This window comes from Akebia trifoliata, chromosome 1 (genome assembly GCF_017979445.1).
Source record: "Akebia trifoliata isolate Shusen 1 chromosome 1, ASM1797944v1, whole genome shotgun sequence".
NCBI lineage: Eukaryota > Viridiplantae > Streptophyta > Magnoliopsida > Ranunculales > Lardizabalaceae > Akebia > Akebia trifoliata.
Window position 1 is genome coordinate 26,123,963 of NC_141375.1, and position 144,179 is coordinate 26,268,141.

General features: G+C 33.9%; 14 protein-coding genes across 20 annotated transcripts in view; 8 read left to right on the forward strand and 6 right to left on the reverse strand.

Annotated features, from left to right (window-relative positions):
- Nucleotides 1-1,149, forward strand: part of LOC147411269 (wax ester synthase/diacylglycerol acyltransferase 4-like) — a 7,242-nt gene extending 6,093 nt beyond the window's left edge. Inside the window, exons 3-5 of the mRNA XM_086446670.1 lie at nt 1-154; nt 253-390; nt 786-1,149. The exon at nt 1-154 is cut by the window's left edge and continues 200 nt beyond it. Coding sequence (XP_086302796.1) covers nt 1-154; nt 253-390; nt 786-926 — 433 coding nt within the window. The 3' untranslated portion in view covers nt 927-1,149. The remainder of the gene's footprint in view (nt 155-252; nt 391-785) is intronic.
- Nucleotides 1,150-6,209: 5,060 nt separating this feature from the next.
- Nucleotides 6,210-15,759, forward strand: LOC147411270 (wax ester synthase/diacylglycerol acyltransferase 11-like). The gene is made up of 5 exons (XM_086450844.1): nt 6,210-7,201; nt 11,233-11,811; nt 13,412-13,765; nt 13,891-14,028; nt 15,434-15,759. Exons 1-5 carry the CDS (start codon nt 7,016-7,018, stop codon nt 15,572-15,574), a joined length of 1,398 nt encoding a protein of 465 aa, XP_086306970.1. The 5' UTR covers nt 6,210-7,015; the 3' UTR covers nt 15,575-15,759.
- A 4,285-nt stretch (nt 15,760-20,044) lies between these two features.
- Nucleotides 20,045-25,011, forward strand: LOC147411271 (wax ester synthase/diacylglycerol acyltransferase 11-like). Its single transcript, XM_086446674.1, has 5 exons — nt 20,045-20,267; nt 22,284-22,859; nt 23,527-23,880; nt 24,269-24,406; nt 24,740-25,011. Exons 1-5 carry the CDS (start codon nt 20,085-20,087, stop codon nt 24,878-24,880), a joined length of 1,392 nt encoding a protein of 463 aa, XP_086302800.1. The 5' UTR covers nt 20,045-20,084; the 3' UTR covers nt 24,881-25,011.
- A 1,044-nt stretch (nt 25,012-26,055) lies between these two features.
- Nucleotides 26,056-32,928, reverse strand: LOC147411272 (proton pump-interactor 1-like). Its single transcript, XM_086446677.1, has 8 exons — nt 32,771-32,928; nt 31,796-32,225; nt 29,699-29,893; nt 29,392-29,571; nt 29,060-29,254; nt 27,445-27,543; nt 26,806-27,331; nt 26,056-26,694 (listed from the first exon to the last, which is right to left on the reverse strand). The coding sequence occupies exons 2-8, from the start codon at nt 32,192-32,194 to the stop codon at nt 26,381-26,383; spliced, it is 1,908 nt and encodes a 635-aa protein (XP_086302803.1). The 5' UTR covers nt 32,195-32,225; nt 32,771-32,928; the 3' UTR covers nt 26,056-26,380.
- Nucleotides 32,929-38,735: 5,807 nt separating this feature from the next.
- On the forward strand, nt 38,736-42,025 carry LOC147411273 (beta-glucuronosyltransferase GlcAT14A-like). The gene is made up of 5 exons (XM_086446686.1): nt 38,736-38,895; nt 39,486-40,190; nt 40,281-40,356; nt 40,446-40,561; nt 41,332-42,025. The coding sequence occupies exons 2-5, from the start codon at nt 39,617-39,619 to the stop codon at nt 41,829-41,831; spliced, it is 1,266 nt and encodes a 421-aa protein (XP_086302812.1). The 5' UTR covers nt 38,736-38,895; nt 39,486-39,616; the 3' UTR covers nt 41,832-42,025.
- An 861-nt stretch (nt 42,026-42,886) lies between these two features.
- On the reverse strand, nt 42,887-45,514 carry LOC147411274 (L-type lectin-domain containing receptor kinase VII.1-like). The gene has a single exon (XM_086446679.1). The coding sequence runs from the start codon at nt 45,449-45,451 to the stop codon at nt 43,391-43,393; it is 2,061 nt and encodes a 686-aa protein (XP_086302805.1). The 5' UTR covers nt 45,452-45,514; the 3' UTR covers nt 42,887-43,390.
- Nucleotides 45,515-61,436: 15,922 nt separating this feature from the next.
- Nucleotides 61,437-74,515, reverse strand: LOC147411275 (Protein kinase superfamily protein). The gene is made up of 8 exons (XM_086446691.1): nt 73,636-74,515; nt 72,478-72,762; nt 72,010-72,327; nt 70,204-70,431; nt 67,744-67,844; nt 65,834-65,948; nt 63,044-63,520; nt 61,437-62,044 (listed from the first exon to the last, which is right to left on the reverse strand). Exons 1-8 carry the CDS (start codon nt 74,041-74,043, stop codon nt 61,832-61,834), a joined length of 2,145 nt encoding a protein of 714 aa, XP_086302817.1. The 5' UTR covers nt 74,044-74,515; the 3' UTR covers nt 61,437-61,831.
- An 11,740-nt stretch (nt 74,516-86,255) lies between these two features.
- On the forward strand, nt 86,256-93,698 carry LOC147411276 (putative hexosyltransferase MUCI70). The gene is given in 10 exon segments (XM_086446695.1): nt 86,256-87,243; nt 87,815-88,132; nt 88,308-88,521; nt 88,724-88,833; nt 88,925-89,124; nt 90,404-90,507; nt 92,161-92,348; nt 92,456-92,584; nt 92,587-92,654; nt 93,252-93,698. Coding segments are annotated over 10 exon segments (1,827 nt in total). The 5' UTR covers nt 86,256-86,981; the 3' UTR covers nt 93,486-93,698.
- A 1,204-nt stretch (nt 93,699-94,902) lies between these two features.
- On the forward strand, nt 94,903-95,866 carry LOC147411277 (uncharacterized). Its single transcript, XM_086446699.1, has one exon. It carries the CDS (start codon nt 95,062-95,064, stop codon nt 95,494-95,496), a length of 435 nt encoding a protein of 144 aa, XP_086302825.1. The 5' UTR covers nt 94,903-95,061; the 3' UTR covers nt 95,497-95,866.
- A 5,295-nt stretch (nt 95,867-101,161) lies between these two features.
- LOC147411278 (uncharacterized) lies at nt 101,162-101,662 on the forward strand. The gene has a single exon (XM_086431995.1). The coding sequence runs from the start codon at nt 101,162-101,164 to the stop codon at nt 101,660-101,662; it is 501 nt and encodes a 166-aa protein (XP_086288121.1).
- Nucleotides 101,663-102,998: 1,336 nt separating this feature from the next.
- On the reverse strand, nt 102,999-110,227 carry LOC147411279 (cytochrome c-like). The gene is made up of 3 exons (XM_086446703.1): nt 110,061-110,227; nt 103,724-103,857; nt 102,999-103,434 (listed from the first exon to the last, which is right to left on the reverse strand). The coding sequence occupies exons 1-3, from the start codon at nt 110,170-110,172 to the stop codon at nt 103,336-103,338; spliced, it is 345 nt and encodes a 114-aa protein (XP_086302829.1). The 5' UTR covers nt 110,173-110,227; the 3' UTR covers nt 102,999-103,335.
- Nucleotides 110,228-119,281: 9,054 nt separating this feature from the next.
- LOC147411280 (mannan endo-1,4-beta-mannosidase 2-like) lies at nt 119,282-123,122 on the forward strand. The gene is made up of 5 exons (XM_086446713.1): nt 119,282-120,051; nt 120,718-120,915; nt 121,894-122,016; nt 122,209-122,420; nt 122,512-123,122. Exons 1-5 carry the CDS (start codon nt 119,695-119,697, stop codon nt 122,906-122,908), a joined length of 1,287 nt encoding a protein of 428 aa, XP_086302839.1. The 5' UTR covers nt 119,282-119,694; the 3' UTR covers nt 122,909-123,122.
- Nucleotides 123,123-123,564: 442 nt separating this feature from the next.
- Nucleotides 123,565-130,128, reverse strand: AAT (aspartate aminotransferase). Its single transcript, XM_086446708.1, has 10 exons — nt 129,878-130,128; nt 128,236-128,473; nt 128,004-128,097; nt 127,642-127,745; nt 126,475-126,723; nt 126,244-126,357; nt 125,774-125,857; nt 125,038-125,208; nt 124,839-124,952; nt 123,565-123,914 (listed from the first exon to the last, which is right to left on the reverse strand). Exons 1-10 carry the CDS (start codon nt 130,024-130,026, stop codon nt 123,774-123,776), a joined length of 1,458 nt encoding a protein of 485 aa, XP_086302834.1. The 5' UTR covers nt 130,027-130,128; the 3' UTR covers nt 123,565-123,773.
- An 8,937-nt stretch (nt 130,129-139,065) lies between these two features.
- Nucleotides 139,066-143,081, reverse strand: LOC147411282 (Tetratricopeptide repeat (TPR)-like superfamily protein). Of its 7 annotated transcripts, none has more exons than XR_015179576.1 (3): nt 141,868-143,081; nt 139,785-139,853; nt 139,066-139,581 (listed from the first exon to the last, which is right to left on the reverse strand). XR_015179576.1 is itself a non-coding variant. In XM_086446720.1 (2 exons), the coding sequence occupies exon 1, from the start codon at nt 142,988-142,990 to the stop codon at nt 141,869-141,871; it is 1,122 nt and encodes a 373-aa protein (XP_086302846.1). In that variant the 5' UTR covers nt 142,991-143,081; the 3' UTR covers nt 139,066-139,581; nt 141,868. The 7 variants fall into 7 exon arrangements, 5 of the variants coding, with proteins under 5 accessions (XP_086302846.1, XP_086302853.1, XP_086302848.1 ...); XR_015179575.1 differs by having other exon boundaries at nt 139,785-139,856; XM_086446720.1 differs by lacking the exon at nt 139,785-139,853.
- Between the last annotated feature and the right edge of the window lie 1,098 nt (nt 143,082-144,179).

Here is a 144,179-nt window from a genome sequence, read left to right on the forward strand (position 1 = left end):
TGTTTCAATCCCCAAATCTACTGATTTAGAGAATGAAAACCCCCTTGAGTTTGTTTCGAAAGCAAAGAAAATAATCACAGAGAAGAAAGAATCACTAGGCGGTTATCTCACTGCTACACTGCTAGATACGATAAGAAAATTAAGAGGCAGTGAGGTATGTACATTTTATAGTTCAAAGTCGAGCAATTTCCACTAAAAGTCATAAATTTTTTGATTGAAAATTTCCACTTACAATCTTTTGTGGCGTCACAGACAACGGCTCAATTCATTTACAACACACTTACAAACTCGAGCTTGGTGGTCTCGAATGTGATCGGACCAGTCGAAAAAATATCTTTGGCTGGTCAACCATGCAAGGGCATGTACTATACGGTGGCAACAATTCCAGAGGTATAATTTAAAACGGCCGCATTTCACACTCATTCTACTATATAAATCTTTGCAACAAAAAATATTTTTCGTTCGCTTAAATTAGCTACTAGATTTATTTAAAAGAAATTGTATTTCTTGGTAATGTTAGGGGGCATTTCGTTCGAAAACTGATTTCTAGAATCCAAAATCTTATTTTGTGAGAATTTCAAAAAAAAAAAAAAGAGTTTATTTAGATTTTATTAGGAATTTCGAAAAATTTTCAAATTACAAAAGAAAAATGTTCTCTCTTCCCACATTGGACAAGTAGACCATTTAATTTCGATCTAGATTGAACAGTACAGATCCTCTTGACTTTTGAAAGAAGAAATTGGTGGCATTATTCTTTAAATAATGACGAGTTGATGATATTGCAGAGTCTATTTATAACATTGATGAGCTACATGGGAAACCTGAGGGTGACTGTGGCAGCAGAGAAAGGGTTCATAAAACAACAAGTATTCACTGCTTGCATGGAGAAGGCCTTCGAAAGGATATTCAAAGCCGCAGTCAAATGAAACCACGTGTTCCCTTTTGAAGAAGGGGCCACATGGATATCATGTGAATCCAGTGTGTAGTAAGTTATATTTATTTTGATGATCATCATGATCCTCAAAAATAGTTTATTTCTGGCATTAGTAACCATGTTAAATGGACATGAAATATTGATTAAGTTAAGCAATTAAATTTGTTAAAATCTCCCTAAACCGTACTAATTATTATTATTATTATTATTTTGGATATGAGTTTTCCCCTGAAATCTAGAAGGATGTTGTGCTGAATCACCATTGTGGTAAATCCATGTGAGCCTAACGACCCTTAGTAAGGAAAGTGTTTTTCATTTTTTCTAAACATTAAAATAGTTAGTCTTGGAGAATCTCTTCCTGTAGAGAGTGGAAGCCTTCTTTATTTTAAAAGATATTTACGAAAAAATGATAAACTTTTGACAAATTTACGATTCTGGCACATTGTTCATTTTAATTACCAAAACGTGAATGATAACGAATTCGAAGACTTTTAAAGTGACCATTTTGTAAGTTTAAAGTGACCATTTCACTTTAAATTTGCGAAATAGTGATCGATAACTTTTGTAGAATGCAAAAATGTAAGATTGAACAAATATTTAAAATAAAATTTTGGTAAGTAAGATTCATTTCACATGGACAATCGTGATTCAATTTTTTCTTCGAATTGAAACCAAAACAAAATTTTAAAAATAGATTAAAAAATTGCAGCTAAGTAGTAAATGAAATTGGAGCAAAAATAGAGATTGAAAACAATGTAAAAAGGTTTAAAGAGCTCAAATCAACCTTTACAAGTCATCCTATTACTGAATAATTCTAATTTTAACTTGATCCACGTAACAAATTATTGCTCGTGAATCAGAAGATAAATTGATTAGAAGCTGATTGTAACCAAAGAATATCTATGTGAATCATGAACTTAGAAGAGATTACCTGACTTATATATCAAATTCATTATAAAACATTATTAAGCTTGAATTTATCTAAGTATAAATCATTAAAGTTTGAATTAGATGTACAAATTGGATGATCTCATCTTAAGGGACTTTACAAGAACACAATTTAAAGTAGAGATAATAGAATTAGAATAACAATATTAAGATGAACTTGCTCCAACATCCTTGATCTCTCTCTAAGGAGAGTCTAACCGATCATTATAAAGAACAAGTTGCAGCAATAGTAAAATAAGTAAAATGTGGTAGAGAAGAAGATGAAGAAATCTATGTTGCACTTCGATTCTTCTTTGATGATCTCACAATAGAATTACAAATAGAACTAGAAAAGAAAGATGAAAGAAACACTCTTGATGCTCTCACTATAATCAAGAACTCTCTCTCTAAAAGAAAAATTAAAAGAATTACAGAGAATTAGCAAGAAGAAAAAGGGATAGAGGAACCTAAGAGGGATCCGTTCTCTTATAGACAACCCATGACTTTATAATTTTTCTAATCGAGTTGTTGAGTTAGATTTTCACTTGAATCGATTCGAGAAGTGCCTTTAGTTGTTGAGTTTGGAAATTACAGCTCGAATCTCGAGATAAAATTCCTCAAGATTACCGCAGCACTATGACTTGACGACCTTTGGCTTCGAGTTTTGATTGGTTGTTCCCATTTGACTTGTAGATTGTAGCAAAAATTGTTACAAAATATCTTTGTATTCGAATTTACTCTTTAACCTTGCAAATAATTAAAAAAATATTAATTTTAATATTTTGACAAATTAATGTAATTTATGGTTATTTTAGACAATTAGCAATTCGGTGTTAATTATCTTTGTGTAATTACTATCCCAAAAAGTGATTTTACAAGACCTTATCAAATAATCACTTTATTCTGATTTTTTTTTTTTTATAACGAAAACGCAGTTGTTCACGTTTTGGTAATTAAATTGAATAGTGAGCCAAAATCATAAATAACTCATTTTCAGCTCACAAAATAGTAATTTACCCTTATTTTAACATTTACTTTTGAAGAGTCTTTTGGAGACCATTTTTTTAATTTTCACTCTTTAAAGTAAAAAAGTCAACAAACTTTAAAGAGTTTGTTGGAAATGCCTTAGCAGCTAAACTATGCTATTTATGGCATAGTATCAAAAAGTGATTTTTATTTTTTACAAAACACAAATATGTTTAAAACACGTCTTACATCTTTGATGATTAAAAAAATATGTCATTTTTCATTTATAGCAAAAAATGGTGTTTTATTCCCATTTTTTTGTTTTTTCACATGGAAAAAAAAAACACTTTCTTGTTTTTTTAAATTTGGGATATGATACATAAAAGAACTTTTGTGATTCATAAATGTAAAAATATGGGATTGGAGGATAATAACTTGATTTTATGAATTTTCATTAAATATATATTTCATAACTTTTAATTTAGATATTTTATCCTTTATTTTATTAATTCTTTCAGTTTTTTCTCATTTTTTTTCCTTCTATTTTCAACGTTTTTTCCGAAGTTTTTCCTTGTCGGTGTACTCCAACTTTGTGACTATGCATCATGGTTTCAAATCTCGATTTGAAGTTGAGAACGAGTTGTCTCCGACAAGATAAACCATTTAACTGGGTTGACAATTATTTAATTATATATATTAGTTAGAAATTATTTTTATAAATAAGATAGATTAGAAGATGTTTATTCATAAAATTATATTTTATTTAGATGATAAATATTTATATTCTAAATAATTAATTCTTTTAGTCAAAATATAAAAAATGTTCATTGTCGAGTTGGCTGAGATTTTCAAAATATCATCCAAGTCATCTAGTGAGATTGTGTGAAGCTTGAGAGATGACTCCGACCAATCATCTCGGTTCCGGATGAGATTTGAAACCATGAAGCTCATCTAATGTGCATAGAACACGTGTTGAGACTGATAAATTGTGATGAAGAAGATTGAAACGTGCAAGGATGAGCACCGCACACGTGTGAAAATGCAATTTCACTGTCTTCGTTTTATTATTTCTCAATCTCAATGATAATGTATATCTCCTCACCTAACAACTGTATAATATCCAAAGTCAACAATGGCAATAGACCGTTCATTTAGGGTTCCAAACAAGAGCCATTCACGCAAATCCTTTCATTAATATCCTGAACTCGTCAACAATAATGGCGGAGAGTTTTTGTTATCAAGAATAATAGTGATGGTTCTCATAATCCATAAAAGTGGTTGGCAAATTAATATGATTGTCGTATTTCTGTGACTAAGCTGTCACAGAGTCTTTGATTTTTCTTTCAAAAAGTTTATGACTTAGGGTTTAGCCGACAAATCAACAAATTAATTAGTGATACTAAGGTTCCAACCATCACCTTCAATCTTCATTTTTCTTCTGCCCTTTTTTCTAAAAATAAAAAAATCTTAACACATGCTAGAGTTTGCCCAAGCCAACCAACGCGGCATCCTCTTTGGGGATAATGAGAAAAAAGAAGAATGGCAATAAAGTGGGATGGGTATTATATTGAAATGGGATAGTTAAACAATAAAGAAGAATGGGATAGTTGTAGAGTATTCTTGGAAAAAGAAGTAGAAGAGGAAAAATAATAAAGTTAGAAGGATATTCCAAGAAAATAAAAAAGAGTAAAGATAATAAAATTAAAAGTTATCCTCCAATTTTGTTGCAAGATTGAATCGTAACCACTTTTTATATAAGGTATAAAAGTAGTGCAGTCCGCCATTATATTTGACTATATAGACTATTTGAGTCGAGGGATAACATATAAAAGATAATAAAATTATAAAGGTATTATTGGAAAAAAATGGTAAAATGATAAAGATAATAAAGTTGAAAGGTAATTCTTGAAAATGGATGAGAAAAAAATAAATAAAGTTTAAATTTGTTCCTCAAGATGCCCGTGAGATTGAATTTATACCACTCTTTATGGGGGGTAAACATTGGGGTAATACAATTGTTATGTAGCCTATATATAGAGAGATAGAAAGTTAAGAAATCATCATGTAATGATCAAGGAATTGCAATAGAAAAACCAAAAAGAGGGGTAATTTGTGATGATTTATTTTTCAGATAAAAATCTTTGAACAATGATAGAGCAACCGGATTCAATTTTTCGGACTGAGTTGCAGCTATCATTGGAAAAAAAAATCAGTTTTACAATTATAGGTAAATACTTGATACCCAAGCAAGCTTATAAATTTGATCTTGATTAAGGATTTGACAGAATAATTTGAATTCTTAACATACAGGTCAAGTTTTAAGTAAAGTAAACTAGTGTGTGAGGATATATTGATCTCCAAGCTATTATTGAGGCCATCATTTATGCCCAAAGGATGGAATTGCGAAAATAATTATTTGGGCAAAATTACAGCTTATGACCTAGTGCATTAATACAGAGATCTGCCCTGTTTGGCGGTGTGTATTTCAAAATTCGTCCAATTCAAGAGCTCCGAAGATCATTTAATTAATTTGTGCGCCATTGAGTTTTACTAGAGGAGGTCAGCTGAACCATTGATTCTTAGCTAAATATGTTATTGGTGTTAGTTCAACGACATTTTTAGACCCCCTAATTATTCTTCCTGATTTATGGCCTATTTTAGTTGGGGGTTTTACTTGTAATTTTGTTTATTTATAGTCCAAATTAATTAATATATCTATATCCTAAAACACAACAATAAACCTCATTTCCTTTATCCCCTTCATGCAGAGGGATTGGGATTGAATGTCACTATGGATGCCAAGAAATTTTTTTAACTTTAGTGTTTTCCCTATTCTCTTCCTCTTTAAGAATGCCGTTCCAATTTTATAGTCTTTCCTCATCTACTTTCTTTTCCAAAATTATCTCTTCAATTTTATTGTTTTTTTTTTCATTTCCTCTCTTTTTCAATAATACCCCTCCAACTTTGAAACAAGAGGAGAAGAGATTGTTCGTGCCATAGGTATGTAATGGATGCAGGACAATCACTGAAATAATTTCTTGTCTCTGGATTATTGACGTTTTCATTATCCTTAACTATTATAATGAGAGGAGGTGGAGTAGAAGTGGTTTGACACCAAATTTTGAATCCCACAAATGGTATAACCTTTACATTTAAATTTAATATAATCAAGATCATTTCGGTCAAAAGGTAAGAATATTGCATCTCAAAAATTACAAAAGTATCATTTTTGCTATGTAATATCCAAAAATCATTTACTTAATGTTTTAAATTACAAATAAACTCTTTTGATAAGAATGCTGATTTTGTAACTTGACTTGACATTGTAGCTCAAAAACTCACTGACATGGCAGGTGCAAGAATCGTAGATTTTTCTCTTCACAATTCACAACTCGATGTGTTTTATGCAGATTGCATTTGAGTATCCCGAGGGAAAAAATCTATGATTCTTGCAGGGTACACTTCCATTTAGTTTTTGAGTCACCATGTCCGGTTGATAAAGAGTCCCAATTGTATGCACCAACCTAGGGTAGAGGATTGAAACCCTCTTCCCAACACCTCCAATGCACGCCACCTAAGCCATAATTCAAGGAATTAGCCATAATTGGACTATGGCTTACGTGTCATGGATTGGGGTGTGCGAGGAGAGCTTCATTCCTCCACCTTGGGTGCATATGATCCGCACTCTTTGATAAATATCCACAGGCCACCATCTAGTATATTTAAAGTCAGAGAGGAGAGGGCCCGCTCTCTGTTTCAAAAATACAAGATTTATCTCTTCCAATGAGAGATTGAAGAAGCCGAGAAATACCGTTTTCATCACCCAAAAATATTTCTCGTTCATAAGTCTGAAAGAATGAAAATGCCTACCATACTTGTTTGCCGACTTATTTGTCTTACATTAATCCAATATTTAAAGTTAGGAATTAATGAGAGTTTTAGCTTCCTAATTAAGAACGAATCGATCTTTTCATTCTAAAATTTAAATATGAAACAAATACTTCGACAACTAGGCCATGTTTTCGAAATATCAGACGATTTAACTGGCGCTTTGATGAAGTGGGGCCTACTCACAGTGTGAAAATGGGGCTTTGGGCAGACATGTTTGTCTACATAGCGATTTGTCAGGAATTTAATCTAGTTTTATGGCTATAAAAAGGTATAAACATCATTCAATTATCAAAAAGAATGGAAACCATTGGAGAAGTAAAAGAGCCCGTAAGCCCAACAGGTCAATACTTCAGCAGTTCGGTCCTCAACATTAGCATTCTTGCTGTTCTAGAATCAGAAATTCCCATAGATGATGACTCCTTAACCATGTCATTGCTTACTAATGTCTTCCTCCCCATCAACCCACGTTTCTCCTCCATCATGGTACTCTCTCTCTCTCTCTACTTTTGCTAGAAAGGGGTACTGTAGCTAGGACATAGGATTGTTTAGATTATATAAAACAAATTTATTGTTTGGTTACATATAGGGGGGAGCTAGTAAGGAGCTGGCGGGGACAATTGCCCCCACAGAACTTTGAGACACCCTTATATTTTTAACTAATTACATGTCTCATTTGTCCCCACTCCCTCACCTCTCTCCCCATTTGCCCCCACACCCTCATCTCCCTCCACTTCTCCCCCCCAGCCCTCTCCCCTCCTTTCAATTTTTTGTAGACGACATTGCCTCTTGACCGGGCCTTCTAATAATACTAATTGAAAATGACCTAAATATCTTTTCTTCAACTTCTAATAAAAAACCTCTGAATTTCTCCCTAAAATCATTCATCTTTGAGTTCTTCAACTATACAACTAACCATAGTTTGCCCTCGCTACAAGAAAATCTTGCTCCACCCCTATTATATATATTCCTCTAATATGAGTAATTAACTTTGGAAGATGGCCCATGGTAAATTCCCGTCACCATGGAAACCAAGTTAGTATATTCGATAAGGGTTCAATTTATTTCCATTTGAGAAGGTATTGGAAAAATTTAGGTATTTTATATACAATTAGTGTTTCTGGATTTCTTTCAAAACCCAACGTCAACTTTACCGTCCCTAAAATATTCGATCTTGTGTGATGATTAATCCACAAATTGCAGATTAGCTCATTTATTCTATGATTTAGTCAGCTTGTCCTTAATTTGGAGAACTCCAAATTTTGTGACAATGCCGGCAGTGGGTGTGGAGGTTGTTTCAAAAGTTCAATTAAATTTTATTTAAGAAAATCAAATTCAAGGTTTATAAAAGAGATAAGATTATTATTATTATTATTATTATTTTTGGGGGAGCTTGACACCATTCGGACCTCCTCTCAAATCTTTTAGCAGAGTCTTTGAATTTATGATCCAAGGGGCTTTTTTCTTTAAATCCTTCCATAAGACAATAAGATTTGGTAATATCCTACTTCCTTTGTTAAGGGATCTAGGATTCCTTCCAAGGTTGGAGTGATTGTTAGCTCACAGCCCAACACCGTTTTTGACATGTGGCACTGATGACATAAGCAATAATAGAAGAATTTTGTCATGTCATATAGAAGGCTGTGGTGTTCGATTACCAATAAGATAATCCATGTGGATCCCACAATTCTTTTTAAGATTTGAAATTGAAAAATTAAGATTTTTGAACAATAGATGTGTGGACATGATAGAAAAACTTCTCTCTTATTACTTACATCACCAATACCACATGCCAAATAGGTGTTGAGCTGGGAGCAAACAATCACTCATACTAGTGTCATGGTAAAAAAAAATTCTCTCTTTCCGTAATAAAAAAAATGAAATTTCATGATAAGATCATCTTGTGGAATTCAAAAACATGATCCAATATGACAATATTGCTGAGAATGAAATTCTGTGAATTTCAAACAAATAATAAAAATTTAAAGTTACTTTTCATTGTTGTATTGTTGTATTTTAATTTTAAATTTGAGTGCTCTGTAACCAGCCATTTTAAACACCATTGATCTAGCTTGAAAAACGGTTTTTTTCTCATTTTTTTTTTACTATGAGTTTTTTCTTAAAATCTAGAAGGTTGTGGTTTTCGATTGCCAATATGATGATCCATGTGGATCCCACAATTCATTTTTAGATTGCCAATATATTATTTGAAAATGAATATAGTGGAATGTTAACATCCTCATGACATCCTGGACGTTAGTATTCCCCATCCTCTTTGGGGTTAAGGGGGGTAAAAATGAAAAAAAAAATTGGAGGTATAGCATTTTAAATTTTTATGAAAAATAATTAAGTGGGTTAAATGAGTAAAAGAAGAAATATGATAAAGTTAAAAGGGTATAGAGCAAGATAATAAAGTGAACCCTGCGAAATGAGCCCTATCATTGTGTTTTATAATATTTTTATAACTGGAGCAAAATGGGTCCTATCATTATGTTTTATAATATATGCAAGTGGGTCCCACCATTATGTTTTATTATATATAGTTGGGATCTATTGACTTATGAATAATGACTTGTGGGAAAAACACTTGATCCCAGCCATGTGAACGAAAAATACAACTAAGATTTATCATCGAAACAAGTATTATCAAAATTTATGTTATTTGGATACCTGTAATTCCTGGCCATTGGATTTCATGTTTACACTGTTGAGATCATGTGTGTTTCTCATGAGTTAGTGAGGTCCAACCCATATCAAAATATGTATGTGTGTGGGTCAAGCTTTGGTGACTCGAGAAGAATGATGGATGAGAAAACACATGATCTCTCAATCGAGAAAACATGAAATTCGATGGTCAATATTTATATGTAACTCGATAATACACATCTTAGGGATACTTATCCCAAAGATAAATCTCTAACATTGGAATCTATGTTTAAATGGTTGGGAACATTTATATGTTTATTCCATGAGTCATTGGAACTCGTCACCATATATAACTAGGTTTAGGATAAGGGGACAACCAAATTTGACAGTCTTTGTTCTGTATGGGTTGGAATTTTCAAAATGAGATAATTTTTTGTGATCATGATGATAAAAATGGTGAAAATTTGGTTATCCCCATTTCCCAATATATATATATGGGAAATGTTCAGCACCCTAAGTTTTACCACACATTTTAACAAACGTTTTTTGTCCTACATGGGTTATAAGTTTTGGAATGGCTGATTTTTGGTAAGGATGATCTCTATGATTAGAAGATCATCCTCCCCAAAAATCAGCCCATTCCGAAATGTTTAGCCCCATGTTTACACGTTGAAAAATCGTGGACCGTCCATTTTTTGTAAATCATTTTTGATGGGGTTAGAAGTTTTGGAATGAGCTGATTTTTGGTGAGGATGATCTCCTCACCATAGAGATCATCCTCACCAAAAATCAGCCCATTCCAAAACTTCTAACCCATGTAAGACAAAACACGTTTGTTAAAGTGTGTGGTTAAAACTTAGGGTGCTGAACGGGACCTATATATATATATATATATATGGGGGCGGTTCAATGGCCATATGAGAAAACATATGAAAAAACTTTCGTTTTTCAAAATAAGAGTTAGAGGTTTTGGATTGAGCTGATTTTTTGCAAGGATGGTCACTATGATGAAAAGATCATCCTCACAAAAAATAAGCTCAATCAGAAACTTGTAAATCCATCAAAAGTGATTTACAAATTAGTGATAAAAATTGGTAAAAAATCGACGGTCCACATTCTAAATCACTTTTAATGGGGTTAGAAGTTTCAGATTGGGCTGATTTTTTTTTTGTTTTTGGATGATCTTCCCATCATAGAGATCATCCTCACAAAAAATCAGCTCAATCCAAAATTTCTAACCCATATTTTAAAATTTTATTAAAAACAAAAGTTTTTACATATGTTTTCTCATATGGCCCTTGAACCTGACTATATATATATGAACAGCGTTATTACAACCTCTCTCTCTCTCTCTCTCCTCTCTCTCTCTCTCTATATATATATATATATATATATATATATATATATAGGGTCCCGTTCGGCACCCTAAGTTTACCACACACTTTAACAAACGTGTTTTGTCTTACATGGGTTAGAAGTTTTGGAATGGGCTGATTTTTGGTGAGGATGATCTCTATGGTGAGGAGATCATCCTCACCAAAAATCAGCTCATTCCAAAACTTCTAACCCCATCAAAAATGGTTTACAAAAAAAGGACGGTCCACGATTTTTCAACGTGTAAACATGAGGCTAAACATTTCGGAATGGGCTGATTTTTGGGGAGGATGATCTTCTAATCATAGAGATCATCCTCACCAAAAATCAGCCCATTCCAAAACTTCTAACCCATGTAAGACAAAAAACGTTTGTTAAAGTGTGTGGTAAAACTTAGGGTGCTGAACATTTCCCATATATATATATATAGTGGATCAATTTGGACAATTTTTGGACAATTTTCTTACTAAATAGTAACAATATGGGGTATGGTTCAGGTTACCGATGATCGTGGAGTAAAACAATGGAAGAAGGTAAATGTTAAGCTCGAGAATCACGTTAACATTCCTAGCTTCCCAGAAGGATTATCGCCAGAATCTAATGACATATACTTTGAAGAATACCTGTCAAATCTAGCTATGGAACAGTTTCCACAGAACCAGCCACTATGGGAGGTTCACATAATCAAGTATGCTGTAAGTAATGCAGCTGGGGCAGTTGTATTTAAGTTTCACCATGCATTGGGCGATGGATTCTCACTCGTGGGAACACTTTTTTCTTGTTTCCAAAGAGCTGATGATCCTTCTCTTCCTTTAACTTTTCCATCATTACGGACGACTTATCAATCGAGTCGTAGCGAGAGAAATGTATTCAATAGCGTGCCTCGATTTCTCTCCATGCTTCTCAACACTGCATCAGATTTCATCACAACGCTTCTGATCAAAAGCAGTGTGGTGGTAGATGATCGTACGCCTATCAGGTCAGCGACTGAAGGAGTGGAGCTTCTGCCGATTACAATCTCTAATATCACATTCTCTCTTGATCATATCAAACAAATCAAAGCCAAGATTGGAGGGGTAAGGTTTGCAAACCATATTTTGTCTTTAATTAAAAAATAAAAATAATTAATTAATTAAAAAATAAAAATAATTAATTAATTAAAAATTATAAAGCTCATAACTAATTAGGAGATACAATAATGACATTTGGTGAATTGTCATGGAACCAATTATTTTTAGGGTCTTGTGTAACATGGTGCCCTTAGGGCACACGTTAAATACACTTTAGAAATAATTTTTTAAGGGCATTTTCAATACAAAGTCCAATTTCCGAAGTGTATTTATTGCACTTTTACATGTACCATCCATTATTTAAAGAATCCTGATAATATGACTCGCAAAGTGGCATACTCAATCGACACCGTGACGTCGGTAAGTTCAGGAATCGTAGATCTATCCACTTTGAGATACACAATTCCCTTGAGATACATTATTTTATGGGGAAGTGCAATGGTGTATCCTGAGGCATACAGATCTATGGTTTCCAAACTTGTCACGTCATGGAGTCGATTGACTATCCCATTTGGCGAGTCCTATTATCACGACTCTTATTTTAAAGTCTTGATAATATGACTCACCAGGTGGCATACTCAATCAACTCTCTGACGTGGACTAGTTCGAGAACTGTAGATTTGTATGCATTGAGATACACGATTGCACTTCCCCATAAAATAGTGTATCCTAAGACGTACAAATCTACAAATAAGAGTCGTGATAATATGACTCGTCAGGTGGCATACACAATCAACTCCCTAATGTGGACTAGATCGAGAACTGTAGATTTGTACGCATTGAGATCCATGATTGCACTTCCCCATAAAATAGTGTAACCCAAGACATAAAGATCTACAATTCCAAACTTGTCACACAGGGAATCGATGAGTATGTCACCTGGAGAGTCATATTTCCACGACTCTTTTAAAAAACAAGTAAAACGTGTTTACTAAAAATTGTTTGGGCTTTGCACAAGTGACGTACTCAAGTCTCTCTCTCTCTCGTCTTATTGTGGAGGAATGGCCCTCTCCTCAAATTTCATTCTTCCTCATATTCCCAGCCAAAGCTCCTCTCTCTCTCTCCCTCTCTTACAAACAATGAAAATTTACAAGAATATCCATCCCCAGATTTTTTTTTGAGGTTAATTATATTTTTCTCCAGCAATGTCATTTTTGTTGATTAATTTCTAGCTCTATTTTTTATTTACTTATTTATTTTTTATGTTTTTAAAGTTCTCCCTTCATTCAAGATAAGGAAAGATGCAAGAATAGGTAGAGCCATATTTTGGCTTGCAATGTTGGCTGCCCAACGCTACCCTATATAGATATGTATGTATGTTTGGGCTCAAACTGACATAATTTGAGACAGTAAAAGATATCATCGTTTAAAGCATGGACATATTGTCAGTTTTAAATAGAAAAATAGGATTCATGTTGCCAAACTCAAATGGTTGGCTTGGCATAGTCTTGTGATGATGCTGAGCTTTCAATTGAGGATAATATCTTTTTTCCCCCATTGTTTCCCTTTAGCAGCAATACCAATTGTTATGTTGTCATTATCAATAACATTATTGCTTACTAAGTAAAATAATTAAGGAAACTTAGTTCTGATTTTGTCCCAACAGACAGTGAACGACATCATTGTGGGGACAATATTTTATGGATGTCGATTGTACATGCAAACTAAAAGCAAGGGCTCCAGCAATGCCTGTTCGACAGCATTGGTGTTGCTCAACACAAGGCAATTCAACAGATATCTTACACTACAAGAGATAGAAAAAGGGGATGTTGAGTCTCCATGGGGGAACCGCTTTGCCTTCTTACCTGTTTCGATACCCAAGTCCGTCGATCCAGAGACTGAAGATCCTCTCAAGTTCGTTTCGGAAGCAAAGAGAATTATCAATAAGAAGAAAAACTCACTAGGTGTTTACGTCACGGGTATATTACTAGAGAAGATAAGAAAATTCAAAGGCGCCGAGGTAGTACATTCTCTATTACAACTTCAATATTTGGTTGCATGTAAACATTAATGTTTTCATTGAAAAATTATTGTCACCGAACTGATGATTTAAGAAGCTAAATATAATCTTTATTGGTATCACAGGCAACGTCTCAATGCATTTGTAGCACACTAAAGAACACAAGTATGGCAATCACAAATTTAATCGGCCCCGTTGAACAAATAGCTTTGGCAGATCATCCATGTAATGGCATTTATTATGTAGTGGCAAACGCCCCTCAGGTAAAACCCTTGTTAGCAATCTCTCGTTTAATTCTTGAAAAATTCATGAATTTTTCACTTGCTTGAATGAAAGTATTATTCTCTGGAATATTGAACTATTCTAAATAGTTCGTGGATTTTAAGTTTGAAAAGAATAAAACGCAGCTTTTACGACTTTTACTAATTTTACGAATTTTTATAAAACTCAATGGAAAAAAAATGCTACTATAACTTGTTGTATATAGCAAAGTGTGAACTTGTAAGTTATGATGTGTAACTCAAGTCGACTTTGAAACAGTCATACTTCAAAATTTTGGAGGAATCCACATTTTTTACATGACAAATGTCCCTTTTATCTTTAAAAAAATAATGACACGACCCTCTACATTTATTTGAGATTATACCTTAATTTTCCTAATTGATGTTTTGTCCCTTGACTCTAGTCTTCTTTTAAAAATCAATGGAAGACTAACCTCAATGTCCTCATTATCACCATCATCATTATTACCATCACCATTTCTATTAACGTCACTATCATATGGCCGAATTTGTGGTTTTTGAATTTTTAAAATGAAACAAATAATACCCACATATTTTCCATTTATTGAATTTTTGGCTGAATTTTAGACCAGAATTTTGCAATCCAAAATCGAAAAGAACTCTAATTTTTCATAAATCAAATTTTTGCTGTATTCCTAATTGCTAACAAGGGGTAAAACAACTCCATTTCACCAATTTTATACATTTGGGAAAAAAATAGCAATCCAAGCAGATCCCAACTTTTACTTATCACACCCCAATTCGTTTCAGATTTGTGTTGATGATGAAAGTTTCTAAATTTCACCTGGGTAAATCCCATGCTTTTCCTCATTCGAGGGGTGAACTTAAGGGATCCTAAATAAAGAGATTTATTATTGGCACCCCAACTTTTACTTATCACAACCCAATTTCTTAAATTATTTATTACACCTACAATTAAAGATTAAAAGTTTAAAACACCTCTCAAACATGTCAAGGGTTTGGCTCAAATTATTATCTCAACATTACAAAACATTATAACACTTGTTAAAACAATTTCAATAGCTGTTGACAATTCTGATTGGCCTCATTTAAGATCCTAAACACATCCCCCACCCCCCAAAAAAACAAAAAAAACAAAAAAAACAAAAGCAAAAACCTGAGAGAGCTTCTATTGGCATTCAACTTTTACTTATTCTCAACCCTCCACTTATTTTCTTTATTTATAATTGGGGTGTAATAAATAAAATTTGGGGTGCTAATAACAACTCTCTAAATATAGTAGGGGCATCGTATTAGATGGTTAAATGTATAGACCAAATTTTTAGCCTTTAAACATTCACTCTTTCCTAAAGGTAGAATTGGGTTTGATTCACTCTTTCCTAATGAAGAGTTCATTGAACTGCAGAGTCTCTCCATAACGATGATGAGCTACATGGGAAAACTGAGGATGACTGTGGTTGCAGAGAAAGGATTCATAGATCAGCAAATGTTTATCTCTTGCTTGGAGAAGGCTTTCCAGCGAATATTTAAAGCTGCGGTCAATTGAAATTATTTGATCTCTTTTGTAGATGGGGCCATGCACATGGATATTATATGTTTACATAGCCTAGCATATGGTGAATTATGCTTATATATATGTATATATATATATTCAAACCCTTGCTTACGATATATATATATATTCAAACCCTTGCTTACGATGTAAAACAATAAATAATTTTACTATTGTTATCCGACTGGTATATGCTAATCTTTTAGTTTGTTTAAGATTTTCGTCGAGCCCATTTGTATTTTGGAAGGGGTATGCCACGGTCTTCTAGATTAACAAATATGGATCCTCTTGATAGTTTTGAAAGGATTAGTTGATGGCATTGCAGAGTCTATTTAAAACAATGCTAAGCTACATGCATGGGAAACCTAAGGGTGATCATGGGAGAAGAGAAAGGCTTCATAAAATACCAAGTATTCACTTCTTTCTTCGAGAGTTCCTAGATTTTCTTTCATTGCTTGGTTAGCAGTTCAAAAGATGCTAGCAACTGTAGAAAATTTGCATAAAAGGGAATCCAAATTGTAATGACTCAATCCCTAATTAGTAGAAGGAAAAAAAAAAAAAAAAAAAGAGGAAGGAAAAGGAAAGGGATGAGGAGAGAGAGAGAGAGAGAGAGAAATTTTAGGTCGTTACATACAATCTTCGGGCGAATTTTTTTTTTTTTTTTTTTTGTAGCTTTCCAATCAAACCCAAAGAGTGTCAATTGAGGTAATTAATTCAATATAAATTTTGAATTTAATTGTTTTTTTTTTTCATAGATCTAATTGATTTAGGATTTAATTTATTTTCAAATGTAAGATTGTATTTCTTGGTGAATCTTGAAGTTATTTTCAAATTTGAGTTTTTTTTTTTTTGTATGATATAGATATAGTTTTAAGTTGTTAGATTTGGTGGTTAAGAAATATACTTATCTATAGTATTTAGGAAAAACAGAATTAATGTTATTTACGTTTAGGAAATTTGGTCAGAGCTGTTTTACTGTGTTAATTTGAATTATTAGGTTTCTATCAAATTTGTTTAGGTTAAAATTGATCGATCGGATCACTTTAAGTATAATATTAATTTATGTTTTTGGTAATTAGGGACATAAACTTCAGAAGTCAAGTGAGTGGTTTATCGTAGGGGTACAACTTGATACGGTTCAAACCAAGAACCGAATCAAACCGATAGCTTTGGGGTGGTTTGGTTCAGTTTGGAATAAGTTGTGGTTCAATTCTGGGTTACGAAAATGGAGAACCGATCAATTTGGTTTGGTTCTCAGATCAAGCTTGTATAGAACCGAACCCCTATGCAATATATATATATATAATAATTATTATGAATTATTTTAGGAGTTAGGACATAGATTAGTGATTTTTTATGGATAAACTAATGACTTTTTATAGATAGATTTATGATTTATTGTATGAAATTTTATGTTTGTTTTTTCATTAAAAATATTACTTACAATTTATAGAATATTGGCAATCCGTAGAACCGAACCGAACCAAACCAAACCGACTTTAATTCGGTTTGGGTTGGTTTGGTTCCAATGGAATTTGGTTCGGTTCTAATTCTTATTTCGTGGAACCGACCTATGTCAATTCGGTTCCAATTTGACCTCAAACCGAACCAAGTCGCACCCCTAGTTTATCGTTTTAAATAAGATTTGGCATTGATATTCATCAAAAGGGTAAGTAACCTTTTCTATTTTATGGTTATGTATGTTTTAACTAATTTTATTCAAAATTGGTTTAAAATGCTTGACATCAATAAATTTGTGAGAAAATTCTGATTTATAATACAATTATTTGAAGGACAAATAATATGATTTTATTTAAATCATGTGTGATTTATGTAAATGAGTTGGATAAAAGTAAAAAATCTGAATCGATTGTGAAATTATTTGCATGTTTGTAATAATATATCGCATACGTTAGGTTTGAACTTTGTAATTTGATGAATTACAAAATCACCTTTCTATGTGTGAAATTTTGATATGGGCGACTATGATAGAATACTATACTTTAGTTGTTAAGCAGGGCATAGTGATCCCTTAGGTGCAAAACCCTAAAATCACATTTGATTCCAATGGTTAATTGTGAACCTCAACTCTTCTAGTTGGGAAGCATGCTTTGGTATTCTGTGTGGGGTGCAAGTTAACGATGGATTTTATATGAATTTGTTATATTAATGTGATTTTCCAGTGGCTGTTTCAATAATATTTTTTTATATAATTTAATGTGACTATGATTGTCAATTGAATGTTTATGTGAAAAGTATATAGTTAGAAATGAGATTTTTGATAGAAATTGAAATGAATCTTATATCTCAAATGGTAGTGTTCTTGATTATAACATGTAATTTATGTTATTTCATATGAACAACATGAAAAATAATTTTGTTATAATGGTTTAGTAAACTATTAAAATATGTATTTTGTGTACAGGACCCTATTATAGTTCATGTGTTACTTATTGGGCTTGTGTAGCTCACCCTTATATTACCAGATATTGGTGAGGTTGGGACATAGAGTTGGTGTAGCAGTTGTAGATTTTTGGGTACACACCAGAGTGAAGAATCTAATCTTTTGAGATATACATAGTAGTCTTAGCGCATGTTTTTGTAGTAGACACCACGTGTAAATTGTAGTCTAGAAAGTTATAGATAGTATACTTGATAACCATAAAATATTATATGATTTTTATGTACATTTTAGGTGTGGTGATATTTTATTTGTGTGAATGATAAATTTTTGATATAGTGAAGGATGACTTGATATTTTTTGGGATTGGTTAAATATATGAAATATTTCTTGCTGGAATTATTTACAAGGTAAAACTTTTCCACATGCCAAGTTATAGGGGAGGTTCTGGCAAAAAATTTTAAAAATAATCCACACCATAATTTTTGGGATTTTAGTTTATCTCACCCTCGTGACTTTGGGTAATCCAGGTTCCAGATCTTGGGGTGTGACACAAATTGTCTCTTATTGTAGTTTGTTTCACAGATTTGGAAACAAGTGATCATATGCTTTAACAAAGTTTGGTATTAGTAGAATTGGAGTGGGTTCTGCTTTGGATGAAATTCAATTGATTACTGGGGGTTTGGTTTCCAAATTCAATAATATATGATATGTTATGCCTTTGTTATTGTGCATTAATTTATCATATAGAGAGCAGAATAGAAGAATTTTTTAAGGAGTTGCAAGATCTCAAAGAACAATTTTTGGATATGGTTACAAATCAGATTGAAGGTGTGTTTGATGGAAGTACTTTAGATGATGATGTAACAGACGATGCAGCGGTATTTTTACAGAGATGAGATTGCCATAGTGTTAAAGGGAGATCTACAAAAAAGAGTTTATTTTGAAATTTCCCGATTGATGGTGTGATCAAAATAAATTTGGATAGAGATTTTTATCGTCATTAATGGCGCGGAGAATTTTTTGTGATCAATATAAAGGTGGTGCTTTTCATAATCAGTAAAAACAGTTGGCAAATTGATATGTTTTCATAAGTCGTAAAAACAGTTAGCAAATTAATATGATATGTGAACTTTTTGTGGTCAATATATATGTGGTGCTTTACATAATCCGTCAAAACAGTTGGCAAATTAATATGATATGTGACAAAACTATCACAAACTTCTTTGATTATTTTCAAAAATTTATGAGCAAGGGTCAACCCATGCATAAATCAACAAATTAAACCAAATTACAAATTATGGCCTTCAACCTTCATTTTTCTATTCTTTAAAATCTTATCAAATATTATTTTATTTCTTTCATTTTAAAAATTAAAATAAAAAAGTCTTTGATCATTAAAAAATTGATTATATTTAGATAATAGTAAATAGAGATTGCATGCCCGTAAGGAATCGTATTAAAATCAAAATTGTAGTTCAAGTTTTGTCTTATATGCCTAAAAGTTTGGAAATGGATTGATCTTTTATAAGGATGATTTCTATGGTAAGGAGATTGATTACCCTCACAAAAAATCAGCTCGTTTTGAAAGTTCTAATCCCGTCAAAATTGAATTACAAATTAATGATTCACAATCCCTCATCATAGATATCAACCTCACAAAAAAATCAGTCCATTAAAAACTTCTAACCTCAATTTTTAAGGTGAAGAATCGTGGACCTTCAATTATTTGTAAATCACTTTTTATGATATTAGAAGTTTTGGAATAAGCTGATTTTTACAGTGAGAAGGTGAGGATGGTCTTCTCACCGTAAAAATCATCCTCACAAAAAATCAGTTTATTCCAAAAAATTTAATTCATATAAAACAAAATATGTTGGCGAAATAGTTGGTTGCCGAACATGAACCATATATATTATTAGGTGGGGCATATCATTAGGTGGGGCTGGTGTAGAATAAAAATGGCTGGGGGCTTAGATGACTCTACAAGCAATTCATTAAGTCATAGCAATCTTTTCAGACATTTGAGACCATGTTTAATTATGGCTATAAAAACAACAAATATCATTCAATATTTATCAAAAACGATAAAACTGGTGAGCAATGGAAATTAATGAAGGAGTACAGGAGCCCGTAAGCCCAACAGGCCAATACTTCAGCAGTTCAGTCCTCAACATTAGCATTCTTGCTGTTTTAGAATCAGAAATCCCCATAGATGACTCCTTAACCATGTCATTGCTCACTAATGTCTTCCTTCCCATCAACCCACGTTTCTCCTCCATCATGGTACTCTCTCTCTCTCTCCTCTCTCTCTCTCTCTCCTATTGTTAGAAATTAAGGGATGTTGGACTTAGGATTGTTTAGATGTGTATAAAGAAAATTTATTATATGATTATACATTCCTCTAATATAAGTAATTAACTTGGGAAGATTGCCAATTAATTTCTCATCACCTTAGTGAGATTAGCTCAATTTATTTTAATTTGTAAAGGTTTCCCAAAAATTTTAGGGATTATATAAATGATGTTTTGGATTTCTTTCAAATCCCATTAACTTTAACCTTTCTAAAAAGCCTGATCTTGATCTTCATATTTGATGATGCCCCGCTCTATTGTTTTTCTTCCAAGCAAAACTTTTTTTTTTTTTTAAGAATGTCAAATTCAAGATTGATAAAAGAAAAGGGATTTTTTTTTTTTTTTTTGGAAAGATATATGAGTGGGAAGTTTTCTATCAAAGCTGCATTCCCATAATTTACATAAAACATAATATTCTTTAATCCAATGCATTAATTTGGAACAAATGAGTTTTCATGGGACTTCGACTTGAAAGAATCATAAATAGGAAAATGGGAGCTTGAAGATATTCGGACCACCTCAAATTTTTTAGGAGTCTCTTTGAATATAATCGGATCAGACAAAAGATCATGAATTTATGGTCGCACAGGCTTTCTTTTTTAAATCCTTCCACAAGACTAAGATTTGATCCTACGAGGTAATATCCTACTTCCTTTATGTAGGGATCTAGGTTTCCTACCAAGGTTGACACTCTAAAAATCAAAATCATATAGCTGATTGCTGATGAATTGAATTTGAATTCATATTTAAATAATTAAATATTATTCAAAAAATTTAGATATCAGATTTGAATTTGGATAGAATTTTACATTTGAATTTTTTTTGGATTTGGACGACCATTAAACTCCTAGATTTGAAATTTAAATCCAATTATGAAAATCTCTTTTTTTAAGTCTATTTTTATGGGAATTCATAAAATTTCAATGATTTATGGTTCATAGAGATAGATGGTCCTTCGATCCATATAATCCTATCTCATGGTAAGAATATAATTTTATTATATAATAATTATATTATATATAATATATTTATATTTGATATAATATATTTTGGAATTCGGATTCAAATATTCTTATATTTAATCCGATTAATATCCATTTATAACCCTACCACAAACTTTTGGATTTTTTGTTTTTTGTATTAAAGAGAGATAGAATCTATTAACCATTTGCTTTTTTCTATCTCGTGGAACTTTCTTTTGGAGTACTTTTTATTTCAGTTGGGTGCTCCTTGGGTTTTATTCAATTTTATTTTTTTTAGGTTTGTCACAGCTAGCAATTTTTGCTTAACATCGAGAGGACCAGATCTTATTGTGGTTGTTTTGGTTTGCAATATTATGGGACATTTGAATTTTGAAAAAATAAAATAAAAATATAGTAAACCTAGTTAAGAAGAAAAAAAAAATTGATTTCCAAAACATATTTAACATATAATGCTTGTTGGCATCTATTAACCCCGAGGGGTTAGCTCAATGGCAATTTCAGATCGATAAACAGTTAATGCCTATTGGTTGTAAGTTCGATACTCAGTATGAGCATTAATTCTCAGGGCACACCCTCACTTACTTTGTGCGTGTGATGCACGTGCCCTAGGCAAAGGCAAAGCCCATATACGGGACCTGATCCGCTGTCTATAGGGATACACAGTTATAAAAAGTGTACTGATTTTCTAACGACCCTCTCTGACACACATCTCGTATGCCCTCATCACAAAATCATAAATCATTCGCATCAGGATACGAATAATACTAAATCTTTTTCTTGTGTATCCCTAGGCAAATGATCTATAGTTCTGTGATAGCAGAGCGTGTATCAAAGGGCGTCATATTTTCAAGACTTATAAAATTTTAAATAAAAAAAATCTCAACCATCTATTTAATGGAAAGCCTCAACTTTTTCCTACTTATATCTATCCAAAAAAAAAAGTAGCAATAACAATTTGGGTCCAGATTGCAGATGATCGAGGAGAAAAACAATGGAAGAGAGTTAAAGTTAGTCTTGAAGACCATATAAACATTCCTATCTTCCCAGAAGGATTATTGCCCGAATCTTACGATGTTCACTTTCAAGAATACTTGTCCAAGGTAGCAATGGATCAACTTTCACGAAGTCGGCCATTGTGGGAGATTCACATAATAAAGTACCCCACAAGTAATGCACCTTGGACAGTAGTATTCAAGCTTCACCATGCATTGGGTGATGGATTCTCCCTCATGGGAGCTATTTTTTCTTGTTTCCAAAAAGCTGACGATCCTTCTCTTCCTTTAACTTTCCCATCGTTGGGGCCGGGATCAAAACCAGGTCACAACGAGAGGAATATATGTAAGAGTGTGCCCCGTTATCTCTCTTTGTTTGTCAATACTACATTGGATTTCATTTCGAGCCTTTTGAAAAGTAGTGTGATGGTCGATGATCAAACGCCAATCAAGTCAGGGACTGAAGGAGTGGAGTTTCTGCCTATTCAAATTTCTACTGTTACATTCTCTCTTGATCAAATCAAGCAAATTAAAGCCAAGATTGGAGGGGTAAGGTTTGAACAACTTATCTTTTCTTTAGTTAGTGAAAGAATTATTAAAACAATTTACCTAGAAGAAAAAAAAATAATAATAAAAATCTCAGTCGAAATAGTATGAAAATTTAAACGATGGTTATAATCAACTTAGCTTATCTTTAATGTTATATAAATGTGAGAATTTCAGAAAAATGGTCAAAAAAAGAAGGAAATGAGTAGCTTTAGATATGCAACAAAAGTATGAATGAATACTTGGCTAAGTTATGTGTATTTCTTCTAGAAAACTATGAATAAAATAAATTTTGGCTTCATAGGAAAATTAATATATTTAATAATTGGTATTAAGTAAAAAAGACTGGCTTTTTAGAGATTATACATTTATATAACTAAAGGATCACCTAACAAAAATTTCCGATTGTTGTAACACTTTGGAGTCTTATTAACGTAATAAATCAATCAAAATAAAGTGTTTTTGATAAATGCTTCTAAAAGGTACTTTGAATTTCATCTTTGAGTGGAAAAAAAAAGTAAAGATTTTATTGTCATTGTGCAATAGTTATTAATTAAAATTTATAGTTACATTGTCACCACCTTCATCATCATTATCAACCAAAACAACATTACTTATCCAAAGAAGATTTTTTTTTTTTTTTCTTTTTTTTTTTTTTGTTTGTGGGCAGACAGTGAATGATGTTATCATCGGGACAATATTTTATGGATCTCGACTATATATGAAAAATGATAGCAAGGGATATGGCAGCGCTCGTTCAACTGCACTAGTGTTGCTCAGTACAAGGCAAATCAATGGTTATCATACCATAAAGGATATGATGAAACCCGATGCTGAGTCCACGTGGGGGAATCAGTTCGCCTTTTTACCAGTGTCAATTCCTAACTCCACCGATGCTGAGAATACTAACCCTCTTGAGTTTGTTTCGAAAGCAAAGAAAATAATGAAGAGGAAGAAGAATTCACTAGCTGTTTTACTTACTGGTAGATTACTTGAATTGATGAGAAAATTCAGAGGTCCTGAGGTAACTATATACATTGTTTATTTCTCATGTGAATCTTTGTTTACTTCATTCCTTGTGTTGTTGGTGTGATTTTTAGAGGGAAAAAAAACATTATTAATTTTTTTTTATTAAATTGAAAATCAGATCTAATATTTATTACAACAATTATTGATCATAGAGCCTAATGGAGGATAATGTCCCGAGGTTAAATTGAGTGCTCTAAGACCCCGAACGTCTCAGTCTAAAAACTTTATATAAAAAAAAAAGACGTTACATGCACACCTACTTGTGATGCATCTTAGATACCATAGTCTTCAATAAAATTCAAACTCCCTTGTAATTAATAACAACCATTTTGATCAAAATATTATTAGATCTAAATACATAATCTTGATCTTTTGTATCACAGGCAACTTCTCGATGCATTTATAACACACTGAAGAACACAAGCATGGCAATCTCGAATGTGATCGGTCCAACCGAACAAATAGCTTTGGCAGATCATCCATGTAAGGGAATGTATTATATGGTGGTGAACGGTCCTCAGGTAAAAACAACATTTCATTCATCATCAAATGATCTGTTTGGATTCCAATTTTTGTGAAAAAAAAAAACTCTTTTTGCATTAATAAGCTCTATGAAATGTATAGTTGGGGCATTGTATGTGGTAGAGTTGAGGTTCATCATGCACATGGGACCATATGAATGGCCAAACAAATCATGATATAGGCATGGGCTATCTTTTTTGCATTAAAATAATTTTTTTTATTTAAAATATTATAAAAATAAACTGTAAACATTTACAAATTCAATAAATTTATATTTGACTCATTCTAGTCAATTTGTGAGTTTTGACTTGACTCGAGTTGTGTAACTGCAGAGTCTTATGATAACAATAATAAGTTACATGGGAAACGTGAGGGTAGCTGTGGGTGCAGAGAAAGACTTCATAGATCACCAATTGTTCACCTCTTGCTTGGAGAAGGCCTTCCACAAAATATTCAAAGCCGCGGTCAATTGAAATCATCTGATGAGTTTTACTTCAACTCCCATGGTGATCATATATTGTAAGATGAGAAATGTTTATACATATTTTCTATTACTTATAATAATAAAATGTATCTCGAGCATTTTGGAAATACACTTTGGCAAAACTATGCTTTACGAAGCTAAATGATGGAAGCTAATAAATACATAAATAAATAAAACAAATATGTTCATAGAATTCTTGTACCAAAGCTGAGGATGTTGAGATGGACACTGAGTAAAATTATGGATGACAAAATAAAAATTAAACATTTAAGAAATATTTGAAAAAAATAATAATAATAACCAACGGAAAAAAAAGAGAACAAAAATTGATTAAGATAGTTTGAACATCTACAAGAAAGATTAAGGATAATTCCACTTGAATCCAAAATGTAGAATTTTTCAAAGTAATTTTGCATATTTTAATTTTGGTAATTGTTATTTACAAATCAGTTAAGGGAAAAATAATCTATTAAAGTACTATTTAGTTCTTTCAGAAATATGATAGTTAGTATTTTATAAATCATTTCGATATTATTTTATAATGAGAATATTCAAGAAAATTTAGAAATATCTACAACAGGAGATGAAAAGGGAAAATTTAATTACGGAGGAAGTTTCACACCAAGGAAGATTTAATTACAACAAAGCTAGAACTCAACAGCTCTAAATAACAAAAGCTTGAAGAATAAGTCTAAATTGAATTTGTCATTAAAATTCCACAAAGATTACAAAGGAAAATATATAATAGTAAAAAACTTCGATGATTTTGTACTTTTTGCATTATTCAAAAAAAAAAAAATTATTAATAATACAGCTAGATAGTAGTTTCTGAAAAATACAGTACATACATGTTTTATGGAAGAAGAAAAAAATTCTAAAATATGGGTTTTAAACACGAATAATACCACAGTTAGCTAACTACAATCAGGAAAGCTGCAATTAGAACAATTAATGGGGTGTAATTGCTAACGATGAGATTGTGTCTTTAACTCTATTTCAAATCAGAATCATCCATAGTAATGGTCTTCAGTATGAATAACATCCTCATAGACTAACTGCCCATGAAAAAGAAAACAACAATAGATGTGCGTGCAAACTCTCAACAATCTTAAAACAACCAATCAAAATTGCAAATGTAAGATAAAAGACATCAAACAACATAACTTATTAAATCACCAACTAATTCAACATAAATCCAATGAAACAGTTTCATGTGCATCTCAATATCAAAAATTTAAGGTTACCAGAGCTATAATAAAAAGACCCAGCTCACTGTACTAGTGATTACAACAGCTAAAGATAATGTCCAGCTTTACTCAGATAAGCAATGGTTTATGAAAGGAAGGAAAATATCTCAGCACTGCATGAACAGTGAGAAAAATTGGAGTCCACTCCCCACAACATAAAAAACAATAATAATTTAAGTCCACTACCACGAAGATCAAGCCTTCCGCGAGCTCATTCTAGTTCTTTGGGGTTTTTTTTTAATTTATAGTAAATAGTAGTATCCAAGAGCAACAAGGATCCCAACTAACAACGAGGCTGGAGCAGTCCATACCCAGTACGGAGTCGACTTTTTACGCTTAAGAACGACTTTGGGAAGTGGGTACTGACCTTTTGGCCGGGATCTGTATTTCATTGTATTCTCCTTTGGTTCCTTATTCTTCGATGGGACTGGAGCTTCAACGTTCAGATCAGTATTTTCTGGTTCAACAGCCTCAGTATCTGTTTCAGTCTGTTGCTCGGGATTTGCAGAAGGTGCTGATGCTGCAGCCTTCTTCGCTGCTCTCTTTTCACGTTCCTGAGAAAAAATTCAAGTGTGAATGCATCAAGACCTTGACTGCTAAAAGACAGAAAATTGAAGTTCGGTTTTTGATAGCCAAGGAAAATGGGAAATCAGAATTATACTTTCCTTGAGTTTCTTTTCGGCTTCCTTCTGAGCTCGTATTGCTGCTTTAACAGCGGCTTTTTCAGCCAAATACTTCCTCCTTTCTATAGCCAACTTAGCTTTGGCGATCTCCGCTTCTCTTTTCATCTCCTTCAGCTTTGCTGCATCAATTGCATCAATTGCGGATAGTTCCTTTAGAGGTTTTTCCAACTTAGAAATGTTCTCCTTGTTCTCTAGGTCAATACCCTTCGTACTTGTCTCCAGTTGTGTCAACTTACTACTATCTTCTTTCTCAACCTTTCGGATTGGAAGAGTCTCATGTTGCAAAGGTGGTTTAGATTTAGAATCCTCCTTTGGTTGTCTTATGTTGGCCTTTGTCACCATCTCTGATTCATTGAGTCTCGGAGATTCCAGAACCAATGGCTTCTCATCAGGGTTCCTCATCCGCCCATCCCTACTCAACTGACGGAAATCAAGTGATGACAAGATTCTTTTCTCATAATCATCCCTAAAACCCTTACTGCTGCTCCACATGGACATGAATTTCTCAACCTACACATGGAAAAGAAGAAAAGAGAGTAAAAGAAGGCTAGAATACAGCGAGATTTCAGAAGCTGTGTAATGAATCACAACCGGGGGGGTTGGGAATAACTGAATTAACAAACCTCTGCGTGAGAAAGTTCTTCCAACGCTGCTACATCCTTCTTTGCTGCAAGTTCTCTAGCATTGTTTAGTAATGAACGATTTTGGTAAAAGTATGCATTCTGGGGAAAAAAAAAAACGAAGATACCAATAAAAAAGATATCATGAAACAAGACCAAAATGACAGCTTCCCACTCAACTACTAACTAGGCAACAGAAAATGCAAACTTCAGCTGCAAACATTCACATTGCAACCCAGCAAGGCTTCAGCGTCACTCTTTTAGCATTTACAACATTCCAAATTTAATCAAACTTCCAATACCGCAAAGATTTTCATTGCAAGATTTGTTGTAATATACCATTTATGGTTGAAAAAAACAAATAAATATACAAAATCTACCTACACAAACTCGATCAGAAGATATGAAGGATCTGACAGCATCGTGAAATTCTGACTGCTCAAAGATTCAGATCAATTCTATTAAGGACAGGTAGTATTGACAACCAAGAAAACTCAGGAGATGAAGCAAACTTCAACACTCCCCAAGAGAACATGCCAGTTTCATACAACCACATGCAATGGGCACAAGAACTGTCTCTTGGTTCATGTGACATGAGTTAAGAAACAGTAGAAAGAAAATTGATTAAATTATCCATGCAATATCCGATACCAGACACATTAGACATGTTAAAAGTACCCACGATCGTGGTATATGTATAATCTCTTTACTAAACTAGAAACTTTTGGGGCTCTGGACAAAATGCAATGGAGGAACATGATACGTTTCACTTTAGCCGACCCCAAATCTTTGGGATAAGATTTTGATGACGATAAGAATGGAGTGAATTAGAAACCTTAATTCATTAAAGAGAACTCAAAGCCACTTAACTGTAAACATGCTTTATAACACTTCACAGTAAATCCCACATACTATTGCACTAAATTGCAAATAAGTTTCCTTGCACGCACATAACTGCAAATAGGCCCTCCATCAAGTATCCCCTATAACCCTTGTATATACATATTTTTCCTTGTCCTATCTTTAGTGATTAAGGTCATGTGAGACCTAAACCACATTATTCAATCAGATAACCAAAAGTTCATCAAGATGAGCAATCTTTCCAAAAGCAAATTCATATCATATATTATGTAAACAATGCAAAACATTTGATAAACATTTATAGGGAGGACTGGCCAGGTTCCAATGTTCAAAAATCAAGTGCTATAGGTACTACACACAGATACAAACTCTATTTAGAAGTAGATATCATTTTGGGCATTTATAGTCTTTTAAGGTGCACATGGGTATTCATAAATGTGATGGGCAATGGCCTCAAAGATGTCTTAATCCAACTTAAGCTATAACAAAACAACTAAATAGAAACTCTCATTTAATCACTTACTGAATCCTAGTCTTATTGCAATAAAGCAATTAGACTAAAATACAGGTCAAAAATCATAAGATTCAAAAATGAAACTAGATTATTTTTAAAGTCACCCGAGGCCAGCCGAATGAGCACCAAGGTTTCTTTTGTAGGCCCCTGGATCGATGACCCGAAGTTTTCAAGAACACGACATACAGGCAACACGTCACAAGGTTAGATCGGGAGAGAGGAAGAAATGTAACCAGTACATACCCCTTTGTCACGCTGCTTCCTAAGTTCAATGAGGCCTTCATATGCTTTATCCCTTTTCTGGCTCAGAGCTGTCAATTCCTCTTGCAATGAGTTAAGCTCATTGTCTATGGCCCTCAGTTCTTCCTCCAAAAGTTTAATTTGCTCCCTTATTGCTAGTTTCTCCTTTCTTACTCCATCCAAGTCCACACCTATAATCTACATTAAAGAAATCACATGTTATCACAGTAAATAAGTAAAATTTTGAGTTCAGAGTATCCAATTAACAGGCATATAGATAATAGAAACCATACAAATAATAAAACTTTATATTTCACTTTAAAACAAATACTTACTTTGACCTGGTCTTGAATAGCTTCTTTCTGACCAAATGAGTCCTGAATTTTTGCCTTCATAGCAGCGTTTGCAATAACTTTCTCCCTTGTCGCTTCAAGTTGTTTGATTTCTCTAAGGAACTGCTTCTCCTCAACTAATGTGTTGCTCTCATGTTGTATCTGATAATTCAGGCTTTGAATCTGTTTCATAATCCATCCCAATCCCCAAAGAAAATAAATTAATAAGTATAACAAGAAAAAGAAAGCAGTAGATACTGCAGAAAACAAGTCACAAGCGTCCGACATAATTCAACTGCTTCAAGCTTACAATATTATTAAGTTCTTCCTCTGATGAACATAAAAAAACACCTTTCTCTCCGCTCGCATAGCTTGTAGTACGCAACTTGCCCAAAGCCTGATGTAAAGGTTCCATTTCCTTCCTCTTCTCAACAACGACCGTCCTATATCGCTTGTCTTCAAGGGTTAAGGGCTTCAACTGTGATATCACCTGTGCTCGTTCAGACTGCTCAAAGAATTTAAAATAAAATTAAATGTGTCATTCGTTTCACTTTTTTCCAATACGTGTGATGGAACCATGGTATTAAATTTTGACATATTTCCACGAAATATACCAAAATATTTCCATTTCCACAAAGTGCAATATAAAATTTAATCTATAGCTATAATTCCCTCTTGTAAATATTTCATTGGAAATCACTATTCATTTTGCAAAATATTTTTATGCATAGTAAATTTCAACCGAAATAACCTAATTTTAAATGTGAAAATGCAAGATTTCGATGAAAACATTTTAATTTTCAACCATCAAAAAACTTTAACCGAAACATTCTTTTTTTTTTTAAATTAGTCTAAAAATATTGATAAAATTAGTAAAACTTATAACTTGCTTGAACTTGTAGTTTATAGAATAGTAATAATAACTAATAAAAATTACACATAATATTCTATTAATAGTATAAATGAATTAGAATTAGTTGGTCATCAAAAAAAAAAAGAAGGATTAGAATTAGTTGTTTTTTTAATAAGTAATTAGAATTAGTTATGTATATACATCAAAATTTGATGATTTTTTTTTTTTTTTTTTTTTTTATCGATCAAATAAAATATCATCAAATTTTGATGTATTCTAAGCATATGCGTACATTCACATAAGCAAAAGCATATAATTCTCCATGTTCTAATTAGTTGGATAGATTAGCACTTTATTCATACACATTTAAAAAATAAAATGTATTATTAAATAGATATAATAATTAATAGTATGTTAATTAACCAAGTATTTTATATATTAACTTACACGTTAAAATTTGTTGGATTTCACTCTCACACTATCAAATACTTGCACTTACCTTAGTGGAACGTTGTTGACCTTCATTTCCACATGTCATATAACTAAATTTTATGAATTACTTTCAAGCAGTGTTATAAAGGTATGTGAGGCTTACGCCTTAAGGCTTGCTTCGACGTGAGCCTCATTAAAAAAACCCTTGAGGCGCAAGGAAGAAACTAAAAATAATCGACAGGTATGCCTTAGACCAATATGAGGCATGACTAAGGCGTGTGCCTTTTGAGTGAAGCATATGCCTCATCTTAATTTTCTTATTTTTGCAAAACAATGTATTAACCATATCATCTATTTTCTTCTTCTCATTCTTTTCTGTCTTCTCTTCTTCTATTTATTTCTAAACACTAGAATGCAACATCATTGGAGCATTTAGAAAAAAATTTGATCACAAAAACGTGATATATACAAAGAAAAAAATTAATATTTAGTATCATGCAAATAAGGTTATTGAAAAACAATCTATTTAGTTATATTTTTCAATAAATATAAATTAGTTATTTTTTCAGGCATAAAATATTCCTTCCTTATTGAAATATAAAATAGTAAATTAGTAATATTTGCAATTATTAATATATGGGGTTTAAAACTTAGTATTTGATTACATAGATTTTGAACTAGAAATTTTGAAATATATGTGACAACCCTACATTTTAAAATTATTTATTTATATTATCCATTTAAAAATCACATGCATGTGAGGCTTTCGACTTAAACCTTGAGGCATTGGCCAGCCAAGTGACTCACATCACACCTCAGTGTCTGAAAACATTACCAAATTCCTCAATATTTCCATCATTTTTGTTACATCCATTAAAACAGTATTAATTTTCAAACTGATCAAACTATTTCTATTTCAAAATAGACCGAAATATACACCGAATCAAAATTTAATACCTTAGATAGAGCAACAGTTAATCATTACATTTACCTTTATATATGTTGCCATTCATTCAAAGAAATGTCATAAATAAAACAAACTCAATTTCATTCCTCAACCCACTATAATTAAAGGCGCAAAGAAACATAAGCATCATTGAAATGAATCCACATTTGACGTACCCTTTTAGCCTTTATTGCTTCAATAATTTGAAACCTTGTTTGATTCTTCTTCTGAATCTCCTTGTCAGCCTGATCAATTTTAACTTTCAGCTTTGGGTCTTCGTAAGGCCGATACTTAACAAAATAAAAATAATGGATTTGCTTAGGCATAGGCCATTCATCAACAGCATCCTTCGGGAAATTGGCATCGGTGGTAGTAATGGTAACGGTATCGTCGTCTCCTTTAACAAGTTCGTCAGCTCCATGCGAACCAAATCTTATTGGCTCCTCAACTCCCTGACCTCCCAATCCCGGGTTCAGTTTCCCGTTATCTTCCCCATTCGTAAAACCGCTGTCTCCTTCACTTCCATTCTTCACAGCCACTTCAGTTAAATCAGCTCCCAAGACTTCCACGCTCATGGTTTCCACCAATAGTTTGAGACACAAAGTACTGATGACATACAGATAATTAATTTATTTTCCAACATTTTGGAGAAGAATTGGGTTTTGGTTGAAATTGGTGAAAATAAAAAAATCGAATCTTTGTTGGACAAGCTTAAAGCTAAGGTCAATCCAGACAAGGTTCTGTAATTCAAATGTTCCGAATTTCATCTTTACGAGATGCCAAAGAGAAAGAAACAAATAGAAGCTTTAATAAAAATCCTAACTTGCAGAACTTAACCGAATAGAATCATCAAAATCTGAATCATTCAAAAAAGAAAAAAGAAAACCCAAGATTCATAATCTGATTATGAGAAATTTTTGTCATAAAGATCAGTTTTTCCACAATGTAACCAAATCAAATCCTTAATCGATTAAATCAACATTCCAATCCGAAAGTATCTAACGATCTAACCATAGAAGATCAACAATTTTCCCCCAAATAAAATATTAAATACTTTCACAAACCGCGATCCAAACAGATCCAATGAAATAGCACGTAAACAAGATCAACGACAATATCGAATAGAAACGAAGAGAATCGTAGTTCCTTACCTCGAATCGAAGATCTAAACAGCAATTTTCAGAGAATCAATCGAATGGACCCTCTGAAGAGGGGCGAGAGAGAGAGAGAAAGAGACACTGGGGTCAGATCTGGTCGCTTTTTACGTAGATTGTGCGATTTAACAGATAGGTTTTATTTTACTACAACCACAAATAGCGACGACAGCTGCCCTATTTTTTCATTTGTAGAGATCTCAACTGAAAGGTTCACGTGGGCCCACCATACTAATCTCAAGGACGCCACGTCATTTGATGATCACGATGAAAGTTGTTATGAAGAGACGGTGGAGATACTGGAATTTGAAATATCCCTCTTAAATTCACGTGATGCGTGAAAAATGAGGAACTTTAGGGTAGCGTTAATCTTTTCTATTGCCAGACCATATTTCCTTTGTGACACACCTAGAAATGAAATTTTACGTTGTACTCCAATTGAGATAGATTAAGGGGGGGTGTCAATCGGTACCCATTTACCAACAAAACCGAAAATCCTGGTTCCGGTTGTCTTTTTTATTGGAACCAAACTGATAGGAATTAGAATCATTAGGCTATATCCATGGTTTTTAAACTTGGTGTCTCGTCTTGTCTCGTTCAGCTCCGATACCAAGTCGTCTCGGATGAGTTTTCCGATACGTTTGAGACGTCTCGTAAGACAAAGTAAAAAATTGAACGCGACTTGTAAGTCTCAATCAAAAAATGATTTTGTGAGTTGGTCTCATTTAGCTCTGATACCAAGTTAACTCAGGTGATACGTCTCGATCTCGATCGAGTTTAAAAACCATGGTTATATCCGATGGGTATCCATGGATACCCGAAATCGATTTATTTTGTCATTTATTTTTTCATTATTCATGATTAAATATTTTTCTATATTGGAGCTTAAAATCGATTTATTATTTGTAAAGGAGATAAATTTTAATTTTTAAAAATAATAATCATTAAATCATCTTTTTCGTGAAACAAATTATTATTAAGTTGATACTTTGCAAATAATACGTACGTTACTTTTAAGAAAAAAAAAATTTATGACTTTGAAATATATTTTTCCATTCAATTCTTAAGAATCAAAATGGACGGTACTCATGATTTTTGACGATTCTAATTCTATATATATTTATTTATTTATTTATATGGGGACGGGTCATAGGACATGTAAAAACAATGTAATAATAATAAATTTTCAAAATATGAGTTAGAGGTTTTGGATTGAGCTGATTTTTTGTGAAGATGATCCCTATGTGTAAAGATCATCCTAAAAAAAATCAATCCAATCTGAAACTTCTAACCCCATCAAAAATGATTTAGAATGTGAACCATCAACTTTTTACCAATAATTTGTAAATCATTTTTGAAGGACTTACAAGTTTCAAATTGAGCTGATTTTTTGTGCGGATGATCTTCTCATCATAGATATCATCATGATTTTTCAAAATATGGATTAGAGGTTATATATATATAAAGATAATGATTTTTCAAAATATGGTTTAGAGGTTTTGGATTGGGCTAATTTTTTTGTAAGGACGATGATCTCTATGATGAGAAGATCATCCTAAAAAATATCAGTCCAATCTAAAATTTCTAACCCCTTCAAAAGGGATTTAGAATGTGGACCGTAAACCTTTTACTAATAATTTGTAAACCACTTTTGATAGACTTACAAGTTTCAGATTAAGCTAATTTTTTGTGAAGATGATCTTCTCATCACAGAGACCATGCTCACAAAAAATCAGCTCAATTCAAAACCTCTAACCCGTATTTTGAAAAATCATTATTTTTACATATGTCCTATGATCTGCCCCCATATATATAATCATTTCTTTTATATTCCTTTCTCTATATGATATTCAGGTATTCAATCACATGGGGGCAAAAAATTTTGATTTTCTCAACAAAATTGTAAAATCACAAAGCAGTAAAGAAAAAAAATCACACAAGTATTTACATGGTTCGCCAATGTGCCAACATCTATAAATCAAACCCAATCTTCTTCACTATGAAATCAACAGAGGACAATACAAGAAAAACACCCAAGATTTTAATTCCAAATCCAAACCCTGAAACCCTTGTACATCGCTCTCCATTTCTCTCTCAAACCTTAGAAGAGGAAAACCCCTAAGTATTTATAGTCCTAGAGCTCTATTTATAAAATGAGGAGTTACTAAAACGTGTTTATCTCCAAAAATAGAAAAAAAAAATCCATTTAAAAAAATATTACATATTCCCATTTTTAATAACCTTAGAAAGAAAACAGAATACAAGACAATTGCACAACAAAAATGACTCTCCATTCTTCATATCTATCATTTGACAAAAGTATTCGTCACAAAAAAGTAGCAGATTCTATCTTATGGAGTTCAACACCGTTTAGAGAAGATCTCAGTTTCCAACCCACGTTTGGTCCAAAGAATTACCAAAATTGAAGATGGGTTTCTCTAGAAGAGTATTCATCAAAAGAAACTTTTCAAGATTTTCACAATTTTAATCCGTTTTATGTCAATCACCAACTAATTTGAAGTTTGAGGTGAAATCTCCACGTTTCAATTTGTCTAAAGCTAATGTGTTTGAGATGAATTTTGAAACCAATAAAGCCTTATTTAATCTGGAGATTTTAACTCTAAACAAAGGAACAATCTTTAGACACCTTTTTTTTAGTTACTTTATGTTTGACGGGTAAGTATGAATGAAGCCCAAGTAAAAGAGAAAACCAAATAAACATGGATAATTTGTTAGGTTTTTTTTTTTTTTCCCCTTGAAAAACTTTCAAATTTTCTAACCTTTTCTTGACAACCAAGCATCACAAAAATACAATGGGATTCTTTTGAAGATACAATCAAGAACTTCATCAACAAAAGACGTAAAAGTTCCCAAGCGCAAAATCTTATAAACATAGTTTATGAGTTTTTGCATTGTAAACAAATGAGGTCTTAATCTCAAAAGTGCGAGCAATGCTGCCAAATGCGCTTTCAAACACAATTTAAGTGGTAACAAGGTAGGTGAGCAATGAGATCGAGACAATAATCAAATACATTTTTAGTTCAATACGTACAAAACTCTTCAAGGCACTCCTAAGTATAAAGATATTTTTGAAATAATTCTCCCATATTTGTCGTTTCTAATCTCAAACTAGTTCCCATTCCACACGCCAGCTACCAGAAATTGGAGAAATGACTAAGAACAATGGAATGGAGAGGAATATGATTCTCTAGTTGACTAGAAGTTTATGGTAAGGTTTCGGGGAAGACGATTCTGATTTATTTTGTAAAATACCTAATATTTGAATTTATTAGAATTTTTCTCTTTATCTTTGGTCAATATAGTAGGGTAATTTTGTAAAAAAATCGCAATAGTAAAGATAACACAATTGCACAAAACACAAGGATTTACGTAATTCATTAGTGTGCTTATGTCCACAAAGCAGAACAAGCACAATCACTATTTTCTTTCTTATGTTTTACAATCCTAGAAATCTCTATTTATATAACCGAAAGTTATCAAAATAAATAAAATTCTTCAAAACAGAAATCCCTCTAAAAAATAGAAAAATAGAAAATATTACATGGTTGCTATTTTCATACTCCTTAAAAAATTTGAAATGGAAGTTCCACCCCCCACCCCACCCCTGGGAAGTGGCGTAGCTCCCTTCACCCCCATTTGTTAATCGAACAGCGGAACCCCTAGAGCTCTATGTAGCACAACAGAATACAAGACATTTACGCAATAAATTAGATATTAAAAACATAAATTAAATCATATACGTCCATGTCAATTTTGATATTGGATTCTAAGTTAAGAGAGTGTTGGTGAGATGGAAAGTGGTGGGTGTTTTACTAATTTACTCATACAAGGTGGCTGAGTTGAAGAAAAAAAAAAATAGAAAGCCGAGGAGGACGTTCCATGAGGACTAAGTCCTCCTTTGGGTTTGCACTTTTGATATTCCTCGAGATTAAGTCGAACGATATCATGGACAACCCAACGTTGAAGATGTTAAACGAATAAACTCTTCGAGATGATATAATAAAGGGTCCCTATCTCTTAATTAAATTCTGACCCGTATGTTACCATCCATCCTTAATTTCTTGTCTTTGACTTTAGTGTAGATCGAGGGACCAAAATCAATCAAGATGACGAGCAATGAATGACTTGTTGACCACGTCATCCTTTACATCGAATCTCTATGTTTCACTGTAACATGGAATGTTTTAGGTAAAGAAAGCTTATAAAATACATCTACAAAAGACCGAATGGTTAGCTACGGCTGTAATGGATCGGACCAGACACAAAACCCGATCTGGTCCAATAACTATGGGTCTAGATAAAGGATTTGGTGTCCGATAAGCTTTATCAATTGATTTGAGTTTAATACCTTATGAGATCAGTTTTGAATCAACGATCTCCTAATCCATATTAGATTGGATTAGGATCGATCCAAACATATTGTTTGTTTTGTTCAGACCGGATCTAAAACAATATTTAAAATATTAGATTCGGATCGAACGTACAATAATCGATCTTGGGGTATCAATGGGCCACCATTTAATTAGAGTAGAACTGAAATTCAAATAGAATTGGACAATTCTAAATCCCTATTTATTGGAATCAATTAAAATTGGATCTCTTAGAATTGAATCAATTGAGAATCGAAACCGATAAAAATTGAGAATCATAGCTATTTAAAGAGAATTGTATATTTTTAATTATGATTTCGTTGATTTGAGAATAGAAATTGGATTCGATTTTTTTTATTTATTTATTACTCTTTATTATTATTATTAATTTTTTTTATGATTTTAATTTCTATAGGAATCAAATTAGAACAGACCCATTGACACACCTAGATAGATATGATCTTTTTCTAATGTATCTCATCACAGATGAAAGGTTGTGATGGAGGATATTCTAGGTTATTTTCTGATACTTATAATACATATCAATTAAGATATTTTAGAATATTATATTAGTTTATTTTTCATATATCTTGCTTGATGTAGATGCACGAAATTGCTCTACACTTTCCTTCTCTTTAAGTTCGGGCGGACCTGCAAATCAGCCCACTCCGACGATCAAGTTAGACAAATCGATCAGTGTAGTTTTTAAGAGAAGAAGAATTCGGACCTCTTTTACCCATAGTTTTCTTCCTTATATAGACGTTTGTCTGGTTCGGTTTCTGTGCCATCCTTTGAAGTGACCTTGGGCAGTTAGCTCACTCCCTGACATGTCAGCTGCAGGAGTTGTTGCAACTGCCCTGCCACCTCTGGGATGACGTGAGTTGTGAATGCTGTCAATCACTGTCGCATATGTCAGATCCGTACAACCGACCTATGCTGCCACTACCCGTACCATTTTACCTACCGGTGGCTAAGGTCCGAGCTCAATCATTTATTCGCACCCGAGGAGCTCAATTTGTCGGGCTTACTTTCCATCAATCCGAGCTTTGGAGATACTTCCGAGCTCAAACTCATGCCACGTGTCCTATTCCAGAATTTCCCCCACACTTGATATAATTTATATAAATGCCCTTAAGATTTATGTAAAAATAATAAAAGAATTGCCTACACATTGATTTGTTAGATCGAAATCAACCAATCAAAATAGACACTCATTTAAGAGAGTCATTGATCTGAAACTCCCATCTCAAAATCAGAGTTGGTAACCATCTATTTGCCTTTAATGGCCTTAAAAAGCAGAACGATCACCTTAGATTAGAATCACACATCCCACCAATCAAATTGAGTTAGAATTTATTAGACTCCTTAAATGGTCCCACACAATTCAATCCGTGCCACATGGCACACAGTTAGATTGAGCTAAGAACTGATCCTGATCGATGGATTTAGTGGACCTGACAAGTTTTCCAGGAGTTGGATAGCTAACCAACTCCTGAATTATAAGATCGGAGACGTTCTAGTTGGGATTTGGGATCCATGGGTCAACAGTACTTCCGAGATCAATGGGTTTCTCAAATGAGAACAGAATCAAAACGCCTTCTCGTGTTGTGGAGTTTCGATAACATCCTTCGCGTCCCATTATTATATCTTATTAGTTTTTGTCTTTTTTACCTCTCTTGCCTTCTCTTCACAACGTGCAGAAACGACTCCCGACTCCTCCAACACTATCTGGTTCTTCTCTTATTTCCTCCAATTTATAATATGTTATAAGACATATATTGTTAATTATTTTCTTTTTTATTTCGGCTTTGATTCTCTCTTTCTTCTTGTTAAGGTTTGATTGATTTTTGTTGTTAACGTATGTTCTTGTTTCATGCAATCTTTTTGTTTTTTTTTTGGTTTTTGATGAATTTTGTGTTGAATTCTTTGATGCTTTGTGTTATTTTAATGTGCAATATGACTTTTGTTGATGAAATCCATTTATTGTTCTTTTAATCTTTGTGATCAAATTTAATGTGATTTTTCAGGTTTAATATATTTTCGAAATGGAAATCTTGATTCTTATAATACCCCATCCCGTATTTTTCTTTGAAATTGTTCTAAATTAGATTCATAGATCTTTTTTTAATGAAAATTACGTTAGATTTTATTTGAAATCCATCTCAAACTTCTAACAATTTATTTATATAAATAAATAAATAAAAAAGAAAAATCTTTGATCTTCTCTGTTTCAACACTGCCTATTTTTGCTAACGAAATCCTCGAATTCTTTTTTCTTTTATAGTATAGATTTAATTTTCTTTTGGTTGTTCATTTAACAGGTGTATCGAAATCCTAAATTTTAATTGTTTCACATTGGTTCTTACATGGGTTCTGAAGTTCTTCGGTGAATCAGATGTTAAAGCAGCTCAAATTTAGCGAAATTGAGTATAACTTATGATAAAATTCAGTAATGGGACCCTTAAACATGGAGAAAAAATGGGTGTTCCCTCTCATTATAAGCTCTCTCATCTGCGCTTTCCTCCTCGTTACTTCCTTCAACATGGGTCTCATTTCATCGTTACATACCATCAATTCGATCTTTTCGATTTTCCCAATACACACATCTACAAACCAAACGAACCCCGTTTTTATTGAAACAAAGGTCACTCAATCTCCATCTCCGCCTTCGGGACCATCTCTTCCTCGCTTGGCTTATTTGGTATCGGGATCGAAAGGGGATTTAGAGAAACTTTGGAGAACTTTACGTGCACTTTATCATCCATTAAACCAATATATCGTTCACTTGGACTTAGAATCAGCAGTTGAAGAAAGACTAGAGCTTGTGACGCGTGTAGAAAATGATCCAATATTCACAAAGGTTGGGAATGTGCATATGATCACTAAAGCAAATATGGTCACTTATAGAGGACCGACAATGGTTGCTAATACTCTTCATGCTAGTGCTATCCTTCTCAAGAAAAGCAAAGAATGGGATTGGTTTATAAACCTTAGCGCCTCCGACTACCCTCTCGTGACACAAGATGGTTCGTTTCATTCATTAGATATCAATAAATTGAGCTAAGGGTCTTTGTTTTCATGCTTTGTGATGGAATTTTTTTTTTTTTTTTTTGCAGATATTCTCTTTACGTTTTCGAGGCTGAACAGAAATTTGAATTTTGTAGATCACACAAGTCGATTAGGATGGAAGGAGTGAGTTAATTCTTTGTTACCTTTCGTTGTCTCTCAGATAATTGTGTTGTAAGAATTTTTATAATCTTGTATTTGATTGTGTTGATCAGGAGTCAAAGAGCTAAGCCATTGATTATAGATCCTGGACTTTATAGGATGAAAAAAGCCGATGTTTTTTGGGTTACCCAAAGAAGAGAAGTGCCAACTGCGTTTAAGTTGTTCACCGGTTAGCATCTCCTTCCAATCTTGTTCTAATTATCAGAGTGATTTTGATTGAAAACCCTTTAAACTCAGCAACTATCTGCTAATTTGTGTCGAGGCTTATGTCAAACACAATGCCTATACATCTATAAATTTTCGAGTATCATTAGATAGATAGTTTATAAATGAAGCCATGAAACCCTGCATCTCATCCATCATAGTGATAAGTTCATCGAGTTTAACTTAAAACTGAACTTTTCGAATCATAGAAACATAGGTTTTCTGTTAAAAAATGAGAGATTTTTGTAAGTTTATTTATAAATAGAAATGAATGGAAGAACAAAATTTGTTCAATCGACTACAATTTTTTGCAAAAGGCTTTGATGACGAAGATAATCTTAAGCAAAAGAATACCCATTTCAAGGAGAGAGTTATATATGGTTTTGCCGTCGAAAATTATCCCCAATAATGTAATGAGCTTGAGAATTTCAAGTATGTTATGTTCCATAGCTGTTATCATTTCGAAGCTTGGGGAGTCACCTCTTCGACAAGCCAACTCCTGAATTTATCAGATAAACACTATCTTGGTTGATGATTTTCGTTATCACAAGGGGTACAAAGACATATTTGAGAAGATGGTGTTGTTCAGCGCCTGAACAATCTCAGGACTTGTGGTTGAAGCCCCACCCCATGAACAGAGTTCCCTGCATAGGAGATCTCCTATGGGCACTCAATGTATCAAATCATTCAATTTATTTAATTTTTTCTGGTGTTCGACATGAATTGTTATTGCAGGATCGGCATGGATGGTTCTATCACGTTCCTTCGTGGAGTTCTGCATATGGGGTTGGGATAACCTACCGAGAACCCTCCTCATGTACTACACCAACTTCATCTCTACTCCTGAAGGATACTTCCAAACAGTCATCTGCAATGTGCCTGAGTATGCAACCACAACTGTAAACCATGACTTGCACTACATCGCATGGGACAACCCTCCAAAACAGCACCCACACACCCTCACCCTTAACGACACAAACATGATGATGGGAAGCAATGCTCCCTTTGCTCGAAAATTTAAGAAAGACGATCCTGTCTTAGATAAGATCGACCGAGATCTACTTGGCCGGAAAAATGGGAGCTTCACACCTGGGGGTTGGTGCTCTGGGAACCCAACTTGCTCTGACGTTGGAGACCCTACCCGTCTTAAGCCGGGGCCAGGAGCACGAAGGCTGGCCCGTCTCATGGCCAGAATAGTCCAGTCACCGAGGTTTACTCAAAACCAATGTAAATAGAGTAAATTGGGGCATTTTTTGCTGGCCATATTTGTAGTCGGCGAAGAAATACAAACAATGACCAAGCTTATTTTTGGTTAGATTTTTTTTGGTAGATTGGACAAACGAAATCACATTGTGATGGCTAATGTCACTAGAGAGTTGTAAGGTGTCTTCATGAGCCTTTAAGTGCATAATGACGATGATCCATACTATATCTATGATCATGATTTAATGATGATGAAGATGTCTGGTAGTAATAGCAGCGCCGCAGCTCATGCTAAGTGACATTTTACATATTCTAATTTGTTTCATTTGTGAAGGAAACAGAAAGGCAGGTAAAATTCTCTATTTGCAGTTTTTGGTACATTCTTTCCTTGGTAAAAATTAAGATACTTGAATAGAGATTTACTAATGTTTTATTTCATCTGGTTAACATTAGAGAGGTACTTTACATTTACATGTATGGGTATGAGATATGCCACATTTTGATTCACAGAGGGAAAGGGATAAAGATCAGTTTAGTTTCAAAATTATATGAATGAAAAACTGTTGTCTTTCTCTAATCATATTTGTAATGGTGAATGTTGGAAAAAAAATTCATCTTAAGATGCTCATACCATAACAACCAAGTTTGGAATTATATTAATGAAAAATGAAAAACAATGGTCCTATCCACTTGCCTCCTAATCTACCTTGTCGTAACCCCAAGACGTAATAATTTTCCCGTATAGTGCATCATTGAAATTCAAACAGGGTTAACTAACGATAAAGTTAAGACACGTTTGTTTACAAGGGTAGCTTTGTTCTAGTTCAAAGCAATCTAGGACTTCTACTTATCCTAGTGATTGGATTGCAGAAAAATAAGGAATGTCAAAGAGCTTTTTGCGTTGTTTTTGTAGCCTTTTGTTAGTGAAAAAGCTGTTATTCCCCTTTTAAAATCAGGGATTCATGGACTTCTCTATAATATCCTTGCAACCAAACATGCCTATGCTGCAAGCAAAGCAGCATTTGCTAAATTCTTGGCATGAAGAATCCCTAAAAGTCAAATTTGCAATGGATAAGAACATGAGAACTTAATTTGAAACAAGCAGCTGCATTCAACACAAACCGTAGATAATTGACTCCACCCATTGTTTGATGTTCCAAAGCAATAATAACATGAAAATAATAAACAAAACAAGAGTTCTAGTGCAAGATGATCCTTTTGAATTTCAAACCTAAACTATTGTAATAAGAACATATACAAATAACTCACATAACAGGAGAAATGTTTTACATCACAATATAGAGCTCAATTTTATAGTATGGGTTGCTATGTATGTACACCACCATGTATGATCTCTCAATGTTAAAAATGAAAATCTTCCAATGAGCAAAACCCATATGAATGAATAAATAAATCCTTACAAGGATCAAAACTAATCACCCATTTAGTGAGAATTTTTCAAAAGGTCATCCCTCCTTAGTACTCACTTCAATTTTTACTAAAATTTCGTAGATACCTTGTGCATTAATGATGGTATATAAAAGTCATGTTATAAGGGTTCATACACATCTTCAAACAGTAGCTTTTCATGTCATCGACCCTCCGCGATGATGTCCGATCCAGAAAGAGACACGGAAGATGAGAGTGACTGTCGAATCTGCCCAAACGTGGGATGCCCTCCATGACACAAGCTATGATGATAGTTAGACCACATTGCAGTCGACTTCATCTTGTCTAGCAAACTCACCTCCATTCCTTCTCCTTCCGACTCCAAAAATGCATTAGAAATCCCTTCCAAAATCTTCACTACCTGTCTCATTGTAGGTCGACCACGTGGATCAGGATAAGCACACAACAAACCCAAATGAAGTACTCTCTCCACCTCCTCATAGTTGATCCCACCCTGGGCCCTTAACCGCTCATCAAGTGCACTCACCACTTCACCTCGCTCCATCATCCCCCAAACCCATTCAACCAAAGGTGGCTTTCCATACTCAATGGGTCTTCGCCCACAAACAACCTCAAGAATCAAGACCCCAAAACCAAACACATCAGTAGGCGCTGAAGCGCGCCCACTCCGGACCACTTCAGGTGCCATATACCCAACCGTTCCCACCACACGTGTCGTGCTTGCCACCTGGCCGTGCCCATACATCCGAGCTAACCCGAAATCCCCTAACCTCCCATTCATATCCCTATCAAGCAAGACATTACTAGCCTTAATGTCTCTATGTAAGACTTGTGATTCCCATCCTTCATGTAAGTAAAAGACGCCACGAGCCACATCTTTCAAGATCCTCACTCTTTCTTCCCAACTCAACATCACTCCCTCCTCACATTCAAAAACCCTCTTATCTAAACTCCCATTCTCCATAAAATCATAAACCAACATTAAGCTTCCCTTCTCTCTTTTACACCAACCTCTCAAACTAACCAAGTGTCTATGCTTTAATCTACCAAGACTCGAAATCTCAGCCAAGAATTCTCTTATCCCTCCTTCGCTTTCCTGAGAAATGCGCTTTACAGCAACTTCCACTCCTCCTACCATAAACCCTTTATAAACCTTCCCATTCCCTCCAAACCCAATCAAGTTTTCATCCGAAAACCCTCCAGTTGCCGCATAAACTTCCTGATAAGTAATTCGGTGAGGCCAATACTCCAATTCCCAATCTTCCCTCGCTTCTTTCTCCCTCTGTTGATTCCGCTTCCTCTTAACCAAAATCAAATAAAATGTAACACTACAACCAATTATAAACACAATTCCAACAGTAATCCCAGCGATGAATCCTGTGGACCGAAAAACAGAACTCTTTGGAGGAACAAAAGATGGCAAATTCGATGTAAGCAGTGCTTCACTCACGGAAAAATTCGAATTACTAAAACTCCAAGCCAAAATCTTATGACTCTCAACTAATATCCCTGTCGCCGCGGTGAACCCAACATACATTTCATCCAAAAGAACCGTAGAAAGATTAACAGGTACTTCAATTAAAGGCCTTGAAGGTTTTTTCATGCCTGCCCGAGCCATAGTGACATTAAGTCGGTTATTCGAGTAAGCGATCCAGACTTGATAGTTGAACCCATTATTAATCTTCAATCCCTGAAAGGACCCATCTTTATTATCAGCCCAATAACCAGCTGGATGAGAAGCATACGAACTGAGAGAGTTCAAATCGACACCGACATGGTTGTCATCGATGTCGTTGAATTCTGGGTTTGCAAAGACATCGAATTCGATACCGAATACATGGTTATTGGGATCGTTATTGTTGGTTAGATTAAGGAATCCAAGGTGTTGAGATGATCTGGAACCTTGGATTCCTGTTGAAGGTGTGAAGAGGAAGACAAGGCCATGACCAGGGAGAGAGTTCTTGAAAGGGGAGATGGAGAAGATGAAGGAGGTGTAGAAGGAGAGAAGATGAGGTGAGTTTGGTGATCTGGTTTTGATTTTTGTTGGGTACAGAGCACGACCAATGGAGAAGAAAGAAGCGTTTGTGAGAGTGAGAATTTGGGATTCTAGTGTTGCGTTTCCGTAGAGTAAGAGATCAGATGAGTTGAAGCCGTTGAAGACGAAATCAACGGATGAGGTTGAGCCGAAGAGGAGAATGATGAAGAGATAGAGGAGGAGAGAGAGTGGGTGTTTGTTCTTCATTGGCGGCTGGAGCAGAGGACCAGAAGCCGTTCTGTTACAAGTAAGAGAACAGAGCAACTGAGAGGACAAGAGACTAGAAGTGGTTTTGTTGGGATAAAATAGAGTAAAATTACCAAAATACCCTCATCTTCGAGACCTTGGTTATGAATACCTGAGAGGCTGAGACCATGGTTTTAAAACTCGTTTTTACGCCTCGTCCATGGACGAGCCCGAGTCGTCCGATTTATTCGGGTCGCCTCGTTTAATGATGATAGTCAACCCATCTTGTTTGTACATGAGATCATATGAGTCATCTCGGTCTCGGACAAGATTTAAAACCATGGCTGAGATGCCCATAGCTTCAAAACTCATTTTGTCGTCTCGTCTCGTTCATTAACGTAATCAAGTTGTGTCGGACGAGTCAACTTGTTCCATATTAAATAAGCTATTTAACTTGGTTTACAATGATTTATTCATATATTTATATAAAAATAATTATAAATATTTTATAAAATAAGATAGATTATAAGATGTTTAATCATAAAATTATATTTTATTTAGATAATAAATACTTACATTTTTTTTTTTTATATTTTAATTAAAATATACAAAATCTCAATTGATTCGATTGAATTTTACTAAATTGATCGAGATTTTCAAAATATCATTCAAGTCATCTCATTTGTCTAACAGGATATTGTAAATGTGAGATGTCTTATCTTTGTCTATCCGTCTCCTACTTGGAGAATACCAAGGTGACTCGGGCAAATCATCTTGGTCTCGGAAGAGATTTTCAACCATAGTTCAGATGCCTCTCAAGAACATGATCTTCCCTTATAGACTGATATAAAATTATTACAATACCCTCATCTTCAACCTTTAACTAAAACCCTTGATTTTTGTCTCAAAAATATGTTTTCTTCAAGAATTTAGATTTCCTTGGTAAATTATTTTTCATCTAATCAATCTTAACTTCAATCCACTAAAATATGTTGTCTAAAAGAGTTTCAAGCTCTTCAGTAAATTATATTTAATCTCATCTTAGATTTATCTTTTTCAATCTCTTGTAAAAAATCTCTAATTTTTCTACCTAAAATTCTATTGTCTTCTACTTTTTCTAAAAAATCATATATTGTTCTTGATATTTGAAAGTTGAAGTAAATAGAATCTTAAGATAGAAGATGAAGGTAAAAAAGATTTATACAAAGAGATTAAAGATGAGTGGTCTTAGGGGGGATCAAGGGTTCTTGACTAAGGTTGAAAATGCCGAAGATGAGGGCATTTATGTCATTTTCATGAATATATTAGAGCAGACTGTGGTCAAAGGTGCATATGAGTTTTGAAAACACTGGCAACTCAAAAATATTCACCAAAACACGGAGGTTTTTATATATAAAAAATACACACAGTTTTGGTATAAGCTTGGCTTGCCTTTTTAATGTATCTTGAAAAATGTTAAAAGTCAAGTCAACGTACAGATATTACTAGTCAAAGCTGATTTTGATTTAATGGGCGGAAATTCAAAATAAGTGAGCTCCTAAGTCGGTTAAATGTGAAATTATTTGGAAGGTCCATACATTATACTTTTCCTACCAATAGTATTAGAGAGCAATTTGCTAACGTTTCTGGCTAACTCAATGCAAGTTGAGGCCTAACGCGAAAATTCTAAATGGACCCTCTAACTATTTAATAGATTAATATAAATAATATAAATTTATTATTTAAATAAAAATAATAATCTAAACTTTTTATTTATTTATTTTTATTTTTACTAAATTTTTTATTTTATTTTATAAGAATGTTAAGAGATTCCAATAAAACAAGAGCTTAACTTAGGTATAATTTATCAACATGAATGTTGGGTGTGTCTATGATTGTTAGTTACCAATAATTAATTGATTTGGTAATGGTTCAATATCCTCAGTAAATAATCGTCAAGAGGTTACCCTAACATCTAAATTTTCATTAAATCGGTATAATATAATTATGTAAATCCCAACATGCCTTGAAATTTAAAAAGAAATGACTAATTAATATAAAACATATTCAAAAAAAAAAAATACTACAAATGAAAAAAAATTCTGATCAGATTAATAAAATAAAATAAAATAACTAAAAAGCTCATTGCATGTAATAAAAAATAAATTAACATAAAATCACTAATGAAAATATCAAATTGAATTTAAAATAAGATTAAAAGACTTCCTTTGATTATTCAAAAATAAGCTACAACTAAATAAACTTGATTCCGTTTAATTTCAATAAAAGGGTTTAAAAAGAGTTTTGTTTTACAATAATAATAAATAAAAAACTTTTTCCCCTCTTTAATCAAAATATTTTAATTTTTAAAATAGTAATATACCATTTTCATAATTAAAATGATTAGCCTATTGTTTTGAAAAAAAAAAAAAAAAAAAATCAATTTTTCGGGCATGTGTTGGTAAAACGACCTTTTTTTAAATCTTGAAGTTTCAACCTAAGTGGGGATGGAGATGAAGATCTAAAGACTTTCTTATTTATTGGAAACTACCAATTTCTAAAGTGGTGAGAATTTAAAAGATCTTAATTAAAATCTATTTTTTATTTTTTTTTGAAAAAATTCCAAATTCCTAGTAATGGTCTAGTAAAAAAAAAAATTTATTTTTTTATTTTTTTATTATTATTATTATTTATTTTTTTGTGCAGGGGTAGGGTGAATTCCATCTGTGAGAACCTTAGAAGAATTTTCATTTTTTTTTATTGTGGGTGGGTGAGTGGGTGGTTTGGGACAGGGTTTATTAAAAAATAAATGGGTAAGTGGAATTTCCACCGTAAGATGGGATAAAGGTCTAGGGGAAAAAAAGGTAAAATATGGGGTGAAATTTTTGTGAATATCTTTCAAAAAAAAATTAAAATTGGAGTCTTCTTCTAATATAAGGCTTTAAACAACTGATGGGGATCAATACTGGCTAACCATAGTGGTTAAGAATTCCATTATGGAGAGTCATTTTGCATATTCAAAGGGTATGCAGTAAAATTATGCTATTCAAAATGAATCTTTATAAATATTTTAATACTTTTTTAATTCTATACAAAGTTCAGCTGCAACAAAATCATACCCAACAATTGTTACTCCCTGCTGCCAAAATGTAAAGATTCTAAATCTCTTTCTCTTCTTTTGTCAATCAAAAATTTCACTCTCCAAAATAGATAAGGGGTTGCAAAGTGCGTTGGAGACCCTTCAAAAGATTCTGGCTCTCTAAAACAGAGGTTGGGAGGATAGAGAGTCTGATGCAGAGTGCATTGGAGTTACTCTTAGTTTCATAGGGGTTTCATAACAATTCAGTACATAACTTAATTTTTTGTCCAAAAATAACTTAATAAATAGACGTTGATGAAGTTTGGATAGAAAAATCATGGATTCTCTATAAGCAATAAGGCTAGGTTGGAAATGATTGATCAAATATCACAGTATATGAATTAAAATTAGTTTTTTATAGATGTTGAAGAACTTGAATAAAGAGGTCTATTTGGGGGAAGAAAATTCCAATTTTAAGTTAATTTTGTTTAGTTTATAAGAGAAGACCGGTTTAGGGATAAATCATTAGTTTGGAAAACATGGTGGGCATCTTAACTATTCTCAAAAATCATGGAGACGAAAGTCTAAGGGACCAACTAGTTGCACACCAACATTAAAAAATCCTTTATTTTTTTTTTATAACCTCTATTTTAACCTAATGCTTGCACTCCAATACCTAATCTTATAGGGTTTAACTTTAATTTTAACTTGTTTTGTATTTTATGGGCGTGCTCTGCTTTGCTGATGTTCTCTTTGGCTCAAACTTAATTAAGGTACTAATTTTATAATATTTATTTAGAAATTAATATGAATATATGTATTCAAGAGAACGTAATTTTGTAAATATGGTTCCGAAATGACAAAATATTTCTTGAAAAAATTATTGAACCAACAATAATTTTTGTGGGCATAATTAAGGAAGAACAAAAATATATATAAGTTTTGTTGTGTAACATGAATACATTATATATATATATATATATTATCAAATCGGATTTCGCAACATTCGAATTCGTATCCGAAACTCAAATTTTAAAATAACATCCGAATTCGAATTCAATATCCAAAAACTTCGAAGAATATCCAATTTTTCGAATTAAATTCAAATTCGAATTCGGATTTTCGAATATCCATTGACAGGCCTAACATTTAGCCCTCATCATTCAACTCTTTTTCAAAATCAAGGATTTTTGCCAAAATGTCAAAGATAAAACAAAAATGCCCCCACCAATTCAAAAAGTTGAAGACAATGGGTTTTTGGAATAAAAATCAAGGGTGTTTTTGGAAGAAAGTTGTAGATGATGCCATTTTGGTAATTTTTGTTAGTCTATTATACATTACGAAATTCAATTAAGGGTCTATCATCGTTTCAAAAATGTAAGGGGTATCCCAAAGTTTCATCCAAACACGGAGGGTTATACCTCAAAATAACCAACACTTTCCTGTTCGAAATTATTGTTTCGTGTCCTCAGCGGCATTAGTAAAACATTAACATCAAAATAAAGTTGAGGTGTTTTACTAGGATTGTCTTTGTAATAATAGTAAGAAAAAATGGTGAATAATTAGGACACGTTGTGGTGTTGGAGACTCAAATGTGATTATGTCCCATACGTGACCCTTCTCCTTAGTGCCTTAAGACTTCTGGCAAGAACTTAGACACTTTGGGTCTGTTTGTTTGATTGCGTGTTGAAAATGTTTTCAAGGAAAAGTACTGAATTCCATAGGAAAATAGTCATGAAAATTAGATTATTTTTTTTTTAGAGAAAATTTATAAAAGAATTAGACCTCGTTTTCACATCTCATCTCGTTCATGAATGAGACTGAGTCGTCTCAGATGAGATTTTTAAAAATGTCTTAGAATTAGAATAAATCATGTTTTTGAGACGACTTATCAACTCGTCTTGTTGGTGGACGATACCAAAACAATTCGGACGAGTCATCTCAATCTCGGGCGAGATTTAAAATCATACTTGGAGCCCAAAACTTCATCCAAGTCCTTAATTTTTTTGTTCAAATCTAGATGAAGTGGCATATTCAATTTGAAATCGATCATTTATTAAATATTTCTAATCCATACTTATATAGTACTACAAGCAATTCTTATTGGGTTAAAGTAAGACTGTCACTACCAAAGAAGAAAATCGTTACTCATAAGTCATACCATTAAGGTGTTACTTGCTAGTCTGTTGTTACTTTGATTAGACAAGTAGAAAAATAAAATAATACATATTGGGTCATCAAAAAATTAAATAAAAGAGTCCCCTGGCCTCACTAACATAATAAGGTTAGGAGACTCTATTATTGGTAGAAGATGAAATTTTATGAATTTTGAAAATAAAAATAAAAATTCACAGTTGAATTTCATTTTTAAGATTGGGTTACGTAGAAGTTCAGTAGTCATGGCAAAACCTTGGATCTAGTTCTAAAGAAACTGTTTTTCGAGTTTTTTTATTTTATTATCTTAGTTTTTTTATGAAACTTAGAAGGCCGTGGTGTTGAACTTCTCAGGTGGTAATCCATTTGAGCAAAAGAAGCCTTGGTACTAAGGCTCAAAATCTTATTATGTTAGCGAGGAAAGAGTTTCACATTAATAAATTATGTCAAATAATGGATGCACAATATTTTTTATTTAAAAATTAAAAACAGATGTGAATCCAATTTCTTCATTCAACTTTATCTCGAATTGTTTCTATCCAAAATGTGAAGGCACGAGGTGAGAGGCCTTTAATGGACGGTGGAATGACATTCCACCAACTCCTTTTTTTTTTTTTTTTCTTAAGTTTGATACGTCTATGTGGTGTAGTTTTATCGAGGATGATTTAGACATTCCCCTCCATGATCTCATAATATTAGAAACACCCCTTCGTTTTCAAACTAATGGCATCCCCCCCCCCCCCCCCCCTCGTTTTTTAATAATCGGGAATCCCTTGAAACAGTGGACTGGGCCCATATCTAGGCTTTGCCCAATTTACAAATCATGGTCTTGTCCAAAGACTAGTCTCAAGGTATTTGCAACGCTCGCACATCACTCACACCCAGTAAGTGAGGGTGCACCCTCGCAAGTGGCCCTTGGGGAATTAATGCTTATAGTGGGTATCAAACTCACAACCTACAAGCATTAACTGCTTATCGCTCTGAAATTGCCATTGAGCCAACCCCTCAGAGTTAGCATATTACATTTTACTTCTACAATAAACTATTTTTAACTCATTCAATTTTGTCTTCAATCTATCGCCTTTGACGCCTTCTAGAAAACCCTAATTTTTCTACACACCAACAAATAAATAACTAAATAAAAAGTCTTTGTCCTTCTCCAAAATCCAATGTTGCTCTTGAGTTTTGAAGGTTGAAGAAGTTAGAAGCAACTTATTTTGGGGAAAAAAATCAAAGGATTTTGCTAGAGATCGGAAACAAGGTCATTTTTTGTTAGTCTCTATTACAAATCTAGGGGTGTATGTCATCGTATAAAAGGATAAGAGCACATTTAAATTTTTGACCAAAACATGGATGACCATGTCTAAATCACCATGACTTGCATGTATGAATTGGATCACACTCAAAATTTGATCCATTTTTAGATTAAGGATTTGGGTTCCAAAAAGGATCCGGTTTCATAAACAAAGGGACTCATTCGAGTCAATCATATCTCAATGTGATTGGTCACATAAATGTGAAAAATTATATAATTATGTAACATATTTTATTTAATTATATATATATATATATATATATATATATATATATATGGGTCACGTTCAATGGCAAACTTTTTGGCAAAACATTTTTCAAAACATGAGTTAGAAGTTTTGGAATGGACTGATTTTTGGTGAGGATGATCTCTACGGTGAGGAGATCATCATCACCAAAAATCAGCTCATTCCAAAACTTCTAACCCCATCAAAAACAGTTAACAAAAAATGGACGGTCCACGATTTTTCAACTTGTAAACATGGGTTAGAAGTTTTGGAATGGGTTGATTTTTGGTGAGGATGATCTCTACCGTAGAGATCATCCTCACCAAAAATCAGCCCATTCCAAAACTTCTAACTCATGTTTTGAAAAATGTTTTGCCAAAAAGTTTGCTAAAAAGTTTGCCATTGAACGCTACCCTATATAAATATATATATATATATATGGAAATGTTCAGCACCCTAAGTTTTACCACACACTTTAACAAATGTTTTTTGTCCTACATGGGTTAGAAGTTTTGGAATGGGCTGATTTTTGGTGAGGATGATCTCTATGATTAGAAGATCATCCTCCCTAAAAATCAGCCCATTCCGAAATGTTTAGCCCCATGTTTACAAGTTGAAAAATCGTGGACCGTCCATTTTTTTTAAATCATTTTTGATGGGGTTAGAAGTTTTGGAATGAGCTGATTTTTGGTGAGGATGATCTCCTCACCATAGAGATCATCCTCACCAAAAATCAGCCCATTCCGAAACTTCTAACCCATGTAGGACAAAACGCGTTTGTTAAAGTGTGTGGTAAAACTTAGGGTGCCGAACGGGACCCATATATATATATATATATATATATATATATATATATAGGGAAATGTTCAACAACAAACATTTTAACAAACATTTTTCAAAACATGGGTTAAAGGTTTTGGAATGAGCTGATTTTTGGTGAGGATGATCTCTACGGTGAGGAGATCATCATCACCAAAAATCAGCCCATTTCGAAACTTCTAACCCCATCAAAAATGATTTACAAAAAATGTACAGTCCACGATTTTTCAACTTGTAAACTGGGGCTAGAAGTTTTGGAATGGGCTGATTTTTGGTGAGGATGATCTCCTCACCGTAGAGATCATCCTCACCAAAAATCAGCCCATTCCAAAACCTCTAACCCATGTTTTGAAAAATGTTTTGCCAAAATGTTTGTCAAAATGTTTGTTACTGAACATTTCCCATATATATATATATATATATATATATATATATATAGGGTCCCATTCAGCAACAAAAATTTTGACAAACATTTTGGTAAAACATGGGTTAGAGGTTTTGGAATGGGCTGATTTTTGGTGAGGATTAGAGATCATCCTCACCAAAAATCAGCCCATTCTTCTAGCCCAGTTTACAAGTTGAAAAATTGTGGACCGTCCATTTTTTGTAAACCATTTTTTATGGGGTTAGAAGTTTTGGAATGGGCTGATTTTTGGTGATGATGATCTCCTCACCGTAGAGATCATCCTCACCAAAAATCAGCCCATTCTAAAACCTTTAACCCATGTTTTGCCTAAATGTTTGTTGCTGAACATTTCCCATATATATATAATTGGATTTGATCCAATTAGAACCTGGCCCAATTCTTACTGGATTAGTCCGGATCTGATACGATCCCTTGTTTGATTAATCGCAGATCAAGCCTGATTGATCCAATCTGAATCCGATTTAGTAATCATTGAGAAATAATAATGGTTTGGTATTTCTTAGACTTCTTGTGTTTGAACATTTATTTGACTATTTGTACGGAAAAGGTCTTGGTCATATAGAAATAAATAAGTGGGCCTCACAAACAGAATATGAAACCAAGGTGCGTACGGACGTACAGCCACCATTATCTTAGTCAAAGCCGCCAGCCCAGCTACGTACAAACTAACAAAACGTAAAAATTTAAACGGAACAGAAGGCTAGCGGCAGCCGAATTTGAAAAATAAATATATAAACAATAATGCCCAAGTGACCTACCTAATATCCCACGTCATTGCCACGTCAAATTGTGTAGGAAAATTAGGTATACTCTTAAGGTTGCTCCAACAAGACTTAGGCAATGTTTGTTTGCGCTATTTTTCAGTGCTTATTGCTGAAAAAAATTAAATTCAGCACTTTTTGTCAAAATAGCGCGTTTGTTTATTCTATATTTTCAGTGCTTATTGCTGAAAATAAGTGAAAAAAATTCAGCACTATTTTGATGCTGAAAAAAAGTGCTGAAGCGGTAAGCACTTTGCTTTTTTCGACACGGACAAGTATGCCCTTCGTTTTTTGAGTATGGACAAGTTTGCCCTTATTCTTAAAAGGATATTACCTCTTATATCCCATGGATAAGTATATAAGCACCCCACAAATTAATAAACCCACACCATGACTAAATTATTTTGTCTTATATGAGTTAAAAGTTTTGGAATGAGTTGATTTTTGGTGAGGATGATCTCCTCATTAGTGTATAAGCACCCCACAAATGAATAAACCCACACCATGGCTAAATTATTTTGTCTTATATGGGTTAAAAGTTTTGGAATAAGTTGATTTTTGATGAAGATGATCTCTACAATGAGGAGATCATCCTCACCCAAAATCAGCACATCCTGAAACTTCTAACCCTATCAAAACAAGTTCAAGAATCGTAAATCGTTCTTTAAAAAAAAAAAACTATTTTTGACGAGTTAGAAGTTTCAAAATGGACTAATTTTTTATGAAGATGATCTCTAGATTATTCTCACTAAAAATATGCTCATTCCAAAAACTTTAACCCATATAAAACAAAAAAAAAATTGGCTATGGTGTGGGTTGCCCTTATTAATTCATAAGGTGCTTTTATAATTACACATCCTTTATTTCTATAGAAAATTATTCATCTAAAATTAAGTTATTTTAATATTGATTTCAAATTTTGGTGACTTGTATGACATTATTATTTTTAATTTGAAATTTGTGGGTTTTATAAATAGAAATTATTATTTATAAATTGAATATTTGAGTATTATTTATTATTTAAAAATGAATTATATTTTAATTTTATAAGAAATAATATATTTTATTGTGTTTGATAAGAAATAAGCATTTGAAATATGCAAACAATGTATAATATGATTGTAAGGGTAACTTACTAGCTTCAGCAATGTGTAACATATATGATTCAGCATCTAAACAAACAACTTTTTCAGCACTTATAAGTTTCAGCGCTTAATGCTATTCAGCACTTATTTTTTTCAGTTTAACAAACAACACCTTAATCATAAATTGATGACGTGTGTAATTAGAGGGAGTGTTTTTTTTTTTTTTAATCCCATAGAACTTCTCCTTGTTGTGCTCGGAGACTCTCTAGTGCGTGTCACGTCAAATCTAATGAGGTTAATTTTGTAAATTAGTATATCATTCAATACAGGTGGACTTATGTGATTGGAGGATCTCGGATTCTCTAAAATTTTCTCCATTGTTTGCTTTTGGCTTGTTTGGTGAGTAGATTTTTTTTTTTTTTTTCACTTTTAAGTCCAAAAAAACCAATGGACTATCGTTCGTTTGGACTTTTATTGCTCTTGCAGATTTGAAATGAAATTCAAAATAGTTCCTACATCAAGTCGTCCAAGAGGTACTTCCTAAAATGATTTTTGCGGAAAGCTAAATAACGTAAAACGGCCCAAGTGAAGTTACAAAAATACCTTTCATCTTTAATAAATTGTCCAACCAAACTTAACCTAAAAAAAAAAAAAAAAATCCGTTAACAATAGCTCGACTCAACCGTTGTTGTAAGGAGAAAAAGTCGACGATTTTAAGGCATCACGACATCAACGAGTTTCTGAGGTATTCTTCTCTTTCAATTTATATTTCTCTTGCTCAAACACAAACCTCTCTCAACCTCCCTCATTGACCAAGCCATTTCCCTCACCTCCTTCACTCACCAACAACCATCCCCCTCACCTTCACCTCTTTCAATCACCGATACCCATCGCCCTCACCTCCTCATCAATTCCAACACCAACAACCATCCCCCTTACCTTCACCTCCTTCAGTCACCAATACCCATCGCCCTCACCTCCTCACTCATGAATTCCAATCACTTTTGTCCATTGAGTAAAAGTGGGTTGATGCCACATCACTCTGTAACCTCTCCATTGAGAAATTTTGATTTAGTAATTTTTTTCAAACACCTTTTTATTTTCCAAATTTTGAAGTTAATTGAAAAAATTTCGAATGGAGACTTCCAATTTTTGGTATTTTTCAAAATTTGAGTTAATCGAACTGCCAAACAAAGGTGTTTTGAATTAGAGATCAAAATCAAAATCGAACAAGTCTCTAATTTGAAACACCATTGTTTGGTAATTCGATTTAATTCGAAACACCATGGTTTGGTATTTTCCAACTTCAATGGAAACTTTTTAATTTTTGGTTTTTTTTCAAATTTTTATTTAATTCGAAATTTTGATTTTTTTTTCAAAGACTTGTTAGATTTTGTTACGAATTAACTTCGAATTAAAGACTTTTGTTTTCTAACTTACCAAACGATCTTGTTACCAATTTCCTTTTATTTTATTGATCAAATAGGGATCGACTAATGATTCTCGTGTGTTCCTCGACACTATTATGAAGTCGTCGTTACAATTTTCACATTCTCCGTCAGGTTAGTTTTTTAAAAGTTAAGATAAAATACAATATTGAAAATGTCATTCTTAATAGGTTGTCTTCTTTTTTAAAGACAAATATTATTTGGTCGACTTTAGATATCCATTGATGGAAGGCTACCTCGCACCTTACCGAGGTACAACATATCATTTATAAGATTTTATAAGAGAGTCAAGGTCAAAAACAGATAAAGAATTATTTAACTATATGCATTCTGTATTTAGAAACGTTATTGAGTGATGTTTTGGAATTTTGAAGACAAAATGGACAATTTTGAAATAAATGCTACATTAAAATTTTGAAACATAACGAGATATTACATTAGCTTGCATGACATTCTATAACTTCATAAGGAAGAATGCAATTGTAGATGAAAAATTCTTACGTTTCGAAAAAAATAAATTGTGAAAGATGAAAGGGTGCACCTGAACATGACAATAATAATGAGTCTGTAGATCGTCGATTTCATGTTACCATAAAAAGGACAAGAAGTGAAATAACTAATGCATTATATGATGTTTATGATAGAACTTAAGAATTTTAATCTATTTTGGATTTGTTCTTAATGATATGAAATCGTAATACTTTAATTTACATTATAGATGAAAATTATATTTCTCTATAACATTGTAACACTTTTTTATTTGATAAAATGTAGTGTGTTTGTAGTATTCATGGCATAATATTTTCTTTCCCGTTGTTCTTGTAGCCTAAGGATGAAACAATTTATTGCTCATACGAAGGAAAATAATGGGAGAATGTTTTATAGATGTCTATTATGACAGGTAAATTAGTTGGATTTAGTTTAATACAATTTAAATTTTCTTACAAAAAAAATCATTGATATATCGACTATTTATTTTCAGAAATATGATGATGCACTTTTATGCACAGATGAAGTAGATGAATGTGACTTGGATAATGTAGTGATTAAAAAACTTATGTATGATCTGAAAAAAGAGAAGAATATTATATATGCATTAATAGGATGCAATATTTTACTTATAATATATATTTTGATTTTGATTATAGTGTTAGTAGTAGCATTTCTCATTCAACGATGATAGAGAAGTATAATGACTTAAAACATGTTGATGTACGTACTATGTGTTTGTTTGAATGTTAATGTAGATGGTAATATGATAGATGTTTATCTTATGTAATGGTTGATTTTATATTAATTTGTATAATTAATTAATATTATTTGAATAATGTGATCCTTATATGTCAGAAAATATCATTTGACAGTTTTTGTATATGTAAGGGCAATTTGATTAATTTGTCAAAATTCAACAATAAAAAGTTGTCAAACAAACAACAATTTTAAGTTTATATGCTTTTATAACGAACAAACTTCTGTTGGATGTAGCTTTTCAGGCTCTAGCCTTCTGCTTCTTCCAAAAAATAGCTCTTAGAGTTGAAATTATAAGTTGTAAAGAACAGACCCTTCGAATCTTGATTCTTCGACTCTACAAATCTTATCCTTTCAACTATCGCTTACCCATCAAATAAATTGACGCGAGCACCCAAAGATCACAAAATCAAAACCATGGTCTTAATGTCAAAACTAGGTTTCAGGAATACTATTCAAATTAATAAAACAAGTTTGGGATCTTGGCTTGCCTTTGGGAGCTCCTTACAACAACAAAAGTATTTGGGATCCTATTATTGAAATGGGGAAAACGAACTCTTATTAAGAGCTCTCTGGCAAGTATTTTTAACTACTTCCTTTCTTTGTTCTCCTTACCTTGTAATGTGGAAAAGAAATTAGATAAAGTTTGTAAAGAGTTCTATAGGAACAGTCATGATGGATCGAGAAAACTTCACATGGTAAATTGGGACTGAATGTACAAATCGAAGAAACAAGGAGGCTTCGATTTGAGATGATTTGGATGGATGAACTTGACTCTTCTTGGTAAATGCCTATGGAGATTTGGTAATAAGGAGGAAGGTCGTTGGAGGAAAGTCACTTGCAACAAATATGGAGTGAAGGTGCATGGGTAGGAAAGTGAAGACACGAAAGGTCCTTATGAATGGGAGTTTGGAAAGGGATTCTCAAAGGATTGCCCATGTTTAGAAAGAATGTTAGATTTAAGGTGGGGAGAAATAAAGATTTAGTTATGGGGGAGATTGTTGGTGTGGTAACACCCCTCTTATTGAAAATTTTCCTTTTTATTTATGTTTTATCTTTAAAGAAAAGAAAAGCTCTCTCTTAAGACGAGGGAAGAAGATGTGGTTGCTTGGGACCTTGCTTCAAGAGCGGTTTTAATGACTAGGAGATTGAGGAGTTGAGGAGGTTATTGAGATGCTTAAAGTAGTCTCCCTCGGGTGGTGATGATGAGGATAAGAGGCTTTAGATCAGCTAGAAGGATGGGTCTTTTTTCTATGAATTCTTTATACTCACTGGTTGGTCATTCCCGCGAGGTGGTCTTCCCGACTACAGCTATTTGGGCCCCTAAAGTTCCATCCAAGATATCTACTTTCATTGGCTTGTAGCTTTGGAGCACCTTCCTACCGTCGATCAGATAATTAAAAGAGGTATGGTGACCCCAAACTTTTGTTGCTTATGCAAAGCGAATAGGAAATCTTCAAGTCATGTCCTACTACATTATGTTTCTCAACGGATTTGGGATCACTTTCTTTCATTGTTCGGGATTCTCTAGATGCCTACTTCACTTTGTAATTTCTTTTTTTGAGTCTTGGATTCATTGGGACTTCTCCTTCAGGGTGACTAAGAGGATTTTGTGGAGCATTACTCCTTTTGTCATTTGCTGAGCAATTTGGAAGGAGCAGAGTAGACATATTTTTTATGGCAAAGATCTCAAAGTTCGTGATATCATTATTTTTTTTTCTCTCTTTTGTTTTACTAGGGTAAAGCTTTTGAGGTGTTTAAGGAGGTTTTTTTTCGAAAACTTTCTTGTAAGATAGGATAGAATTTGTAATTTGGCAAAAGAGTAGTTTTTTTTTTTGTCTTTTGGGTTGGACTCTTCGTCCCCCCTTCTTTGCATCGGCGATTGTCAATTGGAGAAGCAACAATTCTCTCATGATTTATGGGAAAATAGATATGTACCCCAATTAACTCTGTAATTACATTGCGGGATCCACTCCTACTAATCTCATCATTCTCAAGGAATCTAATATTTTCGATGTATATTATTCATATATTACGGGTAAGATAGTAATATCTAAATTCTTTGTATCTCTTTGGATTACTAATAAAGTATATAATGATCGCTCTAAGATCCAAATTTTTTCTTGTAGTTTATAAATTCTAGCATTTGGTGGATACCTCAAACCTGTAGATTCCTCGAACAAAATTTCCTTTCAATCCATAACGCAAAAGGAGTTTCGGAACTGACTTACTACAACATGACTTTAACCATGTTCATTAGAGTACAATTGCATTTCTTAACTAATCTTTTGACCAATGTTTTAAAAAACAAACCAATGATCAGACCAAGTATTTGTCAATTTGGTTGGACCGCAGTCAGTCAATTTAGTTGGAATATCAATTTATATTTTTAAGAAAATTACAATTATGTATAGATTTGTCCAAAATTACCTATATTTATAAATTATAATTAATCAAAGAGTATATTCATGAAAACCATTGCATTATTAGTCAGATTGATTTTATCACAAAATCCAGTTGGAACCGGTTGCACCAAGGCGTTGGTCCAGGTATGAAAACAATGCATTCTTCTATGACATATCAGATATTGTGTATTAATGAAATGTATTTCTAGGAGTTTGACAATGGAGGAGGATTTTAGCCCAATTTAACATATTTTTTATAATATTCACCACCTCTATCTAATCTCACGACTTTAATCTTTCTATCTACTTATGTTTCAACATCGATAATACCCATATTGTGAGAAATAAACTTCAAATGAAATGTAAAAATTTTCTCTACCAAAACATAGCATATAGAATATGTTTCATAAGGCTTCCTGTAAATTATCTCAAGAAGTGCAATACCTCTTATGGCATTTTTTTTTTAATGTATTTAGTTTATTTTTCTTTAATACAATCTATTTACAACAAAAAATTTATATACTCTAGGTTATCCGTAACCCTATCTTTTACCAATCTCTATTCTTTCTCTAGAGTAACATCCCAATCAATTGTGCCACAATATAGAGCGTCCATTCAGAGTCAAGCTTTTGCCCCTGTGGAAGCAACAAAGAGTGAAAAAAGAATTGTGGGGAAAACTAAGAGTGGAAAAATAATTGTGAGGCAATAGTGACAGATAATTTTTATCTGACGTTGTTATCTATCGGAATAATTTATAAATCTTGTAGATTGGAAATTTTTTGTGAGGGCAAGTGTCCCCCACTAAACACAATAGATATATAAAAAAAAATTTTAATCAATTGGGTTGATTGTTTAAACAAGACTATTTTCACAAGTGCAAAGACCCCCTAATATAACCCATTATATATTAATTTCAAACACATTTATTCAAAATCACAATATAATGGATAATGTGAATATAAATGAATACCTTTCTTCTCAATTTGCTAAATCATTGATCCATTCTCTATTTTGCTGTTTTACCATGGATGATATATATATATATATATATATTTATATATGGATCAACACCACACATAGCCCATCTTTTCTTCCCAAATTAGAAAGTGTTCTGTTTTATGGCATATGGTAGTGTTACAACACTGACACGACCCATATTTAAACTGCAGTTTCAGCAGTATGGAAGATAATCAATCTGTTTGCTGTGTGTATAATAAGCTACAAACTTAAGCTCGCTCAAATGACCATCAACCACAATGGTGGATACAGCATTTCTTCTCTTAAGCTTCCTTACAAAAAAAACTCCATATTATAATTAAAAATCCCACAACTCGCTTATAATTTCACCAATAAGCGAATCTCACTTCTTACACCTTTTTTTTTTTTTTTTTTTTAAGTCCTCTATTTCTGTCTTCCCTTCACAAGAAATCTTCTGGTCCGGCCACAGCATTCCATTTACGCAGCTCCACGACGAGAAGGAAATAATGAATAGCCTGGTATATGGTTACCTTCAGCTTGAAGTTTCCTAAGTTTTGCTTTATCGAGCCGTGCTCGTCGGACAACTTCTTGTATCTGGCGATCGTGATCCTTGAGCATCTGATCCACATTGCCTGAAGGAACAAGTAGTGGGCCAGAGTAGTGGATCTTGTTTCCCTTGGACCCATACCCCTGCAACAACAAAACAAAAACAAAAAAAGAGAGATTATATTAACAAACATTCTAATTAGAAACATGTGATGTCTTTGCATGGAACAAATTTAAGACACTGGATTGAAGTACTAAAAGCTGATAGAGAGAAGATTGGATTAATAGAAAATATGATTTTAAATATATAAAGTTAAATGGAGGAACATGATTTCTTTCACCAATTCTAGGGTTTGGACTGGCTTTATAGATGATAAAAGAAGTGCTGTTAAAACCCCAGGATTAGTTACTTGAATCCAAGGAATCAAATCGAACACTAAACTCTGAAGAGTTGAATCTTAGGTTTGAATCCCTTTCCACATTAATACTATGTTTATTGTGTGAATCTTATGATCCCAAGTATGACTTACGATTCAAATTCCTACAACTTTTTTTTTTAATAAATACAAACTTTATTGAAAAATAGGAAAGAGAGGATGACAAGATAATGTAGGTACATTTCAGATACACTAAAAAATCTTTCATACAAATTGATGTGTTAATCTAAGATGTATCATGCAATACATGGTACATATATATTATTGATTCATTAAGATACACGGTGAAACATCAAGGAATTGAAATACAACCCATAATTATCACATCAGTAGGGTCAAATATGATACATATCTTACAATACAATACACTACGTATTGATGTTCTGATCCATGGATAACAGTTACAAATCGGTATATGCTTATAATTGTCAAGTTGTGTGCAAAGCCCATGCTTGAGTTGGAACTTTCCATATGGTAAGCCCTAAGCAACCTAAAATGCTTCGATGATACAATGTGGGTACATACATTATTAACTCATTATCTTTAGAGTTCAGAGATCATTAAACAATACTGATATATTTTAATTTTCAAAAAATGAACTAATTAGTAGAACTATCGTTTGTGGTCAATATTACCTTAACTTTAAATGACTCACAAAGTTTGATTAGAAAACTAGTAATGATGATTTGTGATTTCCAACACTTACCAGAATTTGGTCCCTGCTGCTGGTCCTTCCATCTTTTTTATGAGAACCTGAAGGGCCCTGTGCATGAGGCTTGCATTCCTGCTTTCTAGTGGATTCTGGAATCTCATCAAACGATCCTGGAAACCTGGCGATTAAGTTTGTTGAAGCATCTGATTGTGAAGGACCAGATTTCTCTCTACGACCATCGGATAATAGATTCCTTGCTGCAACTAAACCAGACAAGGCAGATAAATCGGCCCCACTTGAAACCTTTGGAGCATCATCCTGATTTTTCACAGCCTTTGCCCATGCAGTCCGTTGAACCAATGGCCCCGAATGTGAAGCTCTCTTATTTAATAGGCCCTGGGGATCTTTATTTGTTTCTTCTAGGGCTTGAGATTGTCTAGGTGGATCAATTGGAAAGCCGGAAGCAACTTCCTCCTGGTGAGTGTTGAACTTCTCACTACGGCTCTTAGAATTAGACTGACTTTGTCTTTTCTGCAATCAGTAGAGATAAATTCAGTGAAATCGTCATGAAAATGGAAACAAATTTTGTGAAGCAATCTAAAGAGAAAAATAAAGGAATACGTGACTAGTATCAACAATAACTCAGCCATACATTTGATTCTCTGCCTCGAGTCATTAATAACTAGAAAAGTCCTATAGTTAAACGGAAAGCACACAGCATAGAAAGACTCTATTTAAATAGGTACCCACATACGTCAGAATCATGTAGTTAACACGTTAGACACACATAGCTCAGTTGGTTGAACATTTTGCAATGCAACTTTGAGGCCGTGGATTCACATCCAGCTCGCCCACCAAATTTTTTATATATAAATAACGGCTTCATTCGACACCCTTTTCCCAATTATTGGGATCGGCAACATGAAATATTTAATCCTATTATTAACCCTATCTTCAATCAAGCTTATTCATAACTTTTCTTGCTATCTCTATCCACATCATTTCCCTTTTTTGGATAAGTATGTTGTGTCCTTACACAAATGGATCAATAGCCCAACACCATACCGGATAGGGGGTTATTAGAAATTATCACAATAAAGCATTGTGTGGAGTGGCTGGTGGATGTGTTCCACTGACCATTCTTCATCATCATCAATTGTAGGAGGTGGTTAGAGGTCTAATGCTAGCAGCCGAAGAAGTAGCTCAGGCCCATTAAAGTGGTAAGAGATCATATTGTTACAGCTAATTATCTTAATCACAATGTGACCATGGCACTCAAGTCTCCCCTTTTGGTACATGGCAAAGTTGCCAGGAAACCTTGATCATATATCTTCTCATCTTAACTACAGTCAAACAAATAGAGGTCATAAACACCTACAACTGTATTTTTCATCTATTGATAATTCCGATGGGGTAGGCCTAACCCCAAGTAGTTTCCCTTCAAAAACCAATAAGCACTAGCATGAGTCTGATAGGAGGGACTGACAGGGAGTCCATCATGGAAACTTGTCAGAAAATGGAGTGCATGTTACATAAGTCGTTATAGTCCAAATTTAAAGCCCTCCATAATAATTAGACCAATTTTTCAGTCAGCTGCAACTTGAAAATCAAACAAGTAGAAAAGTTACCACGTGTTGCATCTATCAAATAAGGATGGAAATATTTCACCATTGCTCTAAAGCATAGACACAGATGGATATGCCCTACGCTGATGAGTTAAAGAAATGAGATAGAATGAAAAAGTTATATCAATGTAAGGCTGGAAATAGATCACCTTTGCTCTAAAGGATAGATACAGATGGTGTGTTCTGGGCTGATGAGTGAAAGAAATGAGATAGAACGAAAAAAGTTGAAGTTCTTATTGTGTTTAGTTGTCAGGCACAATCCAGGTTTAAGAATAAGATAAAAAACTTGTTTACAACTGGAAAAATCGCGTCTGAGCAGCTAGAAAAATAACGACATACAGAAAGCCAGCAATTTTTCTTTGTTGTTCTCATTAAAGTTGGAAATTAAACAAAAGACAATGTGAACATTCAAGATTTTGACATCTTACCAGCGAATAATTGGAACAAGATATAAGGTAAGTTCAAATTCCAGGGTTTCCGTGTCATCCTATAGGGCTGAATTTTGGCCTAGTTCACCTCTAAAGAAAATAGCTTGATTGAGGAAATCATCCTACAAATATAGTTTACATGTGATACGTATGATAATGGACACAAACTAATGTATGGATGTATTAATATCCAAATACCCCCCACCCCCCCACACACCACCACGACCCAAACACACACATACACTTAGATATGTTGCAAAAAACCCACCCATAGCTTAGGATGCCACTAATAAAGACAAGCCACTGGACGTCATTTACCTTTTAATGATGTCATTATTTTGACATACATATATGTATGACTGCATGCTTGTAACTTTGTTGAGATAAACAGACAGATACATGTGTATGATTCTACATGCCATGTAAGCCTAAATGAAAAGCGCAAGCAACAGAAGGTACTTTCTTCACTTTCTGTGCTTTATTGTACTTTTTTTAAAAATATTTGATGACGGGGGGTCCGAACTCTGGACCCGTAGTTGTGCTTTATTCTCCTTATAATGTATACTGTGCGTTCAGATCACTGGATAGTGGAACTCAAGATTCCTTATTAATATATTAACACCCAAAAAAGGAAACAATGAAACAGAAGATGGTAAACTAAGAACCTAAGCCCAACAACCAAAGCAGTACATACTATTTTATATTCCACTGATTGCAGAAAATATCTTGGCAAAAAATGCAAATGAAAGAGAAAATTTGCTTGCACATATATTATAATCATAGTATGTTACCTGCATTGACAAAACTAGCTCAGCATTGGCATCAGGTGCCGGAACTGCCCTGGATTCTCTTTGTCCTTTCCTTTCTAGGTCAAGCCTCTGCACCTTGCCTCCTGCTGCCCCTTGCCTGTTAGAGTATCAAAGATGTGAATATCGATAGGAGGACAATACTAAAAGTAGTTCGTAAGAAGGGAAGTTTTTCTATAAACAACACTTCACTGAAAACAAGAACATACAAACTGTGGAAGAAGTTCTTTTAAGTAACTTATTCTTTGTACAGAATTTTTAGCAGACGATGATGATTAAGTTGCACTTGTGGAGTACGAAAGAATGAAATAGGGTTATCAGAATAAAGATCTTCCTGATTTTCATCATAAATTCTTTTTTTTTTCATCATAAATTCTTTTTTAGCAATAAACCTGACAAAAACATTTACTTATATCTAAACTATTGAAGTTAAGTTGGTAAAGTTTGTAAGCGAGTAAGCGTTGATAGCACCTGGGTTCAAAGCAAGCCTTTACCTACAAACCACATTATCTATACAGCTTGTCTATCAAAAATAGAGGCTAATGAACAAAAGGATACTGGGACATACTCTAGTAAACATCAATTGTGGTGTACACAGAGTATGCATCGAACAGCAATTGTTTCACTAAATGACTGATATTTCTTCATTGAAAATAGCCAAAATACATACACCGGAATGGCCAAACAAGGAATTGTTGAAGATGCAGAGTGCAGATGGTCTGATACTAGTAAAATATGATCAAGAAAAGGTCATCACCTTTAGAAAATTATATAATATTATAATTTAGGAGTAAAAAAATCGTCGTTATAGAAGAATTGAAAAATATTAGAAAATCATCCTCATCATCATTAAAACCAAAGCCTATCCCAAGTATTTGGGGTCGGCTAAACAAATCTTGTTTCCCTATTTAATTGTCTCAAGCCACATCTTTTGTTATTGAAGGTGAATTCATTTCAGCCTTCACTATCTCAATCCATGTTCTTTTGGGTCTTCCTTTCGCTCTTTTAGAATACAATATTAAAAAATGAAGTTAATAATTTTTCCACCTCTTTAAAAAGGACATGGAAATTTTTAGGATTTTTCTGTGTCAGCCACGTACCAACACAGAACATACACCCTAAAAAATAAGGTAGTGTAATCAATACAAAAACCACCTTTGGAAACCTGGTTCAAGTGCCTCCTTTATAGATCAGGTTTTTGAGGTCATGGGTTCAAGTCCACCTTACTGAAGCCGACTTTTGGAGGAACCCTCCTCATAACATAACATGTAGCTTTTTGAGTTTATTTCACACCCCTACTTTTTTGACAATATTTGGGATATCTCCTTGAAGACACCATGTGTAATCTAAAGGAGAGGGTTCTACCAAAATTTTGAAGCAGGATGGATGCTTTAAAGTTTTTCCCGCCTTACCTACCAAATGTAAAAAAATTTGAAAAAAAAAAAAAAAAGGGGTAGTGTTACCCTTTAACAATTTCCTATAGTTTTGAAAGTGGGCTTGTGTAATTCCTCCTCTCATTTTTTTATTTTTTTATTTTTGATTGATAGGTTTGTGTAATTCATCCTGCATATACTAATTTACTAGGTTGTTTAACACAAACAATAGATCGACATTAAAGAATATTTTGATTAAATTACAATGTATAGGAATGTTATTTACTTTTCATATATTTCACTCCTTATTTTCATTTATTAAAAAAAATTAAGTGAAAAAAAAAGAGAGGAAATGGTATATTATAATACATTAGCATGGGGATGTCCATATTTCAAGTTTCTCAAAAGCATAGTGTCAGAAACCATGTCTTTGTGTCCTTGTCACATAGATTTCGACACAAAGAAAAGGATATGGTGCTATGTCAATCTTTATGATGTGAATGAAAAGTAAGTAATGCACACCTTCTAGCTTCTTCGTCCCTTACTTTTGCATCGAACTCTTTGCTTGGAGGATATTTGGGCAAACTTGAAGGATCACAAGCAAGCGGTTTTGTTGTAAAGAACTGAAAACATCAGAAATTGATAAAATAAAATATCAAAACAGAGATAGAAAATAATTTCCTTCCCCAACCTAAGAGAGAATCAAACAAGTTGCTTCGTGGAAAAGAATGTAAAGTACCAGCAACAACAAAGTGGCTAGAATGGTTAGCAAAGGCAATAATAAACCGACCGTATTGAAAGATTGATAAATAAATAGAAATATCAGTAGACAATTCCAACAGCTCCATTAACTAGCAAATGAAAATACATAAAATTTACTAGATTCAGAAATAGACTACAGAGATCCCATAAAAGGATGTATAATCTCGTTTACATTCAAAAATGCATAAATTAGATTAAGGGAGCGATAGAGATGACACCGTCCATTAGTCTCTTGAAACATAACATTTCTTCCCACTCCATGTATTTCCAATCTATTACCCAAATATTCAAACTTATATCAGATTTAGGAAGTTTTAAAATGGTAGTTAAAAGTCCACCTGGACCATCTGATGACATTATTAAATCCCCTTTAACCTGGTGGAAGAGGTGGTGAAAAAGTTAAGACAGTTTCTAAAGAATGCAATATCGGCGTCATTGATCCCATTTGTAGTCTTAAACATACAACAAACAAGTTATTGATCTAAATTTGATCCAGACATCATATACAGCAAAGAATGGAACAAAATGTAGCACGTACAAAAAGAGGAAGCTATGAACCATCCTAGATGCACATGTCCACAGAAAAAGACACTACAGGGGAGCAAGTCACATTTAAATTACGTACACTACCCAGTTCATTTTATATGATTTACACCAAGATCGGATAGCGGAGCTCTTCAACTTGTAGACAAAAATGCTCATCCATCAGTATCCTCTCTTACTTTAGACTAATAAAAATAACAATTTCGATTAACATTCATAACAAGTGCTGCATTTCAGTTAAAAAAGAAGTGGCAGTCTCATACTACTCAGCTACTGGTATGGTCTACTACTAGTAAATCCAATATGTACACACACCAAAAATTCAGATCATACAACCTATGGGCCAATTCTGGATTGACCATATCACCTAACACATATCCCACTAGAGGCACAATATGCCAAATGCATGAGAAGCCCCTATCCTTTCAGACTATAATAATTTGATGATCAACAGACTATTTTTTTTATTTAAATATAAAAAATAAAATCTCTCATTTAGACTAATTTGTAATCAACCTCTGAGCCCGGCTTCTCTAAATTTCTGTAAGTACCCAACCACAGTAGTTGACCTAAGTTAAAGGGTCCAATTGTATTGGAAGGAGATTCCTCAAACATCAATTCATCGACTACAAAAAGGGCAGGAAGGCATAATCATTATTTTATCGGTAGTAGATGGTGACTCCATTCCTAGACTTCAAGAAAAGACGAAGAAAGAGGTTTTAATCTTGCCATCATGCTTTGAACTTGTGTCTAAGATTTGAATGCAACTTTCAGAAAAATCCATTGGTTCCTGAATAATATTTCAGCTTCACCTCAGCACTGTGTTCCGGCAACCTTATCCACTAAGATACAAGTAGCAAGCAATGAAGAAGAATCAAATGACACACGAGATGAAAACACAGTTAAGGGCCTATTTGGATGGCTAAGAGTTTTAACTCGCAAAAGAGATGTAACTCTCAAGGGCAGTAGTAGTCGGAAGAATTTAGGATGGCATGCACAAACACGCAAAAATCTGTGACTAACCCATGAAATTCAAAATTTCCTTATGAATTCATCTCTTAATTGGAATTTCTAGTGGTGGCAATGAGGATGTTAATAGGTCCTTATTGGGATTGCAACTCGTTCGCCCAATCACATTGGAGGGAGAGAGTGCAACTTGCAACAACAAAGAAAACAATGTGAGCAACTCACACAAGGAGTTGCAAGTCATGCACCCAAACGCATCAAGGAGTTGCAGCTCAAGTGACTAGTTAACTCCCACCTCTGCTAAACTTAAGCAAAAAAAATGACAGATTCCATGGAAGTTTATTCTTTTTATCAGTATGATCCCATGTTAATTTATATAAAATTGAGAGATTTTGGTTAACAAAAAAAAAAATGAGAGATTCAGCCTAAAACGTTCAGAATCCAAAAAATTTGAAAGTTCGCAGGTTTGATTTATAAATACTATGAATAGACTATCAAGAATCCTGGTGAACACCATGCAAAGAGGAAATAATAAGATAAACACAGAATTCAGTAAAAATGACATTCATAATGTTTTTCTTTTGATAGCTATCTATCAAAAAAAAAAAAGTTTTCTTTCAATAGCTGACACTCATGATGTAATATAGAGAAAAGGTTATCTACCACAATAGTTATTGCCTCTTGGGAATCAGCTATTAAGAAACTACATACCTCACTATTGAGAGCATAAGCTGCGGTTCCACGATCTGCAGGATCTATTGAAAGCAGGGTCTCCATAAGCCCTAAAGCTGCTGGAGGGAAGTCTTTAAATGTGTCTCCAACACACCGTTTATAAGGTTGTTGGGGTTTGAAAATTGTTGCATGCGGCAATTTTGATTTTCTCCAATAATCCTCAGATGGTGAGCCACAAAGCTTGAAAATCTTATGCAACTGCTCCACCTATAAGGTAAAAGATACAAACTTACAAAACAAGCTGCTGCCAGTAAAGGAAAATAACTCATACTAAAAGGAGGAAAGCAAAACGAGAGAATATAGTAAGTAAATGGAAATATATATCATATTTATCTCAATAATTAAAAATAAATAAATAAAAAGTCAATGTGCAATTTCGGAGGTCATAAAGATATATGACACCTTCTATAAGAACTGCTAAATTAGGGTTCTTTTGAAAATTGTAAGCATGCATACCTTTGATTAAATTTAGAGAGTTTTGAAACCTAACCTCATACTCTGCAATGTGAACCAAAATCTAGGACAGTGAAGTCCATGGTATAGGCAATTCCTATTTCCTAGTAGACAAGGGTCCCCACCGCCCAAAAAAGTATTAGTAGAAATGCAAGACCAAAGCTAAACACCAAGAGTGGAAATATTGCATGCCAAATAATTTTGAAATCCAAATCAGTTTAGCAGCTTGGTGACACGTATAGCAATCCCACACCAAGAGTGTCCAAACTCCAAATGAAGTCAGATTCTCAACGACCCTGTAACATCAAAGTACCCCACTGCCTACCTTCAGATTGCCACATTCCTGGCATGCCAACAATCAATCGTCGAAGTCACTTATTGATCTACTTCAATGCATTGCTATCCTCAAACTCCAAGCAATCATAATTCTCTATGCGTTCCCCGACGTCATGTCTCCCCTACCTCAAAATCAAGGGAAGATTAAATAGGTTCTTTTAATACTACTTAAGAGGAGTCAATATTCTCCTCAAAAAGCTAAAAAAAGAGCTAACCCTATCCAGCTTGTAGAAATACAAAGCTTCGGTGTTACCCAATCATGTGACACGAGTGCTAATTGTCAAGGTGCCGACATGTGTTTGGCAAACCAACTTATTAAAAATCAAACATGACAATATGACCGCACAAAAAAATAATAACAGATATTAGAAATAAGAATTGGATGAACACAATCCAAAAACTATTTTAGAAATCATGCTCACAACCACCTATTACCAAAAATAGAGAATGCATATTGGGTCGAAATAAGACATGCTTTGATGATAGCACATGGTGTTTTTTCATACGTGCCCAGAATTGTCGTGTCCTATCGACAAGTGACCAAGTGCTAACAAATGTCAGCATGGAAAAGATTCCAAAAGTAGAAGCACCAAGGAAACACTGCAAATCTTTAACAATAGCTTTTATTTTCTTTTTTAAATACCCTTTAACAACAGATGTAACTTCAGAAAATGATGAAACAAGAATCATCATGAACCCCAAATAGTTCAGGATAAGGCCCGTTAATGATGATCTGATGATGAGAATTAGAGCTAGGATGAATTCATTTAATGGAAGTACCCTAGCAGCTACACTTTCCTCATCATTGCAATAAATGGAATTCTAGTAAATTTAAGTTCATTTGGATCAGGACTCTGCCATTGTGACCACAAACAACATAGAAGAAATTTTTCCTTTTGATCTGCACATTATGAAAGCGCCAATACCATGAATAAGACACATTAAATATCATAAATTCTAGGTGTTTGGCAGGAAAAGGATTAATAACCAAGGTACCTCCGTTCTTCCCGGCATGATAGGCTTGCCAGCATATAGTTCTGCAAGTATGCAACCAGTGCTCCATAAATCCACAGCAACTCCATAGTGGGTAGCTCCAAGTAAAAGCTCTGGCGGTCGATACCAAAGAGTAACAACTCGGCTTGTCAACGGTTGATTTTGATGAGGATCAAAAAAACTTGCTAATCCAAAGTCTGCAATCTTCAAGGTGCCGCTATTGTCAATTAGAAGATTTGAACCCTTTATATCACGATGTAGAACTCCACGACTATGACAATGCTCAAGGCCACGAAGAAGTTGTTGCATGTAACATTTAACCTGACAAACCAAATTAAAACCTTAAAGTTTGTCCTCCAAAATGCACAGGCATGGTTTTAAACTTGGGACTTAAAATTAAAACCTTAAAGTTTGTCCTTGGAATTGTTTATGCAGTGATAATGAACAATGTAAGTTGTTTAAAATCAGTACCTGTGGTTCTGAGAACTTGAGACCGGGGTAGGAAGCAAGGCCTGCAAGATCATGCTCCATATACTCAAAAACAAGGTACAAGCTGCAAGACATCCGTGATGTTACTAGGCCTTCCAGTTTTATTATATTTGGATGATCAAGCTTACGCAGAATGTGGATTTCCCTTGCCATAAAGCGAACACTTTCAGGCTCTAGGTTATCAAACCGCACTTTTTTCAAAGCAACAATTTTCCCATAATCAAGATCACGAGCCCTGTAAACGTTACTGTAAGTTCCTTGGCCAATCTGCAAAATTGAGATGCCATCACCACAACAAAAACCTTTCAAAATGAATCCACCTAACATAGAGAACCATTGGGAACAAAACCCACTCCATCGAAAGAACCACCTAATATGTGTGGTCATTCATTCATTTTTACTGAGATTTAATCCCTCTATTAGAACTCTCAACAAGAAAATTTGATAGCCCCAGTTATAAAACGCCCAAATGAGAAATTGAGGAAAGGATGATGGCAAAATGCATAGTCAAACAAGAACCAATGATCCGATCGATTGTAAAAAATGACAAGTAAAGACAAAATGGTGTGATGATGTACATTAGACATGAAATGCTTTTCCACGCCAATGAATTGAAAATGACAGTAGGCTGAACAAGCAAATTCACTGTTTGAAGTCAACAATAAACTGCCATTGCAACTTCTCAACCAAGTAGCGTTTATCCATAATTTATCAGTAGGATTTTGAGCCATTAGGTCACTTACTCTTATGGATCAAAAATCAACAAGTTTATGTGCATATATACTAATAAAAAAATATAGTACATGTGCAAGTAGGTTTGCATCAATAACACCAAATGTTGAGGGTAAGGCTTTGACGACATGATGAGGATGACATATGGATTTGCATGTTTCTGCAATTGAACACTAAATTTTACATCTTTTGACGGATTACACATATTAATCACAAAATATCATGTTCAGAATCTGAATTCCCATCTTTAGAGCAATCAAATTCACTAATCTGCATGAGAGATTATAGCATGTTCAGCTCAATAAACTTATCTTCCCCAACAAAAATGGCAAAAATTATCACTAAATCACATATGGGTGAGAAAATTAATTGTGCAAACAAAAGGATTATGTCAAGGGAGGAACATACTTTGTCCAGTTTCTCGAAAGAATCTGCTCGCCGTGGTACCCATCCTCTAATGGCTTCTCCAGCCACACCAGCAAGCCAAGCAGGCCAACCCGCCGCGACATGCTCTCCTTCTATAGCCTTTGGTACAACCCCGACGCCAGGATGGTGAGCACTAATATACTGAGGCTTCTCCTTTTTCTTCTCAAAATTCTCGGTCTGCAATCGATTAGAACCATTCCCTTGCTTATCAATCAATGTAACCCTTCCATCTCTACTATCTGGTCTATCTTTCCCACGATAGATTTCTTCTCTCCTCGACGAAGCAACCCGAGGAGCACGTAAATCCGACGAGGCTTTACTAGATAACCTCTCTCTCGGACTCTCCCTACTATCCTCAATAGCAGAAGCCTTAAAGCAACTACAACCCATGGTGCCACAAAATCAACCCTAACAAACCCTAAACTCAACCCCAAAAATCTCCTCTTCTTCTTTGAAATCCATCAAAAATTCAACCAAAAACAAAAAAGATTGAACTCATCTCTACTCCAAACCTCAAAAATCATCTCTAAAACTACAAATCGAATGAGAATTCGAAAAGTACAACAACGAAATAAAATATTCAATCTTTCTAAGTCGTTTCTACATCAAAAAAGTTATAATTTTTCACATAAGTTACAAGAATATGTACCGAATACATCTACGAAGATCATCCATCTGCGTCAATGGTGCACGAGATGAGATCGAATTCCTAGAGATGGACTGGTCTAGGGTTCTTGTTGAGGGAGTAAGGTATGGATCTAGGGCACGATGATTGATTGAGTAGATAAAAATTTCTCTCTGATCTCAAGTCTCAACGATGTACTTATTATTATAATTAGAAAGACGGCTTTGCCCCAGAAGGCAGCTTTTTCAGTCAAGATGAGAGAGAAGAAGAAGAGACCAGAAATGTTCTAAACCGTTTAATAATCCTCGAGATTTGTACCCAGTAAAATATTGACGATTGTTTGATGGTTTTGATCTGCGGAAGACATTACTCCAAGAAGCTGACAGCAACACTGTTCACTCGCTTTCTTTGTGGAGTTCATGTCAGTGTACTTCAAGAAGTTAGATAAAAAATCAACTCTGAATCTCCCCAACTGCAATATGGACAATAGGGATGTTGTGGATCGGTGCAGATCCAAAATCCGATCCGTTTCAATTCAATAACAGGAGTTGGATTGAGGATTTGGATTCTAATAAAGATTCAATCTGAGTATCAGATCGATTATGGATCAACCATTTTCCAATCCAATTTAGACCTGATCCAGAATTCAATCTCATTATTTTGGGTTCGGTCTAATTCTTATCTAATTGGTCCCAAATCGACCCCAATCCATCGGCAGCCCAAATGGACACTATTTTGGATCCACCAACTCATTATTTGTTAAACTAAATTATCAAAAATTGATGTAAATCACCAATCAGAACAATTTTATGTAAATGTCTATAAAATGGTGGACCACACATTCAAAGGCTAATGGGTTCCATCGATGAAATGAGGATGCATTGAAAAACAAACCAAAAAAACTGAGAGTTATATAGTAATCAGCTCCCTTGAGTACAGAATATTTACTCTTCTTTGTGGTCCTTAGATTACCTGAACAGCTTTCTTCTCACTATAAATATTGTTAGGTAAAAGCCGTAAAAGGAATTTATGCCGTTTTACTATTTTATTTTTTTCCTATTTTCTGTTATTAGAATAGACTGCAAATATATAAGAAGCGTAATCTTGATTTTCAACCGTTAGATCACATCACATAACTTTCTAAGGTCAAAATTATTCCAATGATGATAATCATGATGGTTTGATGTGGGTGTTATGAACTTGGTACACAATAGATGTACGTGATAGAAACCTATTTCACATAATCCAACCGTAGTAACTTGAGAAAGTTACTACTGCCCATATGATCTGACAGTTGTCAGTCTCTCCACGCATAGCTGAAATTTATGTCATGTCTTCCATTCATGAAGCATAAAACAAATATATGTGGGACCCACCAAGTCAGTAGAGTTATGATTGGTCCCACTCGTTTGCCGAACGAAAGCTACATCTGATTAATATACTATTCTAATCTCGTAAGGTTTTTTCATTGAGCAGTGGTCTTGTAGTCCTGAGGATGACTACTCTCATGTAGATCACTCTACGGTCTTGATCATAGTGAATACGTACTCCACAGTATCACTCATGTAGACACCTAGATCAATCTCCGGCTCACTAAAGAAGACTATTGTTTAATTACTATTATTAATTCATTAATTAATTATGATTATAAGATGGTTTGAACTTTGAAAACAAACGTATGTAAGATTTTAAGATGAAAGAGGTTGATTGTTGATTGTTGTTGTCTTTGTTGTTGGTTGGTGGTGATTGTTACTTTTTGCTCTCTAGAGTCTTTTAGAAAAGAAGAAAAAGAAAAGACAAATCTGTCTCATTGGGAAATATCGCATATTTATCTATTTGGACCAAAGATTAAACATACTTATTTAAGGTCATATGACTTTTCACCTATTGTTTTCTTATTTTTAGTTATTAGGGTTTTCACCATGATTTTAAAACTCAATTTTGTATCTCATCCAGGTTTGATACTAAGTCATCTCAGACGAGTTTTGCGATACATTTGAGACGTCTCTTTTAAAAAATCAAAAAATTAAACATAAGATATTAAATCTCGGTCAAAAAAGTGACTTGTGAGTTGATCTCGTTCAACTCTGATACCAAGTTATCGATCGATACGTCTCGATCTTGTAACAGTTTTTAAACCATGGTTTCTACCATATTGGATTAGACTTGCACTCTCTAGGTAGAGAATTTGAGTTTTGATAAAGATCTTATCTAAAATTTTATTAAATCAATTCTATGTCAATTGTTTATCGATGTGATAGGAATCTGATCAAATAAATGATATTATATAGGGTCGGGATTGGGGCATAATTATTTGTTATATTTGGACTCATAAAAAATAATTCATTTAAGGATGAGTCTTGATAATTTGACGTTCTTTTTTATACACCCCCTTCATAGAATCGTAGATCATTTGCTTCGAGATACACAAAGACAAAGATTTAGGGTTCTATGAATTGCCAGGTTAGAAAGTATACAAAAAAGAGCGTTAGATAATCACAATTCTATAAGAATACTATAGTTTTGCCCATGCATACTCACAACTATCAACTTTGGGATTAAGAGGGTGAAAGAGGTAGAAAGGGCAAAGACAATAAAATTGGGGGGATATTATTTTAAAAAATATATTAAAAGAAGAAAAATCAATAAAATTGAAGAGGCATTTTAGGGAAGTGGGGATAGGAAATGAACTAAAGTTGAAACTACTACTTGAGATACGTGGAAATTGAATCAAAACTACTCTTTATGGGGAAGACAATTGTTTTATTTTATTACATACCTACAATCATGAGAGTTAAATCAAGAAATTCAATAGCTAAGATAAAACATGTACCTTAAATATACAACATATATCTTTACTTTGAATCCCAATATTTAGATGTTGTATGTATGTGTAAAAGGTCATGTGGACTGAAGGTCCATGATCAAGGTCCTCGTTTGGTTAGCCAAGTTGGCCCAAAAAACACTTCGTACCTATTTATAATTCAGATTAGGTATAGAAAAAAATTATTTGTTTGGTTAAAGGCTTTGAAAGTGGACAACCACTAAATTCTCATATTTAAATGCATTTATCAAAAGTGCATATACATGTGAGAGTGTGTGTGTGTGTGTGTTACAGTTGACATCAACTATGGTATTTATATAATTACAAAATTAATATTTTTTATATAATATTCCTAAAGTATGTTTAAAAAAATTAACTTAACAAAGGATCATAAAAGATGAAAATAGTCTATCTAAATACATCTTTCATGATTTGAATATTTTTTTATTCACTAGTCATAAAATTAAGGCCATTACCTCACATGCATGGCATGTGTCCTTCCCCTAATGAATGAAGAGTAACAAAACGGGTGTTTGGCAATGTAATTTAAGACTTAATTAGCAACGGAAATGGAGGGCTACACATAATTACCTTTATGGGCATTCTTTAAAAGATATCAATTTTTTTTTTTGAATCAAGGTATACGAGCCTTTTAGAGCACTTGATTAATCCTCAGTGACTCCGAGGGGGTATTCAAACTCAAGATCTCAATTTCTTGACGCGTGCTTTGGCCATCTCACCAACCCATAAGTGGCTTTTTCTTTATTAAAAAAAAAAAGGAAGAAGTCATTGTTGTTCCCACTTGGATAGGCTTTTCATACTTGTTGTGAGTAACCAAACATCTAATCCTTGTGAGGTTTACAAAAGCAGTGTTTCCAAAACTGGATCGAGGGCCATGTTTACCATTGAACCAGGGAATCTCTCCAACAAAAACCATCTTTATTTTTTATTTTTTATTTTTTTAATATTCATCATGGTTTAAAATGATATAGTAATTACCAGGGGCGGAGCCAGGATTTTGCCCATGTGGGAGCGACCAAGAGTAGAAAAAATTTTGTGGGGACAATTAAGAGTGAAAAAAATAATTGTGGGGTCAACTAAGAGTCTTGTGGGGGCAAGTGCCCCCCACTATAAATCCGATATTGGTAATTACAAAATTTAAGAATTTTACACTAAAAGAATTACATTTATACCATGATGTGTGAATCTCACTTTATATCATAACTCCTTTATAGTAGTGATGCAATGCATGAGCTTGTTGTCTTTTACACATAGTGTTGTGTGCTAATTTCCATTTTGTTTGTTGTTTCAGTTAGTAACAATGTGTAGTAGCAGATGTTAAAGTTAGTTATCTGTTGAAATTGGTTAGTTGTTACTCTATATTACCTTTATTGTATTTTAGTTTGTTTTTTGTTTTTTTCAGAAGAAAACTTAGGATTTATCTCTCATTTTCTCACTGATTTGAGATCGGATTGTCATCATTTGTTATCAATATGAAGCATTTAGCGGCTTATTATGTTGTCAACGTGGATGATTTTGATGCTACTCCAACTCGAAGACAAGTTTTTCTATAGAGGAGTTTGATGCAATGCATGAGCTTGTTGCCTCCTACACTTAGCATTGTGTGCTAATTGTCTATCTAAAAATAGGTGTAACCTTCACTGTGTTTTAGGTTTTTTTTTTTTTGTACTCTTTAGATTTTATAAACAAAAATAAGAGTTTTAGCTCGATTACTTTCTCAATCATAATTTTCTAAAGGAAAATTCGAATTTATCTCTCATTTTCTCACAGTTTTGATGTCAGATTGTCATCAAATGGTAAAACCATCTCCCCTAACATTTTTAATGTAGGTCCTTGTAGTAAAAATTAACAAATAAGAAGAAATTTGATCCCAAAAATCATTATTGTTATAGTGAGAGAAGGATAGGTAATGTTTATCCAAATTCACATTACGTAATTTAAAAAAATTAAAAAATATGTACCCTTTCATCTTATCACCATATCCCATGTTAACATACTTGTATTTTAATTAAAATGACTTACATCTTAGCATGATAAAATATGCTTGCATTTGAATTTTTTTACAAGAGATAAGTCATACCATTCTCTCCCTATCTTATATTTAAGATTTTCCAAAATCTACAACTTCTCTCCCGTCCGATCTCTCTCTAAATTTCTAACATTAAATACACATCATATATCTCCTTCCTCCCTCTTTGAAGCTAATAAACCCATTCAACTATCTTCTTTCTTATCATCAACAATGAGTATTTTACAATTTTATTGAATTGGACTGTGTCATAAATTGATGTTGTTGGGTTGATGATGACAAGTAACAAATCTTTAAGATTCATCGAAGCTTTTAATGTTTTATTTTACTTTAAGGATGTGTTTGATTGTATGGAAAGTCATTTTCCATGGAATTTAAAATCCATGAAAAAATTGAAGTAGAAAATGAGTAGGGTGAAAACATCAAATTCCATTGTTTGACTGCATTTAAGAAATATCAGGAAAAAAAAAGGAGAGAGAGAAAGAGAGAAAAGGGTTAGGACGAAGGGAGGGTGAGAAGAAAAAAAAAAGAATAAGGAGGATGATGGTGGCTATAGATGGCATTGACGACGACTATGGCGATGATGATGGTAGTGATTATGTGGTGATGGTGGGGAAGAAGAGAGGAGGATGTGGTGATGGTGGCGACGACGGAGGTGAGGGAAGAAGAAAGAGAGAGAAAGAAGGTGACCGGCAATGGTGACGGCGATGGTAACGATAACGATGGTGAGGTTGAGTGTGATGGTGGTGAGAAAGAAAAAGAAAAAGGTATTTTGGGAATAGAAATTTTAGATGAATTTCACTTTCCTGCCCATATGGGTGAGAAAGTGAAATTCATGATATGGTGGATCTTTTGATTGATGTGAAAAATGAATTTTCATGGACATATACAATCAAACACTTGAAAAATGTCATTTTCCATGGAAATTGATTTTTCATGTGCAATCAAAGCATAATTATTAATATTTATTATTTGCATTTCCATTTTTACTCATGTGTGATGGATGTGCATTCTTGTCATTAAGAATAATTAAAAATCTTAGTATGAAGAAATGGAAGAACATAATTATTGAAACATGTATAAATTCTTTTCGTAAGAAACCTTCTTCAAATATACATATATAGAATTGGGAGAGATGAGTTTCACTTCCCATAAAAAAATATTAAATGGGTAATTTTCCTTTTATTAAAAATCATATTAAATTAAGATTGAACATTTTTATTTGTTATGGGATTGCTTTCTAGGATTGAAAAATATGAACAATGGCCTCCATTGCCCAAAATTCCACTTGTCTCAATATTTTGGGCCAACTTGCTAATTTATTCCATCCCACCATTTTGTGTTCACATGCACTAAAATCCAGCCTAACTGATGATTTAAATCCGTTGGATTTATTTCTCAATGATGGGTGGAAATATAGACACCGCGTTTTAATGGCCAAAAAGTCACCAAGAAACACTTTTAAGTCAAGTTCAAATGTTTGGCACACCATTTTGTGGACCTACATACCAAAATTTGGCATAATTGATGAATTCTAGCCATTGAATTTAATATTTTCATCGCGAAAGTGCAAACCTACCCACCAATGGACAAACATCGATTACAAAAAATACTTGAATCTAATAGTTTGATTTGATGAACTAGATTGAGTACCAAAATGTCATTGCAAGTGAACCCCCAAAGACTTGTCTTGTGGTATGTAAAATAGCCATAGATTTTGGTTGGTTGCTCTACTTGTGTGTTGTACAAGAATAGAGCTCTAAAATCAGTAAATTGTGTTATTTTATTATTATATATTTCATAATATTTGCATGTGAGTTAAGTTAGGAGAATAGTGTTTTTATGAAAGAATATTATTACTTGTAGAAAAAGACAAAAGAAAAAAAAAAAACCAACTCTAGTGGTACTTCACAATATTAGGATCCACTTAGTATATGATACAAGATGTCTTACTTAAAAAAAAAAAAAATGCTTAATGGAAAAACTTGATAAAAATACTAATATCGAGATCATGATAGGTAAGTATATCGTTTAGACTATCACACCGACTTATTACTTTTATGATACCTTGATTAATGAAATTCATTGGGACATCTAGGCATGCCACATGCCTATCTCCCTCCTTGTCATCATCTTCTTTGATAAATCAACGAAGAAGACATTAGAAGTCTCAGTGCATGCTCATACTTGTTTTCTTCTTCTTCTTAGATAGTATGGTTACTTGAAAAAATATGTGCTCGTATCTTTTATTTTATTTTCCTTTTTTGTTTTTATTTTTTGATTATATACCTTAATTAATTTAAACCAAAGAAAATATTTTTTGATTGTCTGCATTGGACACTGAGTTGATCTGGTAGTGCATAGAGAACCGTTGATTTTCTAATTTGTATCTTGAGAAAATAAATCTATGGTTATCTGTGCATTGTCAGGCCAACTCAGTGTTGAACCTAGTGTCCAATGCAAGTAATGTAGCACGACTCATAACTTTATTATTATTATATGATGTGTTATAGATTATTTGTAATGCATTGCATCATTGGGCTTAATCCATTTGCAATTTTATATTGTTTGACCCTAAAAGGATCAGACAACATATCCAAGAAGTTGTGTTTTTACCCCGATTTTTACTAGTAAATGTGAAAAAGTGGGCCTCGAAAAAGTTTAAAAAGATGACTTGAGAAGATAAAGTTTTTCGGCCGATACACATTTTCTCCTTTGACATTTCTTTCTATTTTTGCTTGAGATTTATTAGATCATTTGAGATTGGATTCCACCCAAAAATAAATAAATGACAACAATCATTTTCAAATTAGCTCATAAAGTTGGGTGTTGTTAGCATGTGCCTAAGGGCACACGTTAACATGCATTAAATACACCTAAATTTTTTTTACCACTTAAGATGCTCTCAAAAAATTAATTTTCTACCAAAAATACCCTCCAATGCTTATTTGCAAAGTGTACTCAATGCATCTTAACATGTGCCCTAATTAGGGCACATGTTAACGAAATCCGATAAAGTTTTACCACTAAAGTTATTTTAGTTACCTTGAACTGCTCTCAACATCTCACTCCCCTCCCTCCCAAGTAAATCTATACCAGCTATGATTTTAAATCTCATTTGATACGTCTTCGTATCGTCTACCAACAAGACGGATGGACAAGTCATATGTATCAGACGAGATTTAAAATCACAATTCATTTTTCTCATTGTTGAACGAGATGACTCAAACATATTGGGAAATTCGTTCAAGACGACTCAATCTCGTTCATGGACGAGATGAGACGTTAAAACGAGTCCTAAAACCATAATACCAACCTCGTCAAAGAGTTTTCATGAGTTCATTTCTTGGAACATTGTAACATAAACAACTAAACAATGTGAATCAAGATATAAGTTTACCTTCCTCGAGAAAGAAAAAGATGTTCTTCAAGTTAATGAGCCAGTTTGATGAGTTGGAATGGAATCATAGGGCACCATGCAAGTTTGTCATTGAAACCCCTTTGATTCGGCTCCAATCTTATTTAAATGGGTAGAGTTTTCAAACTTAGCAAAGCATGGCAATGATTTCTTTCCCTTATATGTTTTACATTTTTTTTTCTTCAAATAAAGAATTTGAATGTTTGATTGATACAAAATAAGATTTTGTGCTTTATTTCCGATCTCTAAAAAAAATATATAGTTTTTGATCAAATTTAACAAGCATGAAATAGGTTAGTCTAAACTATTTTTACTCATCTTTATGAATTGGCGAAGTAAGGTTGATTATTCTCTTATTACCGATTGTTCGATTTTTCAGTGCTTTCTAACTCTTGACGAAGCGAGAAATAAGACATTTGACCATCAGTCTCGAGGTATTGAGGAAATTGAGAGAGAAAGGCGAAATGGCACAAGAGGGAGTAGCATCGAATCAAACCTGACTCGATGCATACCAATCTTATCCCAAAACCAATTTTTAAAATCTATAATACGGAGTCATTGCAAAGTTTAAACATGGTCTAAGACCAAGATGACTTATCCAAGTCACATTGGTATCATTCTTGAATAACCAATTTAGCATCTTAATCTGCTAGAGTCAATTGGGTTTTTGTATTTTTTATAAAAAAAATATTTTTACTGATAATTTAAAATTAGGTCTGGAAACCTGGGTGTATTGGAGGGTAAACCAAGGCTCAACCCAAGTGGTAGAACCCTCAACCTGGGATCAACCCAAGCTCGATCTTCAAAAATCGGGTTGAGCTCGGGTCAACCCAAATTTGATAGTTTTGGGTGGGTTGACTCATTCAATATCCCTAATTTTATTTTAATCAATAAATATATATTTTATCTTAAAAAATATACATAAAAAGTAAAACCCACTAATAAATAAATTCACATACAAACTCCAAATGCATCATTGAGAGAATATTTAGATTAACCATACTTAGGGCCTGATTGATTCAGCTGTCAGCTTCTGCTGTCAGAATCTGCTGTCAGAATCTGCTGTTAGAATCTGCTGTCAGAATCTGAAACACTGAAAAGCTTGCTTGATAGAGCTTTTTAAAAGTGCTGTGCTGTCAGAATCTGGCAATTACTGCTTGATACAGCTTCAAGAATTTGCTGTATTAGGGTAAAATGACCAAAATACCCTTAAAGTTGATAATGCACCCAGAATACATTAAAAATTACCAGAATACTCCTATAATTATATAATTACACTAAATATATATAATATAATGAAATTATATAAAAATTAAAATAATTATTATTTTAATTTTAAAATGTCTATAAAAATTATAGAAAAATTTATAATTCTATAGAAATTTCGGCAGCATCTCCTCTTAAAAATGGACATATGAAATTTTCCTGATAAACAAAATACCTGCATAATATACATTCTGACATCATTTAAACATCCAAAATTCACATTGTACATAACACATCCACATTACATCGTATATACATAACACATCCACATAACATCTAATATACATTCTGACATCATTTAAAGAAACTTCCTTTTTATTTGTAATTATTTACTACTCTAAATAAATACTTTGTTGCTAATTGTATGACTATAAAGATAGAAGGTAGGTAGGGGTGAGGGTGGGGGGAATATTTCAGAATATTTTGATTTTTTTGGGTTTTAATTGGTTCCGTTTCAGATTTTTATTGGTCCCATTCATTCCAATTTTTGACGTCAAATCGAACTCTAACCAATTTTTTTTTGTTCGGTTCAATCCTGGTGGATTCGGGTTCGGTTCAAGTTCGATCCGGGTTTTAGGTAAAATGTACACCCGTAACTAGAGGTCAAAGGTGATGGAATTTATTTTTCACAACGGTTTAATGGTAGGTTGAAACAATGGAATTTTGGGTAGAAAATACAATGACTTTTAACAAAGGTTAAGGAGAGGTGGTAAGCGATGGATTGCGATATTATTGGCATTTGATATTGGTGTATGAATTTTATTATAGCGATAAAACCCCATAGTATTTTAAGAAATAAATCATGATAATTCCTACAAATTTCACTATAATTTCCAAAAAATAACTACTATTAATTCCACACAATATAGAAAGAGAGCTACCATCTCAGATTCCTACATGGAAACAATCAATTATCTAATAAGTACTCCAAATCCTCTAATTTGTCTTTAAAATACCCATTTTTCAATTTGTAACGTAGAGGATCTATACACCATCAACTAACAACCTGATTAAAAGAACAAGATAAACCCAGATTTCACTTATCCAAATTTTCGTTGAATCCAAGTTTTTACCCAAATCAATTTGGAATGGAAGAATATCGTATTTGGGTACACCCGATCATTTGGAATGGTGAATAAAAATAAATAACAAAAATAAGCAAAAATTTATGTTAATCGAACAAGAAATTGGTGAATATTATTTGTTTCTATCATAATTTTTTAATAAAAAGCTAACAAGAAATTTAAAATTACAAAAACCCTAATAGAGAGTTTTCTGTTCATCGAACATTCATGTTGGAATTTCGTAAAAAATCGAAATCCATAACAGAGAGAGCGAGAGAGAGAGAGAGAGAGAGAGAGCTCACGGCGAATGAATCGAAAGCCGATCGGAAAAGAGGCAACGGAGAGATTGAGTTCACGGCGGAAAACTGATCGGCGTCGTCGTCAGTTTAACCAAGACAACATCTTCGTTGTCGTCGATGGTAAACGATCGGAAAACTGATCGGCGTCGTAGAGGTGGGTCACCGTTAGCTGTCGGAATCGATGAGAGAGAGACTGTGTGTGATATGGATGGATAACAGTCGAAGTTATAATCGCGGACTGAGCGTGTAAATTCGATAAATGGTGAAGGGTATATTTGTCATTTCACTACGACGCGTTAAAACGCAGCTGCGCGAAACGGCTCACATGCGCTTTTCAAAACTCCGTTTTTTTTTTCAAATTTGCGTTTACAACTTCAAAACGCCGCGTTTAGAAGTGATATCAAGCACGCGAAATTTCGTAAAATCTCGCTTTTTGACGCAAACGCCGGTAAAGCCGCGTTTAGAAGCGCAATCAATCGCACCCTTAATCAACACCCACATTAATAATATCCAATTGTCCACGAGCCTTAATAATAAGATGAAATAAAAAAAACTTAAACAAAAAATATATATAATTACTATAAAAATATTTGTACATTAGTATAAAGGCATCGGGTTCGAATTGAGTTGGTTGTTCGATCCCTCAACCTGAATTGAGGCCTGGTTTAGGCATTCTAATCCAAGCTCAACTCATTTTTTACATAACTCAGTCCACGCTCACCCATCAATTAACTCGTCCAGATTGCAGCCCTACTTAAAATTCGTTAAATAAATAAAAACATGATATTGTGATTAAGCATGTTTTAATCACCTTATTTAAAAAAATTATATTTATTTAAATATATATTAATATTATAAAACGAGTTAAATGATTTATCTCGTTTCATACTAGATGACTCAAACGAGTCAGCTCGGATCTGTGGAGGTCGAACGAGACCGAATACCGAGTTTTAAAATTATAACAGACAACAATTTTTACACCCCTTCTCGTTTTTTTTTTTTTTTCCATCATATAATGCAATAAAAAAAATAACTTTAAACGATAAATACTGCAAAATTTCCCACTCTAAAAACAGCTGCTAAAAAAAAAAAAATGCCCAAATTCGAAGAACTCATGATCCAGATTTGGAGATACAGAACAGAGCAGTTATAGAGAAAGGGGGGGAGAAATTTTGCAGAATATTGCCCTAGAATTTGATTTCAGATGCTCGTAATCGAGGAGGACGAAGAGGCAACACATCTTTATGATTTCTGCTTCGATCACGAAAAAATAATCTTCGATTTCTTATTAGAACTTGCAGGCTTTTTTTTTTTTTTTTTTTTCTCTCCTAGTTATAAGGCTTGATCTGCTAGTTTGATTCGGATTCCTAATTAGATTTGGATTCATATTCGTGTTTCTATTATTCTAGTCATTGAAGTTTCCACAATTCTATTTCTAGTAGGATTGGATTTAAATTTAGTATTATTTAAATCAGTAATTAATTTGGATATTATCTTTTCCAGAGAGATTAATTTTATTTGAGACGTGTTTCTATTTTTTCGTCCCCTCCCCGCCCTCTTTTCTCTGATTTGATTATTATAGAGTGAGATTTTGAAGGAAATAGGCTGGGAGCATTGATTTGGATTTGTAAGAAAGTTTTGAGATTTAGCAAAATTTTAGAAGTGGGTTTGAATTTGGGGTATAATTCGGTGAATTTAACCTTATTTTAGAGGGATTTTGAATGAGAGAGTATTTAGAGGGAGAAGTGAGATGAAAGGGAAAACCTTGGGTTTGGAGGGACGATGACTGGAGGGTCATTGGGTCTACGGACAGGTAGTTATGGATCATTGCAACCACAATTGCCGAATAGTGTTTTGTTGCCGATTCAAACAACGCCCATTATTGTGCGAAAGCCTTCGAAGATGTTGTTGTCTAGTTCAAGAGAGAAGGAAAAGTTTCTTCCCCGGATCTGCAAATTTGCCGGTCGAAGGAGAGTTGGAATGTTGCTTCTTGTGGCTGTTTCTGTTGTGGTTTTCATGTCTGTTTTATCTTCCATCTGTAAAGGTTTGCTTGTTTGATCATCTTCAGTTTGATTTTACTTTTGGTTTTTCTTATGTTTGAAAGACACTGAATCGGCTAATCATATATCTTTGGATTTTGTGTGCTAAAGAAACAATTTTGTTTATTCTAACTCTGAATTGGTATAATGGGTAGTGAGAATCATGCATCATTATTCAGTAGTTATAGTTATATGGTTGATGCATATTGCCTTGTTGACAAGTCGAATACTTAATCAAGACATATACATGTGTGATGTCACCACCACTTCAGTGAGTATCACTGAGGAGATCTCGATGACAAGAATCGACCTGATAGAAAAATCCGTTATCCTCTTACTTGTTTTCTTCTGGATAGGTCGCCTTGTTTGTTCTTACTGTCCACAAGAATGCAATAGATCATATAATAAAGATGATATAATTGGCTTGATTTTTATTTTTTAATTTAGCTTAGGAAACATTCTGGTTGGAACTAGTGAACGGTGGTTGCTTGCAAATGTTTGCCATGTTATTTCAGTTTTGGTTATTTGTCATTATTATTTTGTTTAAGGAAATAACCTCTCATGACTTGTTTTCAGATGATGATGCCTCGGAAAACCCTGAATCACAACATAGGCCTACTATACATATCCAAAACAATATACCCAATGGAAGCATCTCATCAAATTATCCAGAATCTTCTATGGGTTTTGTAGAACAAGATAACAAGAAGATTAATCAAGATCTAAATAAGGATGATAATTTTTCTCTACCAATTTTCATGCCTGTAAGTGGTGAAAATAAATCCCAACCTATGCCTCCCATTGTTGTTGGGAATGCCCTTCCTTCAGTGCATCCGTGTGAAAATTTTGCATTTCCACCCCCTCCAACTGATAGAAAGCGGACTGGCCCACGCCGTAAGTCTTACTAATTTCAAGATTTCAGATGTCCATGTAATATGTTATTGAATAGTATTCTATAGATGCTATCTTTACAACATCGATGCATATGGCCATGTAAAATATGTATTAACAATGATAATAATTATTATTACCATGGTACTCAGTTTATCTTGGTGGTTTTCTATTTCAGCATGCCCGGTATGTTACTTGCCCGTTGAGCAGGCCATTGCTTGGATGCCTACTAGCCCATCAACGTTTCCTGTGCTCAGGAATTTAGGTTATATTACTGAGGAAAATCCGATTAGAACTGAGACATTTGGAGGCTCTGATTTTGGTGGATACCCTTCTCTAGAGCAAAGGAATGATTCTTTCAATATAAAAGAGTCAATGAATGTGCATTGTGGGTATGGTTCATTCTCCTTGTCAAATTTGCTTTGATATTTTAAGAACTACTCAGGGATCTTCTCTTAAAGAAATATATGATCTATTTCTTACTTTACCCTTCCATCTATACATATTTCATAACAGGGAATAATGTAGCTGTTTTTAACCTTACTCGCTTCCTGCTTATTACATGTCTTGATTAATGTGTACTTTATCAATCAGGTTTGTTAGAGGAAGTAAACCTGGTCGCCAGACTGGATTTGACATTGATGATGCTGACCTTTTTGAGATGGAGCAGTGCCGTGGGATAGTTGTTGCATCGGCCATATTTGGTATTGCCGAGCATGCCAACTCTTGTATCATTTTTCTTTCCTTTTCTCAAGCTGATTGCTGTCTTTTTCTAATGAACGTGCTGTTTACCAGGAAATTATGATGTAATGCAACAGCCAAAGAACATTAGTGAAACTGCAAAGAAAAATGTTTGCTTTTTTATGTTTGTGGATGAAGAGACGGAAGCATATATGAAGAATTCTAGTGCCCTGGACAATGGAAAGATGGTTGGGTTATGGAGAGTTGTTGTTGTCCGTAACCTTCCCTATATTGATGCAAGACGCAATGGAAAGGTAAGTTTGGTTCTTACTACGCTAGATTATAATATGGTTCAGAGTTAGTCAAGTTGCAATAACTTATCCCCCCTCCCAAATAAAAAGTCAAGTTACTATTGTTGAGCATGGTACGAGGATATTTTGTTTGGGATTTAGACGTAAATAAAAACATCAGTTCAGATACAAAAAAGATGGCCTATTGACAGATTATTTTTCCAAAGAGAGTCGACCTTCTTGTTTGCACTTCCAAGTGTATGATTGTATAAAATATTCATGCCTATTTAATACCTTTTATGCATGATATTTACAAGTCAAATAGGCTATCCCTCGGGGAGACTCCATTCACCACTACGGCATTTTTCGGAAAATCTTTAAGCCCTAAAGAAGGACCTCACCTTAATTTTAAGTGCCAATTGCACCAAAATAGACATTCAGATTTTAGCTTTTATCATGCCTTATGATTGCTGTTGCCCCAGGGTTGGTGGTGGAATACCCTATTTTAGTATCTTTCTTCTTTGGACCACTTAGGCATCTCCTTTTCCTTACAATCGCAAATCACTTGCTAATTTTACCTCACCATACTACCTCCAGTGATCTTGGAATTTCTTCAATATAGAGACCAAACCAATGAGTTTGAGTTTGGTGATGTCAAAGATGATGGTGCTTGGTCTATAGTTTTGCTGGAAAGTCATTTTGTTCCTTATTCCACACCCACCAGTAAAGAGCAAAATGTGGGACCTTTAATAGATATTTTTTCAATCGCTTGATATCAAGCATGTCCAAGGCCCAATTGATACATGAGGCTCTCCTTTCCATCATCTCAATCGAGGAAGATGCTTTTATTGACAAAATACTGATTTTAGATGAAGTTGTGGTGACTAATGAGTGCGTATACATCCCGATTAATTCAGGAACTTTGGGTTTTGTTTGTAAGAATGATATGGAGAGATGGCATGATCATTTTTGTTGTGGAATTCTAGATTATCTTCTAGGAAGCACGGGGTCTCAAATGGAGAAGATGAGTGAGAAACAAAAGAATAATCAAAAGGTTCAGTGATTGATGGATGTCATAGATCAGTTTGACTGTAGTGATGCCAGGCAAAATGGATCTCATATATTATTTTAAGGGTTTCTGTTTGTTCTGTTCAGTAAAATGGATCACGTAGATTAATGGTTGTAGTATTTGTTTGACATGAATAAGCTTCATAATTTATATATTGAAACTTCTTGTCCTAACTATTTATTCCAGTGTTTACTAGTCTGTTAGATGGTTTTGAACCGAATGTACTTGTGGCAGGTTCCGAAGCTTCTGCTACATAGGATGTTCCCCAATGCTCGGTTTTCTATTTGGATTGATGGAAAGCTTGAGCTTGTTGTGGATCCATATCAAATTCTTGAGAGGTACGTTTTACTACCTTCTTTTTCCGCTAAGCTTGCTGTGGTTTGATTTGTAGTAGTTAAATGAAGTTAAGTTCAGCATTCCAAAGTTTCCACCATACGTTATTTTCCAGAATGTTGTTTGGTTGAGTAGATAGGATGATAGTTTGAGCTTAAGGGATCTTGTACAATTAATTTTCAACGCAGACGTGGTTTAGGGATCCTTGTCATCAGTTGTATTCGTTATCTCATTTGATCTTTTATGAACCTTTTATATGGATGAAATCTGGAACATCTTGGCGTCTTAGTAATTTAAATCATTTGGTTGTATAAATCTAAGTTGAAGATCTTAATTTTATCTGTGTTGGAACTTGTGAAATAACTTTTGTAGCAGACAATTGCTTTGATGCTTCTCTAAATTGTATGTATAATATCAATAATAAAAAAAAAATTGTATGCATAACTGGAAGAATCTATGCTCTGCATCTAAATCTGATTTAGGTGGGTGGATCATAGGGTGTAACGGCATGCTTTTTGGTGTGTATTGTGTATATATTGATGATTTTGAAGATATCTACGTGGCTTTAGATACCTATAATGGATGACACGGATTTTTTCAGCAGTCCCCAAAATTTTAAGATAACACTTTCATGATGATGATAACAATGATAGGTGGAATAGAAATTTAACACTTTAGGTTTTCCCCTCCACAGTATACAACATACAGTCGTAGAGGATTCATGAACCATTTTATAGGATGATTGATTCATATTAGTTAGTGTGTTGTTTTTGATCTGTTAAATCAACAAACTTTTATACCTTGCGAGACCTGCTCTTAGGCTTGTAGACTACTACTGCCTCACTTCCTCACTTTTGTTTTGGTGGTTGAACTGCTAATTACATTCCAAACTGTGGAACTGATATTCTCTGTCTATATATAGCCCAAACATAAGGAAGCATCGACAGTTCCCCTTTGAAGGTAAACAAAACTCAGTAGAAATTTATTTCCAGCCAGAGTGTTCATGGTTAGATGGTTACATTTATTTTTCATTTCTTTGTTCCTTTAGTTGTTTAGTGTTTATTTGAGTTAGATCGAGAGAAGAGCGCATGGAAACTTAAAAGCCTGTTTAAAATGCCCACAGACGAATGTTACAGAAGTCGAAACAAATATTGCTAAAAGAGATGATTTTTAAAAATGCACTCCTCATCTAGAGGTGTCATTCTTGGCTTCCTGTAAATGGAGATGGTCCCTTGAGATTGCCAAATAGGACTTCAAAAGTTCAGGAGTTGCTCCAAAAAGGGTGGCTGCTTATCAATTTCTATATTAGCTCCTTGATACATCCATTTGGTTTGCAATTCCTACCTTAAATGTCCCTCAAAAGGTTTGAGATTTGCTCACAAAGGTTTGTTGAGCTCATCTTTTAAATTATGTTTAGTCCATAATTCTTACTAAATTTTTGGTGAATGCCGAAACTCAAATTCTTCACGTGTTACTCTTACCACCAATTTTAATAAGAGATAATATGAGACAGAGAGGGGGTTGTCATCATTCTACTATGATATGTTGTATCTTGCTAATTGCACGTGTCCTCATACCTTGTCACAATAATATTTGCCACACCAGTTGTTTGGTTGTCCTTAATGTTTGTTTAGCTTAATGAATCTTTCGGTCTTCAGATTCTTGTGGAGGAATAATGCCAGCTTTGCGATCTCCCGGCACTACAGACGCTTCGATGTGTTTGAAGAGGCGGAAGCTAATAAGGCCGCTGGGAAATACAGCAATGCCTCCATTGATTTCCAGATTGAGTTTTATAAAAGGGAAGGCTTGACCCCTTATTCTGAGGCCAAGCTTCCAATTACCAGTGGTGGGTGCATGATCCTTTTGTTCCTTTTAAAAACCAAAAAAAAAAAAAAAAAATGTTCCATTCCTACATCTTAAATTGAGTTGTGCTTTATCGTTGGGCTTCTACAGATGTTCCTGAAGGATGTGTTATCATAAGGGAGCACATTCCCATTACCAACCTCTTTACTTGTCTCTGGTTCAATGAAGTTGATCGTTTTACTTCTAGGGACCAGATCAGCTTTTCAACCGTAAGGGACAAGATATGTCAAAAGTGAATTGGAGTGTCAACATGTTTTTGGACTGCGAAAGGCGTAACTTTGTGGTTCAGGTACTTAGTAGCATACTTAAAGCTGCATCTTTTCATATGGGAATGTTACTTATTCTCAAGAATCATTATTTGTTTCTCAATCGTCTTAAATATTTATTTATGATAGAGGATTGATCCCCTTAGTAACGGAAATACCCTACCTTCCCATGGTCAAAGAATTTTGACGAATGTGAGGTTGAGTAATCCCTCAATCAATTAAGGAGATCATGCCCCCTTATGATAATGGTATTTCTTCTATGGTTTAGAGTTAAAATAGTTGTGGTTTTGTCAATCTTCAAAAGCTGATTCTTAAAACAGTTAATATGAACCTTCAATTCATCAAAGATGAATATTCCTGAATTTTTGTGGACTCCACCTCTTCCAGTTTTCTTGGATGAGAATTTATACTTAGAACATCATCTGACTTTAAATACTTCGATTAATAATGGAAGAAATACTCCCTACTGTTGTTGTGGCTGGTGTGTTGGTTGCAATCTCTTTCTTTCGATCTATGAATCTTTTTAACTAAAAAATGGAACAGATAATGATCTATGTTGAAGGATTGCTTTTATGGGCTCTAGTACATGAGATTGCATATATATGATTGGTGATGTGCAGGCATATCATAGAGATGTGTTAGAGCAAATGTCCCCACCAATCACGACTGCTATTCATCCTTCACCAACTTTGATAAATGAACCACGGGGGGCATCATCATCCGAGGCTATCACTGATAGAGTTGCAAGGCCACCGATGAGGAAGATCCCAACAAAGCGTGGGAAAGAGAGGCGATCAGGTTCTAGGCGTCACCGCAAAACTTCCATGGGTGGTAGGGACAACAGTTCAATCTAATTATTTTTCTTCAAAATTATTTACGGCAGAGAGGAATACATGGGCAGATAATCGTAGTAGGTCTGTTTTTTGTTTTTGTTTTTTTGTTTTTGTTTTCAAAAAGAGAACAATATCTCTGATTTTTGTCTGGAATTTTTTATATCTATTCATTTACGTTGTAAATAATTTATTTCGAAATAAATATGATATGGGCTCCACTCCCTTCAACATCTAGTTGGTCATCTTGCTCGATTGGTGTACAATCTCCTTATGCCAATACAAAACTACCTCCAACAGAAGACGAGGCTCGAACATAACAGTGGTCGTAACGGTGCGCATTTCCATTATCGACCCCTTTATCAGTTTCTGGTTCGACGATTATTTTGCTTCTAGGGACTAAATCAACTTTTTTACTTGAAAGGGCCGATAATGTTGGAAGTAAATTTGGATTGTCAACATGTTTTCAAACTATGAAAGGTGCAACTTTGTGGTTCAGGTACTTATTGGAGCTGCATATGTCCATATGGGAATGTCACTTATTTTCGAGAATCATTATTTGTTTTCCAATTGTATTATCGTCCTTAATCATTTTATTATGATTGAGTTAATCGTCTTAAATAACTGAGATATGGTGAAATATACCATATCGCACACGTAGATATGGCATGCCCAAATGACAATGGTATTTCTTCTTTGATTAAGAATTAAAATAGTTGTGCTTTTGTCAATCTTCAAATTGCAAAATATTTCGCATACTGAGTATTGAGCACACAACCTACGGACTCTCACCACTTATTAGATTCGAAACATGATTTTAAAATTTGGTTTCGTGTCTCATCTCGGATGAGTTGTCCTATATGTTTGAGATTTCTCGTTCAAAAAAAAAAAAAAAAAAATGAAAGTAGGGAATCTTGTCTAAAAAATTGACTTATTTGTCTGTCTTGTCCATGCATGATACCAAGATGACTCGGTAGATACGTCTTGATCTAGGACGAGTTTTGAAACCATGATTCGAATTGCCATTGGGCCACCTCCTTGGGGTTCCCTTAATTTCAATAAGGGTGAAGATAATTTTGCAATTGCACTTTGTAAGAGGGTAAATATAATATTATTAATTTTATAAGGGTTATTATTAAAATTTTCATTAGTTAAAGGTTAAAAATTAAAATTGGTATTATGGGAGTTCTCACTTCCCAAGTCCCAACTCTTGTGGTGGACAAAGATTTTCATTTAACCATTATTTGATTTGTTAATGGCTATGAGGCTGTAATTGATTACAAAGCTTACAATTAATTGTGGGACCCATAATCCATTATATTAATAATTTTTATTTTCTCAAATAATTAATTACGCACATTATGACCTCCCTAGAAAACTAGATTAATTAATTACAAGGGCCTTACTACAACAGTTCTGTCGGTATTACCAGAAACAGTATCGAAATACGTCAGAATTTCGGATCGATTCCTCACTTCTTCTCCTATTTGTTCTAGAAAGTTAAAGATAGGGTTTTTAGGGTTTTATCATTGCGCCATGAATCCTAATTCAACCTTTGATCCCTGAATTAGGGTTTCGATTCCTAAACTTATTCCAATCGATGGGATCACCTGGTTTCGTGGTGATATGTGTCCTTCACTCAGTAGTCGCTTTTACTTGTGGAGCCCTAATGATGTTCTATCTTGATGAGATCTCAGCTTTCGGTCACGGAACCGAGACTGCAAGTAAGCTTTTGGGATCCACTCCTCACGATCAGCTCTTGATCGAGACCTCAGATTCTTTTGCTGGATTGTTACTCTGTGTGGTTGGTGTTCTTCTCTTCATGGTGTCGTTTGTTAAGGACAGAGAGTTTCAGAGCTTCTTCGCTAAAGGATGCGTGATCATCCATGTCTCCGCTGCTCTTTGGAGGGTTTATTTTGAGCGGAGACTCGAGGATCTCGCTCGCGATTGGCCGAGACAGGTCGTTGGAGATATCTTGTTGGCTGTTTCATGGGTTTTCTTCCTAGTATACTCTTGGAGGGAGAAATACGACTAATTTGATGATCGAGAGGTTTGGTTGTTTGTGGGTTTCGAAGATGAATGATCTCGGCGTTTCTTTCGAGCCGCATTGCTGAATAAGTTCATGGTTTGCCTGGTTCTGCCACTTAAAATTATGCTTTAAGGATCTTAGTGGACTACTTAGAAATTAAAGGCGTTGTAGAATTCTGATTTAAATTGTAAAGTTTGAATTTTTAGGCAAGTGGAGACAGGCACGATACGGGCTGTGGTTAATATGTTTGCATAATTTTTGTTTTGAACACACATCTGTGATTTTCCCCTTGTTTGTTTGTTTTATGTAATCTTCATCGTTGTAAATATTTTTTTTTCGTTTTAATAAGAATAAAAATATATGGCCTTTAATTGTATATTTTCTTCCTTTGTATGTTTAATTTTGCTTTATTTTTTTGTGTTCTTCTGATCTTGTTGTTTGGTGTTGATGTTGATATTGGTTTTCCTTAAACTAACCCATTGGGCAATTTCAAATGGCCAACATTTAGAAGTATAAGAAACTGCTCAAATTATTGGGAGTTGTATGTGCTACGGGCATGAAACCTCATATCGATTTAGCTCTAATGAGAGGTGAGAACCGCGATTGAGCTCGATTATAGTAATGATTTGTTTGTCCCCGTATCTTCTTCTCCACGAACTACGAGCATGATTTGTTCGCAGTAAGATTAATATGTGATGGTTGACTTATTGGGTTATATCTCATACTAGTGTGATCGGATACATTTGTTCCTATATGGCTATTAAGTGCTTGGCTTTGTTTTCCCCCCTTTTTTCAATATATTATACCTTTCAAATATATATATATATATATATATATATATATATATATATCATAGTTCCTGTACTAGATGTTTGCCGCAATGCTTTTCACCCTTTTATTGAGCTCTAGTTTTTCCAATGTTCATCCAAGCTAGTCCTAAATGGCTTTTTATAATGTGAGTTTCTTATTGACTTCATTCTGAGAAATTGCTGAGTTTTGTTACGAAGAGAGATTATTGGAGAATTAATCAGAAAGGTTAATAATGTTCAAAATAGTAATTTATGGGCACTTTTGTCTTGATTGGGCTTAAAATTATGGTTAATTGTGACTCCTTGGGTCTAGAGGATATATGGTTCTTAAGCACTTTTACTAAGATAAAGTCCTTCCACCAAAGGTCTACATAGAGCTTGTTTAGTTGCTCATGAAGGTGATTACCAGTTTACCACCAAAAGGTAGAGCATCTTTTAAAACAATCAATTTTAATTTCCTCCTTTTTCCTGGCTAAAAAAAGGGGAATATGATTTAGTTTCTGATCCTTGATTTTATGAATACTTTCCCTTTTTTGGATCACATTAATGTGTGGCATCTGTTAAACAAGCAGGTTAGTAGCTAGGTGAAGGGGGGTTTGAACCCAGGTCGTGGTATCAACACTCATATAATTTAACCAACTTATCAAGTTGGCCCTTCTATTTGTTTGTCAATTTCATCTTGTAAATTTGAAATTCTTCAATCAAATTCACTATAATTTGTTTGATTGTTTGATTTGCAGTTTTTTTCCCCTCTTTTACAGAATTGTCTTTTTCAACTCAATGCTGTATTTTCACCACCTTCACATAAAAAGATATTTATACATGCGTGCATATATTTAGCCTTTTTTGCATTAGTATTACCTAGTTGGTAATTTTAACCCATTAGATTCGGGTATTTCATTGTGTATGTGTGTTTTTTTAATGTACAGATCTACCCATTTTTGCATTTTCTGTTCATGTATGCCTTTTCTGCATTGGCTATGAATGTGTGATAAATATGCAATGTATCTGCACGTGGAGTTTATGGTGTTTTCGTTTATACTATTTTTTTTCTTCTTTGATATACTTTGTATCTGTATCATGTGGGTTTTGCATCTCTAGCTTACTTTTCGTTTATTACTGTTTTCTGACATGTTTCTTAAACTTTTTTTTGGGTCATGCTGGAGTGACCTCAAGATTGACATCAATTCTCACTTTACTGACATGTAAATGCGAACAGAACCATATATGTTTTTCACTCGTATCTCAATGAAAAGCATCTATGGTTCCGTATGCCCATCCACGTCTGCAAAGTGATGATCGATGTCAATCTTGAGGTTACTTCAGCATTACTCTCTTCTTTTTTTGTCCGCAATAGTTGTTTACCTGATTGACACAACATTTAACGTTTTAATGCATGTCTTGCCTATAACCCATTAATGTATTTGATCGATTCACTTGCAATCCATGCTATTTTTGTAGATTTATAGCTTCTTTTATGATACAGGAGCACATTCAATCTCTTATTGTCTCATGTTGGTCTTAATGAAATTTACGCTTACAAGAATCATCACACATCAGCTTGATCTGAGGTTGGATTTTAGTAAGATTGTTCCACTTCCAATTGAAGCAGTGGGATTGCATTTAACACATACATGGACTGCAAGTTTTACAGGGTAACACTATTTTAGTTTTCCAATAATGAGTTAATTTCTTACTTAATTCTTTACTTTGTACAAATAATTGTTGTCAATCCTTAATCTGAGCTGATTTTATGATGTCAAATTCAATCATTTTAGGCTGAGCTGGAATTTCATTCATCGTTCAATATGCCATAGTGCTCAGTTTGTTTATTTTGATTAGAGATTGGTGAACAAGAAGGAAAATTATTAGCTAGATTTGTGATCAATAAAAGCAAAGTGATGTCCAGAAATCTTAAAAGGTCTTTATAAGATCTATAACATGATCTTAGCAATCCAAATCAGAACTTGAACTCTTAATAGTATGGTTAGAAGTCCGACTAATTGAACAGCTTGATGGATGCATATGGTGTGGTAGGGAAATGCTTGTGTGCTTACAATGAAACATGGAACATTTGCAACCTTTGGGCTCTTCCTAGCACAACCTAATGATGCTAAGGGTATCAATAGGTGGGTCTGTGTAAGAGGGTCTTCCTTGGGGTACACTAGTGGCCCAAAAAATCTGAAACAAAAGGACCCAAAATCATTCAATATATTTAAGGGAAGATTACTTAAAGGACCCTCACGGAAGGGTTTCTTTCTAAGTAGTCCCTAATTTTTGCACGGTAGCTTGATAGGACATTTAATAAACTTTTTCTTTCTTAGTAACCCCTCGTTACTGTCGAGTTCACAATTTTTATTATCAAATTCAACGTTTTTTTATTTAGTGTCAAGTTCACAATTTTTACTCGACATTGATAAAACCCACTCATTTTCAATTTTTGAGTTTTTTTGACTAAAATATATGGAACGATTGAGTGAAAACTTGAGATAACGACTTGTTTAGATGATTTCAACCCAAAAGAATCATTCTTGGTCAATTTTCATCCAAAAATTAAGATTTTTTTTTTTTTTTTTTTTGAAAAATCCTAATTTTTTTACATGCATCTTCAAAATGTTTGAAAAAAATCCCTGAAAGTGGTTTCTTCTTCATTCTTAAATTCTTTCCGACGGGACCGAGTCTCCAAAATTTGACTGAGATGCCCAAAATCCAATTTTTTAGAAGAAAACGATGAGTTTAAACGGTTAGGGCATTCAATCGTGAGAAATGTCGGAGATGTGGACATGTGGTCCAGCCTGTGATAGAAAGAGAAATGTTTACCAAATGAATTATTAATAAAGAAATCCCTACACCAGGTCATTTAAGTAATTTTCCCTATGTTTAATGGGTTCTAGGTCTAGGTACATTGGTACTACCATAACCTTACATGCGGCATTTCCAAGGATGCATTTGAAATTTTGGCGAAATTGTAGGGTGTGAAATTAATCCAAAATGCCACTTGTCTTGCAACGAAGAGGGTGTCTTCAAATTTTGAAGCGGGCGGCCCACTTCAAAGTCGGACTCCATAACCAAAACCATTCATTGATACCCATGGTTTTAAAACTCACTCGAGACTGAGACGTATTGCTCAGGTCATCTTGATATCAGACATGGACAAGACGGACGGGCAATTCAATTTTTAGGACAAGATTTAAAAACCCCACATTCATTTTTCAAAATTTTGAATGAGATGTCTCAAACATGAAAACTCATTCGAGACAACTTGGTATCTGGCATGGACGAGACGAGATGCGAAACTGAGTTTTAAAACCATGTGGATACCTTCTAGTCACCATGAATCGGATCATATTGAAGAATCACACTATGTTGAATCCCTTGTTTGGAAGGAATCTAAGACCAGCCTGGAAGTGGGCTGCCAGTAAGGTATAGGAATCTAAACCCACATACTTTGCCGTGACCATCACAAACACAAAAGAAATTGTGCCATGGAAGTACTAAAGGGTCTGTTTAAACTATCTTTAAGATATTCGTATGAATTTAATATATTTTGTTTGACTCGTTTGAATGGACTTCCCATTCAAGTCAAGTTTTTAAGTTTTAAAATTATGGAATTTAGATTTTGAGGTGGGAGGAATCACAAGAGAATGATATTAAGCAGTGGGAAAATAATTTTCATTGGAGGTGGAATTGGATTCTAATTTCCTTCCCACTGTGGAAAATCACATTGATGAGGAAATTGTATTTGATGGGAAATAGTTAATCAAATGCCTAAAAAATCACATTTTCCAAGTGAATGAAAAAAAAATGATCTTTCTTGAAAAATACAATTTTCAGATTTATGATTGTGCATTTTTTGTAAAATTTATTTATTCTCCAAAAGAAATTTTCCACCAAGGGGAGAAAATGTTTTCCATTCCCACCCCTCTTTTGTCAGAAAAATGATTTTCCATCTCCGAATGTTATTCTTTCACCCTTACCCTTATCCTCAAAACTAAAAGATCAACTCCTTATTTTCTTTCCTCACGTTTGGTGGGTTTCCTATGATATATATTTTTTCTTTTGAAAATTGTATATTTGCTTCAAAATCATGGTTTTTGTTAACATGTGCCCCAAGACACACGTTAAGCATTAAATACACATTGAAAATAAATAATTGAGGATTTTTTTGATAAAACAAAATTCTTTTTTATTTTTTTGATAATGAAGGGTATCCAGACCAATTTGCACGCACTAGACTAGTCCCTACATCCCGCACTAAGGCTTTACCCACTTAAGTGAAATAGTGAGTGGTCAACAAGATTTTTTTAAGGGCATTTATATAGGAAATTCAATTTTCAAAGGGTATTTATTGCACTTTAGGGCACATGTTAAAAAGACCCGAGAATCATATTCACATGGGGCTTGTTTACGTGTGTCCTAAGGACACACTTTAAGACATATTAAATACACCTTGGAAATAAGCAATCAAGGGTATTTTGATAATAACAAATTTGTTTTGAAGGTAGTTTTGGTATAAAAATTAAATTCCAATGTTTAACAAAACCCTATTCACACATACCCTGAGAAAACGAATTTCCCAACAGTAAAGCGATATGTTGGAAACCCTTTCAAAGACAAACTAAAGTGGTGTCACTCAGTCCACCAAACCAAAGCCCAACAAATAAAGACATCTGTAACAAACTCTCAAAACAATTCGTTTTAGTTTATGAGAACCCGTCTGCCATTAAAAACAAAGACAAAGGTTCATTTGGGAAAGTTAACATACAACATACAACCCATCTAATAATATCTCCTCAAAATTCAGAAAAAACAAAAAGTTGTCTAAAATCCCAATCAAGAAGCAAAGGAAACCATCAACAACCATGGCTGATGAGCTTGTAGAACAAGCCCCAAACATTATCACCTCTCCAAGCTCTTCTTTACTGGGGAGATTATTGACCAAAAGGAGAACATGGGTTTCTTTATTTATCTTTGTTTATGGTCTCCTTCTCTTCTTCTCATGGAACAGCCTTCGTTCCATACTTTCTTGGTATAATTCCAACACTTCTACTTCTGATTCTAGTTATTTTGGGTGGCCGGCGCTTTACGCGTCAGTCCTTTTTGGGGCCATTTTTGGGCTCATATCTATGGCAGCGGCGTTTGCCGTTGCCATACCCGCTACTGTAATGACTTGGATTACAGTTTTGGTGCTTTTGGCTTTTTGTGGAAAGCCTCGAGGATCTTTGATCAGTGAAGGAAGGAAAATTACAGCGGATATTATAGGGGTTGTGATCAAAATTGTTATTAGAGAGGGTAATATTGTGGCAGCGGTCTGTGCTGTTGTTGGGTTCTTTGCTCTTGTTGGAAGAAATGGAGATGATTGATTTGGTTGGATAATTCACAGTTCAAACTTTTTTTTTTTTTTTGTTTTTGCATAGATGTTTGTTTTTATTGATCTGCAACGTTTTTCATGTATTATGTATATGTATTTCTGACTCATAATGGAACTAATGAAATTGAGATCTAAGATAAGTTTTTTGGTGGATTTGGATAGAGGGGTTTTACTCCATGAGATTTGGAGAGTTTTTATTTTTTATTTTTTTCAAAGCTGAGATTATGTATGTTTTTTTTTTTTTTTTTTTGAAAAGTGAGATTATGTATGGTTTATTACTTGTGCAATTTATATCTCTCTTTCCTTGTTTTTATTATTGGTTCCATCTTGAATTATTTTAAAGAATGAAGGATACTTGGTTCAGGCACATTATTTTCTCTCCAAAGTTAATAGTAGATCCTATCTCTAGGGGCAACTATCCATTCACCTTGATATAATATGAGGCGAACCCAATGATCAAGACAATTGCTCGACTCCACCTCAAGAACTTCGGTTACTTAAAGAATTCGAAGTTATCATGTCAGCGTGAAGTGGAACAAGTAATTTTTGATAGAGTAATATCTCGGACAAGAGAACGCACATGGAGTGCTTGGTGAAGTAGACGAACTTGTTTGCCAAAGTAAGTTGGCAGCGTGCAGAGCCCTTGTTATTATTGCAGTGTAAGACTGGGAGTTTTTTAGCACGAATGCGATGAGGATGACATATGCACCATAAGTGCAGGAGACTCTTAACAGTCTTGTACATAGTGTCAATGAGGTGTAATGAAAGCTCAGCCATTACTAGTGTTGGAAGCTCAATGATTACTATTGCTACTTGTCGATAGAGCAACTTGAACTTAATTTCATAATTTTCAGGAAAGGTCAGAGCAGCAATGTTGGTATCCTCTTTAAGGTCTCTAAAGCATCCACGGCTACAATTTTGCCATTACAGTTGCGTTTTGTTTGAAAGTAGGCTTTCAATGTGCATATAAGAAGTGATGAGTAATCCAGATTTTATTGCCACTTATTAATCTTAACCTACAACAAAACAATTTAATTTGGTTTTGGTATTAAATTGCGCTGTGCAGCTACTCTCAACATCGAACTGAACTCAAATGAATTTTATTTCAGTATTAATCCGCATTCTTCAACATAAAAATTGTCACCAAACATGCCCTAAAAATCACTCAAATCATTGCTGATCACCAATCATGCCCAAATAAGTTAACTAAATTTTCCAAATGAAAAATGTCTTTCAATTAAGTTGAAACTGGCAATATGACGATTTTAATATATTCATACTTTTTAAATAATTATTTTAATGATTTTCCTAATATGCAAGTAATAAAATGTTGTAAAAGTTGCCTTAAAATAGCAATAATGGCCACTGTAAACCTTTGATTACAGTCTGCACTGAGTATCGAGTTATCTTTTCTGAGAAACTGATGCAGAAAAGGAGCATGCAACATCAAAGCAAACCAAAAGCACCACAAAGATAGAACCGAAAGTCTTACCCCACAATATCAGGGTTAACCAAGAAGAATAGGTAAAGAATACCTCACAAATTCAACAAGAAATAACGTATCATGGTTTGGCCTTATTAGAGAAAATGTGAAAGAATTAATGGATAAAAAATTGTCCACTCTGTCCATTGGTCCGTAACTGCTTTGAAGCAACCCAAGTTGGCTTACGATGATGAAGTCGCTGACTTCAGGTATGCAATGAGATCAGCACGTTCTTGTGGCTTCTTTAGACCGGGAAAAACCATCTTGGTTCCAGGAATATACTGAACAACCAAAACAAGTAGAGATGGAGAAAAATATCAGATCTCAAACACAAACAAAATTTGAAGTTAATTTCCTTTTTTCTTTTCCCGAATCTATAATATCACATGTTCGAGTTATAGATGCTTTTATCACTAGTGTTATGACATAACCCATTATGGATTATTTATCTGAAGTTCCTATTTTATAAGGTTACTGGACATTAGTTGGATTCCAACACTATTGCCTGTAACAGTCAATTAGCTAATATCCAACCAAAGAAACTTCAACAATGTAGTGATGGAGTTATACCTTCTTTGGATTCAGAAGATAATCGTACAAAGTTGGCTCTTCCCATATCACAGCCATGTTCTTGTTTGCAGCAGAGTAGGAGTACCCTGGAGTTGTACCCGACTGCCTACCAAAAAGACCATTCAGGTTTGGCCCTGCAAGTCACACCAAAGTTAGTACCACAGAAACAAAAGAGCACAAGGGGGCAAAATGGTGAAAGATGCATTAGGAACCAAAGCTTGTTAACTTATAAATGGATAGGTTGACTATAAAACAAGAGGAGAGCTAGTGATGATCACCTAATAAAGCTTATGCAAACCAGGAATGGAGGTTTCTATTATATTTCCATAAGCAAGGGTATGTCATTTAACAACAATAGCTTTGGATCATTGTTCAATTATTATTGAAAATGGAGTGAAAAGGAGGAAACATTAAAGCCCTTCCATTTCAAGTGACTTCGGTGCAAAAGTAGTGGAAAAAGCATTGAATATGGATTCCTTTTCAAGAGAGTTTTTTTACTTGAACAAGTAAACCATAATCATATCACCCTCATTCCAAAGACCTCTAACCATAAAAAAGGTCATTATAGGCCTATAAGTTTATGCAATGTCTTGTAAAGTTATTACAAAAACTTTGGCATATAGATAGCCTCATTGTAAACAAAATTTTATCTCCCTTCCAAAGCGCCTTTGTCCCATCAAGAGTTAAGCCCATCCTAAACATTATATGGTCTTATGAGATTATGAAAAAGAAGTAAATGACTATGTACTATGTAGTCAGATATTTCAAAGGTGCCACCATGTGAGCTATATACTTAGTGAGAAGTTGTGCAATCACATCTTCCAATGCATCTTAACATTTCCTTCTCGGTCAACCTGAATGGAGCTCCAATAGTTTCTTTTCAAACCGGAAAGAGGGCATGCACAGGGAAAACGATTCAGCCATTCTCCCCCTATCCAGTTATTAGATGCTCAAAAGCTTTGTCAAAGATCACAAAAATATAATAGAGTAAATTTTCTTCACTAATGATTGCCTTTTATTCTGTAAAGCTAGAGCACAAGAAACCAGAAGGTAGAAACCCTGATAGACATTCTAAGTATGAAACAGCTTAAGATCATTTGGTTAACTTCAACAAGTCAGATCCATTTCGGAGCTTAGAACCATAGCTCAGTTGGTTTGACACATTGCGAAACAACTTTGAGGTCGTGGGTTCAAGTCCAGCTTACCCATAAAAAAAACAGATACATTTACGGAAAGATGTTCACCAAAAACATGCTTGGATAGTCACAAATTACAAGAACAATTGCAGTTAGAGATCACCCAAAATGAAAAATACCTAGGAACATGGCGTAAAATATTGTATCGATTGAATGTTTCGGTAAATGAAAAAACAATATGGTATCGACTGATACATTCGATACAAACCTGATACATTCCCGAAACATTCAACATTTTGGAGTCAATGTTTCGTATCGGTCTTGGCTGATACCGATACATTCCAATACAATCCGATATTTTAAATCAAGCCTAGGAATTCCTACTCAGATAGGGAGAGCAAAAACATAGTTTTAATCACATTATACACATTATCAAATCAAATACAAGCATGGCAATTGCAGTTCAAACAAGTAGGACCACTCTTAGGAAATTCCAGTCTATTTAATGTCATGTTTTCTACTCTCCAAAAGTTGTTGCAAAAGAAGAGATCCACTACAACATGAGTTTTGGTGGGGCATCAGAAAGAAATGGATCCATTCCATCTATAAGCTTGGCAATATAGATGTCATGCAAGAAAAAACAAATGGACTTGGACATAAAAGAAATGACCAAACGAAAAAAGGTCCTTGCAAAATTAACACAGAAATTGATATTAAATCCTCATGATGGTGTGAAGTGTCAAAGAACATTAGCAAAGGTTGCGAGTCATAAAAAATACCAAAACAAAGGGGGTAGGAAGCCAGCCATGGGAACAACCTCCAAAGCTTGGCTTCAAATAATGACGGAAAAGTCAAAACAAAATAATGTAGCAAGCTATGAGTTAGTTGCAAGTAATTATAACGGTATATGTATTGCAGTGAAAGGAGCTGAGCTACACAGAAGCAGCAGAAGCATTTTCTGTAGAGGAAAGCCTTGCATTCACAAAGACTCAAGGAAGAGAGAAAAAAATGTAGAAGCAGATGAGAAAGAATGCTACAGAATTTTTGCAAGAGAAGGCATCAACTATCACATGGAAGATGAAAAGATCTTGAAAGATGTTCTGCTTTTAGCTAATTCTTTTACTTGTATTAAGTTTTTTTTTTCTTTTCTTGGCTCTTGACTACCATATAGAGCAGCCCCTGAAGTGATTCAATAGGAAGGACACTCTAAAAGTGGTGTGACTTGGTTTAATAATTTCCCTCCCTGGTCTTCATGTCATGTCTTCTACATAATTCCCTTTTCTGCTGTTGATGCATCTTGATTACCAAAATATATAAATAAAATTGATTGGCAAAAAGGAGGTTTCAGCCTCCTTGTTTGACAACTGTCCCAGAAAGCATGCCACTAAATTTACGACCCTTTTCTGCCCCTATGTAATTACTAAAGCACCCTTTAGATGGTACATGTGTAAGGGTGGGTGTCTCTTTGTTTGCATTCAAATGACTGTCACTAGCAGTCCTCTAAAAACAAACTGTGGAGATCAATTAATTCTTAATGACTAGTTGACAACATACCCCATATTTATCAAAATTACAGACACCATAACCAAAATATCTGTAACTTATTAGAAGCATAGTTGAAACATCCGTTTCCTTCAGAAAATGACAATAAGTTGCAAGTCAATGAAAAGTCCTACCTAAACATCACTCTTCAAAACAAAACCCCTAGCTAGGAACTATTGCAGCAATGGTCTTCTTCATTACCAAGAGAATAGAACCAATACAATTGCATGAACATAGGCGTACAGATTTCTGGGGCATAAGATTTCCTGTAACCCTTAAGAAGGATTGAACTCAGCAGTTGAATTTTCTCACTCAACGTTCAATATTAATACAACTATCTAAACCCCTTTACAGTATGTACATGTATTCAATCATCTTGGAGAATGAGGGCAACATTAGAGCCTGTAAATTCTAGACCTCAACCAAATCCCAAACAAGTTAGCATAGTTGAATCTAACTCAGTTGCAATTAAAAAGCTGGTTCAAGATTACTGGCATGACATGGGATATGAATCTGAGAGCAAGAATACCCAAAGAGGAATGCCAAGAAGAGTCTGCCTGCATAGGGTTACAGGGATATATGTGCACATTGTCGTTTCATAAAACAACAAAAATAATTAAATTATTAATTCAGTTAACAAATGTGGAGCTTTGAAAAAATCAAATAGAACAAAATTGTGGGTCTGATAGAGTATGGTCACTGCAATCAATGGTGGGAAGGCATAGTCACAAAGTCGGAGTACGGTTTTAAAAAGGCAAGGGAAAACTTCGGAAAAAACGTTGAAAACAAAAAAAAAACAATAAAAATAAAAGATAAAGAAATATATTAAAAGTTATGAAAAAAATATATATCTAATGAAAATTCATAAAATCAAGTTATTATCATCAAATCCCATATTTTTACATATATAAGTCACCAAAGTCTATTAAATATCAACTCCCACATTGAAAAAACAATAAATTGTTTAATTTTTTTTGTCCTGTGAAAAGAAACGTGAAAAAACGGTGTTTTTTGTCCCCAATGAAAAAGAAGCACTTTTTAATTGTCAGAGATGCAAGACACATTTTTTTTTTTCAAAAAAATGCCGTTTTTTTTTTACTATGGAAAGGAGAGGAGATTTACAAGTTAGAGTGAGATTCAAAGACAAGGAGGAATTCTTCAGTTTGAAATGAAAAAGACCATGTGCTAACAAAACACAAACATGGCAAGGCGTCATATGCTAAGGCTAAAGAGACTGCCTTGAACTTCAAAGACAATAAACCTTAAAAGTTCATGGCATTCAGTGTGAGAAAGCTAGCCATGTGTAAAGAAACTGTTGGGCCTTAGAGTGGAAAATGGGACGTAAGATGAAATATCTTCTTCAATGGAAAACAGACTTGAAGTGTTTCAAAATGTAAACCACTAATTTTGTGTAAATGGATTTACAAGACAAAATCAAACAAGGAACAAATATAATTGATTATTACAAGAATGGTTTAACAATAAGTTGGTTTTCCAAGAATATTGGATTAAGCTCGAATAATGAGGTCAGCATTGATCAACAAACACAAGCAAGGATGGAAAGTTTGACAGATCGATCCAAAGAATGTACTTCTCCAAGAAATTCAGAGAGAGAAAAGCTTTTCCTACTCAGAAAGGGCAGTCTGGGTATTTTTGCATAGTTGAGAACGACTACTTGCTAAAGTTATAGCTGATTAAAGAGATTAGTGGTCGCCAATATCTAAATTTGTAAGTTTTCAACAAAAATAAAATAAAATCTGCAAGGTTGCATGGAGAAGGAGATGTTGTACAGTTTGAAGCAAGAGGCACACTCATTACTTAAATAAGTATTGAATGTTTCCACATGTAAAATATCCATAACTGAACTACGTAAGTAAAGGACAATGTGGATAAGTTCATTTATCTTACAAGCGAATGGTTTGTTTCTCATGGGTGTGAAATTGAAGGGTTGACACTAATCTGCCAAATTTTAAAGAATGAAGCTTATTGGGGCTGATCCATTTTCTGTTATGAAAGTAATAGCAAATGAAAGTTGTAATTACCTCCCAAGGGAAAAATGTGGAGAATTATATTTATTTATTTATTTTGCTAGGCAAGCAAGGGGTGGTTAGTGGTCAGCGTGAAAGTGGGTCTACATGTTTTCAACCTTGGTCGTGGAATCACACTCCACACACCTTCACCAACTTAGCTAAGTTGGGGGGATAAAAAAAGCATAATGAAATACATACTTAAATCAACAAATCATCCAGAGTATGACAGGAAACATATTGCCTAAGAAATTAGGACTGTAAGTCAGTCGATCAGAACTCCACTGAAAAAATTATTCAAAAGCAAGGGGTTTTTTTTTAATCGGAAAAAGCGAGTACAGTAAATTTTCAAAAAGAAAATAGGCAAATTAGCATGGAGAAGGAAATGTCGTCCAGCTTGAAGCAAGAGGCAAGATCATTGCTTTAATAAGTAACTGATGCTTCAAATGTAAAATATCCATAACTGAACTATGTAAGTAAAAGGATAACAATGGACAAGTTTTTTTATATTACAAGTGACGGGTTTGTTCCTTATGGGTGTAATGTTGAAGGGCTGACATTAATCTAATGAAACTTTTAAAAATGAAGCCTATGACAACGAAGTACAGGGCTGAACAACTTTTCTGTTATGAAAGTAATGTCAACTTGAACTTGTAATTACTTACCAAGGGAAACATATAGAAAACTTACTGAAAAGGTCTGTGGTGAAAAAAGACCCAATCTACATCAATCTTAATGGATGCCTACATAAACTATGAGTTCGGGAAGATTGAAAATCATAATGAAACACAAACGTGTATCACTGATCATCCAAATCATGATAGAAAATGGATGTGTATTGCCTCAGCAGTAGGGATTGTAAGTCAGTCAATCAGAACTCTATGGAAACAACCAAGATTTATTTTTTTCCTAAAGGTGCAAAGTTTTGTCATCAATTTTAGTCAAGGAAGAAATCACAACAAAATACAATTTCTTCTTAAATATTTACAAAATTTTATTGGAATGCTGTAAACTTTGAATGAGACTTGGCCTTATTGTTCAAATACTAAAATTTTTGAAATTGCAAAAATAAAGAGGAAATCAAGAAATTTACATGTTAACATCAAATTTTAAAACTTGAAAAGCGAAAAAAATTAAAATCCTTCATCAAAATTGACAACTAGAGCCATTAACTCAAACAAAATTGGGGCTTTATCCAGGTTTCTATCTAGACAATATTTTCAGTTTTTGTTTTCATCACGATTTCCAAATTTCTCTCTTATTGAAAGGATGATGCAAGCTAAAGATTCAATCATCTTTTAATCTACAGAGACTCTAGACCACTAGCATCGTAAAGAAAATCTCTCTGACATATAAATTATAGACGCTAACCAAAACAATTTCCGAACTACAAACACAATTGCAAGTTCGCAATAAATGCAGAATCGATATCTCAAGAAAATCCAATATAATTTAAGATCAGTTCGATCTCCAAATTCAAATAACCAGAGAATTACCAATCTTTCAATAATCTTTCGATTTTATAAGATCTACTAATAAACGTGATCTATGAAAAAAATTCTACATAGTTAATTTTCGATGATTCAAATAAGAAGAATTCTTCAATAAGAATCGAAAATTAAACAGAACTACCTTGTTTGTGACCAGCACCCTTGTCAACAGTGTGGCATTGAGCGCATTTAGTCTTGAATATCTTCTCTCCTGCCTTATCGTTTCCTGGTGGAGCCTCTGCAAATGTCGCCATTAAAAACCAAAAAGTTAAGAACACAAACCCTAAGAGAGAGAGAGAGAGAGAATTCTTCCGCAATGGTGGACTGGTTTTATAGAAGCGTGATCGTCAACTTTTACTTATAAAACACCAATTCTTTCGAAATTGAACGGTTATTCTTGTATGTAGAGTACTGAGGTGTTATAAGTAAACGATGATGTGTTAATAGAAGATCTCTAGAGAGAGAGAGAGAGAAGTCTAGTTTGAAACGGTGGTTGATGTACGGCATCAAACGCACGGCTGAGATGGGAGATATTCCTAGAAAATCGTTTCTATTCCAAGGAAATCTGTTTTTTCACTCCAGTCTGAGCCGCAAGCTTCGTTTGAGGCTTACCATCAAACATGCGACCAAGATGAGTGGGAAAAACTTAGATTTATTCTTATAGAGATCTTTATTATGAAATCCCGAGCAATATTCAACAATATCAACTGTTCTTTTGAGACTCTCGTTTGATGGAGAGTCTCAAACGAATTTCCCATCCTCACTTGCATGCGATGCTTTACGTGTTTCTACACGTGGCATCAAAGTGAAACTCGGCTGAGTTATTAAGCTATATATGATATTTGGAAAATGCTGAAATTATTTATTGCGTTTCTCACAAGTCTGACATGGGATGTGCACATAATCATAGATGTGTTTCTTCGCGTTACGAGTAAAATCATCTATGGACTACAGTTATGTATGCATGTCCACGTCAGAATTGTGAGAATCACAATAAATGCTTGTGTCACCTCAGCACGACTCATAATATTTTTGTGAAAAACCAAAAATAAATGTTTTTAATTAGTTTTAAAGTATAAAATTATTTGTAAATATTTAACTCGTCTAAATCTACTTACTAGCCAAGTTAAGTTTTTGAGTTTTTTTTTTCTGTTTGAGAGGGGGGATTAACCTCATTAGGAAGCAAAACTAGGAATTGGCCAATGTGGGTGCAACTTAAGAGTGGAAATTTTTTTGTGAGAGCATTAGTGACAAATTTGTTTATATGTTGTTGTAATCTAATGCAATAGTTCATAACCACCTTCATACACTTTGAAAATTCTTATGAGGGCAAGTGCCCCCGTTGCTTCCACTAAAAATCCGCTCCTGAATGTCATAATATCTAGACTTGGTACTTGGAACTGCTGGTATAGCATGCTCATGAGCATATGGTTTTAAATCCAAGTTTCCTAACTCAATCTCACATCCAGCAAGATCGATGAGACATGTTGTCTTCAACAAGTTAAATCGGGATGAAACAAGATTTGTGTTTTATTTTTTCATTTTTTATAGTTTATAATCAACAAATTTAACATCTTTGTTTCCTCATTTTTACACTGACACCTCATTTGAGCCAATAAAAATAGCATAAAACTGTTATTAACGTCATCAAGAGGTGGAATCAGGATTTTGCCAATGTAGGGTAACTTAAGAGTGGAAAATTTTTTGTGAGGACAATAGTGATCTAATAATGCAATAACTCATAACTCCCCTTATACACTTTGAAAATTCTTGTGATGGCAAGTGTCCCCACGCTTCCACTATAAGTCCACTCCTGAATGTAGTATATAGCTAGATCTGGTACTTAGATCTGCTACTGTAGCATGCTCATGAACATATGGTTTTAAATCCAAGTTTCCTGGCTCAATCTCACATCCATCAAGATCGACGAGACATTTTGTCTTCAACAAGTTAAACTGGGATAGAATGAGATTTGTGTTTTATTTTTTTCATTTTTTATGATTTATAATCAAGAAATTTAATGTCTTAGTTTCCTCATTTTGCACAGAAACCTCATTTGAGCCAATAAAAATAGCATAAAACTATCATTAAGTCTATCAAAACTATCATATGAGAGCTATCTACTATTAGACGAAAGATCAACAAATTAAGTAATGTATGTAGTGACGAAGCTAGTACTTTTCATTTGATCAATCGTTTTAGATAAGATTTTGACTCTTAATAATTTGATATTCCACGATATTCCTTTCAATTGTAAGTCCATTAATCATATTTTTACTCATTATTTATCTTCCTTTTCAATCATTCAACTTGGTATCATTTCATATCCTTATTTCACACTCCATCGATGGTTATATCTCATACAATTTTGGTATCATTTGATGTATTTATTTTGGATCTATTGGGTATTCTCTTTTCTTCCCAATCTCACATGATAAAAATGACGATGATGACTATTATTATTTGTTTAATCCAATCTAAATTTAAAAAATAATGTGATGGGGATGATAAGAGTTAACATTCAATGCCCAAGCTAATAGCGAGCAATTATAATTAAATTAATAAATATTAATTTAAAGTAGGGCAATAAAGTACATGTGTTTTTTGAGGAGATTGATCTAGATTTTAGTTACAAATGGCTGATTTTCTTGCCTCCATGCTTAAGATTACCTGAAAGAGCTAAAAGAGATTGTTAGGAAAGATGCTTATGGGCATTCTTATGTGAGATTGTAAGTCTTGAGGCCTTTTCTGGTTGAGGGTCTGTCTAATCCCCACTTAATCTTCAAAAAATAATACTAAATAAAGTACATATATTTTTCTCCTAGGCTAGACGATTGATTATATGTTATTAAAATATAAAAATATTTATTAAAAAAATAATCAGATGTAATACTAATAGTATAACTTGGCCAAGTTCCTATTCATGCCACTTGAGTTTTCAAGTTGGCTCAATGAGTTTTCTAGTCAACTCAGTTGAATTGAATCGTTTAGTTTTAGTACTACGGGTCAATCATACCCTCGAGAGATACCAAAATTAATTGGGAAAATTACTTAAAGGACTTTAGTGGAGGGATTTTTTTTCTTAATAACAGTCCATAAGTTTTGGGTGGTTTATTAATAGTCCATTGAGTAAAGCTTTTCTTTTTCTTAATCATCCTTAAATTTTATCTCTCATATTTCTCACGATTGAATGTCCTAACCGTTCAAACACATCGTTTTCATCCAAAAAAATTAAATTTTTGGTATCTCAATCGAATTTTGGAGACTCCATTCCATCATAAAGGATTTGAGAATTAAGGAAGAAGAAGTCATTTTCAAGGATTTTTTCAAACATTTTGAATATTAATTCCATCTATTACTTCTTAGTTTTCTGGGTCTTGCCATAAAAATATACTAAGGCCCAATTATCATCAAGAAAATTAAACTTTTAGGTTATATATATATGTTAAAACTATAATATTACAATTAAAATGTTTATTTGGTATAAGACTAGTTTTGGTTTGCCGAGGTCTTGTGCTAAATTATAAATCATGCTTTCCTTCGAATTGCACAACAATTGTAAATGCTTCAATTTGATCATATCAAAGATAAGTTCATAGTTAGCGTCACAAATTATGAAACCAATTGACTAATTTATTAATATTTTTTAATGAAAATGCCAAGTTACCATTAATAACCACATGACAAACTAGATTAACATTGGCTAAAACTCTGTTTCAACTGCAATAAAGTAGATAGTTTTGAATGACAAGAAAAGATATCTTAAGAAGTCCAAAATATACTTAGAAGTTGGATAAAAAAATACGTATAACTACAAAAGTTGGATAAATATATATGTTTAGAAATAAGTTAAAAATAATTTTATGTTAGGTAACAAAATTAATGTAATTTTTAATAATTTTTTAATAGTTCATGTAACACTTCAGGCCTAAAATAGTAAAATATTGTCCGCTTTAGAACAAAATTCGCATGACTTTAAAATGTATTGTACTATGTATGGTCTGGTTTGTCCTTATACATCAGGATCTGAAAGTTCTCCCATCCAATGTGGGACTAATCGTATTCTTCCTTGCCACTTCACATTGCCACGTGATGACTTCATGTCAACTCCTCGATTTCTGCAACCCTTTCCACATCCAGCTAGTGGTGCACCGATGAGGCTGTGGTAATCTTCCCACCAAACAAGAAGAGCCGTTATTGGATCTGATACCATTTGTAACGTCCAAGGCTCACAATAGTACAATATTATCTGTTTTAGGCCAAAGCCTGTACGACTTTAAAACATGTTCTCCCATCTGATGTGGGACTAATCACACTCCTCCTTACCATTCCACATTGTCACGTGATGGCTCCACTTCGACTCCTCGATTTATGCAACCCTTTCCGTGTCCAGCCAGTAGTACACTAGCGAGGCCGTAACAATCTCCCCACCAAATAAGAAGAGTCATTATTGACTCTAATACCATTTGTAACATCCAAGGTCCATAATAGTACACTATTGTTTACTTTGGGCCAAAGTCAGCACGATTTTAAAACACGTTGTACTATATAGGGTATGATTTGTCCTTATAGACCGACATCTGAACGTTTTCTTGTCCAATGTGAAACTAATCGCACTTCTCCATGCCATTCCACTTTGACCTCTCGATCTTCGTAGCCCTTTTCCACGTCCAGCCAGTGGCGCACTGGCAAGGTCGTGATATTTGCTAATAATTCTAGATAAGTCAAATTATAACTTCACATTTACGCCTTTTTATAACAAAAGTTTACGAACTTTTAAAGCATAAACAGAAATTTCACAATTTGATCTTTATTCACTCTAAAATTCATAACTCAAAAATTATACATAAAAAAGGTTTGATTCTATTTCCAATATACTCTTGACTCGATTATCTAACCATAAAAGGTACAAAAAATTCTTAGAGTTTTGTTTTCTAATTTATACTAACCTTTTAATTAATATTTACTAACCCAAATTTAGTATGAGAAATATGCACGTCCACGTTCACAGAGTTTTAAAACAATCAGTTCTAGGCGAAAGGTGACATGTCCTATATGTACCCAATACCATACCTTGACCAGCAGGACCCATCCATCCCAATCACTACGACGAGTCAATAAAAAACCTTCCTATTCTCCACTGCCCCATGCTTCCGGCCCTGCCCAACAATGCCCCAGTCTACAGCTTCATGCCCTTTGATACATCCTATCGTCGCGCACACCTAATGAACCTAGCATCCTATGCATCTCTTGTCCATTCTGCGTCCATCGGCCTGCAATAAAAGAAGGATTTTGAGCTCCTCCAATTCTTGGATGGATGAAAGAATAATTTTTCTAAACATTTATTTTGTAAATTTTCCACAAAACTCTGTATGCTACAAAATCAATTTCTATTGTCCCACTCATACATCTTTGACAAAAAAAATTAATATCGATTAATCCATATGTCAAAATGAGTTAGGGTTAACTTTCTGAGATAGTAGACTCAAAATACTTAGCTATTGAAATGTAGAATAATTGAAAGAATTGGTTGGTCAAATATCCTCACAAAACAGAGTAAAATATTTTTTGTTAACATTTCAGTAAAAAATTTCTTTGGAAAAATTTCTCAAAATAATACTTAAAGTGCTTTATTTGTTTTGAATTTTTTTTTCATGGAAACCTATGGAGATCGGTGAAAAATCACAATTGATCTCGTCAATTTTGCATTCTTATAAATTTCTCTGCAATTTTTCTAATCCAATTGATCAAAATCCAATAGATTCTCATGTTCTTCCAAAATTAAGCAACAAAAACTAATAAATGGCATTTAACATTAATTGAAATTTTAAAAGATAACAATTCAAAAAGAAAATCATAATAATGATTGTGGAGGGCTAAAATTGACTCATATCCGGATTGTCCATTCGCATCATCAATGCGCATCTTGAGTTGGACACGTGACATCATTTAAAGAGAGTTCTATCTTATTAGGAAAGATTTCAAATTTAAAAGGATTATTCTCCTTGTTATGTAATTGATATTTTGAATAAGGGACAATGTAGTAAATTGTAATTAATTAGGGTTAAGACTCTAATTAGGATTTCTCTATTTAAAAACATTGAAGCTATTGTAAAAAAAGGAGAAAAGATGGAGAAGGGAAAATGAGACTATGTAAATCTGAGATATATAGTGAAACGGCTCGCCGAGCCCGTGGACGTAGGCACGTTTACTGAACCACGTAAAAAACCTTTTTGTTCTTTCTCTTTTCCGTTATTTTTTTCATGATCTCTATGATTAATTGATGAATGATCTTGTTAAAAATTAGATCTCGAGGTCAATCACAAAAATGACCTCCACAATGATCATATATAGTAACAAAATAACTAATACTTGTCTCTAAAATAATAATAACAATGAAATAAATAATTCTTGTCTCTAAACAAAAATTACATTAAATTTTCTTTAAAGAAACAAATCTAATAAATCTTATTCGATCTTCATCCATCAAAGATCTGGAAATTTTAAATAAATCACATGAGCTAGGCGCTCAATAGGATTTTCCTTTCTAAAAATTTCAATTATAATAAGAACATGACATCACTAATAATTATAATTTAAGGAAGATTCAGACATGGAAGCACAGCTACAAAAATTGTAAATCTAATATGCATGGGTCAAACACCTTTAACAAAATTTCATGGCACGATTTTCACACTAGTCCTGTCCGACTATCATCCCTATCGTGGGATCTTCCTCGAGGATGTTTCAAGATTTGTACCCAAGGATTATCGACCCTTTCTTTTTTTCCATATCTCAACACATAATTTCATGCTCAATGCAATTTTCTCATGCAATAAAGACTTAAAAAAATATATATATCGATAAATAAAAAATTAAGTAAGCATAATTTTCACATCATCGATTATCATCTCATGCATAAAAACATTTATAAAAATTTATAAAAAATCACATTTTCTTTATTTTATTTTATTATATATATTTTTCGTAACATTTTTTTTTAAAATTTATTTTGCCATGTATCAAGCTATAATTAAAAATTTTAAATAGAAAAATAAACCACCTACCTGAATCCCCATGTGAAAGGACTACGGAGATCGAGGAGTCGAAGTGGAGCCATCATATGACAAGGTCGAATGACAGGGAGAAAGATGATTAATCCCATATCAGATAGGAGAACATTCAAATCCTGATTTACAAAGACAAACCATATCCTACATTATACAACATGTTTTTAAGTCGAGTGAGCTTTAACTCAAAGTAGACAATATTGTACTATTGTAGACTTGGGGGGTGTTATAAATGGTATCAGAGCAGAGGACAACTTTCCTATCTGATGGGGAGATTGTCATGACTCTGTCGATGTGCCACAGACTGGACATGGAAAGGGTTGCAGAGACTGATGGGTCGAAGATGAGTCGTCACAAGATAATGTGGAATGATATGGAGGAGTGCGATTAGTCCCACATCGGATAAAAAAAAGTTCAAATCCTAGTTTATAAGGACAAATTAGGCCCTGCATAGTACAACGTTTTTTAAAATTGTGCAGGCTTTGACCCAAAACAGACAATATTGTAATATTATAAGTCTGAGACATTGCAGTTCACGTGCAAAATACATGCATTTTAATAGTATTTAGAAAAAGGGATTGGTACTTGTAAAGTCATGAAAGTGAACTTGTATGTTCACACACAATCTCGATCTTATATATGTAAGATCCAAGTCCGTAATATATCCTCAAGATACATATTTTAACCTAACTCTTTGATCTCACATATACAAGGTTGAAAGTGTGTGTGAACATATGAGTCTACTATTCATAAGTTTATGGATCCTAACCAAAAAACAAAAAAAAAAACTTTTTTTTTAACTAATCAAAAGTTGCAAAACAAGCAGTCACTAAACTTCCAAATTAAAATGAGTTGATCCACACGGTATCTAGACTTGTTTTATTTTTATTTTTTTCAAATGGACATGTGTCATTCATAAAGATTATAGATGGGTTAGTAAATCCTCAAAATCAAACACAAGTATTTTTACCTTAATTTTTCCTTATTGATTACACCATCAATGATCTATCCATGGGAGATTTATCTTGCTTTTGCTCCCCCCTCCCCCCCTCCCTCAATCATTTGTTATTAGGTCATGTAGATTCGGTTTTGTTGGAGAGACTTTAGGATCTTTTCTTATTAAGGTAATAAGAACCCTGCCCCCACTTTTAGAAAGAATCTTTCCTCTCTCACGAGGATTAATTTTGTTTTTCCTTTTTAGTCCTCTATTAACTATTTAAATAAAGACAGAGAGAGAGAGAGCACATGGGTTAGTAAAACCTCACAATCAAGGCCGAGTATTTTACTTTATAATAAAATTAAATAATCATTATTTTAAGAATCAATATACATGATTACACCATCAATTAACTACCAATAGTTGATTTATTTTGTCTTTTGTTTCTTCTTCTTTTTTATACACTTAATTAGATCTGGTCTTGTTGGAGAAACTTTGAGATCTTTTCTTCTTGAGGAAAGAAGAACCCTACCACTAACTTTATTTAATTCTTAAAGAAAGAATCATAGCTCTCTAATTGATCTCAGATCCTTTGTTGATTTTATTTATTTTTAAATAAAAAAATTAATAATAATTCAACACTGTCAAAGCAAATAAATGACAAAACCTCTTGCAACTTACAATCACAACCCACATGGCCAACTTTACATCAGATCTTGATGTCCCAACTCTTCATTATCTTGATGAGTAAGAAAGTAGTATATTAAAATAAAAGAAAACTCTGCAATGCAAACAGGTGGCCCAATAAACCAATCTGATACCCACATTCCACACCACAGACCATCCCCTCTCTCTCTCTCTCTCATAATGCTATGTGTCAACAGACCTTTATTAGTGATTTCTAATAGTTGATTTGGGTAAAAAGGGGTATTTTAGAAATACCCCTTATTAAATTGATGATATTAAATTTACCCTCTTATAAAATGCAAAATTAGATTTACCCCTCAATTTCAAGTCAACATTGGGTTTTCTTGATAATTTAACAGTGTGAAAGTTTTTTTTTTTTTCATCCAAATTTTGATTTAATAATTTAAGTATTTGTAGAACATTTTGAAAATTCATTAATAAAATATAACTTTGACTTACAGTCAAGCGGGGTAAATCTAATATCATTAATTTAACAGGAGTATTTCTAAAATACCCAAACAAAACCTCTGATCTTGAATCACGTGAATGTAAATTCTCAATGAGTTGATTGTTTTGGTTTGTAGGTCCACCACGAGAATAGCCAGATATTTACAGGAAGCAATATTGGACTTTTGAGGAGGACTTTGATGAAGAAGTCTTTATTGTGGTATTTTCCTCACTAAACCCCATTTAACAAACCCATCTTTCTCTCTCTTCTTCTTCCTTTGTTCATTTATAGTTGGATAGTTGTATAACCCATGATGCACATTGGTTTAGCTACATTGCAAGAGAATGTTGGGTGTCTTCCAAGTTCTTTCAGAGAGCTCAATTGAGCACTCCTGAAACATAAGTAGTAGTAAAAAAGAAAAAGTGAGAAACATCAGGAACACCTATTTCTCATCTGGGTTCTCACTAGATTTGTTTGTTAAGAGATCTAAGACACCAAATCTTGATCTGGGTGTCCAAGATATTTAGACTTTCATGGTTTAGAGCTTAGAATAGATACCAATATCTCTGTTAGTTTTGACCCTTTTGTTGTTTTCTTCTATTTTGGCGGGGTTCTACATCAGAGAGAGAGAGAAATGTTGGCAGGAAATGGGCTGTTGTACCCAATTCTTGGTTTTACATCCTGTGTTGCCTTCATTTACATGTCTTTTGGGGACTTGAGATTTGATTATTTTAAAGAAACTGAGATGGGTTTTGTGGGAAGAAATGGTACACAGTTCATGGTGGATGGGAAGGCATTCTATGTGAATGGGTGGAACTCTTATTGGTTGATGGATCAAGCTGTGGAGGAATTCAGTAGACCCAGAGTCAGAGCAATGCTGCAAGCTGGTTCAAAGATGGGTCTAACTGTTTGTAGAACTTGGGCTTTTAATGATGGAGCCTATAATGCTCTCCAGATTTCGCCTGGTCGGTTCGACGAGCGTGTCTTCAAGGTATTAGAGGATTTCCATGTCCTGTTGTGTCTTTTCACTGTGTTTCATGATAGTAAAATCTAAAACTACATGAAAGAATTAAATTGATTGGATTTAGGATTGTTCATTGCCAAAAATTTAAGTTTACACTTGCAATTGGAGATTGGTTAGTTTTTTTGTTTCAAATCTGTTTTTTTTTCCTTTTAATTTTAATGGGTTCAAATGAAATTTATTTATAGAGCATACTTCTTGTGGGAATAGAGAATTTTTCACTGCTGACCCTCTTTGATCTATGACCTTTTCCAGTGCTTGGTTGATTCTTTTTTTTTACCCTTATTTATTAATTATCAAACCTCATTTATGCACAAATGTCTATGGTTGTTCTGAGGTGTAGATATTGTGTGGTGCTTACAAGTGTATTTGTAAATTTGTAACATATGTATTGTATACAGTTGGGGGTTTTATTTGAAGACACTCTTTAGAATATACAGTGTAAAACTAACTGGATTAGCTTGAGTGAGTAAAATTTAGACTTGTCCCAGTTAAGATCTTATATGTGGTATAAGATTTTTTGTAAAAGCGAGTCGTGCTATATGTGGTAAATGTTGCTTAAATGCTTTGTATTTCATTTCTTTTGTTTTCTCAATCCGTTAGTCCTTGAAATTTAATAACTTGACGGATTGGCAGGCACTAGATCGTGTCATTGCGGAAGCAAGACAACATGGGATAAAGTTGATACTTAGCTTAGTTAATAACTTGCAAGCATTTGGTGGGAAGACTCAATATGTCAAATGGGCATGGGAAGATGGTGCGGGTTTGAGTTCATCTAACGATTCTTTCTACACTGATCCATCCATCCGTCATTATTTCAGGACTTATGTCGAGGTAGCTTCAGTTCTCATCCCAATCACTATTTATTTATTTATTTTAATTTTTTTTTGTGAAGGGAAAAATGTTTCAAACAAATCGTCATGTGAAAATAGGACGATCCATTTCATTCGCTAGTGAAAGCATGGTTTCTGTAAAATTGATAAGAAATTCGACCAATTTTGCTTCTCCAAGATTTGGAATGGGCTTTCTGGGGTTACACTTCATAACTGTTCCCCTGAGTGGAGGGTTATTTACGTGTGGTAGCTAAGGTGGTAGTCCTAAAGAGGTTCACTCTGTGCAACCACACATTGCCACCTTGAAAAAGGGGCATGTCTTTTGATTTTTCTTCTATATAAAAAATCATTTTGTAATCCATAGGGGAGAAGTACAATACATGGTGAGTTTAGGCAAAGGCATTATCCATGTTACAAATTTAGAGGGCCATCCATCAGATGGACCATCTGGATTTGCCAGTTTTTTTTTAAGTAGATCTCAAACATTTTGATTAGAAAAGGAGTACAAAATGGAGAGAAATCAATCCAAGAACAATAAAGAAAGAAAATAAAACAAGATGCAATCACACACAAAACACAAAGATTTTTACTTGATTCCCTCAAGATTGAGGTACATCCACGGATCACACCGATTCCACTATGAAGAGAAAATTCGTAGTTACTGATTACACCCTTTCATCGAAATAGAGGTAAACAAGACAGGTTTATTGTAGTGGGTCTTTTCATCTTAAGCAAATTATTCAGTTTCACTACCTTAACAAAATTTCCTATAATGATACCAAAGAAAAACATTGTAGAGAAGGATTGTGATCTTTCCAAAGTGATTCTTTTAAATGATTGTTAGTATTTCTGATTATTTATAGAAATCGATTTCGTACGAGAATTATTGTAAATTGTGATCATTGTTGAAATATGAAGGAACAACAATGATGTTGAAATCACGACTTTTATCAACTCGCACTTGCTTCCTTTTTTACAGACTGTGTTGACAAGGAAGAACACTATCACTGGAGTTGAATATAGGGATGATCCCACAATCTTTGCTTGGGAGTTGATGAACGAACCCCGTTGTATGTCTGATCCTTCTGGCAACACCCTCCAAGTAAGTAGTGTGAGTATGCATGCATGTGTCATGTGTGAGTAAAGTCTCTTCTGACCCTTTTTTAAAGGCCTGGAATTATGCTTAATCACTCAAAAAAGGGAGCAAAAGAATTAAACAAAAAATCAAAAGAAAGATAGTGATATGGGCTAATGGTTTCAAAGTTTGATATAATTTTATGGTAAAGAATTGCAGGATTGGATTGAAGAAATGGCGAGTCTCGTGAAATCAATTGACAAGAATCATCTATTAACTGTGGGACTTGAAGGGTTTTATGGTCCTAAAAGCCCCAAGAAATTCAATGTGAATCCAGGAGAATGGGCAAGCAACCTAGGATCCGATTTTATTCAAAACTCCAAGATCTCAAACATTGATTTTGCTTCTGTTCATATCTATCCCGATCATTGGTAAGCATCAGATCTCACCAAACTCTATGATTCTTCGTATCTATAACCAATCTAAATCTAGTTGAGATTAAATAGTTGCATTCTTTTGTAGGTTTGTAGATCAAGAACTTGAAGACAAACTAAAATACGTCAAAAAATGGGTGGTTTCTCACATTGAAGATGGAGACAAAATACTGAAGAAGCCCGTCATGTTCACTGAATTCGGTCTATCAAACAAAAACAAGAACTACGAACCATCTCATCGAGATAGATTATATAAAACTATTTTTGACATCATTTACAAGTCAGCAAAGAACAATAGAGCAGGGGCCGGGACCTTTGTTTGGCAGTTCTTGGTTGGAGGCATGGAAGAGTATAATGACGATTTTGGAATTGTTCCGTGGGAAAGATCATCGACATATAAGCTATTAAAGGAGCAATCGTGCAAGCTGGCCGCAATCCAACAGGGACACGAGCAATTTAAGAGGATCTCAAAAGAAATGTGTTAAAAGTAATTAATGAACTAATAATTCTTTCAATTTACATCTAATCTTTTCTTTATGGAAAGATGGGTCTTGTTCATGGTTTGGAGATTTGATTATTGGTGGGAAGCAGATCTATGGTATTGTATCTTGTTGTTCTCACTCTGTTAGATCTTATTTACTGGTTAAAGAAATGTACACGAAAAAGATGATTTTGAAATGGATTGCATATTATATTACAGCCAGACTGTTTTAAATCAAGGAAACTGTCGAGAATTAAAAACTCTTTTATAGCTCCAATGATTCATTTATGTAGACCGCTTTCTTTCAAAGGGTAACTTGCATAAATACTTCTTATAGGATACGGTTTCGAGCTAACATTGCTTCGTTGCAGAACGGCTAAAATTCTCTTATTCAGTTTACAAATAAACTCAACACAGCTGTAATTCAAATGCTTCATGAAAAGATCATCTTCGGATTTCACAATCAGGGTAAACACATCTCCATTGAAGACCTTTTCCTGAATTAAGTGACAATCATCTTCAATATGTTTTATTCTCTCATGAAAATACTGTATATTGGATGCAAATAATTTCAAATGAGTTCCTAAATGTCCGATCCAAACCCTGAGTTATCAAATCATTCTAATTTTATGCACATTTCAATTCCAGGATCAGTCCTAGTAACAAATAATTTTTTTTCTATCATAGATTATAGAAAAATGAGTCATTAAAGTTACAACAATTTTCCAGGCCATCACTTAACCAATCCAGAAACATACATTGATATTATTCAAATAAGAGTGAGTCCAAAATGCAATTTTTGATCTCCCATAATTATAAGTTACATAACAAACAAACCCATTCTCTAAGATTTTCTTCTTTTTTTCTAATCAAACAGGAACAGCTGGCTTGAGCAAGGCCACAGCCTTTTTTATTCTCTCCATTGCTGCTTGCAGTGTTGAGAGTGATGCTGCATAAGACATGCGGATGCAGCTATCATCCCCAAATGCATCTCCTGGGACGAGCGCAACCTGCAAATTCAACCATTGTGCTTCTTAATAACCGGAGATGCTTATCAATTTTTAAAAGGAGAAACCAAAGCAATCATAGTAGAGTAATACTCTGATCAAGATCAAAATGATAATGATTAATCACGTAAGGAACTGAAGCTGACACATCCAATTAGTCAAAGAAGGGTAATATTCAGGGGGATCAAGACCATCAATTGATATGACCAGCTAGGAGATCTAAAGATTGACCCAACAACTCATTTTACCCACCCCATTTTTCAAAAATTGGTCAGATATAAATTGAGAACTGCTATCAACACCCAGAGTTTTACTTATTACACCCCAATTAAAAATTAAGAAAATAAGTGAATGGTTAAGAATAAGGAAAAGTTGGGGTGCCAATAGAAGACATCTCATTTTATTTTTATTTTTTTTGGTGCTAGATTTCTATTTTCTGGGTTTAGGATTTTATATGACCCTACTCATAATTTTAAGCAATCATTGAAATTGTTTTAATTAGTGTCATAAATTTTTGTAATGTTGAAATTATAATTTGACCCAAACCTTGGTAACGTTTGAAGAAAGTGTTTTAATCTTTGCTTGGAGTGTGATAAATAATTTAGAAATTGGGGTGTAAAAAGGAAAAATTGGGGATGCCAATAGCAGCTCTATATAAATTTTTAAACAGTTGAAATCGATTTTCCACCTTGGAGATCTAAACTTATTTACCGAAAATGCTAAGAAACCGATGGAAGTGTCGTCAAAAACTAGAAATTGAACTATTTTACAACAAAAGGTGAGTGGAATTCCAAAGCGAAAGAGAACTAGTGGGAATTCCTATTACTAGATCAAATCAGTGGGTCCCCAGACCTAACCCTGAGAGTATTGATAGAAGTATCATCCAATTTATGCAGACATCATCATAGTAATACCGTCCAACCTTACCTGTCCCTTATCCAGCAAATACCGACAGAGTGACTCTGAGTCCTTGATGAGGCCAAACCCATCAACCTCTGATCCATAGTAGGAACTGAAGTCGAGGAACAGATAGAAAGCACCCTGAATTCAAAGGTTTTCAACATTAGAAATCAAGCTTGCAGAGAAATAGCTCAAAAAAGAGGCAAAAGAATGGACAAGTTGGTACCTGGGGCTCTGATATCTTGACGCCATCCAATTCTTTAAAGCTTTTAACTAGGAAATCTCGTCGATCCCTGAATGCTTTTACCATTGTGGAGACAGCTTCACCTCCAGCGTATCCAAGTCCTAGAGCAGCAACCCCTGCTTTCTGAGAGATGCTGCAGGCACCTGAAGTGGACTGAAACAACACCATAGATTACATGAATCAGCTAGAGCTTGCGTAGTATAAAGCGCTGCTGGATATAATTATGACCCTTAGGTCCCGGCCTTGACATGTGTAAACTTAATCCAACTAGGAAAAAATATCTAAAACATCTGAAGGCCATCGGTGCTAAGTCATATATGCAGCACGCATGTAACCCTTAGCTCCAAGTCTTTATATGTGTAGAGTCAAACCAACTCGAAGGCCATAAAACACTACATCTTATGTAAGGAGACCCATCAGTGCCTAGTTCATACATGTAGCACACATGAATTGAGGTGGTCTCAACTTGGAGATGCGCTAAATTTGAAATTCACCAAAAATTTCTAACATCCAAAGAAATATTCAATTGGATGTTTGGGATAATCTATTTCAATCAACTTTTGGTCAAGGAGATATCCTAAATGGGATCCAACAAATGGTACCACCAACTGATGGGTATCACCTTTGGAGATCTACATGGAAACTCAATTTGTTGAATTTCAGTACCAAGTTGAAGCATTGCAATATGATAGATCATGGTTTCAAAGGGATAATGTACCTGGCTCTGGATCTTCCCGCATGCTGCAATGAAGTGTTTTGGACCGGCAATATATCCAAGTCTCCAACCAGTCATAGCAAAGGCCTGCATATATGCCACCTTCAAGACGTAAGTACTCAGATATCTTACCCACTTTAGCAAGCCATTTTTACACCATTAGACGTGATTTGGAGAGAGATGTTACGGATATGTTTACTATTTATTAGGTTGCTTTGTGTTGTGTGTTGGTTCATGAACATGTTACAATTGGAGAGATTCTATCGCCACACCAACTTTTGCTAACACCACCTCAATTCATGTGTAAATCATCAAAGAATTAGCACACATCTTGGGGTGGCGTTAGAAAAGGTTGGCGTGGCAATAGAATCTCTCTAAAATTAAGTGGAAAGAAGCTCATCCAAATCATGAACAAGAATCCAGCACAAAATCAAAATTTTGAAGGCCATATTCCAAAGAAGAGGTTAAGTTACCTTGGAAAATCCATTGACTGTCAGAGTTCTCTCCCACATGCCAGGCAAAGAAGCGAAGCTTGTGTGAGTTGCTGGTGCATAAATGATATGCTCATAAATCTCATCCGATAGCACCTGAGAGCAAAAGAAAAAAAAAACGACAACAGAATGTTTAGGTCAGAGAAAGATTTAACTGGACATGTAGGGCACATAACCATTTTTTCTAAAAAGATTTATGGTTTTTTAACATACCAGAAGCCTGGGATACTTTGCTACCAGATCAGCAATCTCCTCGAGCAGCTTCTTGGGAATAACAGATCCAGTTGGATTGGATGGGGAACAGAGAATTAGCAGCCTTGACTTCTCATTGAGTTTAGAAGCAAGAAGCTTTGGGTCTACTAAAAAGTTATTAGAGATGAGTGTTGGAACAATCACTGGTGTTGCATCAGCCAACCTTGCCATTTCTGGATAGCTGACCCAAAATGGAGCTGGAATTACAACCTGAAGCAAAACAGTTGGCATGAATTACCTTCTCAAGAGACATCACATAATCACCAGAATAACCAATCACAAAGCAAATTCCATCAGTATTACAAACGCAAGTTAGGTATGAACACAATCTAGTTTTCACCATTTCATTCTATATCATCTTTGGTGCCTTACAAGTAGCAGAGAAGGACTCATTGTTTCAAATCTGTGGTACCTGGATGCTTCAACATGTTCTGAGCATCCATGTTGACACAATATGGATACTGTTGTGGTTCTTGTTGTAGAAGCACCAGGGATTGGATCGATATTAACAAGAGAAATTTAAATAAAATAAAATAAAACAAACCAAGCAAGAGATTCAATGGTATAATATGGGAAAAATTACAGAATAAAGCACAAGAGGTCAACTGAGAATTGTCATAAACGACAATATTCCTGTTGTTATTTTTCTCTAGACCACCAGATGGAAATTTTCTAGTTAAACCCCTCTTTCACATAGTGATGATAAAAATACTTTCATGTTTCAATTAATACAAAGAATAATCTCGCCTTTTGATAGGCAAGCAGACAAGCGCATTATAATCAGTAGACGGAATTTGAACCCTAGCATGTAGTATCAACATCCACAAACTCTACCAACGTAATCAAGTCTCTATAACAGAACTCAGGCATTGTATTGAGTATAACTTACACGACTTCATTGGTTTTGAAGAACTTATCATTTGCAAAATATGATAAAACTTTATTAATCTATCCCTCTAACTAATCAGTCAATTAACAGTAGATCTAATCAAACCTGAGAACCAAGTTAATAGTTGTAAATAAAAAAATAAAAAAATAAGTAGAAAGAAAGATGAAATTCCAAAAGAACCGTAGTGTCATCTCAATTGAATTAGTTTTAGTTTTATTGATTAGTAAGAAAAACCTCACCTCATCACCCGGGGAACAAACCGCAATCAAAGCTTGCAAGATACTCTGCTTGGCCCCATTACTGACCACAATCTGATCAGGTGTATAAGTAAGCCCATTCTCCTCTGCCACAACAAAACCAAATGAAAATCTGGTCCCAAAGGAGTGATAATAATGCAAAGCACATAACATAAGTTGTTTTTTTCAAAAGAAAATAAACTTTACATGTAAAATACTATAACTAACCCTAGGAAGGTGCCAGCTTGCTAAGATGGTTACAGTCTGTGGGTTCTGATACCACAACTTAGGTTTAAAAACTGCCTTCACCTACTAATTACTAACCACTAATCTGCTTGGTTATCAAAAAAAAAAAAAAAACTAACCCTTGAGTTTATGACAGATCGCCGTCCGAAGTTCCAAAGTACCAGCATTTGGGGTGTACCTCGTGTAACCTTCGCGAATTGCATTAATTCCAGCCTAAAGTTTTAAAAAAATCAGATAACAGAAGACAAAAAAAAAAATCAGTAAGCAACAGTGCAGTTGTGTTCACATTAGGAAACATGTGAATTACAATAATACAAATGGGCTGAAATCGGACAAAGTTGAATAAGTAACCTCACTAATTGGGGCTGGGGTATCGAAATCAGGCTCTCCAGCTGCTAGCCGTATAACCGGAACACCAGCTTGCACGAGTGAAGTTGCCAGGTCAGTTATAGCCACTGTCTTTGAAGGCTTAACTGAATTTACTCTTGGACTTAGTGAGATGTCAATCTGCATCGAGTTGGAGCTGCTATCTGCTTTTACCACAGCACTCATTCTAAATGACTGCACGTGTTGCCTTTTCTCCAGAGATCTTTCAGAGAGATATAAAGAACATAAAGAGATTAAGCATATGTGCAATGTAAGAATAAAAAAGCATTAGCTTTCAGTCACTATCTTACAAAGCTATATAGTACCATATCTAAAATCTTCAACGAGAATTCAGATTACAGTTAATGATACATATCAAGTAACATTCGATCTTGAATCGTGTGAAAGAACTTTTTGTTTTATAAACTATGATAATGAGTTCTGTTTCACAGAAAATTACCCATTTAATAAATTAAATTAGAAAGCAAACTCGACTGCAAAAATAGAAGGATGATAAAAAATAAAAAAACTTTATGGACCTTCTTGAAATACTATGCTGTTGTATGTCAATTGGTTAACTTGAATGGGCCCTAACCATGCCTGCTTCGTGGGCTTTTTTCCTCTCCATCACAAGTGTTCTCGTGCTAGGAGTCATAGTGTTCTGACATGAGAGGATTAACCCATTGTGGAACGGGCTTTGCAGGAGCAATTGGGAGCCGCTCAGTGATATGTCTATGGATGGATACAGGCTCATCCAGATAAATGGGGCTTAGATGGTGATTGAGCCATGAATAGTATCCGAGTGTGTAGATCACTAATAAATATACACCTAGAGGAGGGATAAGGTGACTGGTTGAACACGAATGAAGCAATATTCTAAGGATATTGGCCAAAACTGGGGTTGAACTGATCGCCTTGGACGCAAGTAGAGGAAGTTCACCCATTGATATGGTCCTATAGGAATGGGGAATACATGAACATTTTCATATTAGTATTGATAGTGGTGTCAATGCCTTGGTTTCCACATAGCTACATGGATCAAACCACTGATTTTGATTCCTAACCATATTGACTCCTTCAAGTCGCTTGTCCGACAGTGGATTGACGGTCTGTCTATCGGATGCCCTGCAGGCTAGTAGAATGCCATGTATTATGAAAAACATATTGCAAAAGGAACTTTTTTTTTTTTAAATTTTGTCTGGACTTTCGTGATCCAAAATGCCACAATTTCAAATTCTAGAGATCCAATTCATGTATGAGATTTGAGATACACAAAAAAAATTTATGTAAAAAAAACCGAATCTTTCATCACTAAACAACAAGCATTTCTACTAATAAATAAGAAAATTAATAAAACCGAATCATGAATGAGATTTACGAGACACACAGGTATTATAAGTCAACAAAATCAAATCTTTCATCACTAAACTGCAAGAATCTCCACTAATAAATCAGAAACTTAACAAAACCGATTCTTGAATTAGATTTTGCGAGACACACGGATTATATACTATAAAAAAAAAAAACGAATCTTTCAACACTAAACTGTATGAATTTCAACTAATAAATCAGAAAGTAAACCAAAATCCAATTCGAAGGAAGTCAAGTAAAAGATTGAGAAACTTACTTAAATGAGATACTTGGGAGTTGAGAGGAGAAAGAGAGAGATCTCAAGTTCTTTGGATCTGAAACTCCTTGAGATCGTTCTTCAGGAACAAGACGAGCCGGTTTTAGAGAAAGGTTGGAAGAGCATGAACTGCAGAGCGATCCTGCCATGGTGACGTGTCAATTCGTACCTTGGACTCACTCGGTATCTGATTCTAAATTATTTAAAGAGAAGAGGGAGAGAGAGTTGGTGGGGAAAGATGCATTTGGTTGGTAACTGGCAAGAGAAGTTGGGGGGGATACGAGAGTTAGGTGGATCGGGTGGATCCATTTGGAAAAAAAAGAGTTTGATGCGAACTCTTTACATCAAAACCGATGTGAATCCTGCAAAAAAGGGACACGTTATTAAAGGTTTTAATTTGCTGCTCTGTTAGTATAGAAATTTTGATGTCCTTTCTTGAAAATGCGTTGTATAAAATCTGAAGCATAATGGGTTCAAGTGTCATAATGCCTGAAGAAACAGAGGAGATGTTTTTTTTTTTAAATTAATTTGGGTAATTTATACATAACCCTCCATATTTTAGGAAATATGTAGATGCCCTTGTGTTTCCAAACAGTGACACGCCCCCCCTTTACCTTACCTTATAATAAATTAATAGAAAATTACTTAAATACCTTTATCTTCAACTTCTAACCAAATAAATTCAACGCTCTTGATAATTTTTTACTCAAAAAATCATCATCTTGTTTTTTCTCTTTTTCTAGAAATCGTATTTTAATTTTTGAAGTTTGAAAGCAAGAATGAAGGTAAAAATATTTACCATAGAAGTTGAAGGTGAAAAGTTTTGGAGTAGAAAAAAAAAAAGTCAGAGGATTTTAGCCAAAGGTTGAAGATGAGGGTATTTAGGTCATCTTATTTTTTGATTGATGGCATTTCCATCATCTTAAATTAAGATAACTACTATTACCGCCACACCAAATGCATACAATTCTTTAATGATTTACATAGGAACTGGTGTGGCAATAGCAGTTATCTTAATAAATCTTTCATACAAGACTAAGGTCAAGGGGGAATGTCATCATTTTGAAAGCCTAGGGGTATCAGCTACATTGATGATTTCTAATTCATGGGCCCCACCATGAAAATTTCCAACAATCGACGTGGCACGTGACAAAACGTGGGCAAGAACAATTCAAAGATGGGCATCTATTCTATGCACCCGTGTTTGACTTGTCTGTAACATTTTGAGGTCGTTATATAGTTTAATTTAGTAGACAATCTGTTAAGAAATCCACCTAACTATATAATTTCCACCAACTATTCTGTCTTTTTTCATTAAAAAAATACATTTTTTTTTTTACATTTATGAAAGAATAGTCACCTACAAAGCAAGATTCATTGATCCATTGATCTGAGACTGTCTCGATCCAAATATGTCAAAATATTTTGCTTAATCTGGAACAAAACAAATCATCTAATATTTTGTGATTGATGTTTCACAACAATTTGATCAAAAGATTCCAAAATTATACAAAACTTTAAATCATGAAACTAACGATCCTTCAAAACTCCAAATATAAAGGTTTGGACAATCGAATCAAATTCCAATCATCCTAATTACTATTCATGGCTTCATATTTGAAGTGCAGAGAGAATATTTAGAACTCCACCTTTATCAATATTAATTTTTTTTAATAAATCTTATTATGTTCCTGTTTTTTATATTATTAAATATCAATTTTATCTCCTCTTTTTATGTAATATGATTTAAATACCATTTTTGTCCCTTACAAGTTTTAAAGTCTTTTCATTTAAAGTACTAATTTTCTAATTAAAAAGTCTATACTCAATTAATACTCAGCTAATGTGGCACGAACATGGATTGCAATTGTGTATCTTGAGAAAAAAGATTTATGGTTCTGTGTTCGTGTCATGTCAACTAAGTATTGATCGAGTGAAGACTTTCTAGTTAGAAAATCAATTCTTGCATTTAATATTTTAAAAATCAAATCAAATCAATTAATTGATCAAGTTCGATAAAAATTTATCACAAATTATATTTAATTGTGAACCACAAATTTTGCAAGGATTTATTCTTATTATTATTTTTATTTTTTTTACTTTTTATTTTATTTTTATTATTATTATTTTTTTTTTTGGTGGGGGGGAGTTAACATTACGGGTGACAATAGCAATTCCCTTTTTTTCCCCTTTTAATTGGTGTATAATAAATAAAAAATTGGAGTGTCAATAGTAGGGGTGTCAATGGAAAGTCGAAATTCAAATTCGAAAAATCGGATTCGGATTCGGATGTCATTTTAACATTCGAATAAGTTTCGAATACGAATTCGGATATTGCGATATCCGATTCGATAATATCCACTCCGATAGTAATACATATATTAGGTATTTATGTTTTACACAAAACTTTATATATGCAAATATATAGTGTTATATATTCGTGTCATACATCAAAACTAATTTTCAAATCTTTATCTCTCAACCCACCTTTAACAGACGACGTTAATGGTGGTTTCCGTTTCAATCAAATTCTGTGACTATGATTTTCTCCGGCCGACGAGCATCAAGTACTCTCTCTCTCTCTCCCCAATCTAATCAATCGGAGTGATTTTTTTTAGGAAATATGTGGGTTTTAACTATGCAAACTCCAACATGTCTACTCCCGCCGGTGAGCATCCAGGTATATATTCTCTCTCTTTCTCTCTCTATTTCTCTCTCTCTCTCTCTCTCTCTCTCTCTCTCTCTCTTTCTACGATCTGAACCCGCCGGAATTTTTAGATGAAATCTGTGGGTTTCGACTGTGCAAACTCCGATCGGATCGAATATTATCGGATATCCGATATATTTTTCGAATTCGAATTCGAATGTTTGTTAGGGATATCCGATCTGATTCGAATTCGAATTCGGATAGTATTTTTTTTTTTCGGATATAGCAGTATCTGATCAGATACCTATCCGTTGACAACCCTAGTCAATAGCAACACTCTTTTATTTTACATTTTTTTAATATGTTTGAATAGTGATTTAAAGGTGGAATTCATTGGAGTAGAAAAGTGATTTGGAGCGTTTATTTCAAAGAAGATGCCAATTTTTTAACCTCTCAATTGGAATTCTAACAAAAGTGACTCATAAAAAAAGGAATAATACTGAAGTGACCTCAAGATTGTCCCTCATAGTGCACATCTTGACGTGAGAGTGTGTACATACTAGTCATAGATGGTTTTCATCGAGATACAAATAAAAAAACATTTATGATTCTTATACACTTTCACATCAAGATGTGCTATATGAGGTACAATGTTGAGGTCACTCCAGCACGACTAGAAAAGAATAATATTCATTTGGTAACGGAATTTGAATTTTTATTTTTTTACAGTTATGAGAAGTCAAAAATGAGATAGAAGTCATAACTCATTTCTATGGGGATCCATTTTTTTGGGAATCTTAAAGAGTACTCTCCCCATCTTTTATTTTTTGATTAGTAAAAAATTATTTCGTTAAGACGGTTGAGGAGTCTGACAAAAAGAAATGATACATCGATAACGATAATCAAGTGATCTCAATACTACAAATTTGATCCCATCTAAGAACAGAGTCTTCAAAGGACACACCCCAAAACTCCTTTCAAGACTTTGCACCAAAAGAGCAACAAATCCTAAAATGTACATTACAATGTTATCATCCAATTCACATTTTCCTTCAAAAGTGTGGCCATTATGCTCCAACCATATTCCCCAACAAATTGCTAAAGGAATGATGCTATACAATATTTTCTTGGCCTCACCCAAAGAATAACCCCACGAGCTCCACTTCTCGAACAAGTTTAGAATCGATGAGGGCATGCACCCCACCACACCAAAAAGATGAAGGTAATGCTTCCAAATCTTGTTGGCCACTGTACAATGAAAGAGATCGACCACCATTAATATTCCAACATGGATCCATGAATAATTTTTCAATCCCATAAAATTATGAATAATGATTTTCTAACTAGAAAGTCTTCACTTAATCGATACTTGACTGACGTGGCACGAAACCATAGATCTTTTTCCTCGAGATACACAAAATCACATCTAACACAAATATAGAACCACATATCTTGTTCCTCGGGATACACAACTGCACATCTTTTATGGGGATGTGCATTTATGTATCCCGAGGAAAAAGATCTATAGTTTCGTGTCTGTGCCAATACCTACTGAAGACCTTCTAGTTAGAAATTCAACACTCTAGAATTATATATATATATTATATATATATATATATATATATATATATATATATATATAGGGGGGGGTGTTCGGCTGACAATCTTAGGATGACAAAACGCTAACAAATTTTTTGTCCTATGTGGTTTAAAAGGCTTTAAATTGAGTTGATTTTTTGAGAGGATGATCTCTATGGTGAGGAGATCATCCTCACAAAAAATCAGCCCAATCTTAAACTTTAACCCCCTCAAAATTATTTTAGAATTGTGAACCATCGATTTTTTATCAAAAATTTGTAAATCACTTTTGATAGACTTAGAAGTTTTGGATTTAGCTGATTTTTGAAGAGGATGATCTCCTCACCACATAGATCATCGTCACAAAAAATCAGCTCGATCCAAAACTTTTAAGCCACATAGGACAAAAAAAAAATTCAGTGTTTTGTCATCCTATGATTGTCAGTTGAACTCTCTCCTCTCTCTTTCTCCATATATATATATATATATATATATATATATGGAGGTGGTTCATGAGACAATAATTGTGACAAAATCTATGATCTCCTCATTATAGAGATCATTCTCACCAAAAATCAACCCATTCCGAAACTGCTAATCCAAATTTGCAAATTGAAGAATTGTGGACAAACAATTTCTTTGTACCAAACATAAAAAGAGAGAGACAGAGAGAGAGAGAACTCTTTCGAGTTAAAGAATCTCTTTTTAGTTACTCTGAAACAATTTGGAGATTCTCTAGAAGAACTACGAAGTTCTGTTTTTGGCAACAACATGCTACTGGGTGGTGGTCCCGCTTATGAGATCAAATCAATACATTCTAAGAAGAAATATTTGAATATCAATCTCACAAGTATCATATCAAATCCCATCAATCGAATCACTTTTTCAAGAAATACGAGATATCTAAGTCGTACAAGTAAAGAGATATATTCATTGATAAGAAAAAACAAAAAACATAAACGGTGATTGGATTGATGATAAAATGGAATCCTAGGTAGCGAATAGTGATTCGATTGATGCTAAAGAAAGGGAATTCTTGGTTTAGTTCACCACTTGTATACATGTATATGGGGGCTGTGCGAGGGAGATAAGCAAAACTAGAATACGTGACAAAGTAGTCATTTGATGAGAGCAGATCGGACGGTCCTCAACTTTTTTAAAATTGTTAAAGTACGAACCACATGATGTCCAATAAGTTTGATTTATTTGCAAATAAACCCGTCAAAATTGTAATCACCTCCCTCTCCAAATAAAAGCTCATTCGACCCCGCTTTCTCATTAACGAAAAAACTGGAAGTAATACAACTAAATGACTAATAGATAATAAGATATATAGTTCCCGTCCATCTTCTCCAATTTTGATGGTTAGTCAGTCCAAAATCTTTGTAAAAATCTGTTTTCAATAGATAATGTCATGTACCCAAGTTTCGCCCTTTTTTACTAATGGATTCCAAGATAAATTTCATTGTTCAAATATGAAATTTGGTCGAAACGTTTACAATTATATTAAAAGCATTAATGATCTAAAAGTTTTTTTTTTTTTTTCTGAATTATAGAGAGGTTGGGACCCAAGATATCTGAAACTGTGAAGGGAAAGTTGAGTTTGGGAGCTAGAATTGTTCATGGAGATGGGGTGAGGATTTTAGATAGATTTTTAGTGTTGGAGGAGAGAAGCCGTTGAAGGCTTCTCAATGTTACTTGTCAGCAACAGCTGGTCCTCTTTATGAATTTGGTTCACCTCAATTAATTGTGATTTGGATTTATAATTTTATAAGAAGTTCAGAATTTGTATGTAAATGGCATGACAGAGTTTTAATTTATTTTAGAAGAAAAATACGTGAAAAACTTGGAGGCATTGGATATAACGAAATAATTTATATTATTAATGAACACCATTTTCTTTCTTAACATAGCCTTCTTCAAAGGGCTTGAACTCATAGCTCAGTTGACATTATTGCAATGCAACTATTAGTTTTTATTTGGTTTATTTGGGGAAGGAGGTGATTACAATTTTGATGGGTTTATTTATACATAAGCCAAACTTATTATACATCATGTGATTCGTACTTTTACAATCGTAAAAAAGTTGAGTACCGTCCCGATCTGCTCTCATCGAACGGCTACAAATTTGTCACGGATTCTAATTTTGCTTCTGTCCCTCGAACTGCCGATAAAATGTGAGGGACCCATTTTATTATTTTTTTTCTCTTTACTCTTCTCAATTTTATTTTCACTCCTCTAACTTTATTATCTTTTCTTTTTTACATATTTTAACTTTTATTTTTTCATCTTTTACCCCTTTAACTTTAAAATTCTTTAATAATATCCTTTCAATTTTATTTTTTTCACTTTTATCCCCTTAACCCTCCCATCAAACAATATTTTTGTGGGATCCACTTTATTTCCTCTACACTCCGCCCCATATAACTTTACTATATTTCCTCTTTATCTTTAAACCTTAAAAATTTTCAATAATACTCCAAACCCATTAAATTTGTGTTATTTTCAAGTAGCGTTCGCGAGTTGTGTTAAGATTGTCACCCCTACATCAACCAATTTTATTTTTTTCGCTTTTACCATCTTAACACGAGAGAGGATGCCCATGTCGTAGGCTCGGGTGAATTCTAATCTATATAATAAAGCACAACTGAGTTTCTACAGTTTTGTATTTTGAAGTGGGATAAATGTTCCCTCAGTTATAATTTTGTAGGTGGACAAATGTCTCATCAACCTACACTACACTTTATATCTTTCCTCTTCACTCCCTCTAACTTTATCATATCTCCTATTTAACCTCACTTTATTATTTTTATTTTTTTACTTTTTAACCTCAATTTTTTTTAATAATATCCCTCCAATTTTATTTTTTCCAGTTTTTACCCCCAAAAATGACACCAATAAACTCTAGTATCTAGATAATAAAACACAACTGATTAGAACAGTTGTGTGACTCAAACGTCCAATAATCTACAGTTTTGTGAGTTAAACATCCCATCAAGCTATAGTGTCATGGGACCCACTTTATTCCTTTATTCTTCACCTTATCTAATTTTACTATATTTTCTCTTCTACCCCTCCTTTTAATCCACTTTATTATTTTTCATCTTTTACCTCTTTAATCTCAATTTTTTTAATAATACCCTTCAAATTCTAATTTTTTTTTTTCACTTTTACTCCCCTAACTCAAAAGAGAATGTTTTTTCTCTAACTTTACTATATTTTCTCTTTTACCCATTTAATCCACTTTAATGTTTTTCAACTCTTACCCCTTTAATCTCATTTTTTTAATAATACCCCTTCCATCAAGGTATAATTTCTTAAGACTCACTTTATTTCATTTGTTCATCACCTCCCCTAACTTTATAATATTTCATCTTTTACCCATTTAATCCACTTTATTATTTTTCATCTTTTACCACTTTAATCTCAATTTTTTTTTATAATAATACTCTTCCAACTTTATTTTTTTTCGCGTTTACCCCCTTAACCTAAGAGAGAATGTTCGAGACATATGCACGGGTGAACTTCAGTATATAATAAAATGCAACTGAACTGCTAAATTTTTGTGTTTTTGAGTTAGGGATAAATATCCCTTTAACTACAATTTTGTGATTGGACAAATGTCTCATCGACCTATATCACACTTTTTTGACTTTCCCCTATACTCACTTTACTATATCTCATCTTTAACCTATTTTATTAATTTTTTTTTTTATACCTCTTAACCCAAAATAAAATAAAATGGTAAGGCACACTTTTGTGGGAGACAAATCCAACTAAGATAAACATTCCATCACCTACAGTTTTATAAGATAAACCTCTTATCAAACTATAGTTTCGTGAGACCCACTTTATTTCCTTTATTCTTCATCTCCTCTAATTTTACTATATTTTCTCTTTTATCCTTTAATCCACTTTATTGTTTTTTAACTTTTATATTTTTAATTTCAATATTTTTTAATAATACCTCTCCAACTCTTTTTTTTCCGCTTTTTTACCCCAATAACTCGACTTTAAGGTTGCTACATTTGTGTGTGGGGATAAACCTCCTATTAATCTATAATTTTGTGAGACCCACTTTATTTTCTTTACTCATCATTCCTTCTAACTTTAGTATATTTCCTCTTTTACTATCCATTTTAATCTATTTTATTGTTTTTCATTTTTTTATATTTTTAACTTCAAATTCTTTAATAATACTTTTCCAATTTTATTTTTTCCACATTTAGCCCATTAACATTCCCATCAAATTATCGTTTTGTGAGACCCACTTTATTGTTTTCATCTTTTACGCATTTAACCTTAAAATTTTCAATAATACCCCTCAAACTTTATTTTTTACGCTTTTATCCCCTTAACCCAAGAGAGAATATATGTGCCCTAAGCACAGGCGAACTCTAGTATATAATAAAACACAACTGAGTTGGTACAATTTTGTGTTTTTGAGTTGGGGATAAATGTCCCCTCAGATAAAATGTCTTATCAACATATATATTTTTTTGTCTTTCCTCTTCACTCCCTCTAATTTTATTATATCTCATCTTCAATCCATTTTATTATTTTTTTTTATTTTTTACCTTTTAACCTCAATTTTTTTTAATAACAGTAAGACCCACTTTTGTGTGTGTGTGGATAAACCTAACATCAAACTATCGTTTTGTCGGACCGACTTTATTTACTTTACTCTTCACTCTTAATATTACTATTTTTTTTTTACCCCTTTTAACCTATTTTTTATATTTAACCCATTTAATCCTCCCACCAAGGTATAATTTTGTAAGACCCACTTTATTTTTTTTACACTTTACCCCCTATAACTTTCTTATATTTCCTCTTTTATCCCTTTAAGTTTAAAAATTTTCTATAATACCCCCTCCAACTTTATTTTTTAAGCTTTTACCCCTTAACCCGAGAGAGGATGTCCATGCCATAAACTCTAATATATATATAAATGAAAGAAAAGTGAAGAAATAAAAAATTATTAAGATAAAACTAATTAATATTTCTTTACATTATAAAAGTTTCCTTCGATACACATTTGCTATTTGACACATGGACACGTGATCATCACTACACTTTTATTTATCAAATGGTTTGGCTGTTTCTGTCTCCAAACTCAAATGAGTGGTGCTTTGCGTCACAACCATGAGGCTCACAGATTGTATCTTGGCGCACCTACTTAAACGAAAAAGACTTACAAGGCCTTGAACACTAGCAAAGCTAAGCATAATTTTCCAACATTAGTTAGAGAGAGGGAGGGAGGCGATGAGAATTCTGAACTATTCAACAAAAAGTACCACCAAACAGAAAGATCTCTCAAAACACTGCAACAATTGGACCTATGGCAAAGAAATGTCAACCTCAAGAAAACAAAAGAAAAACTGAATGCCAAAATCCTTGAATGGGGATGGCCTGTTAGACTAAGTCTCAACAGACTGCATTGGAGAACTAGTACTATAAGCAGCTTAGAGAGTAGGATCTGCATTTTAAACACAAGCATAAATATATTTTTTTGATCAGTAAAACTAACGTGATAACCACTACACCACAGTATCTACATAACACAAGTATAAATATTCTTTCTATTAAGGATGCAAAAAAGCCTGGAACCACAAAAGAACCCAACATCGCATGTAAAGGAGTAATCTATAATATCGGAAAAAGAGAGCATGTCAGTGTTACCTTGGCACTACTACTTTTTGTCGTGCTTACACTTGTTGGTACTTGGACACTCCTCAACATGGCATGATACTTCTAGACATGTGCGAAAAAACATTTTATGATCATTTTATGATATCATCTGAGTCTGTCTGATTTCAATGAGATAAAATGAAGTGTCTTTTTAGGAAAAAAATATGTAAATCAAGTAAAGAAACGCTAGATATAAATAAAAATTCTTGGGTTCCTTAAAACTCTTTCTATGATATTGAATAGTTTATGTTAAGTCCGATATGCATAGTTTTAACTTTTCGTCTTTTTGTCAAGTAGGTTTTCCAATCAGCTCTCCAAGACTTCCTTGTAGTTCTGTTTTTTTTGTCTTTCATATTAGACAAATTTGCACATCTTATTCTTTTTTTTCTTCATTCATTATGCTCTCTCTATTTTATGAAAGTACCAGGTGCTTCTGTAAGCATGATCTCTACAATAATTGTTGGATTGTATCCATCTTATTTTGCAATATATGTTTTACTTTTTGTATATCCGAGTCACCTTATTCTAATTTTCAGAAGTTGGCGTGCCAAACACAACTCGACAACTTGTCCCTTGGCACCCGTGCCACATGTCTAGGCAACAACATTGGTGCACATCATTCCCTGCCAGCATGGAACATCAAATCAATGTGAATATGAGGTAGGTCCACCAAGATAACATAGATATCCCAACGAGACTATTTAACAATTTACTAAATGTCATAGGAGGCTATTAGGATGAAACTGGTATGTACTGACAATCTAAACCATCTAATTGACAGGGAAATCTCATGGATGGACCACAGTCCGAATTAGAAACAATCACATGATCTTATGACCTGCTTATTCCTTAGAGAATAGGATGTGCACTACATTCAATCGACACAGGCCAAAAACAGAGAGAAGTCCATCCCCAACAGAACAGCACTTACATTGGAGTGCAGTGCTTCTCCGTCAAATCGTTCTCTATAGCCAATTTCTACTTTCTTTGTAAACCAAGTGGTGAATCAGCTAGTCACATTTTTATTCTCCAGAGGAGTGGTGTCATTTCCTTTCCCTATTCCTAATGCCTTGGTGCTTTCCCTCCTCAATCTTGGACTTATTCCATTGTTGGAACCTGAATGCAAAATCGCTTAAAAAGAGAATCATTTGTTCTCTTGTCCTGTTTGTCGGTTGTTGGGGAATCCGGTTAGAGAGGAATAATAGGATCTTCAAAGGAAAGGAGCACCCCTTGCATGAAATTCTCAAATCCATCAAGAGGCTGATTTTCTGCTGGAGCAAGATCAACAAGGAATTAAGAGGAACCTTTTTCAAAGATTTCTTATTTAAATGGGACAAATTATGTGAATCGTTATGCTTTAATTGTCTTGCTTTTGTTCAGTTTTTTTTTTTTTCTTCTTCTTCTTGTTTGCTACTGTTGTTCTGTGAGTAGCCTCCTTGGCCACTCTTTTTTTGTTTCTTTCAATAAAATTAAAATAAAAAAAATTTGCCTACCAACAAAAGAACAAACAGGAGTCAAGTGGACCTGCCTAAAATCATACACCAAATCAAAACCTATAAAAAGGGAATCCAACGCACCCCCAACATCTCTTCACTACAAACAAGCTCCCATCTAAAAATAAAATGCTCAAAATGAAAACCCTTGAATTTTTTGAAGGGCTTGCACCAAAAAAAATCATGAGAGCTAGAATTTTTATGATGACTTCTTGTGCCGAATGTTCTTTCCATACCCAAAAAAAAAAAAAAAAAAACGTCGGAATCTATGACCAAGCACTATCAACAACTGAAGCAAACTCTTCCCAAAAATGTAGTCAACTTACTCAAGAAGCTTGAATACAGGATAAAACATTCCAAAGATGCAAGTATGAGACTATATAAATTTGATACACAAAAGATAATCAAAGAAACAAGTAAAAGTTCATATAAATTAATTGCAAACACAGTTAATGGATCATTAGATAAACCCCACCAATGCAGCTATAGCATCGACCATCAACATTTAATAATGGATAATATCTACAGCACACAAAGATAGACAAATTTCTTAAAGAAAGGTTATCTAACATACAAAATACCTTAAACCCGAGTACAAGATGAATCAAAATCATCGGGGGCAACTCGAGCAATCCAGCTGCTGAGCGTCTTCTTGATCTCAGAGTGATTAACATAAGCCAACTCATACATGCTGCACAAATTCACCACGATAGTCTCATTCAGAGCCAATGTCGGGATCCTCTCCAATCCACTCTCCAATACCTTAATTGAATCCGAGAGATCTCGCAAATACATCAAGCACAAAGCTTTATTATTGATCGCCACCACATCTGATGAGTCTCTCTCAATGCACTCTTCGTACTCTCTAACAGCCGATACATAATCCTTTTCAACCAAATAAATCAAAGCTTTATTCCGATTAACGAGGTTCTTAAACTGTGTCTCATCCAATAACCCCTCAAAACTGCCTTCCTTCATCAAGCTCTCAACTTGATTAAACAACGCCTTCGATCCTTCCAAATCACCGAGTTGCATTTGTATATAACCAAGCTTCGACAACAAGATTGGATCCGATGAATTACAGCTAAGCAATTCCCGGAACAATGTCAAACACACACCAAATTCTTTGTTATTCAAATGGTGACTTGAGATCGAATTTATCAAAAAGGTCTCTCTTTTCTTCCATTGATCGAAGCATACATCTAGGGTTTTGGATTCTCTCTCTTTCAATTTCGTCCGAACTAAATCGAGTAACAAATACAATCTATCTAAAGTTTCTTGTCTCTTACCCAACCTCAATGGAATCTCTGCGTGAAGCCATCGAAGCGCGAAAGGAACCATCGAACCGGACCGATTCTTGTAATGTTCCGGATACGATTCGTATTTGTATCGAACGCTATCGAAATCTTCGAGTGAGTCGAGTTCTTCTGCCGCGTCGCCGAATTTACGAAGCTTGGTTAGGGCAAGAACGTTGTAGCAGATATAGATCAGGTGTTCGTGAGGTTTTTGGAGGAGAGAAAGCTTTCGAGCTCGAGTGATCTTGTCTAGAATCGCTCTCCATGAACCTCGATAAGCTAGGTCTTGCAAAGATGAGATTTCGTAGCAGAGATCGTTCAAGGAGCCGAACTGGTTCGATAATGGATCTGAGATCGATAATGTTTCAAGATAGGATGTTAGGGTTTGATCTTCGTGTGTGGCGTCCATCTTGGTCTGTTGAGGAGTTCGTGCTTACGACGCTATAATGCGCCCAAGGTTTTAGGTGATCGTCGGATGGTGAAGCGTACCAAAGCCCAAAGCTTCCTTCTTGATGATTTATCCAACACCGTTGAACACGTGGACCCAACATCATTTGGATCTGATCAGACCCGAAATCCGATCTGCTTTGATAGGATAACTTCTAGTCTAGATCAATGATTTAGATTCCGATAAGGTTCTGATTTGATATGTTATTGTATCAGATTTGAATTGACTATGTTCCGATCCAATAAGGATCCTATCTAATAAAATGTTAGAAATTATATTATATATGTCTTTAAATATATTAATTTTATTTTGTTTGGTACATCAAAATAGGTTTGATCCAATCGGATTTGATTTGGTGAGAACCCAATCCAATACTTATCAGATTGATACCAAATCGACTCTGATACATTCTGAAACCAATCCATTGACATCCATATTTTAATTGAGGACATACTAAACACAATTCATGTTTTATAGGTCACATCCATGTCACACACGTAGAATTGTCTCATTGCACATTGTTGCATGGGCACTTCTAAATCTTTTGATTTTGATGTAGAGGGAGAGTCTCGTCGCATATACACAAAATCTCATTCTTTTAAAAATTGGAGATTTTGTTTCTTTACAATATTTTTTTTTTCTTTTTTAAAGTGTTAGATTTTCTTTTCAACATGTCAATCTCTACTACTTGAAAGTCATTATATGGAAATAAGGGGCAAATGCACTATAGAGGATCGACTCTCTTCCAGGATGGCTTATAAATCATACATGGAGAGTGCTTAGGTTGGGTGTGTCGTTCAAAGAGGGTTCAAGACATGGACAAACTATAAGGGAAAAATCAACTCTTATTAGAGATCTATAGCATCAATTCCTATCAAATCAATGTACAATTAATAATGTTGAATCTAAAATTGCACATAACATGATTTAAATCAAGAACACAATGACTTGAAAATAGTAGGTACCACTATCTAACTCTTTGTGTATCGTAAAATTGATGGGAGCATAAACCAACATGTACCAATAAGGGCACTACTCAATAGTTATAGTCAACTCTTCTGTTCTTTTCGTCCATCATAAAAGTGGCAGAGTGGGTGAAAATTAGGGCTTGTTTGGATGTAGGAATCAGAAGTACTGTTTGAGATACTGA

Bases quoted from the DNA above. Each gene is read 5' to 3' on its own strand.
- LOC147411270 (XM_086450844.1), top strand. From the start codon at position 7,016: ATGGAAACCATTGGAGAAGTAAAAGAGCCCGTAAGCCCAACAGGTCAA. The intron at 7,202-11,232 runs GTACTCTCTCTC...GGTATGGTTCAG, and splicing joins CACGTTTCTCCTCCATCATG to GTTACCGATGATCGTGGAGT. The intron at 11,812-13,411 runs GTAAGGTTTGCA...TTGTCCCAACAG, and splicing joins TCAAAGCCAAGATTGGAGGG to ACAGTGAACGACATCATTGT.
- LOC147411271 (XM_086446674.1), top strand. From the start codon at position 20,085: ATGGAAATTAATGAAGGAGTACAGGAGCCCGTAAGCCCAACAGGCCAA. The intron at 22,860-23,526 runs GTAAGGTTTGAA...GTTTGTGGGCAG, and splicing joins TTAAAGCCAAGATTGGAGGG to ACAGTGAATGATGTTATCAT. The intron at 24,407-24,739 runs GTAAAAACAACA...GTGTAACTGCAG, and splicing joins TGGTGGTGAACGGTCCTCAG to AGTCTTATGATAACAATAAT.
- LOC147411272 (XM_086446677.1), bottom strand. From the start codon at position 32,194: ATGAGCGTGGAAGTCTTGGGAGCTGATTTAACTGAAGTGGCTGTGAAG. The intron at 29,894-31,795 runs GTACGTCAAATG...TTCTTTGAGCAG, and splicing joins AAGCAATAAAGGCTAAAAGG to TCTGAACGAGCACAGGTGAT. The intron at 27,544-29,059 runs GTATGTACTGGT...TTTTTTCCCCAG, and splicing joins GGAAGCAGCGTGACAAAGGG to AATGCATACTTTTACCAAAA.
- LOC147411273 (XM_086446686.1), top strand. From the start codon at position 39,617: ATGGGACCCTTAAACATGGAGAAAAAATGGGTGTTCCCTCTCATTATA. The intron at 40,191-40,280 runs GTTCGTTTCATT...TTTTTTTTGCAG, and splicing joins CCCTCTCGTGACACAAGATG to ATATTCTCTTTACGTTTTCG. The intron at 40,562-41,331 runs GTTAGCATCTCC...TTGTTATTGCAG, and splicing joins TGCGTTTAAGTTGTTCACCG to GATCGGCATGGATGGTTCTA.
- LOC147411274 (XM_086446679.1), bottom strand. From the start codon at position 45,451: ATGAAGAACAAACACCCACTCTCTCTCCTCCTCTATCTCTTCATCATT.
- LOC147411275 (XM_086446691.1), bottom strand. From the start codon at position 74,043: ATGGGTTGTAGTTGCTTTAAGGCTTCTGCTATTGAGGATAGTAGGGAG. The intron at 72,328-72,477 runs GTACTGATTTTA...TTGGTTTGTCAG, and splicing joins TCAAGTTCTCAGAACCACAG to GTTAAATGTTACATGCAACA. The intron at 62,045-63,043 runs GTAAGTGTTGGA...TTGTTGTTGCAG, and splicing joins GCAGCAGGGACCAAATTCTG to GGGTATGGGTCCAAGGGAAA.
- LOC147411277 (XM_086446699.1), top strand. From the start codon at position 95,062: ATGGGATCACCTGGTTTCGTGGTGATATGTGTCCTTCACTCAGTAGTC.
- LOC147411278 (XM_086431995.1), top strand. From the start codon at position 101,162: ATGGCTGATGAGCTTGTAGAACAAGCCCCAAACATTATCACCTCTCCA.
- LOC147411279 (XM_086446703.1), bottom strand. From the start codon at position 110,172: ATGGCGACATTTGCAGAGGCTCCACCAGGAAACGATAAGGCAGGAGAG. The intron at 103,858-110,060 runs GTAGTTCTGTTT...TGTGACTTGCAG, and splicing joins GGGTGCTGGTCACAAACAAG to GGCCAAACCTGAATGGTCTT. The intron at 103,435-103,723 runs GTATAACTCCAT...TTGGTTGTTCAG, and splicing joins ATCTTCTGAATCCAAAGAAG to TATATTCCTGGAACCAAGAT.
- LOC147411280 (XM_086446713.1), top strand. From the start codon at position 119,695: ATGTTGGCAGGAAATGGGCTGTTGTACCCAATTCTTGGTTTTACATCC. The intron at 120,052-120,717 runs GTATTAGAGGAT...ACGGATTGGCAG, and splicing joins TCGACGAGCGTGTCTTCAAG to GCACTAGATCGTGTCATTGC. The intron at 120,916-121,893 runs GTAGCTTCAGTT...CCTTTTTTACAG, and splicing joins ATTTCAGGACTTATGTCGAG to ACTGTGTTGACAAGGAAGAA.
- AAT (XM_086446708.1), bottom strand. From the start codon at position 130,026: ATGGCAGGATCGCTCTGCAGTTCATGCTCTTCCAACCTTTCTCTAAAA. The intron at 128,474-129,877 runs GTAAGTTTCTCA...TCTCTCTGAAAG, and splicing joins CTCCCAAGTATCTCATTTAA to ATCTCTGGAGAAAAGGCAAC. The intron at 124,953-125,037 runs GTACCAACTTGT...CTTTGAATTCAG, and splicing joins TCAAGATATCAGAGCCCCAG to GGTGCTTTCTATCTGTTCCT.
- LOC147411282 (XM_086446720.1), bottom strand. From the start codon at position 142,990: ATGGACGCCACACACGAAGATCAAACCCTAACATCCTATCTTGAAACA.